Here is a 142168-nt window from a genome sequence, read left to right as displayed (position 1 = left end):
AGCTCCTATCAAGGCAAAAAGAACACAGAAACATGCAAATACTAAGATGGCCTGTGGGCCCAGCACAATGGCTCAGTGGTTAAATCCTCTCCTTGCAAGCGCCAGGATCCCATATGGCACTGGTTTGTGTCCTGGCTGTTCCACTTCCCAGCCAGCTCCCTGCTTGTGGCTTGGGAAAGCAGTCCAGGATTGCCCAAAGCCTTGGAACCCTGCACTTGTGTAGGAGACCAGGAAGAAGCTCTTGGCTCCTGGTTTCGGATCAGCTCAGTTCTGGCAGTTGTGGCCACTTGCTGTGTGAAGCAGTGGAGATAAGATCTTTCTTTCTGTGTCTGGTTCCCTCTGTAAATCTGCCTTTACAGTAAAAAATAAATAAATAAATCTTAAAATAAGAAAAAAAGATGGCTTAGTATTTGCACCAGGCATTTATTCTCAAGACATTTATTCACAAATAAAACTTTACATGAAATGTTTCTAAACAGTCTATTTTTTTAAACACTGTAAGGAATGCAAATATTCTTTGATAGTTCAAGATGTAACCAACAGTTAAGATTTTTTTCTTTTTTGAATTTGAGAATGAGGGCAACGGAGAGTCCACAGCCAAGTGTGTGCCAGGCCAAAGCTAGGAGTCAGGAACTCCATTCTGGTCTCCCATATGGGTAGTAGCTGCCCAAGTACTTGGTACATCTTCTGGTGCCTTCTTATGTGCCTTAGCAGGAAGCTGGATCTGAAATGGAGCAGCCAGGACTGGAACAAGCCCTCTTATAAGGCATACTGCAGTGCTGCAAGCATGGTTACTTAACCTGCAGTGCCACAACACCAACTCCAGCCATCTTTTTCAAACTCTGGGACTTCTCTGCCTATCCCAGAGTCCTAACCCAAAACAAATAACAGGGACCAAAGACTATAGAAGCAAATGTCACCGTATGACCAAGGTTGTCAGTCCAACCTTGTACTCCACTGAGGGTTGGATTCTTCCCAGCATTTATGTATGTGGAAAGCAACATGCACTGCTGAAGAGCAAGGACTAGAGAACTAGACTGCCTGGATCTCTATCCTGGTTACACTGCTCACTACATCTTCTAGTCAAATCCCTTCATCAGGTACCTCCTCTACATAATGGAATCATAACAGTAAATAATACTTGTGAAGACTGAATATTTGAATATATTAACCTTTTCTGTAGATTTACGTAATTTTTAAGTTACAAATGGCATCACTCTTTTTCTGCTTGATACATTCACTATCTGGCTCTCTGTCACAGGCTCTCTCATCACAGGTAAAATGTTGTCTGAAAGTGGCCTTCTCTATTGATTTTGCCTTTATATTAAAAATAAACAAAAAAGGTTTAGGCTTTAATTTATAAGGCAAAGTTAGAGAGAAGCAGAGACAGAAAGATCTTCCATCTGCTGTCCCCCAAACAGCTACAATGGCAGAGCTGGGCCACTCCAAGGACAGAAACCAGGAACTTCTTCCAAGTCTTCCACATGGGTGCAGGGGCCGAGGTACTTTTGGGCAATCCTCTGCTGCTCTCACAGGCAGATAACTGCACTGGAAGTGGAGCCGCCAGGATTCAAACAGGCACCCATCTCAGATGCCAGCACCACTGGCAGTGTCATTAACCCACACACCATGGTATTAGCACGAGGGGCCTTCTATATTTAGAATGGACTTTTCCACTTAGCCCTGTTACCTAGTTTCCTTAGTTTCGTTCATGCACACACAAAATTATGGGCCTAGTTTCTCTCTCTCTCTCTCTCGACAGTAAGCTCCACTCGTGGCAGAGATTATGATTATCTTGCTAACCATTAAATTCCTAGTATACAAAATATAATGAAACAGTACATTTCTGTATCAGCAATACAATGATAATTTTGTTAAACATACTTTCTCTCTCTTTTTTATTTTTTTAAAGTTATTTTTAAAAAAAGATTTTTAAATATTTTTAAAGATTTACTTCTTCTTCTTTGAAAGGCAGCGTGATAAAGATAGGAGGAGAGACAGAGATCTTCCGACTGCTGGTTCACTCTGCAAATGGCTGCAATAGAGAGCTGGGCTGGTCTGAAGAGCCAGGATCTTCTTGCTGGTACCTCTCATACATGCAGGGCCCCAGGGACTTGGGCCATCCTGCACTGTCTTCCCAGGCTTAGTAGCAGGGAGCTGGATTCCAACTGGAGTAGCAGGGACTCAAATTGGCACTCATATGGGATGCTGACACCACAGCCTACATCACGGTGACGGCCCCTGAAATTTATTTTCCATTTAGCAAACTCACATGAGGAAAAAGAAAAGCAATCGCCATCATCAGAAGGACTCTGGGAATAGGAAAACTGAATCTCTAAGAGAGCTGGTGATGAATTTCTCTCGGGCATATCTGCAATCAAGGTCCCAGTTATGTATTCTCTTAGGTGAGTATAAATTTAGTCAACAGACTAGCAAACGTGGTATTTCCATTGTGAGAAGTTGGTGTGATGGAGGGGGTGAACAATTCACTAGAGAGAGTGAGCAGAGCTAGGGTAACTGAACTCACCCTGCAAGGAGGCAGGCAGGAGACAGGCAGGTCCCCACGGAGTGGCTGACAACTGTGGCCACACAGATAGTGACCTGAGGGGTGCACCTGCAGTGCAGTCCCTTATTCCTTATGCTGACTGCCACCACATGCTTGGAAGGGAGCAGTGGGTGGAACAGCCTCAGGCTGTCTGTTCCAATATTGACCAATTAAAGAAGCATACTTGTAGCTACAATTGATCCTCAGCTGGGATGTAGTTCCACCACATTTTCCTAGGTAGGTGATTAATGATTTTGCCCTGTGCTGGGGATTCTATATCTTCCGTCATCCCTAGAGGACTCCACCGAGTGCTCCAGGAACACCCTCCACAATTTCACAAATCCTTTTAAGCTTCAATAACACTGAGACTGTGGATCCAGTGGCACGGTGGCTAGGTCTGAGCTGCTTCACTTCCAATCCAGCTCCCTGCTGATGTGCCTATGAATGCAGGGGAGGATGGCCCCAGTGCTTGGGCGTTTGTACCCACGGGGAAGAAGCTCCAGGCTCCTGCTTTTGGATCAGTCCAGCTGCAGTCACTGCAGCCACTTGGGAAGATTTCTTTCTCTCTGGCTCCCCCTTTTACTTTCTATGACTCAACCTTTCATATAAATAAATCTTAAAATAAAAATAATAATACTGCTAAGATTGTTAACCAATAAAAAGCTGATGGCAGAATGGCAGAAATCCTAGACTGAACGTATCTACTGACACTATTCCCACTACAAATACTATTCTAAGGTATCTGACCTTTATTTTATTTTTTCTTTCTTGCTTTCTCAAAATCACAATATAGAGGAAGAAAATTTTTATATGAATTTTAATATGGAATTATCATGAAAGGACGAACACATTTCAGGTGTAAGCAACTTCAGAAAGAAATTATCTTTGAATTTTAACCTTCTCAACTGTATCATATTCAGCAAAAACCTTAATATGACTTCATTGATTCAGAAAGCCTAAGCCTACAAATTCTATTAATGTAAAAAAAGGGGGGGGGCAAAAAATATTCTGATAAAACTGTTCCTAGCACACCAAGTCACAATCAATCTTCAAGTAAACCACATAGCATAACTATCACAATAATTTTTGTATGTAGGCTGCGTCTTCAAAAGTTCATGGAAACTGGATATTAGGAAAACACTATATATGAATTTTAAAGTACTTTTTCCCAAATGAATGTCTTGTAAGGTCATTTTTCCCAAAATTTTTGAAGTAAGCTAGTAGTTTTACATTGCTAAATGAAGTATAATCAAAATGTCACATAAAACTTCCCATTTGCATTTTAATTTAAAATACTTGTACTGTACCTCTGAAACATCTCCATAATTGAGTGAATCCATTTTTTCTGAGAGTCACGAATTACCATTTGTGTACTGGTTATTGCTATATCAATAACACACATTCCAGGAGCTGAAAAGAAGCTATCATCTTCTTCATATTCTTCTGTTATCAACCTAGCTTCTCCACCTCCAAAAGCAACTGCTGAACTTAGTTGAACTTTCTTATACTAAAAATGGAAAGAAACATGTTTTGTCAGCCAAATTGTCCTGAGATAACTTTTGCTATGTAAAAATTTAATTTGGAAAATAAAACAGAATTGGAATTTAAACAGAATTGGTTCTACTCCTGGAATAGATCATTTGAGATTTCATTTTGGACAGAATCCTTACTCAGAAGTTCTCCATGCAGCCCTGGAACCATTACCTTGTCCACAGTAACATCATCGTCATCATCAGACTTACTCTGTCGGCTTACCCGCATGACTTTCTGCAGTAACAAAGTGTTAAACCCTTGTTTGGCACAGAGAAGACACTCTATGGATGCTTACTAACTGAATAAGCAGGACAAAGTTTCCTGCCCTCTGCGTTTACATATTTATAAAAACCAGGTCAGTTACCAGGTATTAAGAAATATAATTATATACATGATCACCTGGCAGACTCTGGTGCCTGCACTTCACAATTCTGTACAAAAATTCTCAAATCAAATACCTTATCAGTGTGAGAACAATAGCACGTGTTAATTTTATAGTCTTCTTCAGGAAAGTATAATTTCTAACATTACCTGCTTGGCATTTAAAAATACAAATGTTTTCCCTTTGAAGATCTCTTTTCTTTCCTGTCGCCCCGACAGATCAACATCATTATTTCCAATGGCTGGTTCATCAATAGGTGGGTAAAAACTGTAAAAGTTTGTACAGCATATTGTAGTTACAGACTACTCTGCATGCTTACTATTAAATTTATAAATTTCTGATACCAGAAAAGCATAATTTCCATAATATCACAACAACTTCTTTTTAAAGTAAGATTTTGTTTTAATTTGATACAAAATGACCAAAAGCCATCCATGTGACTTTTCAGGAACTATAGTGAGAGGTACTGCACAGCACAGCAGGACTGGCTTTCAGTTCCTCAGAATAACCAAGGTAGACAATCATAATCAGACACATACAAAACACACATGACTCAAACAGTTAATGTGAATTGCAAAAGGGTGAGAGAAAAGATCAAATTCTATCAGTAGCTTGTGTTTACTGGGGAGCCACTCTGTGTTACTAACGCTCACATTTAGTTCTGTGAACACTACCGTAATATTGTTTCAGAGCATTTTAGAAAAGTTCACAATAGTTTAAAACTTACTCTAAAGAGTAAAGAACCTATTTTCCTGCTCCTTAATAACATGCTATAATTTTTTTTAAACGTCTGGGGAAATGAGAAGAAAGCAAGCAGGAAGTAAAATTCAAGAAATGATTCTTAAAATTTCATCAGGCCACACTTTGGATTCCCTAAGAGAATTTGTTACAGTTCATGCAGCTTGTCTCTTTAGCTCCCGGTAAAACTATTAGGCCAACATAATGATGACTACAGGGAACAAGACAGGAAGAGGCAATTCATTCACAACATGGACAGTCAATAAATATTTAAGGGTTAACTCTCTTCAGAGAGTATCATCCAACAAGACAATATTGCAATCTTAATGGCGATCAAAGGAGGTAGAACTGATTTCCCTGCTTCCTCCTTCCAGCTGCTATCTCGCTCCGCCTCCATTTCTCCTTGGCCACACAGAATATGACACATCTGCTAAAGTAAAGCTGAGTCTTGACAGAAAAGTGGAAAATTTATGACAACTTGAAGGATAATAGCATTTACTCCAATCCATCACAACAAATGCTCTAAGTATATCCTGAAATGATTTCTGCAAGCCAAAATCTCAGGGGACTGGGTTATCCAGAAGGATCACTGCAGATTTAATTGACAACATAAAATTCAGCTACCACGTTAATGCTCATGTTCCTAAATAACTTTTAAATTACACAGTTCACTTTGAGCAGTTTATTGTACCTAAGAAAAGAGTTACCTGTAGTTCAGTTCAAAGAATTTAACATTCTCTTTACACTGATCTAGGTTTGTAAAAATATGCATAGAGTTTACCTTTAGCTTTTCCTAACAATACTACAAGAGTTCTAATTATTTCTGAGTCTAGGATATTTGGCTCTTCCACTAAGTATTATGAGAGCAGAAATTTAACTTAAAAAAAAATTAATTATTTTACCTAATAAGAGTTCCAGAGAGAGAAGGAAAGAGAGAGCAGAGCTAGAGCATTATACTTGGTCTGATTGCATACAATGCTAAGAGCCATAAATAAAATAATCATGTTGTTATAGTAACTGGCACATATTATCCACATATTTATGTAAAGACAATCAAGAAATACTTTTTAACCATTTACTTTATATAGTTGCATATAATTGTTTATCTGATCTTCAATACATTTCATCTAACCCACAATAATTCATTTTACTTCTGTCTTGTAAGTTTTTCAAATACAGCATTTCTCCAAACACACTGAATACAGTGAAATCAGTATCCCAAGCAACAACTACTCCCCCAGGACCTGCACGGCTCCCTGTTTCATCAGTGTGCTGGGAGCATGTTCCTGCTTTCTCGAACCACTTACTACACTGCTTCTTTACATGATCTCTAAAAGCTTAGCCCAAGGGGCAGCTACAACTTGCAGGTGTGCGGCACAATGCTTTGCCTTGGATTTTAACTGATTATATATGCTGTTCTCTACTAGTACAAACTTCCTAAATGTTCATGTACTGACTATTTCAGATTGGTGTGTTTATTAGGCCTTAAACCTGATGGCAAGCTAGTGAGGTCAAACTTGTTCCAGTTTCACACTTGCAGGCAATAGACACAGACTGCTGGCTCAGAGACAAAGCAGGCAGCATTAGCATCACTGTTTGTAGGTCACGTCCCTAATCAAGGACCGTGGCAGGATAGTCAGTATCTTGTGTGGTTTGTGCCACCAGGGAGAGAACACTGACCTTGGGCCCGCCCGTTTCATAAACAAGCAGCCAATAAGCCTGCGGTTTGAGAACAGGCTCGTGTAAAAGGCCTTCAGAGTGCTGCATTTTTGGCACACCCCGCAAGCTGTGTAAGAACACAGGGTACTCACAAAGGATTGGTCTCCCCGCAGCATCTTACTAAGTAACAGAAAGAGCAATCCACAGTAACAGAGATGCTAAAAAATAAAGGTAGCTACCTCTTTCCTAGAGTAGTGTCTTTACACAGAGACAACATTTTATGAGCTTCTTCTGGAACACATTGTATCAAAATTAAACACATTTTTAATGAAGCCTTCTAAAACTGATTTTATCTACACTGATGACAATTCAGGAAAATGAACTATTACAGATCATGTCAAGCACATGAAGTGGTAACTCTGGAGTACTCTGTAGGAAACAGTGAAAAAAGCATACACTGCAGCACTGAACATGACTTTGTAACAATTTTATGTTCATTACACACAAGAGTAGTGATCATTTGTTTCAGAAATAAAGACATTCATGTAATAATAAACCACAATGGGCAGGCTCAGTGGCATAGCTAACTAGCTAGCACCTTATACAGGCACTGGTTCAAGTCCTGGTTGCTCCACTTGTGATCCAGCTCCCTAGTTATGACCTGGGAAAGAAGTAGAGGATGGCCCAAGGCCTTGGGACCCTGCACCCACATGGAAGACCTGAAAGAACTTTATGGCTCCTAGCTTCGGATAAGCCCAGCTTTGGCTGCCACAGTCACATGAGTGATCCAGTGGATAGAAAAGTTCTCTGTGTGTGTGTGTGTGTTTGTGTGTGTAACTCTTTCACATATACACACAAACAAAACAAAACAAAACCAAAAGCAAAGGTACTAACTATTAGGATCAGTGAGATGGTTCAACAGGCTAATCATTGATTGCCCCACTTCCCTGCCCATGGCCAGTGAAGGCAGCAGAGGATAGTCCAAAGCTTTAGCACACTGTATCTGCGTGAGAGACCTAGATGAAGCTCCTGGCCCCTGGCTTTGCAGCAGCTCACCTCCAAACATTCCAGCCCAGGGGATGGAAGAACTTTCTCTCTGTGTCTCTCCTCTTTGTAAATCTATCTTTCAAATCAATCTTCAGGGCTTGGTATGGTGGCCTAGTGGCTAAAGTCCTCACTTTGAACGCGCCGGGATCCCATATGGGTGCCGGTTCTAATCCCGGCAGCTCCACTTCCCATCCAGCTCTTTGCTTGTGGCCTGGAAGCATGCACCCGCGTGGAAGACTTGGAGGAAGTTCCTGGCTTCTGGCTCCAGACTGACACAGCACCAGCAATTGCGCTCACTTGAGGAGTGAATTATCGTATGGAAGATCTTCCTCTCTGTCTCTCCTCCTCTCTGTACATCTGACTATATAATAAAAATAAAATAAAATATAAAATAAATTTAAAAATATATCTTCAAAAAACTACTACTGCTTGCCTGCCTGTCCTTCTTTCTTCCTTCCTTCTTTCCCTCCCTCCCTCTGTCCCTTCCCTCTTTCCTTTTTCTTTCTCTCTCTCTCTGTCTCTTTTTCCCTCCAAACCTACCAGCATTGGATACTCTTTAGCCAGATCTTCAGATACCCACAAGGTAACATGGCCAGTGTTTCTAGGTTGTTGCACTACTTCAGCATGCGTGCATTTCCCTGGCTTCTCTTGTGGCCACTGTGGAGAGAGTCAGCACCACATTGGGCTGCCAATGAAAGGCCATGTGGATGGGGCCAGGAGGAAAGCAAAGAGCAAGATACAAAGGAGACTCAGCATCTCAATGTCCACAGATGCCTGTTGACACTTGTTCTCCAAGGCTCTATCCTTTGCCTACTTCTGCAATTCCCCTGGTGACCATGTTCACACTCAGGACCTCAAAGGATACATGTTAGGCTGAAGGTGACCTCAGAAGAGGATCTGGCGGCCTGGCGCAATGGCTCAGTGGTTAAATCCTTGTTTTGAATGCACAGGGATTGCATATGGGTTACAGTTTGGATCCTGGCTGCTCCACATCCCATCCAGCTCCCTGCATGTGGCCTGGAAAAGCCTTGGAGGATGGCCCAACATCTTAGGACCTGCACCCACATTGGAGACTTGGAAGAAGCTTCTGGCTCCTTGCTTCAGATCGACTCAACTCTAACCACTGCGGCCACTTGGGAATTGGACCAGTGGAATGAAGATCTTTCTCTCTGTTCTCCTCTAAATCTGCCTTTCCAATACAATTAATAAATTTTTGTAAGTGAAAAAAAAAAAACAAAAAACAAAGCTACTACCTAGTAACTTCATTCCCATCGTGATGTTGTGTAACACATAACCACGATTATGGAGATGCTGATATTAACAACTCTATACCTGTCAGTCCTATAAAAACATAGCTCATACATATGTATACAATAAGACATGCTTATGAACATAAACCACTTTGTTACTGCTCTAAAAATGAGTGGGTCCACGCAATGGCTCAGAGGTTAAATCCTTGTCTTGTAAGCACTGGCATCCCACATGAGTGCTGATTTGTGTTCCAGCTGTTCCACTTCCAGCAGATGGAAGACTTTGTCTCTGTCTCTTCCTCTCTCCATAAATCTGATCTGTCCTTTCAATAAAGATAAATCCTTAATAAATGAAATAAAATTAGTAACACCACAATATGCTGATAAAAATACTTTGGAAATTCTTAACTTGCTTAACACCCTTAAACTTAAGGCCATTTGAAATAGCCAGTCATTCTATAGAAACAATATAAGCTTGTAAATGTACAATCTGGCCACACTGATGGCTTTTGGGCAGCAGGTTAGGGGTCTAGCAGGTTCCAGGCAGTCACACCGATGGCAGGAAATGTGGTGTGATCCACACCAACAGCCTTTGGTTTCACCAAGAATCCCAGGCTTTTGGGACTGGTTGGTCCCAGGCAAGGCAGGATCCCCAATCTCAGGGAGCACAGAATGGGCTGTGTGTCCTAGTGCTGAAACACACAGTGCATGCTGTGCTGCCTGCCCTGACTCCAGTGCAGAGGAGGGGAGCATGTCCAGGTGCACTCGAACCAGTGGGCCTGCTCTTACAAACCAGCTGAGGTCCTCAGATGCCACCTGAAAGACAAAAAAGGCCAGGAACTTCTCAGAGTTAGTGACAGTAATCTATGGACACAGCCAACAGAATCAGCTAAGTTTTCTATGGCTCCTGAGATGTAGCCATTAGGTGAGATGCAGAGAGCTTTCTGAACCTTCACACCTAATCAGTAAGAAGCAGCTACAGAAGATGACACAAATGTATATCCTCCAGCAGCCCTTAAGAAAAGGGGTTGGAAATCTCTTAGTGGGAGAGTGAAACAGGACACATAAGTAGCAAGTTTAGCATCACGGAACTGGATGCAAAGCTCCTCTACCTTTTGCAATGTGGTCTATCTACTTGTCAATCAGATGGCACTTTCCTCAGGAGGCCCTCCCCTCACCTGGGACTTGGGGTGGTATTAGCTATCACCCCTTTCCAGGCTCACAAGAAGCCAGCCAATAGCAAGTGGCACTCTCTCTTCCCCACCCAAGATAACAAGATTGAAGCAGAAAATCTCTTTCCTGCCTTTCTCTGTCCACTCTAGCCCTAAGTGTGTGTCTGTGGTGTCCTCATCTTCTAGGTAAACTATATATATATATATATATATATATATATATATATATATATATATATATACACACACACACACATACACACACAATCTATTTTGTCTCATACCCTATAATTCACTGACTTGTGCATTTGAGTAAACAAGCTCTTGTCCTATGTAACTGGCTAAAGACATTTACCATGTTGTAATGCTCAGCATTTTGAGCATACAATCTGGAATAAATAATAACAAATACTTTCCCTTGTAACCCTAATTCTTACTGCTTTAAAACATCACTAACAATATCCATAAAGAGATCCCAAAGTCTAGTTAGTGGCTCACAAATCTGGCACAGTGCCAACAAAAAACAAAATTCTTACGAATCATCCACATTTTGTTGCAATTACCAACAATCAACATTTCTTTTAACAAGCAAGTAGGATGAGAGCAAGCCATGTGCTCAGGTTTTATAGATGGAATTACTAATCTAGAGCTACTAAACTGTGTCAGTGCTGATCTCATTTTAAATGAGGTAACAAAAGCAGTGCCCAGTGCCATCAACATTTAGGTGCAAATATGTAGTTCTCCAAGAAGGTTGCTGCACCCCACTTCCAAGGGTACCTCACCCATGACCCCGACACTGGCACATGAGCAATGCTGACCTATTTACCATCCTTCAACAGTTTTTTGTTATATATTAGTGGTTAACATCTGTTTCACAGAACTATAGACCAGACTAGGCAGGGCTACAGCACCTGTGTGCCTCATGGGGACCAGATCAGGGAAAAACCAGGCTGGGCTGATTATTCCTACTGGTGCAATCTACAATTAGAGTGGGTGAGGGTTGTTGGGGCTTAGCCACAACATCAGTTAGCAGAAACTGGCACTGGGGGCTAGTTCTGTCAAGTTAAAACACAGAACCACCTGGAGAGTACATAATCTGGGAGTGGGAGTGGCCTGGGAGGGAAATAGTGGGCTCCTCCCTCTTGGGTTACCACCCCCCACTGGAGAGCAGAAAAAACTAGGACAGGGGCTGGGGTGGCTAGACAGACACACCCAACAACATCCGTGAAGACTGGATAGTTGAGCTGGTTAGATGGAACAAGGTGTTTTTTTTTTTTTTTTTTATTATTATTGTTAATAACATTGTATTATGTGATACAGTTTTATAGGCACTGGGATTCCCCCACCCCTCCCACAACCCTACCCCAATGGTGGATTCCTTCACCTTGTTGCATAATCACAGTTGAAGTTCAATTGGGATTCCTTCATTGCAAGCAATGAACAAGGTTTTAATACCCACTGACATGTACGAGAGCAGAAGGGGATATGGGACAGACTGGACTAGTCTGCCACACATACTGGCAAACCAGGGTAGGGGATGGGTCTGGTTGGGGTTATTGTGGGTCGCTCCGGCTAGACTGCAGCTCCCACTGGTTTATGTGAGGGCTGAGTATGTGCTGGGCAGAACCAGGCTGGACTGCAAACACCCATTGGTTCCAGTGGAAGACAGGGATGGAAACAGAACCAACCCAGCGACTGCAACCACCAGCTGATTGGGGCGATGGACCGTGCTGGGCCCTGTGCCTGCTAGTACATACAAGAATCTGGTCTAGGAACACCTCAGACAAATTTTCTTTGGGGATCCCCCCAATTGAGCCTTTGGACTCAGAACGCTAACCATCAAATGACAGAGGACAGAGCCGGTCAATCGACCACCTCAGGTATATGTTGGCAATGAGAATACTGGGCAAACGGAGAATATATGATGGACTATGTCGATCAGTGGAATCTCCAACGACTGCATCATGCTTGATTGTATTTGATCATTGATTGTATTTAAGTACAATGAACAGAGTGGTGAGAGAGGCAGCAATTCAGAACTGCTGAACTATCAGAATCACTTGAGCAAGACCCTCGTATCATGCCCCACATCTGGGACCTGGGGTGGGTGGGAGACTGGGTGGGGCTTCTCCCTTAAAATCTCCTTTTACATCAGATATATTAAGGAAACAATACAGAACTGATTGTCTTACCCAACTTCCTGCAGTGTTTGAACATTCTACCCTAATTATGTCAAGACTGTCAAAAATAATTTAAAAAAAAAAGACTAAGAAAAAAAGAAGCATCTTTCATTACATACTAACAGAAACATTTTCATTAACATGAAACACATACACACAAAAACAACATGGAACACAGCAACTATCACATCTAGAATTAAAGAGAGTTAACAGAAAGTCAATGCTCTCATCTTTTCTGTCATATGTTGTTAATTAGAAACACATAATATACCTTTCCATTCATGGAGGTTGTTTCTTGGACTGAACTGCTCTGGGAAATTCAGTAAAATACTCTGGCTTTACAATAGGGCATCCACAAATGAGTGCACAAATCGTCTAAAAGGAAGAAAACATAGGTGAATATATATATAGTCATTATGATAGCTTCTAAAGAAAAACTCTGCTATAAACTACAAAAATGCCTTTGTAATAATTGCTTCCTTTCCTTTTCCCAAGTTCACAAATAAAGTCACAATCTGTAAAACAGAAGTTCATATTTGGTCAGTTTTATATCACAAACCAGAACTATTCAATTATCAGAAGCCAATGACACGGTAGTCCTTTGGGATAGGCAGAATAACACAAAGACTTTAAAAATGCATTCCAATTTGAAAAACATTACAAGTACACGTTCAGGCTGAAGAAATCTAACCCATCCTTCAGAGGCAATACGCATTAAGAGATAAATGGAATATATTTTGGAGCCTAACTGCTTTCAGAAGGAGTAAGAGTATAGAATAAAGCCTCTTCAACACAGTAAATCAAGGAGCAACTGGTTAGGCTCAGTGGAAGCTGATGCACACATAAAGAGAGAACGAAACTGTGAACTAACGTGAATCAAGCTATCAGCCTCAAGTAACATACATCCACAAACTCATAAAGGACTAGAAAATACTACTGTAGGCAATTAAAATAAGAAAGAGCTGGCATATTCTAGGAAATAATCCAACTATACAGTTTATACATATGTTTTCAATAATGCAGGTGTTAGGAGTGACCAGATTGAGGGTGTCTCTAAAGACTGGATTATGACAGATCCCAACTTCCTATGTGAATGAGATAATCCAAATCCAACATAGAGTATTTAAGTACAATCAACACAGGACTGAATAAAACTGCAACACATGCAATTCTAGGCAAAGCACTTAATTGCTCTGAGTGGCAATTTGCTCTTCAAAATATAAAAGCTGAACTAAACACTCCTCAGGTTTCCCTCTGGTTCTAAAATTCAATAAGCTACACAAAACAAAACCAAACCAAGGGAAAACCTATAAGCCTAAATGTACTTTGGGAAAGTTGACGTACAAATAATATAATGATCAGGGTTTATTTTTATTGTTTTTAGCAAAAAGTGATCAGAAACACCAAAGAAACGCTGCACACTCCATGGTGGTGTCTCTAATGGTGGTCATTAGCATGTCAGTTACTTCAAGTGCCCAGCTCTGAGGCCATGGCAATATCTCCTAAGACAATCAAAGCATATTTGACCTTATTTCAGGCCTTCTAAACCCACGTATCATTACCTATTCCATTTGAGTAACTTAATATCTTAAGGGAGATTATGCTAAGCTAACATTGAAACATCAGGTCCCCATGCATAAGAATGCATACAAATGTTTTATGAATCTATTGTCTGTGAGTTTATGAACATGAGTACTTTTTAAATAAGTCATGTTGCATAGGCTATAAAATCAGTGTCCTAAATTTTCCAAGATGGAACTATCTTTGTTCAGGGGTACCTTTCCCATGGTACATGTTTAACTTCAGGTTCAATCTGGGCAACAAGCCTTTCTCTTTGACAGCTACTTCATACACATATATGTATATACATAAGAGCTATTTATATATAAGTTAGAATATAACACTAATATTTACTTAATTATAACAAAAGGTTTTTGCATCTTCAAACAAAGGAATCAAAGTATTTGTTGCTTTTCAGCCTAAAAAAATCCCACATATTTTTGGCACTGCCAGCCTGTTTAACGAATCACCTCTCGATGCCATTCTTCAATTACCTTTGGATATATCAAATTGGATGAAGATGCAAAATCTGAAAACACACCAAAATACATCACTGCTTTAATGACTAGTCAGCATCTTTGGAAGGTACATATCTATACATCTCAGGGCTTTAAAGATACAGCAAAGAAATCTTTGTGTGATTACAGCTTAACTGAGGGAGCATGAGACCATGAGACAATGTCAGAGACTGGAGGAAGACAATCTGACAGCAGAGACACATGGTGCTAACTCTGTGCTGTGGTGAGTTCACTCAAGGTCCCAGAACTTGTTTTCATATGGGAACACAGTTCAACTTACTTCCATGGTGACTTTCACTGACATCATGACAAGGTGAGTACATTCTTTTGTCCAACTGTTTCCAGTGAGTTCCCCAACTAGCAAAACAGCTTGATTCAGAGCAGTTTTCCCAGACACATCTAAACAAGAATCTCAAGCAAACAAAGATTCATACTCTACCCTGTGAATGACAATAAAGTTATATTATCACAGTTACAGAGGGGACAGCTTACAGTACTGTACAACTTTAAGCTTACAACATATTATTCATTTAATTTTGACACATTATAAATTTGTAACTTAGGAAAGTCTTACCTCCTAAGTCTTGTGTCCCAAAGAAGAAACAGTCATGACCAACATCAACATTTTATTTTTTTTTTTAAGATAATTTTTTTTTATTGGAAAGGCGGATATACAGAGAGGAGAGACAGAGAAGAAGATCTTCCGTCCAATGATTCACTCCCCAAGTGAGCTCAACGGCTGATGCTATGGTGATCCGAAGCCAGGAGCCTCTTCTGGGTCTCTCATGCGGGTGCAGGGTCCCAAAGCTTTGGGACGTCCTTGACTGCTTTCCCGGGCCACAGGCAGGGAGCTGGAAGGGAAGTGGGGCTGGCGGGATAGAACCAGCGGCCATATGGGATCCCGGGCGTGCAAGGGGAGGACTTAACCACTTGCACCACCGCACCAGGCCCCCAACATTACATTTTTAATTATGAAGCATCCAGCAAACAAAGCTCCTATCACAACTCACAGGGATTAACACAAACTTTTACTCACCTGTCACCCACCACCTATGATCAACAAAATGTACCAACCACACAAAGTTCACTGCTGTGCTAAACGGAAAGTCAATTATACTGTCATCTTATAATCCTTAAATCTTTTCTTAAAAATTGAATTGTTGTGAAATAAAACTGTCCACTTTAATCTAATTTAAAAAGTGTGGGGCCAGTGCCATGGTTTAGTAGACTAAGCTTCCACCAGGATTCCATATGGCCAACAGTTCATACCCCAGCTCCCCAACTGTGGATCCAGCTCCCTGCCTGTGGCCTGAGAAAGCAGTCAAGGACAGCCCAAAGCCATGGGACTCCTCAGCCATGTGGGAGACTCAGAAGAGGCTCCTGGTTCCTGGCTTTCTCCAAGTTTCTCAATCACTAAAACAATGCTCAAACAGCTCTCTCTCACATCAAGGCAATATATTGTGATTTCAACTCCCTCACCGCAAGCTAGCAAAATACAATCAGGAACATACCAACTTGGTCACAGCAAAGTTAGCAGTTAACACTGCATGATTTCAACTGACTGACTGATCATCTTCAATTAGTACAGCACAGTTTCTCCTTCCAACGACGTACTCAGTGCCAGTCAAAAGTCTGTACGGTTCTAAGAGGAATCAAATAATGAGACACAAACACATATACATAAATGTGTACATTACATAGGATAAAATTCATGATATTTCAAGAAAACATTTAGTTTGCTATTTTAATGGGAATCAGTTTTACCTAAATTAAACTCACATTTTCTATTAAGCCCTTACTGAGGAATAACAAAAGATCACCTACATTAATGCAAGGGCATACCATTTATCTAAAGGAGGAACAACAGTGAAAGGAATTCATACTTTCCCAAGTGAAAAATTTACTGAAATCCTAAGTAAAGTTTCAATATGAACTTGACTGGAGCTTCCATTCACTGCTTCACTCCCCAAATGGTCAGAACACCGGAGCTGTGCCGATCCAAAGCCAGCAGCCAGGATTTCCTCCATGTCTCCCACGTGGGTGCAGGGTCCCAAGGCTTTGGGCCATACTTGACTGCTTTTCCATGCCACAAGCAGGGAGCTGGGTGGCAAGTGGAGTTGCTGGAACAAGGACTCGTGCCCATATTTGGGATACCAGTGCTAACAGCAGAGGGTTAGCCAATTGAGTATCACACCAGGCCCTATTCTTTTTCTTTCTTTTTAAATTTTACTTCACTTATTTGGGGACAGGAATACACGTTCTGACTCATTGCTCAAATAACCAGGGTATCTGAGCCCAGGACTCAAACTAGGTCTGCCTCCAGGTGGCAGTTACTCAAATCTGAGCTGTGGCCAGGGATGCACTTTCAGACAGGCTGAACAGGACTCCCAGGCTAGCCCTGCTACACAGTGCCAAATGTCTTCCTGGTCTGAGCAGTGCTATCCCTGTAACAGATGGCTAAGTCTCAGCCTGTCACCTACTCAGACCAGGTCCTACAGGGCAAATGCCTTCTCACCGCACACTCAGACCAGGCCAACAGTGAGCTGCAACTAACCAATCCTGCTGTTTCTGGAAGTCACCTCCTATTGTCTGCTGGATTGTTGGGTACTGCTCTCTCAATCTCCACTGGCTCGGGCCACACCTTGACTCATGAAGCCTTTCCTCAGGTATGCTGAGCCAAATTCAATTTGTCTCACGTCTGCCATCTTTCCACACATCCACAGGAATCCTGAGAGCCATACTCTGGTATCATTTCTTGAGACAAACTGAAATCTCTATGGTCTGGCCTTGCACTGGTCTAAGTTTATAGGGATGCCTGTATTGGTGTTTACAAAAGTCCTTCAGAGGCCAGATCATATTAATTCTCAGTTTGCAGCACTGGCATCCCATGTGGGCACTGGTTCAACCCCAAGCTGCTCCACTTCCCATCCAGCTCCCTGCTTGTGGCTGGGAAAGCAGTGGAGCACGACCCAACTTCCTGCACCCCTCTATCCACATGGGAGGGGAGACGAGACGAAGCTTCTAGCTCCCAGCTTTGCAATGCTCCAGCTCTGGCCATGGAGGCCATCCCAAGAATGGAGGACTTCTCTGTATTTCCTGCTCTCATTCAAATAAAATAAAGAAATCATTTTTTTTTTCTTTAAACCTCTTACACAGCCAGTCAACACTGCCTCTCTGGAGATCCTTTTTTCCCCAATCACAATTGAACACTCTGAGCACACAGGCAATCATGGCTTTCCCGGCTTACCCTTTTATCAGCCAATAAGGACCACAAACAGCAGGCAGGCAACTACCAACTTGGACTAGAGAAGTGCAGACACACAAGAAAGGGGCGGGGTGAAGTGACCTGGCTTTTGGTGCAGCTCCCGTGGGACACCAGCATCCCAGGTTGTGCAGGGGGTCCAGCCCCAGCTCCACCAAGGCGCACTCTGACAGACAGCAACTGAGGCCCTTGCATCCTGCGGTTCCTGGCTTGGGCCTGACCAGTCCGAGTGTTGTACACATCTAGGGCAGTGAACTCGGAGATACAAGATGCTGGCCTTTCTTTTTCAAAAAGAAAAGTCTGGGCTGTCCCCTCTTGCTGACAGCACGGAAACGCATCTGAAACAACAGAAAGCTTCTCCGTGCACCTGTTTCTCCTCAGGCACCTCAGCCAGGGCTCAGCGATGGGCCAGCCGCCTCACCGCCCATGCCCACTGCACAGCGCCGGGGTCCCACGGCCACTGCACAGCACGTTACAGGGCCAGGCGTCCACCCGCCCAACCCCGGGGCCTAGGAGAGCCGGCCTTCCCCGCCTCGGCGCAGCCGGGACCACCGCGCGTGCCAGACCCCCGGTTTCCTTCCCGTTCCGCCGTGCCCCGGAAGGTAAGGGGACCGGACCGGAAGCGACCCTCCCCGACTTCCTTCCCCGCGTTGGCGCTCCTCCGAACCCGGGCCCTCTGTCCCTTCTCTGTCCTACCCTCGGGCTGGGCCCGCGGCTGGCAGGAGCTTCCACATGGGCCCTGCTGCCGGCCGACGCGACCGGCGCCAGCCCGCCTGCCAGCCGCCCGAACTGCGGGGCGAGCGCGCTCCCGGGCCGCGCGAGCCTCTGTGCTGCCGGCGGGATGCAGCGGGCGTGCGGCCAGGGCGCGGGGCCGCCACCTGCTGGGGAGCCAGGAACAGCGCTGTCTCTGCAAGTTTACCAGGTACTTGTTGGCAAGAATTGCAGAGAGAGCAGGAGAGACAGACAAATCTTTCCAGCTGCCCTGTTATTCCCGGATGGCTCAAAGATCAGGGCTGGACCAGGCCCAAGTCAGGAACTTCATCAGGGTCTGCCTTGAGGGTGGCGGGGGCCCAAGCACTGTGGTCATGTTCCAGCTGCTTTGGAAAGATTTTTTTTTTAATTCGTCTCGCCTGAGGATGTTTTTCATTGATGCATTAAGATACTCTATGCATTTGGATTTCCTAAGTTGCAATGATTGATTTGTATGGATCCCTAAGGAGAGTGTTAGCAGTGAGGATGATGGTTTCATCCCAAAGTAACTCCTTGAGATTTTCTTTTTCAAATCAAGTCAACTTATCCTAACTTCTGTTTCATATTACACTCTCATGTAATCATACATGAAGTATGGATAGTCTGCCACTATTTCAATTTTTTCTTCTTCCTAGTTGGTTTAAGGTCTCCTAATGTATCATCATCTAACTGCAAGTCTCATCTTTTCTTCAAGCCAGGACACCTCCGACTACTTGAGAACACACTTGTGATGGTGTAACTTCTGCTTTTCTGAAAGAACGCGTAGAGACCTGATAGAGGAGCTTGGGGAACACCTCTGCCAGGACACAGTCCCTGCAGGTAAGCACAAGAACCAGGGCAGGGAGCAGCCTAGACCAGACCCGGTTACAATACCCACTAGTATACCTGTGACTCAGATATAGCGGGCAGGCCAGACTTGGCCAGTTCTTGGCACCCACTGGCAGATCTGAGAACCAGAACAGGGTGCAGGACAGGCTGAGTTGGGCCACAACACCAGCCAGTTCACATTTAGGGCTGCAACTGGGGGCTAGCTAGGCTGCACTAGGCTGCAGTACCCACCAGCATGAGCTGGAATTGGGTACAAAGCCTGACAGGCCTGGCTACCGCACCAGCCAGCAAATGCCAAGGTGAGGCAGACCATGCTAGACCAGCTGCAGCACCCACCAGTACATGTGAGACCTGGGGAAGCTTTTTACAGCGCAGCATAGGTTCCTACTGGTGAGAGTGAGAACTGGGACTGAGGGCAGACCAGGCTTGGCAGGGCTACAATACCCATTGGGCTGCATGTGAGCTGGGAAAGCCAGCAAGGCCAAGTGACTATAAACACTGTGCATGCATGAGCCAGAGTAAGTGCAGGCTGCTCAGGCTTTGCCACAGCATCAGGACTGGCAAATGCTGGGACTAGGGGCAACTCCTGTCACGCTAGACTGCAGAACCACCAGGAGAGTGCAAGATCTCCCAGTAGGGAAAACTATGGGCACCTCTTTAATGGGCTGCAATTGCCACAGATAAGCATGAGAAGCAGGGCTGCGGGTGGGACTGGTTGGACAAGCAGTAGCATCTGCTGGAATGAGTGTGAGCTGGATAACGGGGTTGGGATGGCTGAGCTAGGCTAAAACACCCATTGACATATATGACAGCTGAATGGGATGTGTGGCAGAGGAGACAGGACCAGGATTGCCACCATGGTTGAAGCACAGGACCAGTGGACTGACTGTAGAGTGCAAGTATCATAACTGGGCCTCCTCAGTAGCTTAGCCAGAGCAGTAGATGGCATACCCAGATGCACATGGAGGATATGCCAGTCCACTGGGACCTGCAGTGGACATCTGCTGCCATAGCAGAGGAAGGAGGGTAAAACAAACTGGACAACTACCTCAGCCAAGTGTTGACAGCATATATCTGGGTGAAAGGAAACTCTAAGGTGGACTGTGTCAGCCAATGGACCTTGGATGGATTTCCTCATCCTTGAAGCAATAAAACTAACAGCATTTCAGAACTATTAAAGTTACTTGAGCAGAACCTGCAGAGCATGCTTCCCATCGAGGACCCTGGTATGATATTGGGTGGCCATTCCCGACTCCCAGGTACTGAGGCAGTTGGAAGGCTGAGTGCAGCTTCTCTTCTCATCTCCTCCCTTGCCCCCAGATACAGGAGAAAGAAAAGGAAACTTGCAAGCAATGATCTCATCCACTTTCCCCTAACCCTCAATCCTTCCCACCCCCAACCAACCATGTAAACATTATCATTTTTAAAAATGTGATTTAGGGAGCTAGCACTTAACATAGTGACTAACATAGTGACCTCTTTCCAACATCAGAGTGACCATTTACTTGCTGGCTTCATCTCTTGAGTCCGACTTGCTGCCAATGCAGACTTGGGAGAGAGTGATGATACTTGGCTTCTTGCCACCTTCAGGAGAACTCTCCATTGTTTTTCTGGCTCCAGGCTGTTGCAAGCATGTGATCATGAACTAGTAATCAACGGCACTGCTCTTCTTGTCTTCCAAGGAATTTAATTTTGTTGGAAAGCACTAATTCACCTATGTCTTGTCAATGTGATGAAAAAAATCCTAATGAAAGACGAACTGATTGAACCAAGCAGTGTTACAGAAAGAACAATGATTAAGTGGAGCTTATTTCGGAAACAGAAGTACTGATTAAAACTAGAGAATAAATGAAAATTAACTCCCTACTTCATACAAATACAAAAATCAATATGAAAGCAAAGTAAAAAGATTTTACAGCAATAGACACATATTTATTCAGTAGGATGTGAAGAATTGTGCCCTGACTGTCCAAATCTGAGCTTTCTGACTCGTTGGGTCTTCAGCATTTTGCAGGAATTTTGTTCCACCTTTTGGAAAATGCATCTCTCAGCAGAGCTTCCAACATCCTTGCCAACTCTGATTCATCCATTCCAAACACCAGCAATGCAGTAGATCTGTGTGTTCTTTTGTATTTTTAATTTTATTTTGAGAATGTTTACATAGCTGAGAAGGATATATACCCCTCTGGACCGCTGATTGTGGAGTGGTCAAAGGAACAGGAGAGAGTGGATGAGGCAATTGTATCCAAGTCTCCATTCCCTTTCCCCCCCTTCCTCTTCATTTCCGTCTTCCCTTCCCCTCTGTCTTCCCCCTCCGTCTTCCAAACACATCCCTTCCCTTCCCTTCCCTTCCGACTACATTCCTTCCCTTCCGTCATCCCTTCCCCTCCGTCTTCCAATCCCTTCTCCTACGTCTTCACTTTCTTTCCCCTCCATCTTGTCTTTCATCTTCCCCTCCGAATACCCTTCCCTTCCCTTCCGTCTTGTCTTCTGTCTTCCCTTCCTTTCTGACTAAATTCTCTTCGGTCTTGTCTTCTGTCTTCCCGTCCTTTCTGACTACTCTTACATTACCCTATCTCTTGTCTTCGGTCTTCCCTTCCCTTCATTTCCTTCCCTTCCATTCCAGCCTTCTGTCTTCCCTATCGTTCCCTTCCAGCCGGCCATTTGCCCTTCCCTTCCATTCCGGCCTTCCGAGTACCCGACTCCTTTCCCTTTCTTTCTGGCCTACTGTCTTCACTTCCCTTCCCTTTGGACAGTCGGTCTCCCCTTCCGGCCTTCCCATCCCTTCCGACCTTTCGTTTGCCCTCCATTCCGCTATTCCGTCTTCCCTTCAATCTTCCGTGGTCCCTTCCCTTCCCTTCCGGCAGTCCGTCTAACCTAAACTACCCTTCACCCCTACCATCTGCCGTTTGCTTCTGGTCGTCCATCTGCCCTTCTCTTCCCTTCAGGCCTTCCCTCTACTGTTCCCACTTCGGTGTTCACTTACCTTCCTGCCATCAATATTCCCTTCCCTTCCCTTCCCTTCCATTCCCTTGTGCAGTCTGTCTGCCGTTCCCTTCGCTTCCCACCATCCGTTTATCTGCCCTTTACTTTCCTTCCCTTCACTTCCATTATAGCCGTCTGTCTGCTCTTCCCTTCCTGCCGACCTTCTGCCCTTCCCTTTTTTCCGGCCGTATGTCAGCACATCTCTTCTCCTCCCTTTCCCTACCGGCAGTCCGTCTGCCCTCCCCTTCTGGCCTTCTGTTGGCCGTTCCCTTCCCTTCTGGTGTTCCGTTTTCCCTTGCCGACCCATCAGGTCGTCTGTCTGCCGTTCCCTTCCCTTTAAGCCTTCGGTCTTCTCTTCCCACTTCTGTGTTCCCTTACCTGCCTGCCATCCGTATTCGCTTCCCTTCCTTCCAATCCAGCTGTCCATCTGCCCTTCCCTTCCTTTCCGGACGTCTGCCCGTCCCTTCCTTTCTGGCAAGCATCTGCCCTTCCCTTCCTTTCCCTTCCAGTGTTGCGTCTTCCCTTCCCATCCCTTCCCTTCCCGTGTTCCGTCTGCCCTTCCCTTCCCTTCCTTTCCAGCCGTCCGTCTCCCGTTCCCTTCCCTTCTCTTCCAGCCGTCCTTCTGCCCTTGCCTTCCCTTCTGGCTGTCCTTCTGCCCTTCCCTTCCTTTCCAGCTGTCTGCCCTTCCCTTCCCTTTTAGACCTTCCGTCTGCCCTTCCCTTCCATTCATGCCTTTGGTCTTCTCTTCCCACTTCTGTGTTCCCTTACATGCCTACCATCCGTATTTGCTTCCCTTCACTTCCAATCCAACTGTCCTTCTGCCCTTCCCTTCCTTTCCCTTCCGGTGTTGCGTGTTCCTTTCCCTTCCCTTTCTTTCCCGTGTTCCGTCTGCCCTTCCCTTCCCTTCCCTTCCGGAAATACGTCTTCCTTCCCAACCCATTTGGTCGTCTGTCTGCCCTTCTCTTCCCTTTAAGCCTTCAGTCTTCTCTTCCCACTTCTGTGTTCCCTTACCTGCCTGCCATCTGTATTCGCTTCCCTTCCCTTCCAATGCAGCTGTCCTTCTGCCCTTCCCTTCCTTTCCCTTTCAGTGTTGTGTCTTCCCTTCCCATCCCTTCCCTTCCTTACCAGGCGTTCGTCTAACCTTCCACTTTTTTCCGGCCATCCGTCTGCCCTTGCCTTCCCTTCCGGCTGTCCTTCTGCTCTTCATTTCCTTTCCCTTCCGGTGTTCCGTCTTCCCTTCCCAACCTACCCTTCCCTTTCAGCCTTAGGTCTTCTCTTCCCACGTCTGTGTTGCCTTACCTGCCTGTCATCCGTATTCTCTTCCCTTCCTTTCCAATCCAGATGGCCTTCTGCCCTTCCCTTCCCTTCCCTTCCCTTCCCTTCCCTTCCCTTCCGGTGTTGCGTGTTCCTTTCCCTTCCCTTTCTTTCCCGTGTTCCGTCTGCCCTTCCCTTCCCTTCCCTTCCGGAAATACGTCTTCCTTCCCAACCCATCTGGTCGTCTGTCTGCCCTTCTCTTCCCTTTAAGCCTTCGGTCTTCTCTTCCCACTTCTGTGTTCCCTTACCTGCCTGCCATCCGTATTCGCTTCCCTTCCCTTCCAATGCAGCTGTCCTTCTGCCCTTCCCTTCCTTTCCGGCTTCCCTTCCGTTCCTTCCGTGTTGCGTCTTCCCTTCCCTTCCTTCCTTCCAGTTCCGTGTCCTTCCTCCCCTTCCAGCTGTCCGTTTCCCCTTCCCTTCCCTTCCAGCCGTCAGTCTGCCCTTCCCTTCCCTTCCGGCTGTCCTTCTGCCCTTCCCTTCCCTTTTAACCTTCCGTCTGCCCTTCCCTTCCATTCATGTCTTTGGTCTTCTCTTCCCTTCTGTGTTCCTTACATGCCTACCATCCGCATTCGCTTCCCTTCCCTTCCAATCCGGCTGTCCTTCTGCCCTTCCCTTCCTTTCCGGCTGTCTGCCATTCCCTTCCTTTCTGCCCTTCTGCCCTTCCCTTCCTTTCTGCCCCTCTGCCCTTCCCTTCCTTTCTGGCCGTGCATCTGCCCTTCACTTCCTTTCCCTTCCAGTGTTGCGTCTTCCCTTCCCATCCCTTCCCGTCCCATGTTCCGTCTGCCCTTCCCTTCCTTTCCAGCCGTCCGTCTCCCCTTCCCTTCCCTTCCCCCCACTCGTCCGTCTGCCCTTGCCTTCCCTTCCGGGTGTCCTTCTGCCCTTCCCTTCCTTTCCGGCTGTCTGCCCATCTCATCCCTTTTAGACTTTCCATCTGCCCTTCCCTTCCATTCATGCCTTCGGTCTTCTCTTCCCTTCTGTTCCTTACTGCCTCTCCGTTCCCTTCCTTCCTTCCTCCGGCTGTCCTTCTGCCCTTCCCTTCCTTTCCGCCTGTCTCCCTTCCCTGCCCTTCCGTTTGCTGTCCTTCCCTTCCTTCTTTCCGTGTCCTTCTGCCCTTCCCTTCCTATCTGGTCCGTCTGCCCTTCCCTTCCCTTCAAGCCTTCGGTCTTCTCTTCCCACTTCTGTGTTCCCTTACCTGCCTGCCATCCGTATTCGCTTCCCTTCCCTTCCAATGCAGCTGTCCTTCTGCCCTTCCCTTCCTTTCTGGCCCTCCATCTGCCCTTCCCTTCCTTTCTGGACGTCTGCCCTTCCCTTCCTTTCCCTTCCAGTGTTGCGTCTTCCCTTCCCTTCCCTTCCCTTCCCTTCCCTTCCCTTCCCTTCCCGTGTTCAGTGTGCCCTTCCCTTCCCTTCCTTTCCAGCCGTCCGTTTCCCCTTCCCTTCCCTTCCTTTCCAGCTGTCTCCCCTTGCCTTCCTTTCTGGCTGTCTGCCCTTCCCTTCCTTTCCCATGCGGTGTTGCGTGTTCCTTTCCCTTCCCTTCCCTTTCTTTCCCGTGTTCTGTCTGCCCTTCCCTTCCCTTCCGGCCGTACGTCTTCCCTTCCCAACCCATCTGGTCGTCTGTCTGCCCTTCCCTTCCCTTCAAGCCTTCGGTCTTCTCTTCCCACTTCTGTGTTCCCTTACCTGCCTGCCATCTGTATTCGCTTCCTTCCCTTTCCAATCCAGCTGTCCTTCTGCCCTTCCCTTCCTTTCCGGATGTCTGCCCTTCCCTTCCTTTCCCTTCCAGTGTTGCGTCTTCCCTTCCCATTCCTTCCCTTCCCGTGTTCCGTGTGTCCTTCCCTTCCCTTCCTTTCCAGCTGTCCGTTTCCCCTTCCCTTCCCTTCCAGCCGTCAGTCTGCCCTTCCCTTCCCTTCCGGCTGTCTGCCCTTCCCTTTCCTTTTAACCTTCCGTCTGCCCTTCCCTTCCATTCATGCCTTTGGTCTTCTCTTCCCACTTCTGTGTTCCCTTACATGCCTACCATCCGTATTCGCTTCCCTTCCCTTCCAATCCGGCTGTCCTTCTGCCCTTCCCTTCCTTTCCGGCTGTCTGCCTTTCCCTTCCTTTCCCTTCCGGTGTTGCGTGTTCCTTTCCCTTCCCTTTCTTTCCCGTGTTCTGTCTGCCCTTCCCTTCCCTTCCCTTCCGGCCGTACGTCTTCCCTTCCCTTCCCTTCCTTTCCAGCTGTCTGCCCCTTCTCTTCCCTTTGCCTTCTGTCCTTCCCTTCCACTTCGTTTCCCTTACCTGCCTGCCTCGTATTCGCTTCCCTTCCCTTCCAATGCAGCTGTCTGTCTGCCCTTCCCTTCCTTTCCCTTCCGGTGTTCCGTCTTCCCTTCCCAACCCATCTGGTCGTCTGTCTGCCCTTCTCTTCCCTTTAAGCCTTCGGTCTTCTCTTCCCACTTCTGTGTTCCCTTACCTGCCTGCCATCCGTATTCGCTTCCCTTCCCTTCCAATCCAGCTGTCCTTCTGCCCTTCCCTTCCTTTCCGGACGTCTGCCCTTCCCTTCCTTTCTGGCCGTCCATCTGCCCTTCCCTTCCTTTCTGCCCCTCTGCCCATCCCTTCCTCTCCCTTCCAGTGTTGCGTCTTCCCTTCCCATCCCTTCCCTTCCCGTGTTCCGTCTGCCCTTCCCTTCCCTTCCTTTCCAGCCGTCCAATTCCCCTTCCCTTCCCTTCCCTTCCAGCCGTCCGGGATTAGAACCGGTGCCCATATGGGATCCTCGCGCATACAAGGCCAGGACTTTAGCTGCTAGGCCACTGTGCCAGGCCCGTCTGTTTGCTTTTGCATACAATATTTCCTTAATTATCCTTTGTAAGTCTGATTGGATAGTGACAATAATTATTTATATTTTGTTTGTTTTATAAAATATTTCACTTCATTGTTGAAACAAAACTTCACTGGAAATGTATTTTTGGTTCATAGGTTTTAATTTTTTAATTTAAAATATAGATTTTCTCTCTCCATTCTTTCCTGGTCTTTTAAGCTTTCTGTTGAGAACTCTGCTGTCGGTCTAATGAGTTCATTTAAAAATCACACAATTGATAATTCTGTGTGCTGTGCGTTTGAAAGTTTCACTATATCATAATAAGTGTTTTTTTCTGTTCATGTTCATTCGAGATTCTGTCAGCTTCATATATGTGGGTTTCCATATATTCCAAATTGAAGCTTTCCTTTGTTGTGTCATTGAATGGGTTCTTTCATTTTTAAAGATTTTATTTGTTGGTTTGAAAGGAAGAGACAGAGAGAGCTTCCACAAACTGGTTTGCTCCGCAAATTGCCACAATAAAAACCAGACCCTGGAACTCCATCTAGATTTTCCACATAAGTGGAACGGAACTAAAAGTGGAGTAGTTAGGAGTTGAATCAGCTCCTATATTGGATGTATCACATGTAGCTTAACCTACTTGGCCACCACACCAGCACCGAAGTAGGTTTTCTGAGCCACTCTTTTTTTTTCTGTTTGGGGGAGACTTCCAAAATTCAAATATTGACTTGTGTAGAATAGTTAAGAGATATCAAACACTGTTGCATTCTTTTTTACCAATATTTCAAAAGATACCTTCAAGTTCAGCTGTTCTTTCTTCTGCTTGATCTGAAGACTTTTCCACACTGTGCCGCCCCCCCCACACTTATTTTTCTTTAAAATTTATTTATTTTACTTGAAAAAGTTACACAGAGAGGGTGAGGTCGAGAGAGAGAGATGTCTCATATATGTTGATTCATTCTCCAAATGGCCACAATGGCAGAGCTCGGCTAGGCCAGAGTCAAGAGCAAGGAGTTTCCTTTGGATCTCCCAGGTCATCTTCTGTTGCTTTGCCAAGTACATAGGCTAGGTAGCCAAGACTTGACCTGGTGCCCGTATGAGATGCCTGCATGACAGCCTGATCCTAGGTGCTAGAACACCAGCTCCAACATTTGTATTTTTAACTTTGACTTATTGAATTCTTCCATTACTAATATTTCTATTCATTCCTTTTCAGTTTCATTCTCTTTGCTGAATTTCTTATTCAAACCATATACTGATTTCTAATTTTGTTTAACTGTGTACCTGTATCTCTTCTGTCAGTTGCAATAACCTTATAATGATTGCTTTGACTTTTTTCTGAGGAGTCATTAATTTATTTGAAAGAGAGTGAGACAGAGAGAAAGAATACTGAGATCTTCCACTCACTGATGGATTCTCCAGATGGCCATGGCAGTCAGGGCTGAGCCTGCACAGTCATAAGCTTCCTCCAGGCCCCCACCCCCCAATGCCAGTGTCACCCACAGTGGCTTAACCCATTGTATCACAGCATCAGCCTCCCCTTCAAATTCTGCAGGCATTTCATCTGTTTGACCTCACGTTTTGACTTCCTCAAGTGTTATTATGCTCATCTGGGGTGATGCTGTGGGCCAGTGTAGTTGCTGGGAACCCTGTGATACATACAGGTCTCCAGTGATTTCCTGAGGGAAGTATTGGAGTGAGGACCTTCTCAGGAATTGTGAACAGTTCCTACTGGTATAGCAGGTGGCCCTGGCATAGAGGCTTCCAACAAACACAACTGAGATCAGCACTGGCTCCAGGACTAGGGTGAGCTCACAGACGCCCAAAGTCACTAATGCTGATTGGGAGAGGCAGGTTCCCCAGATGCTTTCTGAGTAGATGGATCTGAGAGAAAGATGTGGTGCTGCAACAGAACAGGAAGTATTCCCAGGCACTCTGCATGGGCCATGTGGTGAGATGGGAGCAGGGGGACAGAGACAGTCTGTGGGTACTGAATCCTCAGCCTGGAGCTGCAGGCAAGAGGAATCCTTGCAGGGGCATAGAAACTTGCCAACTTCTGGGCCTGATGCAAAACCCTAGAGGTTAAATCCTCACCTTGCATCCGCTAAGATTGTCTGTGGGTACTGGTTCGTATTCTGGCTGCTCTACTTCCCATCTGGCTCCCTGCTTGTGGCCTGGGAAAAAAAAAAGTAGAGGATGGCTCAAAGCCTTGGGATCCTGTACCCGTATGGGAGACACAGAAGAAGCTACTGGCTTTGGATCAGGTCAGCTTCAGCCACTTGGGGAGTAAACTAGCAGATGAAAGATGGTTCTCTGTATCTCCTCTCTAGATATGCCTTTCCAATTAAAACAAACAAACAAACAAAGAACTTACCAACTTCTGTTGGAAAGTCTGGATCTCTTAGGACCAAAGCTGGACTTAAGTGAGGCACAGACCATAAGTTAGAATCCCTAGCTAGTCCATTTTTACCCTAATTAACAATGTAAAGATTGTTAAGAAAAAAAAAAAAAAAGAATTTCTAGCTAGTCCAAATTCAGGGCTAGTGAAAGCAGGGAAGCAGGGAGACTTGGACTAGAACTCTGTCTTTTTTTTTTTTTTTTTTTTTTTAAGATTACTTGTTTGATTTTTCTGTCCCCTAATCACTCTACAACCAGGAACAAGATGGAGCAAATGGTGGCATTGTGGGTTCTGGGTTGGGTAGTTTGCTATGAAAGGCAGGTGGATTAGTGACTATCTGAGGAACTGGTTCATCCAAGAGGGACACTCCTTCCAGGGTCAGCAAAACCCCAATGCCAGCCCTCAAATATACAGAAAATAAGATGGCATGATTAATATACTCTTCAAGGGTGATGGCTCTCAGTTCATGAAGATAAAAGAGTTCTGCCTGCATCCCAGTAAGTAATAGTCTTCGCAAAAGCAAGTGCTCAATCTAATCAGATCTACTTTTGAGAGGTAGCCATCTCCAAGACTGTGAGGATGAACCTAAGAATGAAAGAAGCCATCCTGGGGAGAGTAGGAAGGATCAGCTACGGGGGAATGTCCCATAGAGTCTGCAGACGATTGACAAGTGGGAAGGAAGAGGGACTCTGAACAGGAAATGACAAATTCTCATGTACAAAATCATAGTTCTCTCCAATGGAAAGTGGCCATCGTCTGCAAATGACAGCCTTGCCTCAGTGGCCTGGAACAGTTCTGAGCATAGCCATTTCTTTTATTCCTGGTGTTGCAAGCAGAGAATCAGAGGTTCTGGTTGGTTAGGGAAGGTGGCACTGCACAGAGCCAAACAACAAGCCTGCTGTTTACATTTCAGCTTGCTCTGTTTGGTTTGCAGCAACACAGCAATGAGATCTGGGTCCTGTTTAAGGAATTTTTACTCAGACTCTGTTGAACTGTATAGGGAATTTGATTTGCGTAACTATAATTTATCAAAATGATTGTTAAAAAAAACATGGGAGATGTATGCAAATAAATAAACATTAAAAAAATTACTTGTTTGAAGGGACACTCCCCAAATGGATGAGCTGGGACAGAGCTAGGAGCTTGGAACTCCAGGCAGGATTCCTCCATGGCTGCAAGATCCCAAATCTTGGGCTGTGCTCTGCTGCTTTCCCAGGCACATGAGCAGGGAGCCGGATGGCAAGTGGAGCAGCCAGGACACAAACACTTGCTCACATGGGGTGCAAACATCACAGTGGTATCTTAAACGGCTGCACCACACCTCCAGTCCATGCTGGCCCTTTGCTGTTCTGTGGTTGGGAGTAAGCTAGGTGCAGTATCAAGCGTGACTGCCAATGTCCCCTCCCAAATGTGCATTGTCCAGAACATGGACACACTCTAATGTGTGCTCAGACCCTACTCTAAAAACTGTCCATGGTGTCCCTACTCCAGAAACAGTTTTGGGTCTCAGAGGGGAAATTGTACAAAACATAGGACCCCTGAGTGTCAGTATGTACATGTTTCAGCAGCAATGAGTAATGCTTTGAGTGGTCAGGGAAAGTGTCAAAGGGGGCGGGGGATGATCCAAGAGTACGAAAGGGCAGGCACCCCTACTTCTAGGTTCCTTGGACTGAGATTTGCAGCAGCTGTGTGAGCTGTGATGTTAGGGTGACCCCTGCTCTGTTGGACCCGTGAGCCTCAGTCTTCTTCATGCAGGACTGTTTGCAGGGTTTATGAGAGAAAGATACACCGAGGCTTCTGTCTTAGCATAGCATGGCTTCTACCAGTGCCTCCTTCCTGTAAATGGCACCTCCCTGCCTCAGCCTGCATGCTCTGAGTGCCAGGAGAGGACATGTTCCTCACTTCTCTGGGACAAAGCTGCTGTGTTTCCAAGGGAGCCCTCCTTACCAAGCTTCTGGTCTGTGCTGACTGGATTGCTGTCGGGCAGGTGTTGCCCACTTTGGGGGTTCAAACTGGTGGGCTCTGCAGGTGCACCCTTGCTCAGCCTTTCCCCTGTGGGAGGGAATCCCACTGGCTCTGGGGCTCCTACCTGGATTTTATTCCCCTCTTCTGTGCTGCTGTGTCTTGGTGTCCTGCCCTGTACCCACTGTCCTGTTACTGCTTTCAGGTGCTGGCCCTTGGGCACTCAACCTTGACATGTAGCTGATTTGGGTCTTCTTGGTGGAGGTAAGTGCTGAACTCCTCTATTTGGCCATCATGAAATGCTTGTGTTTTGTCTTTAAGATGGTGATGTTTGATCCACATCTGCACAGTGCACAGTTACTGATGCAGCCGAGTATCAGTCTTAATAGACTTCTTGTTTCCTCTCTGTCTCGCTGAGTTCTCCTTTTCTGACTTCCATGGGGTCACATTTTAGTATTCTATTTTATCTCCTCTATTGTCTTTTAGCTTATTTTTCTTAATAGTCCCAGTCTTCCATAAGTTAATGACATGCTATTTCACATATGATGTATACACACCTTTTAAAAGTATCCTAACTCTAAATTGTAGGCAACTGGCTAGCTTGCATTGCACCTAGGCAAGTGTTCTACTGCCAGGAGCAAAAGAGCCAGTGGCGGGTGGGCACTCTGGTGCTGGATAATGTCAAATCTGTATTAACTATACCAGCATGCCAGCACTTACCTATTTATACTTTTTAAAGATATGTGTGGATGTGGGGAACACCAGGCTGGGACACACAATCCCGGCCCTCAGAATGGGGGTTGGGGGAGAACTGCAGATTGCCCAGGGAATTGGGTCTGGTCATACTCGTATATGTGCTGCTGAAGGAAGCACCTAGGAGCACGCTGGATTGGGAGGACCTGAAGGCATGTTTGACAGGGAAGGAATGACTTGTGGGATCTTCCACAGATAGGTCACTGCACTCACAGATAGACGAGGGAGCCAAGACTAGGTGGTTTGGAGGGGGGTGTCTGGAGCACATGATTGGATCAGGAGCAAGGCACCTGCCCACATGGGAGACATGAGCTGTGCTAAACTGTATCACCTGTCGTCTGCTGGCAGATGGAAAAGCTGAAGCTGCAAGTCATGCCTGTCTCTGCTAGGCTGAAGTATTTACCCATGAGTGTTAGGGCTGGAGGTGAGCCATAGCACTCACCAGAGTGCTAGAGGACTGGATCTGGGAGCAGAATCTGCAGGGGACTTGAGCTCATCTCTGTGAGACTGTAGCAACCACTGGTTTGCGTGGAGAGCTGGGACTGGTCTTCGGCTAAGGAAGGCTGGACTATGGAACTCAACTGACATTGCAGCCAGAGCATGGAGGATGTCGGATGGGCCAGGCTACAATACCTGCTGGCACATGAAAATACCAGAACTGATGGCACACCATGCCAAACAGGATCATGGAATCCACTAGCATGCATGTGATCTGGGGCTAGGGGGAAGACAGGTAAGGGAACTCCTGTACTAGGCTGCAGCTTCTCCTGGGAAGCATGATCACTGGGGCTGGCTTCAGCCCTCATCAGCATTTGTGTGGCGCAGGGTTATGGGCAGGCTGGGCCAAGGCAGACCTCAGCACCCACAGGCACTCATGAGAGCCAAGACATGCTGTGGACTGCATCCAGTTGGGCTAAGTTGCAACACCTGGCAGCAAGAGCTGAGAGTGCAGTTGGACTGTACCAGGTTGGTTTGAAGCACCTACAGGATATTACAAGTCCAGGAGCTTAGAATGGGCCTGGTAGGGGATCTTTGAGGACATCCCTGCTAGGCTGCAGCTTCCACTGGTGAATGCAAGAGCTAGGGCTAGTGGTAGACCAGGCTGGGTAAGGCTGCAACAACCATTGGTATACATGTGGGCTGGGTTTGGCTAGCTTGGGCTAGGCTCCAGCAAATGCTGGCACTTGCAAGAGCCAGAATGAGTGTAGGGCAGGCTGGGCTAGGCTGCAGCACACACACACCGACTAGTGTGAAGACTAGGGACCAGCCATGTCAATCTGAATTGCTGTCAATCTCACCATTCCAAACACAATAAAATCTCTCCAGAATCCACTGGCTGACACACTCCACCCCAGAGTCTCCGTTAGTCCAGATTTTCACTTCAACACATGGCTGGGGGTAGATAATGATTTGCTCTGTCCTCCGTCCTGCTGAGGTACCAAGTGTCTTCTGCAGGTTCCAATAGACTGCCATATCCTCCATGCACACCTGGAAATGCTGTCCACAGCTTGGTCTGAGCTTCTGAGGAGGCCCAGCTTTGACATATCTACTCCGCGGTCAGATCATGGGACCTGCACTTCTCTTCATGATTGGGGCTCTGAGATCAGCAGTTCAGTTGGAGGAATCCCCACAGAAATTTCGTCTGAAGTGATCCCAGACCTGATTCTTGTGTGTGCATGCCAGTAGTGGGTGCAGCAAAGTCTATCACCCCAATCAATTATGCACATGCTGATTGTTGCAATTGATTGGGTCAGTTCTGTTTCCATCCCTTCCACATGAATCAGTGGGTATTGCGGTCCAGCCTGATTCTGCCCACCACACACTCAGCCCTCACACAAACTAGCAGGAGCTGCAGCCTAATCAAGGCAACTCCCAATAACCCCCGCCAGGCCCACCTCCTGCCCTGATTCCCGTGCTTGCCAGTATGTATGGTACACTAGTCCAGTTTGTCCCACATCCTATTCAATTCTCCTACATATCCGTGCGCATTGAAGCCTACTTCAACCCAACCAGCTCCACTCTCCAGCCCGCACACATGCTGGCGGGTGCCATTCTGTCTAGCCACCCCTGTCCCAGTCCTGGTTTTCCTGCTCTCCTGTGGGAGTGGTGACCCAAGAGGGGAGTGCCCACTATTTCCCTAGTGGGACACGCCCACTATTTCCCTACTGGGACACTCCCACTTCCGGATCATGTGCTTTCCACATGGTACTGCAGTTTAGCTTGACAGAAGTAGCCCCTTGTGCCAGCATCTGCCAGCTGATACTCCGGCAAACCCAGCCAACCCTCATCCACTCTGATTTATGCTTGCACCAGTAGGAGCCCTCAATACAGCCTGGCTCTTCCCTGACATAGCTCACATGAGGCCCACAGGTGTTGTAGGTCTGCCCGGTCTGGTCTACCCCCATCCTAACTCACGCTCTCCAATGGGAGTAGTGTTCCAGCAGGGGAGCTCTCCACATTTCCCCAACCAGTTTTACCCTTGCCCCCCGGGTCTTTTTTTTTTTTAAAGATTTATTTTTATTATTTTTTTATTGGAAAGGCGGATATACAGAGAGGAGAGACAGAGAGGAAGATCTTCCGTCCGATGATTCACTCCCCAAGTGAGCGCAACGGCTGGTACTGCGTCAATCCGAAGCCAGGAGCCTCTTCCGGGTCTCCCACGTGGGTGCAGGGTCCCAAAGCTTTGGGCCGTCCTTGACTGCTTTCCCGGGCCACAGGCAGGGAGCTGGAAGGGAAGCGGGGCTGCCGGGATAGAACCAGCGCCCATATGGGATCCCGGGCGTGCAAGGCGAGGACCTTAACCACTGTGCCACTGCGCCGGGCCTGCCCCCCTGGGTCTTGCGTGTGCTGGTTGGGTACCGTATCCTAGTCTGACATGGCATGCCTCACCTCAGCTTCTGCCAGTGGGTATTGTAGCCTGGCACAACCCAGCCCACCTCCAATTCCAGTCAGGTTACTGGGGGCTAAAGCCTAACTCAGCCCAGCCGGCACCCAGTCCAAGACATAATGTGTATGGTGTGTGTTGCAACCGGACCTGACCTGACCCACACTCCATTCTGGTGCTTGGATTTGCCCTGCCTGGTTTGCCCCCAACCTGTGCCAATCTATGCCGCTGGGTGCTGTTCCCTGCCCTGGTCTGGGCTGCACCCTATCGTAGTTCTTGCACACACCTGTATGCACTGTGTCTTGGCAGAGGAGTTTCCCAGGCTTCTCCATCAGAACCTCTCCCATAGCCAGATCTCGCACACATGGGTGGGTCCCTGGGCCAGCCCTACTCAGTCCACATCCTGATCTAGCAGGAACAGTGGCCTTTCCTGATCAGCCTTCAACCCATTCCCATTATTACTGTTGGCTTGTAGCACAGTCTAGCCTGGTCTATACGCAGACACAGCTCATACCCAGCTCATCAAGAAACAACAAAAAAAATAGCCCAGCCCATCCTACACCTACCCTGGTCCTCACAAGCACCAGTGTTTGCTGGGGTCTAGCCCAGTCTGGCATACCCAGCCCCAGCCGACACGTGTGCCAAGGTATGCTGTAGCCTTATCTAGACCAGAGCATGGCTCCCATTCTAGCCCTGTGCTTACCAGTGGGAACCACAAACCAGCAAACATGTCCCCTTAGCTTCCCCACTAGGTCTATTCCCAGCTATAGATTTTGCACATGGTTGTGGTTGCTCTGACCCAGCTTGGCCTAATCACTCACCTGTCATGACCTTTGCATTTGGATGCTGTAGGCTGTCCTGACCCAGCCTAAACCAAGTCCCGCCACTTGTTGGTGGGTACTAGAACCTGGCCCTGCTCTGTCTGCTTCTTTACCAGTCTCATACAGTCTGGTATGTGTGACAACCTAGCTGAACTTGACCTGTGTTCCAGCCTGGTTTCTGCCCTTGCCGGTGAGGTAAGGTTGGCTTGGCCCTGCTGTGTCGTCCCTCTCCAAAGCCAACCCACACATTAGCCAACATTTGGAGTTACCCTGCTCAGGCTGCCCAATACCCAGGCATGAAACACGTGCTCACCCCCAATAGGGTCTCCAGGTTCCCAGGTTCTCCACTCGGTCCTCTCCATGACGCAGAGCTCATATGTTCCAGCAGATGCTAGGTCCTTGCCCAGCATAGCCTGCTACTCTGTCTTAGCCTTTGTATGAGCTGGAGGATATTGCGGCCCAGTCCACCTCACACATCTTACCCTGTGGTAGGATGCACGTGCGGGTGCTGCAGCCTGGACCTGTCCACACCTTCACCATCCCCAGCACCCATGAGTGTTGGTGGGTTCCATAGTATTTCCTAGCTCAGCTCATATCCACCCCAACTCTTAAGCTAATCAATGGGACTGGTAGTTCCACAGGGTTGGGCCCATTTATGCCCCACAGAATCTATTCCTGGACCTGGTTCTCTCACGTGCTGATTGTTGTCATGACCCTTCCTAATGTGACTCACCCCTATTCTGACACTTAGTCATGTACTGGGATCCAACCCTGCCAGACAGGCCCTCAGCCATGTGGACTGGCATGTGGCAGTTAGCAATGCTCTGTGCTAACAACCCATTTCAGGACTCCGATGGGTGCTGATGAATCAGTCTGACCCAAACGGATTATACCGACTCTCCCCTCTGAACAGCCAGGTCTCAGTTCCCCACACTTGCCAGCAAGATCGGTGGCCCCGTTGTTGGGAGTCACACAGGATTCATCCCTCCCCTACACACACATTGGCTTTTACCATTCCTGCCTTTAGGCAGCAATTACATACCCAAAAAAACACTAGAGCTTGCCATCAGGCGGCCAGCAGGTAGAGCCTGGTGCGCAAAGGCTCACTGGCCTCCCAACAGCCAGGACTCGCTCACTGCATGGTGACATTGTTCATGGGCTGGGTCCCAGGCATTGGGTCTGACCTGACTTGGGTACTCTCTGCAGGCAAGCCACCACGCTTGGAGGGCTGCTGTCACCCAAACCGCCAAAGTCAAACACAGACATGCATTATCTTTTATTGACATTTTCCCCACTCAGTTTTCATACTATTCTTTTAATATTTATTCATTTTTATTTGAAAAGCAGGGCTACAGAGAGAAAAGAGTTCTGCCATCTGCGGATTCACTCCCCAAATGGCTGCAACAGTTAGAGATGGGCCAATCCAAAGCCAGGACCCAGAGGCTTCTTTTGGATCTCTCATGGGGCTGCAGGTTCCCAAGGTCTTGCCCCATCCTCTGCCACCTTACCAGGTCACGAGTAGGGAACTGGATGGGAAATGGAGCAGCTGGGACCTGAACCAAGGCCCACATGGGATTCTGGTACCACAGGCAGAGGTTTTACTAGCTATGCCACAGCACTGGGTCTTCATCATACAGTGAATTGGATGTGTTAAACAGTTCTCCCACTGAAAATAAAAATACTGGCTGCAGGTTTTTTTTCAATGCACTAATGAGCTGGCAGGAGAATCAATAATCCTCAGAGGTAAAAATGAAGTAAAAGCCAAAATCCAGAAGGCAACCTCTGAGCTACTGCGATTGACACCTGGTTCCCTGGAGCACTTGTTCAGCCAGCCAGAGAGCTGCAGGAGGAAAAAGACAGTGTGGGGCCTGGTCAGTGGGGAAGGACAGTGGGAGTCCTCCATGTAAAGTGAGTCCCACAGGGCCATCCTGTCATGAATAAATTCACATACCTGCAATGCAGCTGCTGATGAAGAGGGAATAGCTAATAACGATTTTGGAAATCCTGGTTTTCCAGCCTTCCGCACACACGGTACAAAAGCCTCAAGCTGAGAGTGTGCATTTCAGTTGCTCCTCTCTGGAGCAGCATACCTTCCATCCTGGCTTCCAAGAACTCCCACTGACAGAATCCCAGGAAACACAGACTCAGAGTTAAAACTCAGTAAACAGGGGGATGGTGCTGTGGCTTGGTAAGTAAGGCACCATTTGTGATGCTGGCATCTCTTATGGGCACCAGTTCAAGTCCAAGTTGCTCCACTTCAGATGCACGTCCCTGCTAATGTGTGTGTTAAAACCTTCGAAGGTGACCCGAGTGCTTGGGCTCCTATACCCACATGGGAGACCATGAAGAATCTTCTGGCTCTTTGGGTTTGGACCAGCCCTTCTCTGACAATTGCATCCATGTGGGGAGTGAACCAGCAAATAGAAGAGCTCTCTGTCTCTCCTTATCTCTCTCTGTAAACTGTGCCATTTCCATATACACAGTTTTGGAAATTACTAAACAATGAAGGAAATATGTCAGAATAAACTGAGAAGCAGGCAGCTTGTTTAGTAAATCTGACAATAGGAGGGGAGACGATAGAGGGGCTTTAGAAAATCAGTTGGTTGAAAATTTATTTCTTTGACAGAGTGACAAAGGGAGACAGTGAAATAGTGAAATCTTACACTGGTCCACTGGCCACAATGGGCAGGGCTGGGCCAGAACAAAGCTAGGAGCCTGAAGCTCCATCTGGGCCTCCCACATGAGTGTCAGGGCCCGGGTACTTGGGCCATTCTCTGCTGTCTTCTCAGGCACACCAGTGGGGAGCTGGGTCACTAGCAGAGCAGCGGGGACTCGAAGCAGTGCTCTGATAAAGGATGCCACCTCTACAGGCAGGGACTTAACTTGCTGTGCCACAACACTGGCTCCCAGTTCTTGAAAGTTAAAGTAGAGGCCCAGTGTTGTGGCTTGGTGGGTAAAGTCGTTGCCCGCAACATCCCATATAGATGCTGGTTTGTGTCCCAATGCTCCAACTGCAATCTAGCTTTCTACTAATGACCTGGGAAAAGCTGTGTAAGATGGCCCAAATGTTTGGGCTCTGGCCACCCTTGTGGGAGACCTGATGAAGCTTCTGGCTCTTACAAACAAAACATTAGGTGCTGGTACAGTGGCATAATAAGCTAATCTTCCACCTTAGAGGTCTGCATCCCTTATGACAGTTCCTGGGTTCAAGTCTGAGCTCTGCTCCCTACGTCAGCTTGCTGCTATGGAGTAGCAAATACAGCTCAAGTCACTGGGTCCTTGCCAACTGTGTGCGAGACTCAGACTGAGATTCTGGTCCTATTTTCAGCTTGCCCCAACCAAGCTGTGGTATGTATTTGGGGAATGAATCAGCTCATGGATCTCTGTCTGGTAGACTTCCATTAAAGAAAGAAAGAATATGACAGAGACAGAAAGTATATTAAAAAAAAAAAAAAAAAAGGCTTTGTGGGGCCTGTGTAGTGCCACAGCATGATAACCCTCTACTCTGTGGCACCAGCATCCCATAGGGAGACCAGTTCATATTCGGGCTGCTCCACTTCTAATCCAGCTCTCTGCTTATGACCTGGGAAACCTGCAAAGGATGGGACCCTGCACTCACATGAGAGACGTGGAAGAAGCTTCTGGTTCCCAGCTTTGGATTAGCTCAGGTGGAAGACCTTCCCTAGCCCCTCTGTGTAAAATATTCCTTCCAAATAAAAATAAACACATCTTTTTACAAAAGGCTTTGTAACAGGATCCCCATATGTTGGGCTCCCTCTAAAACTTCACAGTTGGTTCTGTGTACAGGGTAGGTATTTGGCTCTGAGGACCCAGCATGTGTTCTAAGAGGATCCGCCTGGCTGTGGTGCTGAGAGAGGGCACAGCACAGAGACAGGCAGGGCACCTAGAAAGCTATTGTTCCCACTGAGATGGGGAGCAGGGCTGCAGGAAGACGCCAACACAAACTGCTCAGAGCCTGAACTGTAGGAAGAGTGTAAACAGAGCCAGGAGTGCCCAGACAGAGACCTCAGAGGGATACAGCACGATGGCATGGAATGGCCGTGGGAAGAGCAGGTCTGTGGGCCTGGGGCGACTTCCGTTAGAACACGTGGCATATGAGATGTCTATTACATATCCCATGGTGACTGGGCAGTGGTGGCACACACACATATAAGAGTTGTCAGATGGTCTTACCTTGGGTCACTGAGGAATGAATGAGGCCAGATAGGCTGCGAGGCTACACTCAGAGTCCTTCAATAACTGGACACTAGGGAGAGGAGACAACCAACAAGGAGGACCAGAATAGCAACCGGCCGGGCATGAGAAGACCAGCAGGAGGACCTGGAGCCTGTATGTCATCTCTGACTGAGACATGAGCGATCCCAGTGGCTGCTGGGGAGAGCAGATCTGCGTAGAGAGAAGGGGAGCAGTAGAGGGGAATGGCAGAGTTGGGCAAGCTTGAGGACTCAGGGCCTGGAATGACCAGCAGGGTCATACAGACACAGCCTCCCCTCTCTGGACTCCAGGGTGCCTGGCGGCCAGGTCCAGCCAGGAGACCAATCTATTGTGTAATGTTAGCCATAGCAGGCCTGGTCCTTAAAGGCCTCCTGGGTAGTTCCCCTGGGCTCCTTCTATGGCTGCAGGAGACTGCAGGAGACTGGCTTCCAAAGTGAACACACACAGCAACATACGTTGTGTGTGTGTGTCAGATCACTGCACAGGCTGGGAGGCTCTGAGAGGACAGCCAAGCCTTCCTCAGAGATACCAGAAATGCACAGACAAGCAGTAGTTATTGAGTGGGTGTCTGGCTGGCTGATCTGCTGGTTCCTGGCCCTGACAAGATGTGGGCCCAAGGGCGAATGCACCTGGTCCCAGGGCTGGCTTTGTGCATGAATCTCAGCTGTTCCAAATGGCTCACAGGACATTCTGCATTCCCTGAGTGGAGGACATTACTGGAAGGAAACACAGGAGAAAAGGGAAGTAAGAGGAAGGCATTGGGAGAAACTGGACAAAGGAGAGAAGGGAGGAAAGCTGGCTGGAGGCCCAGGGATGAAGTTCTGTCCTTGGGTTCCTTCCCCAAGACACCCCACTAGTAACAGCACATTTAAAATCATTTTCCACTGAAGCCGTGTTTAAACTTTTTGTCTATTATATGGAACAAATGGAAACCTGATCAAAATATACTCTTAATTTCACTTCTGTGGTTTCTGTTCTAAGCAAAGCATGTGCAGCAGTGTTGGGTACTGTGCAGAGTGCTAGGGAGACGTGGGCAGAGCCTCCCACAACTCACTCTAAGACAGGCAGGACTCATGGCAGGGCACTGATACCTCCCTCCTGATCAGGACCGCCAAAACGGGAGCGGAAGCTCTAAGACGGAGGGGACTTGGCCTGTGCTGAAGGCCACAAAGAATCAGGAGATGAATGATGAGATGAGGTGGGAGAGGCAGCACTGGGCTACGGCAGGCAAACTGAGTGGGAACAGGTGTTAAACAGACCGAAGGCATGAGGCGGTTGAGATCAACATGGACACACATGAGAACTGTGCACCTCATCAGGGTAAGGGCAGCTACAGGAGAGGATTCCGTCCATCCTCCCCACCCTGCTGGCTCTAACTGTCTGCTGTGTTCCCCAGATGCTCCACTTCTGATCAAGCTTTCTGCTAGTGGCCTGAGAAAACAGTGAGGATGGTCCCTGTACTACTGCACCCACAAGAGAGAACTGGAGGGTTCTTCTGGCTCCAGCTTCAGAGAAGCTCAGCTCTGGCCATGGTGGCTACATGGTGAGTGAACCCATGGAGAAGGGGATTTTCTCTCTCTCTCTCTCTCTCTCTCTCTCTGTCTGTCTCTGTAACTCTTTCACAAAAGTGGGACCATTTGTACTGAGCCCAGACAGAAAGGTGTTAGGGAACCCACTTTTTTTCTTCTTCCTTCCTTTTTCTTTCTTTCTTTTTTTTTTTAAGTCTTATTTTTATTGCAAGATATACAGAGCGGAGAAGAGACAGAAAAGATGATCTTCTGTCCGATGATTCACTCCCCAAGTGACCTCAACGGCTGGAGCTGCACCGTCTGAAGCCAGGAGCCAGGAACTTCTTCCAGGTCTCCCACGCGGGTGCAGGATCCCAAACTTTGGGTTGTCCTCGACTGCATTCCCTGGCCACAAGCAGGGAGCTGGGTGGGAAGTAGGGCTACCAGGATTAGAACCAGTGCCATGTGGGAGTCCAACATGTTCAATACGAGGACTTTAGATGCTAGGCCACCACACCATGGCCCTTCCTTCCTTTCTTAAGATTTATTTATTTTTATTGAAAAGGCAGATTTACAGAAAGAAAGAGGTAAGAGGCAGAAGATCTTCCATCTGCTGGTTCACTACCCACGTGGCTGCAAAGACCAGAGCTGAGCTGATCTGAAGCCCGGAACTAGTAGTTTTCTTCTGGTCTCTCTCGCAGGTGCAGGGTCCCAAAAACTTGGGCCATCCTCCACTGCTTTTCCCTCACAAGCAGAGAGTCAGAGTGGAAGTGGAGCAGCCGGGACACGAATTGGTGCCCATATGCGATGTTGGCACCACAGAGTGGAGGATTAGCCAATTCAGACACAGTGCCAGCCTGTATAAATAAATCTTTTTTTTAAATGAGGACAATGGGACAATGTGTGGTATACCAGGAAAAGTTGCCACCTGCAACACTGGCATCTCAAGTCGGCACTGGTTAGTGTACTGGCTACTCTATTTCCAATCCAGCTTTCTGCTAATGGCCTGGAAAAAGTGGTAGAAGATGGCCCATGTGTTTGGGTTGCTGCAACGGATATGGGGGACTTGGATGAAGCTCCTGGCTCTGGGTTGGCCCTGGGTTAGCCCAGAGCTGGCCATTGCAGCCATCCAGGGGCAAACCAAAGAATGGAGGGCTCCTCTCTTTTCTCTTCTTCTCTTTGACTTTCAAAACAGATCTTTTTTAAAAACAAGAACAGACCGTTCAATAAGTGGTGCTCGGGAAACTGCCTATTCATGTAGAATTAAATCAAGTTAGACATCTACCACCTATGGTTCTCTCCCCCTCATCTCCAAATCTTATATTTTGTTTACCTTCTACTCTTGATAAAGATGATTAAATATCTCTGAACATAAGACACCTGAATCCCTGCTGAAAGCTAGAGCCACTGCTGGCATTCCATGAAAGCCAAGACTGCAATGAGGATCCTGCTATTCAGTCACTATGTTGTTTTTGTTTTGTTTTGTTTTGTTTTGTTTTGTTTTGTTTTGTTTTGTTTTGTTTTGGTTGTATCAGCCAGTGAAACAGAAAAGAGAACAAACTAAGAGGCATGAAACTCATGATTATGTATACATTGCTGACCATTATTTATGGTTAGTAGCATCTATAGATATTTTTAACCTGAAAATAGGAAAGCAAATGGGAAATGGCTCAAAACAGTAAGGAAATCTAATACAGTGGGTATGAACAAAACTAACACAATCTCCACAGGTTAATGTAGCTTTTATATAACAAATAACTAGATACATGGAAGACCCACAAGAAGCTCATGGCTTCAGCTGGCCTGCCTGGCCCAGCTGCTGCAGCCCCTGTCACTCTTTGTGGCCAAAGCCAGAGGCCAGGAGCTTTGAGCTCTGTCTCACTCAGCCTTTCCAAGCAAGAAAGAAATAGTCTTTTCTGAAAATCTGCAGATGCAGCTCTGGCACAATGGCTCAACTGGCTAATGCTTCACCTCCAAGTGTAGCATCCCATATGGGTGCTTGTTCATGTCCCAGCTGATCCACTTGCTACCCAGCTTCCTGCTTATGGCCTGGGAATGCCATAATAAGTAGGGGATGGCCCAAAGCCTGGGGACCTGTACCCATGTGGGAAACCTGCAGGAGGCTCCTGGCTCTAGACTGGCTCAGTTCTGGCCACAGTGGTCATTTGTGGAGTAAGCAACAGATGGAAGAGCTTTGTCTCTTCTCTCTGTAAATCAGATTTTCCAATAAATTAAATAAATCTTGAAAAAAAAACACTGCAGATATGCAACTACTGGAAATGAATTCGCTAGAGAGCAAGTGAGAGATGGTATGGCGTGTAAGATCTTTACAGCTATATGGTTATGTCTGACATCCATTAGATGATGAAACAATTTGATCTTTCCAGAGCTCAGCATTCTAGGCTCTGTCAGAGGGAAATGCTCCTTAATTCAGGGGCTCTTAAAAGATACAAAATGTGGGAGAATGCCTGTGATACAGATCTATGGCTGGGGTAGCATCCTCTGGGTTGGATTCTTTTCTAGAGTTGAAAACGACCATGAGAAATGCACTATTATCCACGTGCAAGAACTTAAAGATGCAAATAATTTCCATTCCATCAACTCTCAGAATACACTGAAATAGGAAAGTAATACATGGCCTCAGCTCATTTGGGTAGTGCACCAGTGGACTTTTCTGTCTCTCCTCGCGGAAACTCTGCCTTTCAAATAAAAATAAAACTTTCTATTAACGATGTATTTATTTTCATTTTAATGGCAGATCTACACAGAGAAGGAGAAACAGAAGCAAAGCTCTATCTGCTGGTTCATTCCCCAAGCAGCCACAATTGAACCAATCTGAAGCCAGGCCCAGTGAAGACAGGGACTTGGCACTTGGGTACCAAATCTGTACTCTCTGGGATCTTGGGTGGATAGAGGGGGAGGGGTGCCCCTCCTTTAAAGTAGGGCTTCTAAGAGACCCTCTTCTTCCCCTGCATTCCCCCGTGTTCAAATGGTTCCATGTAGTTGTAAAGGCTTCTCCTTCTGAACTTTCTAGAAAAAGGAAATTAAAATGCTTTCTAAACCTTTTCCAAAACTTTTGAAATTGATGCATTTCCTTGTATATGTAACATTTGTGAGAAACAGAGGAAGTTCAAGACTATTATATTTTCAAAAAAGATGCATTTATTTATTTGAAAGGCAGAGTTGCCACAAGAGCACCAAGGAGAGTGAGTCTTCATCCACTGACTCACTCTCCTAATGGCTGCAAGTGTGGGAACAGAGCAGCCCAGAGCCAGGAGCCAGAAGCTTCTTCCAGGTCTCTGTCATGGGTTCAGGGGTCCGAGGCCTTGAGCCATCTTCCTCTGCCTTCCCAGGCACATTAACAGAGAGGTAGCCTGGAAATGAATTAACTGGGCCTGGAACTGGAGCCCCTATGGAATGTCAGCCTCCCAGGTGGTGCTTCACCAGCTACAGCACACCACAAGAGCCTGCCAGGATGATTCTATAGGGGAGGAGTTCTAGTGGATGCCTTTCTCTGCCCTGCTCTCTCCTGCACTGACAACACAGCTGAGAGCCTGGTGTAGTGCCTAGAGGTGCAGCACAGTGGCTTGCAAGCAGGAATCCTGAGTCAGGTGCCTGAGACTCACTCATCCAAAGTCTAACAGCGGGGTTGGGCAAGGGACTCTCGGCTGAAACCAACACCAGGCCCCTCACTTCCCCGCCCTGACCCCCAAGCCCTCACTGGACCCCATTCTCCCTGTGCTCTGATGCCCAAACCCAAGGGTCTAAGGCAGCTAGCAGTGGCACTCAGGACCGGAGTCCGAGAGAAGCCACGGGATGAGGAGCAGAGACTCGTCCTCTCCACCTCCACGCCCAGGTCCCCAGAAGGTGCCTGGATGCAGCCCCCAGGACAGTTGGCCGGCCGGCCTGGGCTTCTGGGCTGCCCCCTCCACACAACAGGACCAGTCCCAAGGTATGCCTGGCTAGATGGGAACCTTCTCTTTGGAGCCTTTTCTTGAAGGCCCTAAGCCAAGCTTTTGGAGTGGGGCAGGCAGTGGGCTTGCTTGGGCTGAAGTACTCAGGCCCAGGCTCATGGTTGCCCAAGACATGGGGCTGGGCTCTACCGGGACTGCATTGGGGCCGGGCCCTTGGGCACACTTATTAGGGGAGCTGGCTCCACACTCAGCTGCCTAGCACCCACTGCCCTCAGCATGGGCACCGTGTTCCTCGTGACCTCACACCCTGAAAAACCCTGAGTGTGGAGCACCCACTGTCCTCTTGGGCCCCAGGGACCCATTTGCCCTGTGGGGGTGCAGACAGCTGAGCTTGTGTGCGGGCCTCCAGTTCCAGCAGACCCCACCCAGGGCACCAGGGCTGCAGGGGTTTGTGTAGTCGAGATCCTTCCACTTGCCCACGCAGGGCAGTGGGCCTAACTCTGTGCCCTCCCCAGCCATCCATCCATCGGGGGCCCCAGGGACCTGGAGGTTACTGTCACCTGGTGGCCACTGGCAGCTGGGCAGCTGTGAGGTCAGCTGCTGCAGGCCTCTGAGCTGTAGCCTGGGTTCCTGGGGACCTAGGAGACAACAGACCAGAAAAGTGGCTGTGTCTCCCAGGACCTCTGTGCTGCTGGGGGGTGTTTCTGTCAGTACCTGGGTCCCTGGAGAGGAGGCTCTATGCCTCCCTTCTCCGTGGTCTGGATTGACACCACAGCCCTGGGATCCTGCAGGGGGTAGGGCAGAGGCTGGGGGAGTAAGAAGGAGAACTCATCCTGCACGGGCTTCATCCAGGCGTCCTCTCCTGCTCAACCTTGATCCAAACACTGACACTGATCAGCCAGGGGGCAGGAAGTGGTCTAGGAAGTGTGGCTCCGTGGTAGGCCCAGAGCCGGCAGGGCCCAGAGCCAGCAGGGCCCAGAGCCGGCAGGGCCCTGTCCAGGTGCTTCCTCCAGTCCCTGGGTTTTTACCCCCTCTGGACCATTCTAATGGGGCTGGTACTGCCAGGCCTGAGGCTGTTGGCCTGTGAGACCCTGCTGGCACGGGGCTCCAGGGACCTCTGGGAGGCACTGAACTGGTGCCCAAGACTTACCTCTCAGTGCCTCTGGCAGCCCACATGCTGAGAGCTTCTGTGTGCCATCACAGAGATTCATTCCCAGAAAGCAGCAAGTCCCCGTGTCTGAAGTGCTTTCCAGAGTGGTCAACACCAGGGCAAAGCTAAGAGATGCATAGATGTGTGTATGTATGTCTGCACGGCTGACCTGTCATGTAGCACATCATATTGGAAGTGGTATCTGTTGCCCATCTCTCTGTGAGGACATCTTGGCAAACACATGTTTCATTGTGGGCTGCCATATTGGAAGCACAAGTCCCCCCTACCCCACAACATTTGACATTAGGATAAAAGTTGACAGCACCTCTTCCCATAAAACATGGCCTGCTTGTGGTCTTGTCAATGTTTTGAACAGGAGACATGCTAATGGGATACGCAGGACATCACTGGGTTTTCTTTTGCTTGTTTGCTGATTCATCTGTTTCTTGTGGGTCCCTTCAGGCCTTACACCCGTTCAGGGGAGTAGTCAAGGTGTATTCTCATCATGGAGTTTGATGTATCCTGTAAGTAGAACTATAGTTCTTGCAAGTAGTACCTGCTACTCAGCAACTTTTCGTCTCTTCATGATATCTGGCAGGAAGTGTTTGAGGATCTCTGTCATCTGTGGACTATATTCTTGAAATACATTCAGATGTTAATTTCTAAAACTCTGAACTGTACAAGTTAGTGTCGTGTCTGTGACCCATTCTGAATTTGTTCACTCCATGGCTGTTCTGGTAGTTCCTGGTAGTGTTTTGGAATCCTCCCTACGTGCCACCCCCACCCCACCCCAGCAAGTGATGGCTGTAAGTTCATGTCCCCTCCATTCTTGCTGCAGGACGGGCCTGGAGGAAGCACACCTGTTGGGGCACATGCTCCCTGCTCCCTGACCTGGCAATGTTGTGCACCCAAACCCTCCTCGTGCAGGAGCATGGGCCCCACTGGCCCCAGGCTGCTGAGAGGATTTGTCACAAGTGGATGCTGACTCAGCACCTGCACAGGTACTTTGCTAGTGCAGGTGCTAAGGCCTGGGCATGGTAAACAGCAGGTGTCATTCTGTGTCAAGTTCCCAAGCTTCCCTGGGATGCCACTGGCTTCTGTAGGACCTCAGGTCTGTCTGATGATGCTCTCATCTCCCTCTGGAGGATCTGTTTGTTTGCTGAAACTCCCTGGGGCCCAGAGTCTCACTGGACTCCATAGCATTGCTGGCATATGACATAGCTCTGTAATGTTCTCCTGATGTCAGTATCGGTGTGATATACGTGCTCTGACAATGGCTGTCCTGCTTGAGGGTGGGCCCCATGAGGAGTTAGGCTCAGAACACACAGTTGCCCACTTCCCCAGCAGCCTTCCCCAGGAGCTTGTGGCTTTGCTACCTGAGGGGGCATCCAGGGGAAGTTCATCCCCTCCTGCTCCCTGTCCAGAAGGGTCACTGATGTCACCTAGCCAGGGAACCAACAAGGATTACCCACTCGGGCTGCTGAGGGGTGTCGGCTGCTCCAAGGCCTGTCCTAGTCTGCTCTCACCTGCACCCCACAGGTAGGAGACTCTGCTTGTGCCCTGGCCTGTCAGACCTTTACCCGTGCTCCCTAGGCAGAGCCTCTGCTCTAATAAGAGTTGCCCAAACACCTGCAAGAAGGGCCCACCCATACTGAGTGCATCAGAGGCCTCCTGAGCTTGAGATTTTTCTCCCTTGCAAGGCTGCTGCCAGGACCTTCTCCCAGATAGCACCAATGATCTGAGTGCTTAGGGAGGCCAGGTATGGGTGGGTCCTGGTGAAGCTGGGATAAAGTAAGGCCCAGTGATGAGGCTAGGTGTAGCAGACTGGGATAACAGCAGCCAGGTGAGGGCAGCTGGGGGGAGGTGTCTCCTTCAGGAGCCATTACAGGATGTATGAGGTCTCTGTCCCCCCCAGGACCCAGCATCTGTGCTGGCTATCACCAGCCAAGTTGTGCATACCAACCTGGCAATAGTGGCTGTTGCCTGGAAGATGCTGGGGAGGCGCCAAGGGAGGGTCCGGAGAAGGGAAAGCAGATGGGCCAGGAGTCCCTGAGCACCCAGAGGGTGGCCCTGGCACTCCCAAAGCCCGGGGCCCATGACAAGGTCTGACCTGTGACCGCAACCCTGACTGAGGGCAGATGAGTAGTCCCTGGAGTTTGCCGAGATTCTCCACCTTTACTTTGTCCACATCCAGAAGGATGATATGTGTCCAGGGCTTCATCGTGTTCAGCCACATCTTCACACAGGAGACTTCCTGACATCTGTGCTGGAAAGTCAGAGGAGCTGTGAGCCTAGCGGCCTGGCTTCTGGTGGTTTTGGGGTGGGCATGGACACTCCTGAGAGCCCTGGGGTGAGTGACAGGTGAACATCAGTGGCCTCAATCACAGGGATATCCCAGGGGCCCAGGAGCCTGGACCCATGAGCTGTAGCTCTGATTTGGACTTAGTGGCTTTGGTAAAACAACCCCTCAGATCCCCCAGCAACAGGGTGTCCTTGCAAGTGCACAGACCACTGCCTGAGCCCACAGGCACATCGATCTGTCTTCCCCACCATCTGCCAGGGAGGACAGCTCTCACTTCAGCCTATTGATCTCTGTCCTGGGTAGCATCTTGTCTCTGAAAGGCAAAGGCAGCAGAGTGCGAGCAACTGAATGGGTCAGCACCGCCCACCTCCTGAGTGAGGCAAAGAAAGGGCTGAGCCCAGTCAGCACCAAGACTGAGCCCAGAACTCAGCAACAGGAAGGTAAGTTTTTCCCCCTGGAATCAGGGCAGATCTGCCTGGCAGGAGCTCTGGATGGTCCATGGAGCAGCCCCTCATGGGCAAGGGACTGCAGGTGCTGAGAATGGTCATTCCCAGGGTGGAGCAGGTGGAAGGGCTGCCAGATTGGGCAGAAAGGGCACCTCAGCAGGCAGAGATGACAGTGGCGCCCCAACATGAGTAGGGCCTGGCCTGTGTCCTGCCAGGGCTGAGAAGAGGAGATTATGCTTCCAGCCCTTGGTGCCCACAGCCCTCAGAGTATCCACCCTGAGCAGACTGCCCCTGTTGCCCAGCCATGGACCATCCCCATCCCAGTATCATCTCTCCCCTGTCCATGTCTTCAACCACTCACAGCTTGTCACTCTCTTGGTTTCTGGAGTGGCATGGCCCAACCCCTGGTTGGCTCCAGCTACAAGCTGTGTGGCTGGTTCTTCCCAAGCCAGAATGTCCCCAGTCTGTCCAATTGGTCCCCTGCCCTGGCTTGTGCAGTCCCCTACCTTGTCTTGGGATGACTATGAGGCGGATCCAAGGTCTGCTTCCTCCTTACCAGGCCTCAGTGCCCCTCCCCCCTGGTGCCAGGCTCCCTAGGTGACAGTAAACCCCAACAATACCATTTCTCAAGGATGCACAGTCAGTCTCCCTGGATCCCTCTGTAACCGGAAGTCTTCATGCCCTGGGGTATCTCTCTGAGCAGGAGAGCCATGACCAGGCCTAGGGGCTGCTGGTGGAGAGTGGGGAAGGATGCTGTGAGGCAAGTCCAGCCTGGCCTTGCCCAGGACAGTTAAGAGCACAGTAAGGTCCTGTCATTCCTGCCTGCAGCCCCTGCCCAGGCCTGGGATCTGAGCAGAGGGGCCCACAGAAATTGTGCTGTTCCAAGGAGCTGTCTGTCTCCTCCTTCCTTTTCAACACTACAGCTCATTTATTTTTTAAGGTTTTATTTATTTTGTTTGAAAGGCAGAAAGAGAGGTCTTCCAACTGCAGGTTCATTCCACGAATTGGCCTCAGACTGGAGCTGGGCCAGTCTGGAGCTGGGAGCTAGAAACTTCTTCCGGGTCTCCCATGTGGGTTCAGGGACCCAAGGACGTGGACCATCCTCTGCCATTTTCCCAGGCCATGTTATCAGGGAGCTGGATGGGAAGTAGAGCAGCTGGGACATGAACAGGCCCCTGTATGGGACACTGGTGTCATATGTTGCTTCATCTACTAGGCCACCATGCTGGCCCTGGGACTCCTCTTTTGGGAACCTTTCACACACAGCCCTACTGATGAGCACACAGAGCCTCTGTCCACCTGGTCAGAGAAGGCAGACATCAGTCTGGTGGGCCAGGCTCCCAGGAGGGTGACTCAGCCAGAGCACAGGGACAGAGCCAGGCTATGCGGGGCAGCTCTTGCCTCACCCTTGACCCAAAGGAAGGAGTGACATGGGGCTGTCCTAGAGCCCCTGATTGCCATGAGTAAGGGCTCCACACCCTCTCTAGCACAGGTTCCTACATTCCACAGCTAGCCTGGTTCTCAACCTCAGGCAGTGCCCAGCAGAGCTTAAACAAAGGGCCTCATCTCCCAAACAGGCTCCCATCAAGGGCAGGTACACTCCACACTACAGCTCCCATGGGGGAAAGATAGAGATGACTAACTCTACACAGCAGGCACCTCTTAAGGCTCAGTTGGCAGTGACATCAACAGCCAGAATCCTACAAGTGATGGTTGCAATGAGAGGTGGCCAGGAGGATAGCGACATCCCCTTACCTCTGCCCTAAATCCATCCTCCTCTTCTGAATACACCTTTTTCCTTAAGACCCAATTCTCATCAGCCAGTCTCTGGGAATTCTAGGGTCCTCTACCTGCTCCAGAACTTGAAGTGTGTACCTGGCACAATGTGCCATGGGATTCTACCACAGCATGACAATGACATAATCCTCTATCAGCATGAACTAGAGTCTGGGTCCTGATAAAACCCCCAGGCATGACTCCCACAGCCTCTCCATGGGCCACAGGAGGAGAGTAGGTGTGCCATGGGCCCAGGGCCATCTGTCACCTGTGGGCCAAGGTCATGTCCCTGGCACCCACTCTCTCCTGCCCTTCCTCTTCTGCTCCCCTACAGTTGTGTTTTGTGACAGCTTCTAAGCCTAGGTTGCTAAATTAAACAGTGAGACTCCACATGTCTCCTCAGCTTCCTGAGGTTGCCTACTCTGTGCCTAGCATGAATGACTAGCGCCTGGGACTCCCACAGGTTTAGCCAGTTGCCTCACCACAAACCTCACCCACGGTTATCTCAACCTGCCCTGCCTCCTCCCTGGTGCTGCTGGAGTTGGGTACCAGCTGATCCTCCTGGATTGCTGGGGAGGGTTGTGGCTGGAACAGCAAAGTGGAAGTGCAGAGCCTGTCTGTGGGAGGAGCAGGGACCCTTATCCTGGAGACACTCCAGGGGCAGGGGACCAATGACCACACTGTCTTAGGTGACAGTACCTGATAGACTAAGAATGGTGATGCAACCAGTACAAGTGGGACAGAATCAATCATGCACAGGGACAAGGGCTCCAGGGGCTGCTGAGCTTTAAGGGTGCCACCCAAAACAGGACTCCAGGCCTGGCAGCAGGTTCTCCCAACATCCCTCCTGCTCCTTGAGCAGACACAGGGGGCAAATGGAAAGAGGAGAGAGGGCACAGAGGTAGGGAAGTTTCTCCCACTGGGGCAGATTCAGGTTGTGTGTCAGGGTAGAGTGTGCCCAGCAGAGCAGGAGAGCACACACCTCCCAGAGTTCACATCCTCCTCCCATGCAACCCTGCCATGCAGCTACAGCCACAGGGTTCCAGGGAGCAGCCCTGCCATAAGTCACACTGCAACACTCTAACCAGGCCTGGGGCAGCAGAATACTAAGAAGGAGGTGGGTGGGAAGGATGGGGCAGCAGCTTCCCACCTGGGGCAGGCCAGCAGGGCTAGAAGAGGGACACTGGGCAGGTGGGAAGCCAAGAGGCCTGGAAGAATCCAGGGGAGCAGAGGCCAGAGGTAGCCCCCAGCCTTGGGCTGAGAAGGGCCCCCTGCCTGAAACTAGGATCCAGGCCTGGTGGTGGACTTGGTAATCTGCCTACATCTGGAGGTGTCTTGTAGCCAACCATCAAGAAACATGTGGCCCATAGAATGTGTGATGAAGGCCTGGGGAAGCTGCCTCCTTGCCAGTGCTTGCAGATCCCCACCCTGTCCCAAACATGGAATTTCATTGAACTAGACCTGAAGGGATGGAGTTGGTCGGGAACAGAGGTCTCCAGGCCCCAGGACCCTCATCAGAGAAGACAGGCTGAGTCCAAGGAGTCCTTGAGCTTGAATCCTCCCTTATTCCACACCTTAGTGGATGTGGTCATGCGGTGCCAAGGGTGAGGAAGGTGGAGTAGCTTCTAGGGGGTACCAGCTCTGGGGCTGATGGGGTCAAGCCTGCTGAGCAGGAGGTAGCTGGTGCTAGACTGGCCCTGAAGCAAAAGGGCCTTGTGAGGGATCAGCTAGGGTTTTTGGGGGCCCACAAGGATGAGGTGGGGAAACAGGTTGAGGGTACTCCAGGGATTTCACCTGAGCAGGAACTTGGGCTGGCTGCTATGATATTCTTTCTGTGATCAAAATGTCATATAGGTCTGGCCTGCAAGGTGAGGGTGCCTCTGGGTGAAGGCAGTGAGCGGTTACCAATGAGAGGAGCTGGAGATTGTGAATGAGCGGGAAGCAAAATGTGTGGCCCAGCAGGCCAGTCAGCTCTGAGGGCTCAGGTTCTGAACTCAGACTGTGGCCACAGGATCTGCGCATCTGCGCATGTTAGAGGGCCCTGAGCTGAAGCCACCATACTGACTCCCCCTGAGGGACTGAGGTCACAGCTTCTGGGAGGGAAGGTTGTCCAGATGTCCTCAGGGACTTCAGGATGTGATGGGGCTAACATGTCTGTGTTCAGGTTCCCTGGGGACCAGAGTAAGAATACTGGATCCTGACAAAGCCCATCCTTACATGTGCTTGCTGTGTCTAAGCCACCATCTGCAGGGTTTCTCTTCTCTCTTCTATTAACTCTTTTTTTTTTTTTTTAATATTTAGTATATTAGGGCTGGCACGGTGGTGTAACAGGTTAATCTTCTGCTGCTGTGGGTCCAGCATTCCATAGAGGTACTGATTTGAGTCAGTGGCTGTTCCATTTCTAATCCAGCTCCCTGCTAATGATATGGGAAAGCAGCAGAGAATGGCTCAAGGAGTTGGACCCTGCATCCAGATGAGAGACCTGGAGGAATTTTCTGGCTTCTGGTGTCAAATCAGCCCAGCTCTGGCTTTGCAGCCATTTAGGGAGTGAACCAGTGGATGAAAGATCTCTCCTATTCTCTTCTCTTTCTCTCTATCTCTTTCTCTTTCTCTCTCTCTCTCTCTCTCTCTCTCTATATATATATATATATATATATATATACACATATGTATATACATAATTCTTTCAAGGAAAATAAAGTAAATCTTTTTTTAAAAATTAGTTCATGTGTTTGAAAAGCAAAGTGGCAGAAACAGATCTTCCACCCATTGGCTCACTCCCCAAATGGCCCCAATGGTTGCAGTTTGGCCAGGAGCGAGGAATTCCATTTCACGTAGGTGACAGAGGTCCAAGCACTTGGGCCATATTCTGCTGTTTCCCCAGGAGCATTATGGGGGAACTGGATCAGGACATGAATTAGCATTACAATATGGAATTCTGGTATTACAGACAGAAAATTAACATGCTGTGCCACAACATGGCCCTTCTATCAACTCTTAATCATTCTGACTTCTTGAGATGGGGTCAGCCAGTCCTCATTCACAAGTTTGCAGCTGCACATTCTCCTCGCTGAAATGTTTTTGTAATCCCCAAGTATTCTGTTTCCAATACTGTTTGATACTTCTGTGGGCACTGGGCACCATATTCAGGCCTACCCCATGGGTCTTTTGCAGCTTGTTTAATGCCACACTTCCCACATGTTTATGCTTCCAGTTGGTATTTCGCCCCCAAATATAATGCCAAAGTGTGGCCATCTCTAGGCTGCTTTAGAGCAATCTGGCTGGACCCTGCATAATGGAGAAAGTGTACATTCTATCAGCTTTGAGTAGACATGAGTTGCCAGTACTGTGGGTCCTAAATTCGAGCTTACTATATCAGCATTGTGTATGTTACATAGTGCTGATTCACAGTCAAGTATATACAGAAACATCCTCAATATAAGGCTGTGTGTTAATGGGGTGACAAAAATGCCCTGATTAGATGCTGTTTCCCTTTGGAGTGAGGCTTCAGTACTCACTAGTACAGTCTTTGTGTTGGTTGTATAAAACAGAATGACTTTAAATAAAGAGAGTTATCTGCATTTTTAAAATGTCAATTATTTATTTGTGAAACAGAGCACAAGAGCTAGAGTTCTTACCTGTGACTGACAACCTAGATGCCTGCAATGGCCAGGACTAGGCTAGTCTGAAGCCAGGAACCAAAACCACAGTCCAGGTCTCTCAGGTGAGTGGCATGAACCAAGGACTGGAGTGACCACCACCACCTCCTAGGCCAGCATTAGCAAGAGGCTGGACTTGAACCCAGGTACTCCAATGTAGTGAGGTTAGGATCCTTGGAAGAAAAGGAGACATGGCCTGACCTGGTTCTTTCTTCACCCCATGGAGATACAGGGAGCACATGACTATAAGCCGGGAAGAGAATCATCACCAGAAAAGGAACTAGCCAGCCCTGGGTCCTGCGCTCCCCAGCCTACAGAGGTGCAAGAACAGAACTCAGCTGTGTGAGCTGCCTGTCTGCAGTGTTGGGTCACGGCATTCTCAATGCAGACAGGTTCTAGGCATTCTACTGGGGATCTTGTCATCGTACAGGTTCAGCTGGGACATGAATCTACATTTCAAAGGAGTTCCCACATGAGACTGCTGCTGCTCTAAAACCCTTATTGAAAGAATCAAGTCTTGAGCTGCCAGGTGTTCCTACAGGATGTGCCTGCAGCATGAGCATGACCTTGGCAGGGGATGGGGATGTCTGTGTCCTTGTTGAGCTACTGTGTCCTGAGAGATCTGACCTTCACAGATGCTGGAGGTTGGGAGAATGTTTCAGGCATCAGAATGTCCTTATATGTCAGTGGTCCTCAAGAATGTCCTTACATGTCAAGAAGTCCTCAAGAGTCGGGGTGCCCTGGAGATACCAGAATGTTTGTCCCAGGTTTGTCCCAGGTCTGAGACAACTGAGAAAGAGCACTGTCGTGGCCACATTGCCCTGACTGCTCAGGGACTCTACGTCAGAGCGGGTGGGAGTCAGGTTCTTCTGAGGGGCTGGGATCCTTGAGAGTCACAGTGTTGTGGGGAACTGGGTCCAAGAGTCAATACCGGAAGGATGCTTGGGGCTTCCTCCTGCTTGCTGGTTGGCTCAGATCATCCTGAGGGGGATGGCTGGTGAACTCTGCCATCTCAGGGTAGCTGAGAGGGGCCAGCGTGAACTGGTGACTTTTCATGTTTTAACTTCCTAAAAACAGTTCCCTGGGTATCAAGTACCTGCTGAGATGCCCAGGCAGGCTCCCAGCCGGCTCCCCCCGGTCTGCCCTCCCCATACTGTGGATTCTGAGCAGGGCTCTAGGGGAGGAATGTGCTTTCCTCTCCTTGCCCTGCCTACTCCCAGGAGAGGATTTAATAGGACAAAAGAGACTGGTCCCCTGGGAACAGGAGCTCTTGGCCCCCATCCCTGGACCCTCGACAGAACACCTTCATCCGGCTTGAAGCTCCCCCCACCACTCCCTCTGAGCAAGGGGCCCCAGAGACCAGGCAGTGATTGGATGAGTTCAGGGGTGAGGAGGGGGGTCATTCTGCAAGGCTCTGGGGAGAAGGAGCAGGTGTGGGCAGGTAGGCAGCTGGTGGCATAGGGGGAACTGTGTCCTGGTGGAGAGAGGGGACAGGGAGAACAGAGTAGAACAGGAAGAGAAAAATAGGTGAGGTCAGAGCAGAGAAAGAGAAGAGCCTCCAGGAAGGTGTGGGGAGGGGGGAAAAAAGTTGAACTAAAGGAAAGGCTGTGGTGGAGACAGATACCCACCTACATCTACAGAGAGACAGAGAATTGAGGCGAAAGCCCAGGCTGAGAATAAGGCTAACAGAGAAGCCTGAAGAGTCCAGCACGCGGGTGTAGGGGCTGAGCCAGCTCTGGTCTTTGTGGCTGGCATGGAAGCCCCAGGCAGGAGCCAGCAGATCAAGCACAAGAAGGGGAGGCCCAGCAGTGGCCCGGTGCAGGATAGCAGTCCAGTTACTGCGCCTCTAACTTCCACAGTGCTGGCAGGTAAGTGGACCTCAGGGTAACCTGGGTGCCTGAGAAGGTGATGGTTGGAGCTGAATGTTGAGACTCCTATGGGGCAGGAGTTGGGAGGAGATGACTTGTGAGAACACTGGGAAGTCTTGCACCTGTCTGGATTTGGCAGAGCCTGCAATGGGGGAGTGGGGATGGGAGGCTGTGGTCAAATACTGAAGCAGAGCTTTTTTGTCCCAGGGGCCTCACTTGGGCTCCCCATGGCCATGGGTACTTCTGGCCTAGACCCTCTCCTCAGTTCTGAGCGGCCCTTCCAGATATGCTCCCTCCCCCTAACTCCCCGCAGCCCCCAGTGCCCTTCCTCAGCTGCTCTCAGACTAATTAGTGTGGGGCTTAGTGAGTCTGTGGGGAACAGCAACAAGACTTTCCCACGAGCTCAGGTTCCTGCAGGCTGGTGGTGGCCTGCCAGGGCAGGGGCAGGGGAGGGTGTGTGAGGGGAAGAGGGGGATGCCCCAGCTTTCCAGATGAGAACATCGCATCGCATCACATGTGCGGAAGGTATGAGTGCAGCTGGGTTGTGGAAGAGGGAACCAACAGGGCAGCATGGAGCTGCAGTTTCCTTAAGGTGAGCAGAGCAGAATACTTTAGGGTGTACCTTGTGGGGTTGGAGAACATGCAGAGCATGGCCAGCTTCTCTTGGACCAGAGGGGAGTCAGGGACAGCAGCTGAGCTGAGGGCATGGAGTATAAGACCAGGAGCATCCAAGCAGAGCAGCCTGCAGGGCAGTGCGCAGCCTTCCATGGAAACAACTGTCCCTTGCCCTCCTCTTTCAGACCTGAGCCTACAACCCGGCAGGAGGCTATCTGGAATAGGACTTGGGAGGCCCAGGCTCTCCCCACAGGGACAGAGGGGTCGCCCACATTCCCGGCGCCGCCACCGCACCACCTTCAGCCCAGCCCAGCTGGGACAGCTGGAGTCAGCCTTCGGGAGGAACCAGTACCCTGACATCTGGGCCCGAGAGAGTCTTGCCCAGGACACGGGCCTCAGTGAGGCCAGAATCCAGGTGAGCTTCCTTCTTGGGAGAAGAAGTGTGGGTTCTCTGGAGCTGGGGGCTGCCTGAGGGACTGTCCCCCAGGGCATCATATCCCTGACTCCAGTATGCACCTGATTAGAGAGGCCTCACCCCAAAGTCAACAGGTCTGCATTGTGAACCTGACTAATTTGAAGTTTTGCCCTAAATTAACTCAACTTGAATTTCAGCACTGGCCACCACACTTTAGCAGAATTGGGAATTAATACAGAAACAACAATCCTGCCACTTCCCTATCAGACACTTTGCCACTCCACCAGACCGATGCCCAAGTCTTAACTAAAGTTAGTTCACCTGAAACATCAACCCCACCCGAAATCTAACCTAGCCCTGGGGAGATGTCCCACCTTCTGGAGGAAAGAAACTCATAGTAGCCACATTTGTTAGCCCTTTCTTGTTGGAAGTTCACATGGTTTACTCACCCTAAGTTGTAGAAATCAGGTAAATTCAGAGACCAGGTAAGCATAGACAGTCTGTGTTTGCCAGGAGACCTGGCTTGCCAAGTCCTCTGTTTCTTCTTGCAGGTGCTGGCTCCCTGTCCTGGCATCTGTCCTTGGGGAAGGGCTCACATGTGACGTATTTACCTGAGACTCTGATATAGTCATTTTCCCCTCTCCTCAGGTCTGGTTCCAGAATCGCAGAGCTAAACAGCGCAAGCAAGAGCGCGCACTGCTTCAGCCGCTGGCCCACCTGTCTCCTGCCACTTTTTCAGGCTTCCTGCCAGAGGCCTCTGCATATCCCCCCTCCTACCCAGTGCCGCCTCCACCTGTGACCTGCTGTCCTCACCCTTACAGCCACGCCCTATCCTCCCAGCCCTCTGCAGGGGGCTCCTTGGCTCTGCCGCACCAGCCTGATGATTGGTATCCCACCTTGCACCCTGCACCTACAGCTCATCTGCCCTGCCCCCCACCTCCACCCATGCTGCCTCTAAGCCTTGACCCACCCAAGTCGTGGAACTAAGCTCTACCCAGGACCCTGAGAAAATCTGAGAACAGTGGGTGTTCTCTTTTCTTTCTGGGATGGGGAAGGGGAAGCTTGGCGGGGGCTGCTGGGTGATGTGCTAGGAGGTGAGCCATGGGAGGGTGGCGTTGTGGAGACACTGGCTGCCACTAGTAAGAGCTGACTGAAAGAGTTGGAAACCAGCCACTGTCTTCATTGAGATGTGGACTGAAGAACTCCATTCCAGCCAGGGCTGGCAGGTTTCAACAAGGCTTTTGATTGAAAGGCAGCCCACGTGAGGGCAGTTGAAAAAGTTCATACAAAACAGAATTAAAAGATAACTTTGCGTGCAAAATTTTTTGATGTCATATATATATGAGGTCTTCAAAACGGTTATGAAAAACATGTATTATGCAAAAACTATGTACAGATTTTAAGGAGGTGGTTTGCATTAAAATAAACTTTTGTTTGAATCCCACTTTCCAAGAATGTTTTGAATTATCTCCAAAATCCCTTCCCAGTCCCATATGTCACTGCAACATCAGTCATTAACTTGGATCCCTTTGGTCCTAGAAATCTCTCTTAAGTCTGCTACTCTCCTTTCCTGTTCTGCAGACACTTTGCTTTGCATGGCCTCATGGCTTTCTCACTTCCATCAGGCCTTTGTAAATCTGATCATCAAGGGATAGCTTGTCAGCCATTTGTTTAAAAAAAAAACAGCATGGGGTGACCATTGAGCATAGCAGTATGACTGTGCTCCATATCAAAGTGCCTTAGTTCAAGTCCCATATTGGCTCCTGATTCTGGCTTCCTGCTAATATATATCCTGGAAGGCACCCGGTAGTGGTTCAAACAGTTGAGTCCTTGCTACACACGTGGGAGAGCTAGGCTGAGTTCTGGGCCACTGGCCAAGCACCAGCTGCTGTGGGCATTTGAGGGGGTAAACCAATGGGTGGGAGATTCCACATGTCTTACTGTCTGCCCCTGTCTCTCTGCATTTCAAATTGAACTAATGAAATGAACGTTAAATAAGTAAAAACTTTAAAACTTCCTAAAAATTATTTGATCAACTTGGCCTGTGGGAAACATTAATATCTACTTTCAATTTGATTTTTAAACATGTTGTCCCTAAAACAAAGATTTATTATTTATTTGAAAGGCAGAGTTACAAAGAGAGGGAGAGACAGAGTGAGAGAGATCTTTTATCTGCTGCTTCACTCCACAGACAGCCCCAGTGGCTGGAGCGGGCCAGGCCAAATATAGGATGCAGGTTCTTTTTCCAGGTCTCCCATGTGGGTGCAGAGGCCCAAGGCATTGGGCCATTCTCCATTGCTTTTCTGGTCCATAAACAAGGAGCTGAATGGAAAATGGAGCAGGCAGAACATGGACTGGCAATGATGTGGGATGCTGGTGCTATAGGTGGAGGACTAGTCTCATGAGCCACTGTGCTGATTCCATGCTGCCTTTTTTAAACACATATGATTGCTGATGAAGAAGAAATCAATTAATTAAGACAAAGGTTCCCAGGAGGAAACTCTGAGATTCACACAAAGTCATTGCCAGGAAAGGACCTACCAAAAACTGTGTTCGTTTGAGCTCTCCCCAAAGAAATATGGCACAGCCCAGTTGGTGCTACCATTTTATAACCTATTACTTACAATGCACTCACTTAACATAACTCACTTGCTTATAGGTAGACCAATTATCCTTATTGATAGATCCACAGGAGAATTCTAAGTAAACAGGCCTCTTGAGATGGATACTCATGTTATTTGAGCTTTTAACATGAATTGTGAGAAAAACACTAGAGGCAAAATGGCTATAGCACATTTGATCTATGGTCTATCTCCTTAGGCTGGATGGTCTTCCAAAAATCTTACATGGAGGCTGGGGCATGGCATTGCAACTTAAAATACTACCAGCAATGTTGACATCCCATATGGGCAATGGCTTAAGTCTCTGCTGCTTCACATTTAATCCAGCCCTTTGCTAATGTGCCTGAGAAAGTAGCAGAAAGATAACCTAAGCCCTTGGGCCCTGGTACCCACGTTGTAGACCCAGAAGAAGCTTTTGGCTTTGTACTGGAGAATGAACCAGCAGACAGAAAATGTCTCTCTGTGTCTCTCCTTCCCTCCCTAAAACTCTGCCTTTCAAATAAATCTTTTTAAAAAAAAATACATAATTGGGGGCCTGGCACATTGGCTCAGTGGCTAAATCCTCACCTTGCATACACCAGGACCCCATAGTAGTGCCAGTTCGTGTCCCAGCTGCTCTATTTTCCGTCCAGATCCCTGATTGTGGCATGGGAAAGCAGCAGAGGATGGCTCAAAGCCTTGGGACCCTGCACCCATGTGGGAGACCTGGAAGAAGTTCCTGTTTTGTGGCATTAGATCAGCTCAGCTCTGGCCATTGTGGCCAAATGGGGAGTAAACTAGCAAATGAAAGATCTTTTTCCTCTGTCTCTCCTTCTCTTTGTAAATCTGAATTTCCAACAAAAATAAATAAATCTTTTTTTAAAAAATTTACACTATAGGGAAATATTTACTGTAGATTAAACTGAACTGTAGATAAAAAAAAATCCTGGTCTTATGGCCTCTGCAAGTACCTCTAGGACTATGTTGAATAGCAGTGGTGATAGCGGGCACCCTTGTCTTGTTCCAGATCGCAGTGGGAAGGGTTCTAGCTTTTCTCCATTCAGTATGATACTGGCGTTGGGTTTTTCATAATTTGCTTTGATTATGTTGTGGATTTTCCCATCTATGCCTACTTTGGCTAGAGTTTTTAGCATGAAGAGGTGTTGGATTTTGTCGAAAGCTTTTTCTGCATCTATTGAAACTATTATGTGGTTCTTGTTTTGCAGTTTTTGGATATGGTTTATAACATTTATGGATTTCCGAATGTTGAACCATCCCTGCATTCCAGGGATGAATCCTACTTGATCCGGATGAATGATCTGTCTGATGATTTTTTGAATTCTATTGGCTAGGATTTTGTTGAGAATTTTAGCATCAATGTTCATCAGAGAAATAGGTCTGTAGTTTTCCTTCTCTGATGGTTCTCTGTCCGGTTTTGGGATTAAGGTGATGTTGGCTTCATAGAATGAGTTTGGGAGGGTTGCTTCCTCTTCTATTGTTTTGAAGAGCTTGTAGAGGATTGGGGTTAGTTCTGTTCGGAATGTTTTGTAGAATTCTGTAGTGAAGCCGTCTGGGCCTGGGCTTTTTTTCGTTGGGAGATCCTTGATGACTGTTTCAATCTCTACCTCGGTTATGGGTTTATTTAATTCTGCAGTTGCCTCCGGACTGAGTTTTGCTAAGTGGTGGGAGTCCAAGAACTTTTCTATTTCTTGGTGGTCCTCAAATTTGTGGGAGTACAGTTCTTTGTAGTAAGTTCTAATTATTTTCTTAATGATTGCAGTGTCTGTTGTTATGTTGCCTTTTTCATCTTTAATGCTATTGATTCTCACTTTCTCTTGTTTTTTTTTTGGTCAATCGGGCCAGTGGAGTGTCTATTTTGTTTATTTTCTCAAAAAACCAACTTTTTGATTTGTTGATTTTATGTATAGTTTTTTTGATTTCTATTTGGTTTATCTCCTCCCTTGTTTTGATGATTTCTTGTTTCCTATTGTGCGTGGGACTCTTCTGCTGCTGTTTTTCCAGATCCTGGAGGTGTGAGGTTAGTTCCTGTATTTGGCGTCTTTCTTGGGCCTTGACATGTGCTCCGATTGCGATGAATCTACCTCGTAGCACTGCTTTGGCGGTGTCCCACAAGTTTTGGAATGTTGTATCAGAGTTTTCATTGGTTTCCATAAATTTTTTGATCTCATCTTTGATTTCTTCTCTGACCCATTGTTCGTTTAATAGCATATTGTTCAATTTCCAAGAGTGCCTATACTTCCTGGGGAGTTTTGAGTTGTTGATTTCCAGTTTCATCCCATGGTGGTCTGAGAGGGTACATGGTATGATACTAATGTTTTGGAAGTTGTTTAGATTCGCTTTATGTCCTATCATGTGGTCGATTCTGGAGAAGGTGCCATGCACCGCTGAGAAGAATGTATAGTCTGTGGCCTTAGGATAAAAAGTTCTATATATGTCTACTAAGTCCAGTTGTTCTATTGTTTGTGTGAGCTCTGTTGTTTCTTTGTTGAGTTTTTGTTTCGTAGACCGGTCCATTGTTGTTAGAGGTGTGTTGAGATCGCCTACAAGAATTGTGCGGGTGTCTATGTCTTCCCTTAAGTCTGTAAGTAATTGCTTTACGTAAGTAGGTGCATTAAGATTCGGTGCATAAACATTAATGATGGTGATTGCTTCTTGATGGATCATTCCTTTCACCAGTATAAAATGGCCTTCCCTGTCTCTTTTGATGTTAGTTAGAATGAAATCTATCTCATCTGAAATTAGGATAGCTACCCCAGCTTTTTTTTCTCGTCTATTGGCGTGAAATATTAAAACATCGATGAGGTACCACCTAACACCAGCAAGATTGGCCCACATAAACAAGAACACCAACGACGCTTGCTGGCGAGGATGCGGGGAAAAGGGAACCCTACTCCACTGCTGGTGGAGCTGCAAATTGGTACAGCCTTTATGGAAATCAGTCTGGAGAACACTCAAACAACTCAAAATCTGCATACCATATGACCCAGCAATAGCACTCCTAGGAATATATCCAAAACACCTGTTTTACGACAAACCAACATGCATCCCTATGTTCATTGCAGCACAATCAGTAATTGCAAAAACATGGAAGCAACCAAAATGCCCATCAGCAGAAGATTGGATAAGAAAGCTTTGGTTCATCTACTCCATGGAATACTACTCAGCTATTAAAAAAAACAAAATGCAGTTCTTTGTGGCTAAATGGGCACAACTGGAAACTATAATGTTAAGGGAAATGAGCGAATCCCAAAAGATTAGATACCACATGTTTGCCTTGATGTAACCTGTAATTTTTTGTTTGGTTGTTTGTTATTTTTTGAACCTGTCATTGATACTGTCTCAACCCAGATGTTTCGAAGAATGGAACTTGCATGATTTTTAACATATTGTTTACCCAATACTATGTCAATTAATTCCATAATGTTGTATATTGATACTGAGGCCTTGTTGGGGCTTTTAACTGACCAGATCTTTACTCTGTTAGACCTATCTTCAGACCATAGAAGGTCTCCCCAAGAGGCCACTGAACTTATCTGGACAATAAGACGCTGAACTTTATGCTAGGCATGTGTTTGCAAGCAATGAATCTCAACTGAACTTGAACTATGGTTATGCAACAAGGTGGAGGAATCCACCATGGGGGGAGGGGTATGGGAGGGGTGGGGGGAATCCCCAGCGCCTATAAAACTGTACTACATAATACAATGTAAGCAACAATAAAAAAAAAAAAATCCTGGGAAAAATTCTGCCTATAATAAATGAGTAGTGTTACCTTGTGTCTCCAGTCCTTACAACAATATATGTAGTGACTATTTACTCAGCCTTTCCATTGCATTGTGTATTAATAATAGTGTAGGGATGACTTAGAGCACAAGGCAAGATTGTATAGATTACATGCAAACAATACACTACTTTACAGAAAGGAATTGAGCATCTCTGAATTTTGGTAGTTGAAGGGGTTCTGAGAATCAATTCGCTGTGAACACTGGGGTCCACTCTGCAAATTTGCAGTTCGCCAGAAGTCCCTGAACATTGATGTTAGCACATCTAATCAACCTCGACTGAGAGTGATGACATTGGAATGCCGTGAATAGATAGTGAGAGATATAATAGTTGCATGTTTTTCTTTGTGGCACTGTCTCAGAGTTACTGGTGTTTTGATGGATATAATCATCTTTCCTTGGGCTTGGGAGCTTTATGGATTAGGGCCTCGGATATCTGCATTTATAGACACTGCAGCAGCCTACCCCAGGCATTTGTTTTTAAGCCTCTTTCCCTGAGGGTTTCGCAAGAGAAATCCCCACTCCCCCAGGCAACAGTGGTTTGTAATGAGTTGACTTCTGCCTAGTTGCACAGAAATGGCAGAACTGAATATTTAATGAGTCCATTGATCTTGTGTGTTTGTGCTTCAGATGAGAATCCCAGTAAGCTCTCCCTTGAATGTGGCTGGCTTTATCCATGCTTTCTTCATTCATGACATTACCAAAATGTCATGCATGGAGCCATTTGAATTTTATTCCACTGTGCACAGTCAAGCAATCCCATCATTCCCCCTCAATCTAGTTGTTCTAGTGTCATGTATACAATAGTCTAATTTTGCCCCATTAATGTGTAGTCTTTCTTTTTTTTTTTTTCATATACTAAGTTCTGGGTCAACGGTGGCTTCCTAATTTCATTTGGAGAGGTAATCCCTCTGCTCCAGTATCCTCACGTTGTAAGTAATATTGATATCTTTGAAAGAGTATCGTGTCCTGAAAATGTTGTCATCTAGAAGGGAAGTCCTTGCCTAAAAATATGTAGAAATAGGTATTCCATCAAAGCAAAAAAGTCACAGCTGCACTCCATAGTGCATTATATAAAATCCTCTCATGGAAAAGGAGGCATTTTTGTAGGAAAAAACAGTTATATTTTATTGTTACATAAAGATTTTGAATAAAAGTTTGCTTTACAATTCTAAACTGCCTGTGCATTGCCTTTTATGTGGTCTTATGTGTAGGTAGACACATTCCCCAAAATGGCTTTTTGCTTTTCAAAAATAAAATTGGAGGACAGGTACGAGGAGTGGCTTGATTATCGCTCTGGAGACTAATGACATCCCGCCATGTTGAACCTAGCACCAGTTCCTGCTTCTCCTTCCCATCGCTTGCAGATTTCACGCACTTCTGTTGTCCATCAATCTTGGCTCCCTCTGTGCAGGAAGACGTGTCCCTGAACAGCATTTGACACAGCCTGCACCTCCTTTTGCATCTGCACCACTCACCACTGTGAATAGTGTACCCTTCACCTCTGCGAGGTCAAGATTCTGCTTGTGAAATTAGACTTGTTTTTTTTTTTTTTAAAGATTTATTTTTATTATGTTTTCATTGGAAAGGCAGATATACAGAGAGGAGAGACAGAGAGGAAGATCTTCCGTCCGATGATTCACTCCCCAAGTGACCACAACGACCGATACTATGCCGATCCGAAGCCAGGAGCCTCTTCCGGGTCTCTCACGTGGGTGCAGGGTCCCAAAGTTTTGGGCCGTCCTTGACTGCTCTCCCGGGCCACCGGCAGGGAGCTGGAAGGGAAGCAGGGCTGCTGGGATAGAACCGGCGCCCATATGGGATCCCGGGCGTGCAAGGCGAGGACCTTAACCACTGTGCCATGGCGCCGGGCCCTAGACTTGTTTTTAACATACTCTTACTTAGTTGATTAGGGTACAAAGGGTCAAGGCTACAGGAAAGTGGTTATACCATTGTTTCCACACTAATATTATTTTTTCCTCTGTATCCGGGGTCAGGGGAGAAACAAAGGGAAAAGCCCCACCCAGCCTCCCACCCATCCCAGGTCCCTGATGGGAGGCACACTTCAAGGGTCCTGCTCAAGCAGTTTTGATAATTCAACAGGTCTGAATTGCTGCCAATCTCACCGTTCTAATCGCAATGAAACCTATTCAGAATCCACTGGCTGACATAGTCTCTTTATTGTTGGGATTCTGAGATCAGCAGTTCAGTTGGAGGATCTCAAAAGAAACTTCATCTGAGATGATCCCAAACCTGATTCTTGTGTGAGTTTGCCAGGACAGGGTCTGGTACAGTCCATCACCCTAATCAGCTTATGCTCATGCTGGTTGTTGCAATTGCTGGGTCAGTTCTGTTTCAAGACCTGTATTCCACTTGAACCAATGGGTGTTGTAGTGAGCTCGATTCTACCCACTTCATGCTCGGTCCTCACGCAAACCAGTGGGAGCTGCAGCCTAGTTGGGGCAACTCCCCATAACTCCCACCATGCCTACCTCCTACCCTGGTTCCCATGCATGCCAGTATGTACCACAGGCTTGTTCCATGCATCCCACATCCCATTTAGCGCTCGTACTTGTCAAGTTAATGGACATTGAAGCCTAGTTCAACCCAACCAACCTACTCTCTAGCCCACACACATACTGGCAGGTGCCTTTCTGTCTAGCCACCCCTGCCCCTGTTCTGGTTTTCGTGCTCTCCAGTGGGAGTGATAACCAAGAGGGAGGTGCCCACTATCTCCCTACTAGGCCACACCCACTCCCTGATTATGCACTCTCCAGATGGTTCTGGCAATTAACTTAACAAAATTAGCCCCCAGTGCCAGCCTCTGCCATCTGATCCTGTGGCAAAGCCTAACCAACCCTCACCCACTCTAATTTTTGCTTGCACCAGTCGGAACAGCCCAATCTGGCCCTTCCCTAATCTAGCTCACATGAGGCCCACAGGTGTTGTAGCCCTGCCTGTCTGGTCTGCCCCCATCCCAACTCATACTCTCCAGTGGGAGTGGTTGTCTAGCAGGGGAGCCCACATTCCCCTGCCGGCTTTGCCTTCTCCCCGCTGGTTCTCATGTGTGCTGTTTGGGTGCTGCAACCACATCTGTTATGGCTCACCTCACCTTGGCATTCCTTAATGTGCACTGGTATGTGTTGCAACCCAAGCTGGCAAATCCACACTCTGTTCTGCTGCTCGGATTTGCCAGCGATTGATGTGAATGGGTTCCGCCTGGCCTGTGCCCCACCTATGCCACATGTATGCTGGTGGGTATCTTCCTCTTGCCTGGTCTGGGTTGCTCCTTATCGTGGTTCTTGCACTCACCTGCAGGCACCAGTAGAGTCAGGTGTGGCTGCAGAACGGTCGAGAGGGCTCTCAAGTCCTTGTGTCCACAGCAGCCCTAGGACTGTACAGGCAGGCATTACCAAGAAGGTTCCTCTTTTTCCAGGTTTTATCAGAATTCTGCCCGTTTTCCAAGACTGAGATCTCTCAGCCTTTCATATGGCTAAAGGAAAAAGCTGGACTCCAAGTTCCAATAGCAAGACCAACAGAGTCCATATTGTCATAGAACAATTAGGGTTGTCTCCTATGCCCCACCAGGGTCACCACAGGCAGCTGAACTTAACCAGGGGTTGGGGGTGCTTCACTGCTCTGCTAGCACCCAAACAAGAAGCCCAAGGTGAAGCAGGCTCAGAGGTCAGCACACAGAATCCTGGCTCATTTATTTTATTGGAAGTTTGGGGAGGATTTGAGATTGAGGAGAGAATAACTGTGCATGTTTATGGTATGTGTGTGGGGTGAAAGTTTATGTTGAGTGTGTTATGAGTGTATGTGTGTTTCTCTTGTGAGTGGGCACATGAGTGTTGATGGTATGTATGTAAGTGTGGATGTGGGAATTCATGTTGTGTAGGTAGCAGAGAGTTTATGTTGAGCACCTCTGTGTTGTGTGGGTATGTGAATGCACATGTGCATGTTGTATGTATGTGTGTATGGTTATATGTGTAAGGAGTGCCTGTGTGGGAGTACATGTGTATTTATGTTAAGTGTGCATGTGTGAGTGTGTGGGAAAGTTTATGTGAAACATATATGAGTGTGTTATGTGTGTGTATGCTTATGTTGACTATATGTGTTTATATTGCATGTATGTGTGACAGTGCATGTGTTTATGTGTATGTGTGCAAGTGGTTTTTTAAAAAGATTTATTTTTATTAGAAAGTCAGATATACAGAGAGAAGGAGAGACAGAGAGGAAGATCTTCCTTCCCATGACTCACTTCCCAAGTGGCCGCAACAGCCGGAGCTGCGCCAATCCAAAGCCAGGAGCCTGGAGTCTCTCCCAGGTCTCCCACATGAATGCAGGGTCCCAAGGCTTTGGGCCATCCGCGACTGTTTTCCCAGGCAGGGAGCCTTGTTGAGAAGTGGGGCTGCGCCCATATGGGAACCAGCGCCCATATGGGATTCCAGCATGTGCAAGATAAGGACTTGAGCCTCTAGACTACCATACTGGGCCCAAATGTGAGTGCCTTATGTGGTATGTGCATGGGTGTTTAACTGTGTGTGTCTGGGTATTTGAGACCTGCAGAAAGTGGATGTGCCTAGGAAGTCACATTGCTGAAAGCATAGGATACCTAGGGCATCAGTCCACTGGAGTAACCTGTGGTCTGGCATCTTTGCTCTGCAGTCTGGGACCTAGGGAATTGCTGTAGGGTATCTCAACTAGTAGCCAGGATACGGGATCCCGGGCGTGCAAGGCGAGGACCTTAACCACTGCGCCATCACGCCAGGCTCTATCTGGTGCCTTCTTAGATGCATCAGCACAGAGCTGAATCAGAAACCTGGTGCCTGGGGCTCAAACTGGTGCTCTAATAGGAGATGTTGATGCGGCAACTGAAGTTTAACCCACTATGCCACAAAGCAGGCCCCAGTAGCTTTCTCTTATCTAGTTTACCTTTCCAATGCTTCAGTTATCTGAAACCAATCATAGTTTGAAAGCATTAAGCGGAAAATTGCAGCAACAAGCAATTCATAAATTTTAAATGTCTCATTATCCTTTATTTATTTATTTATTTTTATTACAAAGTCAGATATACAGAGAGGAGGAGAGATAGAGAGGAAAATATTCCATCTGATGATTCATCCCCCAAGTGAGTGCAAAGGTCGGTGCCCATATGGGATCCCAGTGCATTCAAGGCGAGGACTTTAGCCGCTAGGCCACGCCACCGGGCCCAAATGTCTCATTATCCTAAGTGATGACTATTTACTCCATTCTTCTCCAAGCCGCTTAGGAAGTCAACCATCCCCCCTTGTCCAGTGTTTCCACACTGTGTGCGTTACCTACCCTTGAGTCACTTGGTAGCCTTTCTGATTTGCAGAGATCATGTCCAAAGTTTCAGCAAAAACAAAAACAAGGGGATGGCGTGTTGGCTCAACTGATTAAATTCTACCTCCAAGTGCCAAAACCCTGTGAGGGTGACAGCTTGTGTCCCGGCTGCTCCACTTCCCTTCCAGTTCTCTGCTAATAGCCTGGGAAAGCAGCAGAAGATGGCCCAAAGCCTTGGGACTCTGTACCCACATGGAAGACCTGGAAGAAGCTCCTGGCTCCTGGCTCCTGGGTTCAGATCAGCCCAGCTCCAGCCTTTGTGGCAATTTGAAGAATGAACCTGCAGATCTTTCTCTGTGTCTCTCCTTCTCTGTAAATCTGTCTAATAAAATAAGCAAATCTTAAAAAAAAAACCCTTCAACCAACGAGGATCTTCTGCCCATAACGTCACCAGCTAGTGACATACAGTCATGACATCATCGTGGCTCAGTGATGTTAAAAGCAACCCAATGTTACTCACTGCACCTGTGCTACTGTACATCATCTCATCATATCATGCATTTTACACCATTATCTAGAATGGAATAAGATTCTGAGGGAATGTGATGATCTTTTACTGTATCTAATTATGAGTAAAACTTTAACATAGGGATGTTAAAGAAAGATGCAGGGACTTTGATGTTGTGGGGCAGTGGGCTACGCTGCAAACGTGTGATGTTGGCACATCCCGCCTGAGTATAGTTTTGACGTCTAGCTGCTCTGCTTCTGAACTAGCTACCTGCTGATGCACTTGACTCAAGTAGTTGGGCCCCGTCAGCCTTGTAGGAGACCTGGATGGATTTCTGGCTTCCATCTGGCCCAGTTCTAGCTTTTGTGGCAATTTGGGGGTTGAACTAACAGATAGAGGACATCTATCTTTCTGTTACTCTCTCAAATAAGTATTAAGAAAAGAAAAAAAAAAACAAACTTATAGTGCATACAACATTATGTGCTATCAATGCTTTCAGGAATCCAAAGGGGTCATAGAATGTTCTCAGTTTTATTATTGTAAGTAACTCAGAAAGAACATTCATTTATACATTAATTTTAAATTTATTTTAATCTTTATTACAAGGTGAGGGGATTTCAGACCTATGTAGTCCTCCAGTTAGGATGGAGAAGGTTAGAGAAGGGGGAAGGCGGGTAAAACAATTATTCAGCTTTCCCTCCTACATCTGCATGGAGAGGGGGAAGGGCAGCAGGAGGGGACAGACAGTACACTACTCATATTTGATGTGACCTGAGGATGTTACTTGGCTTGTCATGATTGTTCCGAGAGATCATCAGCTTCAGTGCACCAGAAATGAGAAATTCTAAGGGCTGTTGACTATCTCTGACTATTTCACCATGCTCACAGATGTAAGTGCCTATGGTAGAACCTGGCTTGGGTGTTGTTCAAACTGTCCTTCAACTTTTGATGAGACACTCAAAGCTTCTCTCTTTTTTTTTTGTAAGATTTATTTCTTTTTGTTAGAAAATTAGATCAGATTTACAGAGAGAAGAGACAAAGATCTTCCATTTGCTGACTCACTTCCCAAATGGCCACAACGGCTGGGGCTGAACTGATCTGAAGTCAGGAGCCAGGAGCTTTTTCCAGGTCTTCCACATGGGTGCAGAGTCCCAAGGCCTTGGGCCATTCTCCACTGCTTTCCCAGACCACAAGCAGAGAGCTGGAAAGTGGAGCAACCAGGACAGGAATCAGTGCCCATATGGGCTCCAGTGCTTGCAACATAAGGATTTAGCCATTGAGCCATTGCACCAGGCCCCTCTGTCTTTTGTTGGCTTAGATGAGCTGACTGTCTTGTCTTTCATGTTTATCTGAATATTCTCTTCAGTTTTCTATGAGGCTGAGTAATTGAGATAGCCTAGTCTGGCAAAAGGTATTCCAGTGTTGGATCATATGTCTATGTGATTTTCCCTGAGGCTGAGAATTGAGTCCAGTGGTTTATTTGGGGAGCCTCCTAAGGAATCTCAAATGGAGGTCTTCAAACCTTGCTCAGTCTGCCCTCTGTACCAGTCAGTGCACGTGCCAGTGAGTGCAGCTGGCTGGTCAGTCCTGCACCCAGCCCTGGCTCTCAGGGTGCTACAGCCTAGTCGGGGTAACCATGAATAACCAGTTTTGCACATGCCAGTTGGTGCTACAGACCTGATCCAGCCCATTCCCAGCCCTGGTCTTTATATATACCAGCGAATTATGCAGCCTAATTAGGATGACCTCTATGAATCTGTACTCTGCCTGCCCCAACACCGGTTCTTGCATATGCCATTGAGTGCTACGTCCTAGCCCAGGCGGATCTGCCCCCCAGCCCAGCTTTCATGTGTGCCAGGAGGTTCTGTGGCCTAGCAGGGGTGTCCCCCAAAGATTCTTATCAGGTCCACTCCCAGACCTAGTTCTGTGTGCTGCCAGGTGTTGTGGCTTAATTCAGCCCACCCCTAGCCTCAGCTTTCATGTGCAACAGTAGGTGCTGCGGCCTAGTTTGGGTGACCCCAGAGAAGTCCTACCTTTCCACTACCAAACATGGTTTTTACACAAACTGGCGGATGTTGCAACTTAGCCCGGCCCAATCCTTCTGATTTACTCTACCTCAGCTCTTTTAATTCAAGCAGGTATAGTGGCCCGGACCATGAAAACAACAAGAAATCATTTTATATGTCAATCAAGTCCTCAGTGGCAGCCATTCTGACCCATCCCCTGTTCCTGGGTGCTAGGAATGCATGACCCCCACCTCCTCCACCCCATGTGCACGTAGCAGCAGCAATGACAGTGAAGTAGCTCCGACCAGGTTGTGTCTGCAATGGCATGGTGGATGTTCTAAGCTTCTTCCCCCCCTCTCCAGTTCTCCTAAAAAAAGGGGGGAATGGGTATCTAGGCTGTTGCACTGGATATAGTTAACACAGAACATCAACTAGCTATTAGCTGTTTTTTTCCCAGTAGTGTAAGACTTGCCTAAGTTCAAGGCAACCTACACAGTTGAGTATAGCTGGGGAATTTGCCTTTTCTTTTTAAAATGTGCATGTACTTATGTATTAGTTGGAGAGAGAGAATCTTTCTCATCATACTTAGGCGCCCTGACTTCCACAGCAGGAACAGGTTACTGCCACAGCGTGGGTCGCAGGAGGTGATGTGGCCAGAGCCTCTGCTGCCCTCTGGCGCCCAGCTGGAGGACAGCCCATGAGGCCCCGCGGGGCGCGGCCAGAGTACAGGGTCAGCACGCCCTGGAATGAATCCATTTTAAAGAGAAACATAAGTGTATGTCTTAGCGGGAAGGTGCAACTTATTAAGCTTGAATATCTTTTAATAGCAAATTGGACCATCTTCCACTGCTTACCCCCGTGTTAGTAGGGAACTGGACCAGAGGCAGAGCAACTGGGACTCTGGGAGGTTGTCGCTGAGGCAGAAGCTTGGCTCACTGAGCCACAACACTCACCACGGGGTGGCTTCCTTAATTTCCTTTTGAGATTGCTCTTTGCCAGTGTGCAGCAATAAGTGATTATTGCATGTTGACTTTGCAGTCTTCAATTTTGTTAGATTCATTGATTAGTTGTAATGTGTTTTGTAGAATCGTCAGAATTTTCAACATACTAGATCATCTAATTCACAAACAGATAATCTTCTTTGTTTTGATTTGGAAGCTTTTCATTGATCTTTCTTCACCGAGTTTCTCTGGCTAGAGTTGTAGTACTATCAGGAACAAGCGGCTTGAGTCAGCCTCTGCATCTTGTTCTTCATTTAGGAGAAAGACTTTCAACCTTTGCTCCTTCAGTACTGCTCAAGTCCTGGTTGCACAAAGAAGGCCTTTTAAAGGGGTGCAAGATGCCTGCCGCTGTCCAGAAGTGCTGCCAACGAGAGAACGGTGCCTAATCCACTCCTGTGTTCCTGTTTTAACATGACAATAACAAGGAATTTTTGATTCCAGCTTACTGTAAAATTGAAAAAAAAAAAAAGTGACCTACCAAACATACACTTCTGTGGTTTTTTTCAGCAAGCTAGACACAATTACGGTTTGGGGGCACTGATGGGTTTTATACCCATCCTCTGTTAGCCGCAGTGTAGAACTGCAAGGTAACCGGCTAGCTCTAGCACGCCACAGGCAAAGGCAAAGAACTACACGTCCCAGAATTCCACCGCGGACTACGTTTCCCGGCGGCGGTAGCGGCTACTCTTCTCCGCCCCGTGTAGCGGGCCGGGGAGCCGAGCTGCCCCGTGCCTGAGGTCGCCGGGGCGGGGAAGCGTCTCGCGGTTGTTGCCCCCTTGGGGCAGCCACGGAATCATCTACCTCCAGAGCACTGCAGAGATGCCCGGCTGCAGAAACCTTGAGTCCAGGGAGGTGAGTGGCTGGGACGAGCCCAGGCCTGGGGAGCGGGCCCGTGAGCCGCTGGGGAGGCCTGGGCGTGCGGCTGGCGCTCCCGGCCTGTGCCCCGCCGTCCCCTGCCGTCCCGGGGCGCCCTGGCGGAGCGTCGGGCGCTGGATCTCTTGCTTCGTGCCCTGCCCCCTGCAGGCCCGGCCGCTGTCCCGGGGCGGGAGGAGTGACCGCGGTCGCACTTTGGGTAACGGCAGAGCCACGGCTGGACCCAGGCCCTTGGTTCTGGGCGCGGTCCCAGAAAAGCGCGCGTTTTCCTTTGCTCTGACCGTGTTCTCTGCGCATCTGGGAAATGGCCATGGGCAGCAGGAGGCGGCGTCGCCCTCACTGTGACCTGGCCCGCAGCATCGCGCTGGCTTCAGGCTCCTAATCTGTGGAATGGGGTTGCTAGACTGTGGAACCACACCACGAGAGGCACTGCTGGCGCCCACTCTGCGCCGCTGCCTCCTGGGAAGCTGGACCAGGATGGCCCTGCCCGGCTCTGCTTCTGTCCACTCCCGGCTCCTCCTGGCTACTCTCTGCCGTCCCTTCCCTCTGCCTCTGACCGTGGAAAGCCAAAGGAGTTTCCTCTCGCTTCCCTGTATCTTCTGTCAGCTCCACCTGGAGGCTGCCCCTGTTCTGCGGGATAGATTCCAGAAGGAGGAGACTGGCGCTTCCCAGAGGAAGGCGTGGCCACAGGTGAGTTGGGTGCTGGTCCAGGCCTGGGTGGGTGGGATGTTTGGTTTTTATTCATACCGGGCCTTTTCCGGACGTTAAGTCTTACTTGGGAGGACTTGATCTACCTCCAAAGGTGGTGGCTTCTGCCCTTGCGCACGCGCGTATGTGAGGGAGGTTTCTGTCGTTTGCGTGGCTGAGAACAAGAATGAGCACCATAGGAGAAATTGCTCACTGGCCCCCCTCCTTCAATCATCTTCGACTGGACACCTGCCCCTCCCGCCTAGTGCAACCGGGAAAAGCAGTGCAAGATAGCCAAAGGCTCCTGTAGCCATGTGAGAAACCCAGAAGTGACTGTTGCTGGCCAGCTGAGGGTGAACTCATAGATGGAAGATCTCTGTCTCTCCTCCCTCTCTCTCTGTAATTCTGCATTTCAAATAAATGTAATCTTTCTTTTAAAAATTATCTGAAACCCTGGGGGAGAATGAGGAGAGAAACCATAGAGAGAGAATGAGAAATCCAGCTTGCTGGTTTGACTCCTAAGAGCCTGTACTAGCTGGGGCTGGACCAGACTGAATCCAGGAGCTAGGAACTCCATGTGGGTTTCCTGTGTGCATGTCATGAACCCCAGTTACCTGCACTATTGTCTCCTGTCCCCAGGTGTGTCAGCAGGAAACTGGATTGCACGCAGAGGCAAGATTTGATATAGGATGTGGATATCCCAAACCATGGCTTGCTCCACTATGCCACAGCATCTGGCCCAACAGTTGGTGTTCAGGGAGCTGCCAGGGTGCCGGGCCTGTGCACAAGGCATAGTTCCTAGCCTGCTGACAGCAACACAGTGTCTGCCCCAGCAGTTGGTGTTCAGGGAGCCTCCAGGGTGCCGGGCCTGTTCACAGGGCGTAGTTCCTAGCCCGCTGACAGCAGCACAGTGTCTGCCCCAGCAGTTGGTGTTCAGGGAGCCTCCAGGGTGCCGGGCCTGTTCACAGGGTGTAGTTCCTAGCCCACTGACAGTAGCACAGCAGTTGTGCTGCTCACGAGGGAAGAGATGGAACCTGAGCACCGTCTCAGATTTGTCCAGGTCTCAGGCTGACTGCCATTCCTCTGTGCTGTGGCTTCCCAGAGCAGGGTCAGATCCAGCCAACTGATTCCAGAACTCTTCTGCCACATGCTATTTTCGTTACGACCAACACATGTGTTAAGGTTTACTGTTTCTCCTTTAAGGCTGCCTTATCTCAGCTTGCTCTCCTGCCCAGACTCCAACAGACAGGTATCATCCATCCATTGATTCATTCTCCAAATGGCTGCCACGGCTGGCCCTGGGCTGGTCTGGAACCAGGAGCTTCTTCCAGATCTCCTGCATGGTTTCTCATCCCGAGCACTAAGGCCATATTGCCCTGCTTTTCCAGGCACATGAGCAGGGAGCCGTATTTGAAATGGAGCACCTGGGACTTGAAGCAGTGCTTTTACAGGATGCTGATCCAGAGGAAGTACTTGTACAGACTGATCAAGAATGGAGCCTCGGCTTCCTGCTGTGTTGCAATGCTAGATCTACGCCTGAGGACTGTGGACAAATGTCTCATCCTTGTGGCTTTTGTCTTCTCTTGGATAAAAATGGGAACAATATGCCCTTTTCATAGGTTACTATGAAGATTATAGGAAATTTACGCTGAAGATTAATTCTCTCAGAATCTGGCCCCTGTAAACCATTTAATGCAAAAGAACTATACTGCTTGTTGTTATTTCTGTCCTCAAATATAAGTATACATGGGAATAGCACCACTGCTCCTCCAACAGAGAGAATGGAGGTCATCAGTTTCTTCCCATTACAAATGCCATCATGAGTAATATTCTTGTGCTTGTATTGGGGTGGAGGTGGGATGAATGTTTACTTAAAAGATGAGGAAATCACACACATTCAAGGGTAAAGTGGGCAGAGAGGGAAAGATGGGAGAGATGCCTCTACCTTCATCTTGAGTCTGTGGGGACAGAGAGGGGCATAATGGCCTCCTAAGACCAGCCCCCAAGTCCCAGGAGAGGGAGAGGATAGCCTGGGGGAGGGGTTGTTTGATTAACAGATGGGCAGACTCCCACCTGCATAGGACACAGCATAGGAGGTGGCTGTATGTACTATGACCTTTGATGCCAGGACACTGCCGCTTCTGGTCCCTGAGATTAGAGCGCCTGTCATGTTTGGGACCAACCAGACAGGAAATCCCAGGTTTCTTGTCAAAGGCCATCATTGGAACCTCTTTATGGGACCCCAGCCCCAGGCCCCTGGCTTAGTACCATTGTATGCCATAGGTCTAAGTACCCATCAGGCCCTGGCCTGCTGCTCCCAGACAGTGCAGTGTCACACAGCAGTTGTGGCCTATCCAGAACACATCAGGCAGTAGGCCTGCCAAAGGCCATCAGTGGGCTCTTCTCCCTTCTCTTACCTCTCTAGGCTCCTGGCCTCAAGCCCCTGGCTTAGTGCAGTGGTTGCACCATGAGTGTAACCTGCCTAGGATTTTGGCATTATCCCCCTGGGGATAGTCTGTCTGTGCACTATTCGTCATTGGTAATTTAATGTATCTTAAGCCTTTGACTTATGTTTCACCTAAAGTTATTCCGATTAACATCTTATAATGGCTTTGGTCCTTCTATGCATCCCTTATAGTGGTTAACACAAGCTCTTTCTTGCCTTATGCTGTTCTTTCTGTATTTGTCAGCAGTCACTTGCTTACTAAACAAAGGACCTAAAACTTGCAGAATCTTGCATAGCATCAGAAGCATTTTATGGGTGACTTGTGTGCCCCCACTACTGCTTCCTCTGGGTGTGGCATGGTCCCTGCAGAGCTGAGTGGCTTGTGCTTCCAGGTGTCAGTGACCTTTGAGGATGTGGCCGTGCTCTTCACCTGGAATGAGTGGAGGAAGCTGGATCCTTCCCAGAGAAGCCTGTACCGGGACGTGATGCTGGAGAACTACAGCCACCTGCTCTCACTGGGTGAGGAAGCTGCCCTGTGGACATGCAAGCTTGGATATTGGGATCGTGGCACCTCTTTTCCTGAGTAAAAGCTGTGGGTCCTCATCAAGTGCGCAGACTTAATGTACAATTCAGGTTTCTGTAAATCAGTTCAGCAGCCTTGTTTCCTCTTATTGGTGTGGAAATGGGATGGTTGTTACTAATAATTGTCACCCTGCAAGTGTTTGTCACACTTGATGTTCCTTCATGTTGAGTCAGTGCTTTTCCACGCTGGTCACTGTGTGACTGGTAGTCCATCCCTAGGCGGGGGCTTCCTCAGCTTTCACTGACTTCTCATTTGTCTTTGCCACCTAATAAACATCTTACATTCTACCTTTTAAAGGAAGTCAGATAGTATTTTCTCCCTTCAGACAGGCTGCTTGGTGTAAAAATCTTCCCATAGAATTCAGTCTGCATCTGACATCCTTCTTTAGAGTTGAATGTATCTTGTTCATCAATCCGCCTTTGTGTCTCTCTAACATATTCATAAGTTCCTTACTTTCTTCTTAACACAGGGGGGAGGAAAGGGAAGGACAGAAGTATTACACAGTTTTCTGTATCATTTTTTGGGTTTTCTACTCACCTCTGGAATATTACTTTGTATCCACACAAGAGCAAGTCTTTTGTTTGTTTTGTCTGTGAGCAGGACTCCCATGTACCAAGCCAAAGGTGATCTCCCTGCTGCAGCAAGGAGAAGATCCTGTAGAGAAGGAAAGTGCTAGAGGTTCCTCTCCAGGTGAGTGGGAAGTCAAGGTGCTGGGACCATCAGGTTGGTAAGAAGAGGTGTTGCCTGCAGTGTTGGGCAACAGGTAACAGAACAGCTGTGCTCCCTGACTTGGACTCTGGAATCCTCTAGTCTTCTCGAAATGTACTTTGGAGAAAAGATTTATGGGCCCAGGCAATGGCTCAGTGGCTAAATGCTTGCCTTGCTAAGCACTGGGACCCCATATGGACACTGATTCCTGTGCCGGCTGCATCGCTTCCCACCCAGCCTCCTCTTTATGTCCTGGGAAAGCAGTAGAGAATGGCCCAAAACTTTGGGATCCTGCACCTGCATGGGGAGACCTGGAAGAAGCTCCAGTGTCAGATTGGCTCAGCTCAGGCTATTGTTACCACTTGAGGAGTGAACCAGCAGACAAAAGATATTTCTCTGTTTCTTCTCTGTAAATCTCTTTCCGATTAAAAAAAAAAAGATTAAAAAAAAAGTAAAGAAAAAGATTTATGGGGCCAGCCCTGTGGCAGAATGGGTGAGCTACTGTAACCTTCAGTGCTGGCATCCCACTTTGGGTATGGATTTGTGTCCTAATTGCTCCACTTTTTTTGTTTGTTTGTTTATTGGAAAGGCAGCTATACACAGAGAAGAAGAAACAGAGAGAAAGATTGTCCTTCTGCTGATTCACTCCCCAAATAACTGCAACGGCCGGAGCTAAGTTAATCCAAAGCCAGGAGCCTCTTCCGGGACTTTCACACGGGTGCAGGATCCCAAGGTTTGGGGCCTTCCTCGACTGCTTTCCCAGGCCACAAGCAGGGAGCTGGATGGGAAGTGGGGCTGCTGGGATTAGAACTGGCGCCCATATAGAATCCTGGTGTGTGCAAGGAAAGAACTTTAGCCGCTAGGCTATTGTGCTGGGTCCCTCAAAAATGTACTTTTAAAATGATACAGAGATGAACGATCTTCCTTCCGTCTGCTGATTCACCTCCAAAGTGGTTGGAATGGCCAGAGCTGAGCCAAACCAAAGCCAGGAACCTGGAGCTTTATCCAGGCCTACCATGTGGGTGCAGGGTTCCAAAGCTTTGTACAGGGAGCTGGATGGGAAGTGGAGCAGCCAGGACACATCCTATATCAATGTTAGGTTCAGAGGTGTTCAGACTCAGTTGAGAAAGAGACTTTTATTGTAAGCAAAGGGTTTTTATTAATCAGGATAGAGTTAGCCAGCTGCTCACTGGCAGAAGATGGCCTGGGACTAATTCAACATGGCTGCCCAGCGTATATTGCACTGGACATTTATATATCCTGTGCACAGGGGAGCAGAAGAAAACGAGATAAGGTGAAAGCTCTTTGGCTGCACACGCTCCACACGTGCCTATGCTGCTGTAGCACAGGGTCTATGCACTGAGTCAGGGTTGGATTCTGGCAGCGCATTTCCAGTGTTCTGAAATGGGATTGTGGGTGTGTCAGCTTGACTTCAGCAGGGTGGTCCAGTCACTTCTGCTCTGCCCAACCTAATAGTCAGAGAATGTGAGTTTGAATACATGCATGTCTTGACCTCAGTTATCGCTGATGGAGACAGGAGTGAACCAATCCCATAGAAGAAAGAAAAAAGCAAAGGACTGGGATTACGTATGATATATAAGGAATTGCCAGGGATGTTTGCTTGGTTTCTAGTCTGTTCTGGGATTGACAGTGGTATGTATCATTCAATGAAATAGTGGTAACTGGAAGGCAATCGTATGTGGAGGATGGTATAAATTGGTTCTTTTATATCTAATATTTAGAAAGATATATGGTTATTTTGAGACAACTATGGATATTACATACGGCTGTTAAGAAATACTACAGAGGACCCGGTGTGGTGGCCTAGTGGCTGAAGTCCTCGCCTTGAACATGCCAGGATCCCATATGGGCACCAGTTATAATCCCGGCAGTCCAGCTTCCCATTCGCTCCCTGCTTGTGGCTTGGGAAAGCAGTCAAGACGGCCCAAAGCCTTGTGGTCCTGCACCCGTGTAGGGGACTTGAAAGAGGCTTCTGACTCCTGCCTTTGGATTGGCTCAGCTCCAACTGTTGCAGCCACTTGAGGAGTGAGTGAATCAGCAGACAGAAGATCTTCCTCTGTTTCTCCTCTTCTCTGTATATCTGACTTTCTGATGAAAATAAATAAATCTTTTTAACTGTGGAAAATTGTTATTTAGATCTAGAAATGCAACAAAGCTAAACATTACCCTTAGTTCTGCAGAAGCCAATTAAACAATAGGTCTCTGACTGCGGACATTGAAGTGTACTATAAAGTCTTTATAATTAAAACAGTGCGATACTGGTACATGAATAGAGTTGCAAACTAATGAAGTAGAATCAGAAATTCAGAATTTGTCCCAAATGCATGTACAGTATACTCAGTATTTGACAAAGGCAGCATCTCAGATTACTAGGTAAAGATGGAATTTTTAGCTGAATGACACTGGGACAACTAGGTAAGCATAAGATAAATTAATCTCAAGGGTTTATCATACAGAAGAATAGACTCGCAATGGATTAGAGATCTAAGTATAAAAAAATGCACCCAGGGCCCGGCGGCGTGGCCTAGCAGCTAAAGTCCTTACCTTGAACGTGCCAGGATCCCATATGGGCGCCAGTTCTAATCCCGGTAGCTCCACTTCCCATCCAGCTCCTTGCTTGTGGCCTGCGAAAGCAGTCGAGGACAGCCCAAAGCCTTGGGATCCTGCACCTGTGTGGGAGACCTGGAAGAAGTTCCTGGATCCTGGCTTCGGATCAGCATAGTATCGGCCGTTGCACTCACTTGGGGAGTGAATCATCGGACGGAAGATCTTTCTCACTGTCTCCTCCTCTCTGTGTATCTGACTTTCCAATAAAAATAAATCTTTAAAAAAAAAATGCACCCAAACAAATGAATAAGAAACAAAAGTAACTTCCTCTTTAACCATGGTAAAGAGAGACTTTTTAACCAAGATCTAATCCTGAAAAAATAGAATAAAAATTTAATAACTTTGACTACATATTATTCAAATGTTATATGATCTCCCAAAAAAAACCCCAAAAACCCAACTAATTGAGAGAACATATTTATAACATATCCTACAAGCACCAGAAACAAAAATATACAGATGAAATGGCATCAAACTGAAACTTCAAGAAACAATCAATAATATGAAAAATAATCCACAGAATAGGAGAAAATGTTTGTAAACTGTAAGTCTGTAAAGAGGCTAATATCCAAAGTATATCAGAAACTTAAACAACTAAATAGCAAGAAAACTACCCAATTCAAAAATGTGACCTGAGCAGACATTTCTTCAAGGTGATATACAGATGGCCAATAGCATCACTTTTCATTAGTTAAATGCAAATATAAAATAGAGAGGGCTGGCATTGTGGCATGTTGAGTAAAGCTGCCACCTGAACAACTAGCATCCACCTTGGGTAGCTATGTCCTGGCTGCTCTGCTCTGTCCAGCTTCCCGCGCATGGCCTGAGAAAAGCAGCCATGTGGAAGACCCGGATAAAACTCCTGGTTCCTAGTTTTATAGTGGCCAGGTGGGGAGTAGATGGAAGATCTTCTCCCTCTCTCCCCAACCCCATCTTCTCTCCCCATCTCACCCTTTCTCTAATTCTGACTTTAAAAAATAGTGGTTTTTTTTTTTTTTTTTTGCACAATGAAGACTTTTACTATAATGTAAATTAAATATGTGTTATCTCAAAAATACAGGAAAAGATAAAAGCCAAATATAAAATCACAATGAGAACTAACCTCATCCCTATTAGAACTGCTGCCATCAATAAGAAAAAAGATAACGTACTGGGAAAGAAGTAAAGACAATCTTTGTACATTGTTGATGGGAATGTGACTTAGTACAGTTACTATAGGAAAATGTTTGGAGGGTCCTCAAAAAACTAAAAATGGATTTACTGTATGAGCCAGTAATTCCACTTCAGCATGTATGTCCAAGCAAAATTGAAATCATTGTCCAAAAGGATACCTACACTCCTGTATTCGAAGTAGGTCAAGACACAACCTGAATGTCTACCAACACAAAATAGATGGAAAAAGTAGCATATGAAAGATTTTCCACAAGCTGTTGAAAACATGTGTTCTTTTAATTACATTTCTTATGAACTTTTTGAAACCCACCTAATATCACCTCCATAAATTGCGAATCAGTCTTAAACAAGAGAAGGGAAAGAAATCTATCATTTAGAACAACATGGATGAAACTAGACAACATTATTCTAAATGAAGTAAGTCAGACACGAAATGCCAAATATTGCATGACCTCACTTATATCCAGAATCTAAACAGAGTTGTATTCTTAGAAGTAAAAAGTACAATGCTGGTTATCAAAGGTTAGGAGGAGGGAAAGAGTGGGAAGTTTTTGATCAAAGAGTATAAAGCTTCAGATAGGAGGAATAAGTTTTGAGATTTATTGTACAGCAGAGTAATTACCATGGTAATATTTTTTCTGAATATCTACAGAATGCTGTGTGGTCTATATATTATTTGCTTAATTTAATTGTTCTATGTTGTATACACATTTAATCATCCCACATTATGGATGTATAATAGGAACAGCAATTTGGGAGTGAAATTTGATATACTCATTTCAGACTCCCCCATCACGTGTTGAAGTGCCTCAGTTGGAGTTCTAGCTCCGCTTTTTCACCTACAGTATCCAGCTAATTGGTATCTGTTTCTCCTCTTCTCTGTATATCTGACTTTCTGATAAAAATAAATAAATCTTTTAAAAAAATACTACAGAAAGGCTCCATGTCCCCAAATCATAGTATATTACTAGTCTGTAGATGTATATTTTTATGATGCCTTTGTTGTATCTGTATTACATTTTAGGATTTGGGACTCCAAGAAGGTGAGGAAGTGAGCAGTTAAAAGGAATTTCGAGAGGGATGTTACAGGATTTAAGATAGTGGGATTCAACCTATTGGGACAGAGGAGAGGGGTTTGAAAGTTGGCTTCATGCAATCTGGACAGCAGGCGGAGTTCCGCCCCCGCCCCTTTTCTTTTGGAAAGTCAGATATACAGAGAGGGAAATCTTCCATCAGTTGATTCACTCCTCAAGTGGCTGCAATGGTCAGAGATGCGCCGCTCAGGAGTTAGAAGCCAGGAGCCTCTTCCAAGTTTCCCAAGCAGGTGCAGGGTCCCAAGGCTTTGGGCCATCCTCGAATACTTTCCCATGCCACAATCAGAGAGCTGGATGGAAAGCGGGACTGCCAGAATTAGAACCGGCATCCATATGGGATCCCCATGCGTGCAAGGTGAGGACTTGAGCCAATAGGCTACCGCACTGGGCACAGGTCTGTTCTTTAAAGCTGCATCTTGTGGGGAGGTGCAGAATGCTACATGGACCCTTCAAGCGGGGTAGGAGATGTGCTAAAAGGCTTCTCCGTGAAGGTTACAGTGGGTTCTTAGCAGTTGGGAATGTCCTAGGTTAGGGGCTATCCAAAGCAAGAAAAATCCCACCAGACTCTAGATGGACTGTGTACTCTCTCATCAGGCTTAGGTGTAGGCCTCGGTGACTCACAGCTCCTGCTGACTGATACATTCCATGGAGTGTATTCTGTGTGGCTGTAAAACAGATACAAAGTAGACTTCTGTGAACTCTCCATACTGTATTAGGAAGGGGTTTGGGAGAAATGCAAAGCAGTGTGGTTCATACTTTCAGATAAGGAAGACAGCGTTATAGATGACTATGTGATTATAGCAAGAGGCCTGCATAGAATCGAGGTTTTTATAAAGGTACTTAGTTTTGTGATAATATAGACCTGGGAAAAACAAATCAATTATATTGAGACTATATTAGCATATAATTTTTTTTTTAACACGGAGAAGTAAAATCAAAAAAGTTAAGCAGAAATGTTGTAACATTTAGTTTGACTTGAGAACACCGGAATGAACTCAGCCATGTGAGTCTCATTTGAAAAGTACCTTTTTGTGTGGTTGGTCCTTCTGGATGGGTTGAACAACAAATTTACCTCCTCACAGTTCCAAAGTCTGGCAACTCAAAATCAAGTGCCTAGCTGATTGGTTCCTTCAGGGAAATGACTGATTTCCCTGTTTAAGGCAAGGGAGGGGAGTGGGAATCTAAAAAAGCATTTCTTGGTACTGTCTTCTAAATTCCAGCTCCATAGCCAGGGAAATTCCAGTTCCCATTGCAAAAATCCAGGGATCCTTAGGAGAAATGATTGATTATAGAACTGGAAAGTCCGGGCCCAGCGCTGTGGCCTAAAGTCCTCACCTTGAATGCTCCAGGATCCCATATGGGCACCAGTTCTAATCCTGGTGGTCCCCACTTCCCATCCAGCTCCCTGCTTGTGGCCTGGGAAAGCATTCGAGGACGGCCCAAAGCCTTGGGATCCTGCACCTGCGTGGAGACCCGGAAGAGGCTCCTGGCTTCGGATTGGCTCACCTCTGGCCGTTGCAGCCACTTGGAGAGTAAATCAACAGATGATCTTCCTCTCTGGCTTTCCTCCACTCTGCATTTCTGAATTTCCAATAATAATAATAATAAATAAACCTTTAAAAGAAAACACTGAAAACTTAGTATAAATTCATGTTTGGAAAAGAGATGTAACCCTCAGCCATTTTAAAAAGCTTCTCAGCCATTATGGCTCCCAGCCTTTAAAGAGACGCAGTCCCCCTATTTTTCAAAAAACAGCTTATATCCACAATCTGTATTGTTCCCCAGCCTAACCCCTGCAATTCTTTACAACTGTCATGCCTGCAAGAGGAAGCCCCACTGAGCTTAAAAAGTACACAAAACCTAGCCCAACCTCATCTTTGCATGGTCTTTACCCGGTGTATGCACTATAAACTTGGCTCTTAACTACATTCTTGCTCTCTGCCATGTGCGTTTTCCATATGCTTTTAAATACATTTGTTCACCTATGATTTCATATCCTATGTCCCCTCTGTTCTGTGCCTCTTTCCTGACCATGTTGGTATTTGCTTCTCTGTCTCTATTTTTCTTTTCTTCTGCCAACTCTGTGTTCAGTTGGTTGTTCTCTTTTTAGTTCTGTAACTTGCAGGAAAACAGGTGAGATGAGTCTGGGCTTGTGTTTTGGTGCTGAAGACAATTTATGAGACTGAACACAATGGTGAGCATAGAAGGAATGAAGTATCATTTAAGCAAGGAAAGGAGAAGCATCCCACAAATGAGGAAGAGCTGGTGGAAGAGACCAAGCTATTGAGGTCTTGCTGTCTAGAGATGTATGTTTTTAGCATGTTATCTCTAAGGAGCAAGAGAGGTGGTTATGCATTACCTACTGTGAAGGCAGGGGCCAACTTAATGAAACCCTTTCTAACTTGTTTTTTGTCAAAACCTAAATCTTATTATCCACTAGTAAGTATTTGTTACAAGGGGCTTATATCCTGTGTTGCTGCAAGGAGTTGTGAGGTATCATTGCTAAAGATTTATTTATTTATTGGATAGGTATACCAGATTTACAGAGAGGAAAGACAGAGAGACAGATCTTCCCGTCCGCTGATTCACTCCTCGGGTGGCCACAATGGCCAGAGTTGTCCTGATCCAAAGCTAGGAGCGAGTAGTGTGCTGTGGGTCTCCCACGTGGGTCCAGGGTACCAAGGCTTTGGGCCATTTCTGCTGCTTTTCCAGGCCATAAAAAGGTTGCTGGAAGGGAAGTGGAGCAGCGGGGACGCAAACTAGTGCCCATGTGGGATCCTGGTGTTTACAAGCTGAGGATTTAGCCAACAAGCCATGATGCTGGGCCCTCCCTCATTTAAGTGAGGCTGTTAACTATGTGTATGTTTCCTCACTAGCATTGCTTTTTCTATACTCTTCCCTTTTGGTAAAAGGTGTTTATTTCTGGTTTTCGATAACCCTTATGATTTCCTTTTCTGACTCACTGGATTTTAGATTACTTGTTGAACTGCCTCATAATCCTATTTGGATTTTCTAGTTTTTACCTTTGTTACTGATTTCTGACTTTACCCAATTATAGTCAAAGAAATAACCTGGTATTATATTCATATTTTAAATCTACTTAGATTTTGTCACCAGATTAAAAAAATCAGGCTTTGCTGTTTACTATTTGTTTTTTTTAAAGATTTATTTTTATTATGTTTTTATTAGAAAGGCAGATATACAGAGAGGAGAGACAGAGAGGTCTTCACTCCCGATGATTCACTCCCCAAGTGAGCACAACGGCCGATGCTATGCCGATCCGAAGCCAGGAGCCTCTTCCGGGTCTCCCACGCGGGTGCAGGGTCCCAAAGCCTTGGGCCGTCCTCGACTGCTTTCCTGGGCCACAGGCAGGGAGCTGGAAGGGAAGCAGGGCTGCCGGGATAGAACCGGCGCCCATATGGGATCCCGGGCGTGCAAGGCGAGGACCTTAACCACTTGCGCCACCGTGCCGGGCCCCAAGATTTATTTATTATTATTACAAAGTCAGATATGCAGAGAGGAGAAGAGATAGAGAGGAAGATCTTCCATCCAATGATTCACTCCCCAAGTGAGCACAATGGCTGGTGCTTTGCCGATCCGGAGCCATAAGCCAGGAATCTCCTCCAGGTCTCCTCCACGCGGGTGCAGGATCCCAAAGCATTGGGCCGTCCTCAACTGCTTTCCCGGGCCACAAGCAGGGAGCTGGATGGGAAGAGGAGCTGCCGGAATTAGAACCGGCGCTCATATGAGATCCCGGCGCGTTCAATGTGAGGACTTTAGCCGCTAGGCCACGACACCGGGCCCACTGTTTACCGTTTGGACAGCTAGTTCAAAGCTATCCGAATTACGGTTTAATCCGTAATTAGCAGTCTTTGGGAGAAAATGATGGCTTGATTCACAGTGTGCTCTTTGCCCAGCAAGCCAAAAAGAGGAAAGTATAGGGCCCGGTACAATGATTCTTTAGCTAAATCCTCACCTTGCAAGTGCTAGGATCCTGTATGGGTGCCGGTTTCTGTCCCAGCTGCCCTACTTCCCATGTTTGTTAGCTGGCTCTAAGGTCTGCCACTCCAGGTCTTCTCCCTTCAGTAAGTTCCAGAATATGCTTCACAGCTATTATTGTTTACTAGGCTAGTCAAAGGTAATTATAATAAATTAGAAAAACAGTTTGCTGTTGTTATATAACGTATGAAAAGAAAGGTAAATAAGATTCCCCTCCTATGGTTGCAATATGTTTTATGACCTCACATACCGTTCTCCTGGAAGATGATCTGTTGGGAAGAATGTTTATCATGTTTTTACCCAACAAATAACCAGGCCCATGCTACCAACTGCTAGAATAGTGTTGAATAGAAGGGAAAATAGTAATGGAAATAACTTATAGTCCTACTTGATTAAATAAGGTGATAGCTTTAGGACTGAGGTATATGTTTCAGTATTTTAAGAGTATATCTCTCAGTTCTTGTTTTTGGAGGGATTTTTATCAGTGGCACAAGGTTTTGCTGAATTGCTTTCTGTATCTCTAAATAAATGAATTTTTCCCTTAAAAATAAAGTTGTTAAAGTTATGTAGTGTAGAGTTATGAATTCAGTGATGGAACACATATGTGACAGTGATTCTATAATACTACCATGGAGTTGGAATATTACCTTTATTTGATGATGTAGCCATCTTAATGTCTTAGTACAGTTGCTCACGTGTTTATGCAACACTTTGTAAACCTGTTTCCAGTGGTATGAAAACCTAATAAATACAGTACATATTGCTTGATAATAGCTGTGTCAACAGTTTATTTTCTTCATGGTATTTTATTTATGGTCTTAGAATGAACTTCTATTTATTTTTGAAAGTTTACTATATAGCAGTATGCAGGCAGCATTCTTCGTGTTAACTACATCTCTTGACTGCATCAAGAGAGTTGTATTATTAGAGCACAGATTTAGAAAAAAGCTTTACCGAAGAGTTAACTCTTGAGAGACACAGAGGAATCTGGCATGTAGGGTCAGGGAAGACATTCAGAACTAGCAGTTGCAGAAAAGAATGCTTTATGAGTTTGCAGTAGGCTTTGGGTAGCTGACTGTATTTCCTAATTTACACTTGTTTCTAAACATTCTCACTGTTCTTCAGTGAGATATCTTTATTCATCTGGTCATGCTGTAGTTCACCATAATCCATTACTTCATTTACTGTTATTTTCCTGTTTTCCCTCTTACTGGGTTTTTTTTTTTTTTTTAGCTATTCAACACATCCTTATGTACATAACATTAGTATTTATTATTTTTAAGCATTTGGTCTCACTCAGCCACATGAATTATTAGTAATGTCTCTGTTTTCTTTTTTTAGGATGTAAGAGCAATCTTAACACTACAAAGTCAATGCCAACTCAAGACTCATCACTTCAGGGACAGATGAAGACAAGACTCAAAAGGGATGAAGTCAGGGACTTCATATCAGAAAAACACTTTATAAACGAAGAGAGATTAAAGAAACGCCAAGCCAAAAGTGAATGTTTACAGGCAAGTTCAGTCTTTCGTACAAAACATCTCAATGTAGATAGAAGCCATAAAGATACTGAACTTGGCCAGAACTTAAAGTCAGTCTTCATTATGCAACAGAGGGTTACTGGAGAAAAAATGCCTTCAAAATATGAAATACAACAAAATACCTTCAGGCAAAATTCAAATTCACTTACTCAACCAAAAAGCAAGACAACAGAGAAGCGCTATAAATGTGATACCTGTGAAAAGGCCTTTATTCACAATTCATCCCTTCGCAAACATTTGAAAAATCACACTGGAGAGAAATTATTTAAATGTAAAGAATGTTTGAAAGCCTTTAACCAAAGTTCTGCTCTTATTCAGCATCAAAGAACTCATACTGGAGAGAAACCTTACATCTGCAAAGAATGTGGGAAAGCCTTCAGTCATAGCGCATCCCTTTGTAAGCACCTAAGAACTCACACTGTGGAGAAATCCTATAGGTGTAAAGAATGTGGCAAATCTTTCAGCAGGAGGTCTGGCCTTTTTATACACCAAAAGATTCATGCTCGAGAAAATCCCAATAAATACAACCCAGGTAGGAAAGCAGCAAGTTGTAGCACATCTTCTGGGTGTCAGAAAAATCTCAGAAAGAAGTCTTATTTATGTAATGAATGTGGCAATACTTTTAAGTCTAGCTCATCCCTGCGTTATCATCAGAGAATTCACACTGGAGAGAAACCTTTTAAATGTAGTGAATGTGGAAGAGCCTTCAGTCAGAGTGCCTCTCTTATCCAACATGAAAGAATCCACACTGGAGAAAAACCCTATAGATGCAATGAATGTGGAAAAGGCTTCACTTCTATTTCCCGACTCAATAGACACCGAATAATTCATACTGGAGAGAAACTGTATAATTGTAATGAATGTGGGAAAGCCTTAAGTTCCCACTCAACACTTATTATTCATGAGAGAATCCATACTGGAGAGAAACCCTGTAAATGTAAAGTGTGTGGGAAAGCCTTCAGACAAAGTTCAGCGCTCATTCAACATCAGCGAATGCATACTGGTGAAAAACCTTATAAATGTAATGAGTGTGAAAAAACATTCAGATGTAACTCATCCCTTAGTAATCATCAAAGAATTCATACAGGAGAGAAACCATATCGATGTTTGGAATGTGGGATATCTTTTGGGCAAAGTGCAGCTCTTATTCAACACCAGAGAATTCATACAGGAGAAAAACCCTTCAAATGTAGCACGTGTGAGAAAAGTTTCAGACAAAGCTCATCCCTTATTGCACATCAAAGAATTCACACCGGAGAGAAACCCTATGAATGTACTGCATGTGGAAAGCTCTTCAGCCAGAGGTCATCCCTTACTAATCATTATAAAATTCATATTGAAGAAGACCCTTTGAAAATAGATCTGCATGTGTGAAGGCCTTAGACCAAAGTTCATCAGAGAACACCTGAAACTGATAAATCAAGTATGTGAGAACTAATTTAGTGTACATGAGAGTCTAACTTCCAAGTGTAAGAGCTGGCTATATAATAAATATGGGGAAAACTTTTATACCTGTTACTTTTATAAATATGCAAACATTTCACAATTATAGACATTGATATGAGCCATTTTTTAAGATAAAATTATTTTCTCTGGCATTATATGCTATATGCAGCATATAAATAGGAGAAAAATCAGCATAGTGGTGGTATTAAATTCCTCATTACAAAAGTATCAGTTATATAAGCTGCTAGTGTCTTAATTAAAGGTAACATTTTAGCTGCAAACAAAATAATTGACCTTTAAAATATATGCATTTTCTAGAGCAAAGGACCAAATAAAAGACCACAAACTACCTCTGAGTGTCTGAAATTTACCTTTTTTTAACCTATTGTCAAACTAAATGCTTTGTATTTTAAAATAAATAAACATTTCTGTTCTTTTGTTCTGATAATTTCCAAGTTACTCCCTAATGGTCTGTCAGTTTCTGTACAATTCCTGATCTTATTCCGAGAATTTTACTGCTTTAACAGCCAAATTATTGTGAGATCATAGTTCCTGTTCTGCAAAAGGTAATGTTAGGTAAGTAGAAACTGTTTAGGCAATTACTTTAAGTGTAAACTATTAATATTTTCTAATAGTTCTAAGAGCAGATCACCCACTGAGCCTGCCCTTCTTGGCTCCAATTTCAGTGTATGAAAATCTTCACTCCTAATTTCTTGGAAGGTTCAGGAATTAAGTGAAAGCTCCTGCGCTCCTGGTTCTGCACTTTGCAATAAATAATACCAGCTTGCTTCCACCATCCCACTGTCAGATTAATTTTTCTGTGCATGGGCTGAGTGGACACATTCAGAAGTTCTGCAGCAACATCTCAACTAGTTAGGGAATTGCTCGTCAATACTAGTGTCACTGATGTCAGAACTCAGTGTTGGAAGAGTAAAAATTCTTCAGAAAGCAAGAGGAGCATGCAAAGGAGGAAGAATCGCAAAGGTGTGGTGGGCAGATGTCCTGATAGTAGAAAATCAAATATAAGTAATGATGAAGATGACAATGGTTGAAATATTAAGGTATCAAAAGGACTTGTTTGCCCTAAAGACAATTTTCAAATATAGCACCAATAAAATACTTCAGATGTAGAATTATGGCAACAATGTGTAGATTAGGAAGCTGAAAACTAATGAGCAGATTGAAACCTAGAATTACAGGCTGACTCATTTGTAGGTACAGTGGGATTAAGAATGGTAAGTTTAAATAGACCAAAATTTTTTTAGTTAAGTAAGAGGCACTAAAGTTCATGGAAAGTGGAATGAAATTATTTTAGTGTAAAACATTCAAAGTTCATGGAAAATGTGAATTTTGGAAAACATGAATTTTTTTTTAATTTCACCAAAATAAAATGAATTTCATTTTCTGTGGATTTTTATAAGTATTGTAATTAGGAAATATAAAGAGCAAGAAAAGTAAGTTAACCCTTGGATTTTTGCATTAGTTCCTTGAATGCATAATGTATCCTTTAATGAAGGCTATGGTGACTCAACTGGCTAATCGTCCAGCTCTCTGCCTGTGGCCTGGGAACGTAGTACAGGATATCTCAAATCCTTGGGTCGCTACAACCATGTAGGCGACCCAGAAGATGCTGGTGGCTTAGGATTAGATCAGCCCGGGCCACTTGACATGTGAACCAGCAGATGAAAGATCTTTCTGCCTCTTCTCCATAAATTTGCCATTCCAATGAAAATAATCTTTTAAAAAAGAAACAGAGGTCACCTCCAGCCTGCATGCTCCTCAAACAGCAGGTGATTTCGTCGGTGGCCTGCTGGGGGCTTTTAAGACCCCATATAGCTGGCAGCCCTGGCATGGGTGGCGCCAGGTTGGGCCTGCCTGAAGTTACCTCAAGCCCATGTGCTCGTCGTGACCTCAGGGACAGCAAACAACCTTTTTGGGGGCCTGCTGGGATCTTTTAGCCCCTGTACAACTGGCAGCACCAGCAGGGGTGGCTCTAGGCTGGGCCTGACTTAACTCAGCTTGAGCCCATGTGCTCCTCAGTAACATGGGCAACTTGTTTGGGGACTTGCTGGGGTCTTTTAGCTCCCTCCCCCATCCCCCTCGCAGCTGGCAGCGCTGGCAGAGGTGACTCAAGGTTGGGCCTGCCTGAGTGCAAATGCCACTGTGTGCAACACTCAGGCCACCCACCTGCTTGCTCCAGGAACTTGTGCTTCAGAGTTTTCAGAGACTTTAAGGGATCACACAGGTGAGGGAGAGCGATGACCTGTGGAATCATGCCTAGATGATGAATTACTGCTGAGGGACATCCCTAGGAAAAAACCACCATAAATGTTGGCAGGAGTGACTGCAGTAGCACTCCAAAAGACATCTGCACTGTACTTGTAGGTAAGCGAGAGGACTGAGAGCTGGTGATTTGAAGGGGAGAGACTGGATGATCTTTGTGGGTCAGACTGATGCTCTAACCTAATTGGGAGTTCTGAGAAAAGGCAGGGCAGGTACAGGCTACAGCCCTACATGTGCACCCTTTCCAGGGTGTGTGGCAGGCCGGGTTGCATCATTCACCAACTCACACAAAGGCTTGGACCGAGAGGGCAGTCCATGCCAGGTGGAACCTGGCATCCACTGGCATGTGTGAGATCTAGGTCTGGGAGTAGCTAAGTGGGAGAGCCTGGGCAACCCCACCACTGGGTCATAGCTCCCACGGGCGAGGACATTGTCGAGGCCTGGCAAGGCAGCTCTATCATCAGCAAGCATGTAGGCTGATTTTGGAAGGAGGCAGACTGGGCAGGACCAAGCAGACCTTAGCCTACTGAAAAGTGCAGAACCTAGTTGGAGTACAGATTTTTATGGGCTAGGATATCACACCTTCCAGTTTGCAAGAGCCAGGGATGGGAGCAGACTGAGCAGGTCTGGATTGCAGCACTCACCAGCAAGAACTGGGACTGGGGGCTGGCCAGATGAGGCCAGGCTATAGCATCCAAAGGCAAAGGCCAAGACAGGTAGGGGGCTATCTGGCATACATGAAATCTGTGGCTGGGCACAGGCCTGGTTGGGGAGCTAAGGGGACACCCTGGCTGGGTAGTGGTTCACACTGTTGAGTGCAAAGACCAGAGTGGGGGCTGTGGTCCAGACTGGACATGGCTGCAGTCCCCTTCAACACAGGTGTGGACTGGGTCTGGGTTGTGCCAGACTGCTGGATTCCAGCACCCAACTGGAGCTTGTGAGAACTAGGATCAGTACAGTATGGGCTGGACTAGGTCTCTATCCCTACTGAGCCATTTGGAAGCTATGTCTCGGTGTGGACCAGGCTTGGCTGAGCTGGGCTGTACCACCCAACAGTTAAAACCAAAAAGGGTATGGCTGGTCAGAAAAGATCACCATTCCTGCTAGGATGGAAGGTGGAGTAAGTAGGGCTGGCCCATGGACCCACCAGTGTGTGTGAGATCTGGCATTGGGAGAGGTTCTGATAGAGGAGCTTGGCACTCCTCTATTGGGACACAGTCACTGCAAGTGAGCACAAGAACCAAGACAGGGAGCAGCCCAGACCAGGACAGGGAATGGAACCCACCAGCATACATTTGGCTCAAATCCAGGGTGAGCCAGGCTAGACCAGTTCACATTACCACTGGCAAATCTGAGAACCAGAATGATGTGTGAGTGAGGTCAGTTGGGCCGCAATACCAGGCAGCTTCATTAGGGCTGGGAATGGGAGCTGCCTGGGCTGGGCTGGGCTAGGCTGTAGCCCCCATCAGCGTGAGCTGGAACTAGGGGTGGCGCCTGGCCTAGCCAGGGTACAGCACTCACTGGCAAATACCAAGGTGAGGTGGACCATGCCAGAATGGGCCAATACCACTCAACAAGCAAATGAGAGACCCAATGGAGGGAAGAAGGGGTGAACATAGTAGGGAGCTGCGTGAGGCTTTCCTGCTAGACCACTACGCCTCTTGGTGAGCATGAGAGCTGGAATTGGAGGCCAACAAGGCTGGGCAGGGCTACAACACCTGTTGGCCTCATGTGAGCTGGATCAGGGGAAAGCCAGACTGGGTTGACTGTTCTACCAGTGCATGCATAAAGAACGGGTATGAATTGGTTGGGCTTTTCTTTAGCAATCGGTGGGATTGCTTGGCAGATATTGGCATGTGGGGCAAACTCTGCCAAGTTAAACTGTAAAACTACCTGGAGAGTACAAGATCTGGGAGTGGGAGTGGGTCCAGTAGGGAAATAGTAGGTACTTCCCTTTAGGGTTGCCACTCTGGTGAGCATGAGAACCAGGACAGGACCAGGCATGGTTAGATAGAGAATGGCACCTGCCATCAGGTATAGTGTAGGTTGGATTGTGGGGCTTGTTGGGTTGAACTAGGTTTCAATGCCCATTGATGTATATGAAAGCTGAGTGGGATGTGGGACAGACTGGACCAGTCTGCTGTACATATTGGCAAGCATGGGAACCACGGCAGGGGGCAGGCCTGGTGGGGGTTATTGGGAGTCGCTCCAACTAGGCTGCAGCTCCCACTGGTTTATGTGGCCAAGTGCGTGGTGGGTGGGAGTGGAACAGGCTGTAACACCCATTAGTTTGTGTAGAAGACAGGGCTGGAGACAGAACTGACCCAGCAATCACAATCACCAGTGTGAATGTAAGCTGATTGGGGCTACAGACTGTGCCAGATCCTGTATTGACAAGCACACAAAAGAATCAGGTCTGGGACTTCCTTGGATGAGGATTCTTTGGGGTCCCCCAACTGAACTGTTGATCTCAGAACTTCAACCATGGAGGAAATTAGAGGGTTCATGGTTTAGCCATGGAATGCTTATGGAATCCTGGGATCCTCAGTGACTTAGACAAAACAGTGGACAACATGGACAGTTGCACATGGAGGATATGGCAGTACACTAGAGCCTGCAGACAAGCCCAGCTCGTCAAAGCCTGGCTCTTGTGCTTCCCAGTGGGAGCTGCAGTCTAGCATGGAGTGCTGACAGTTTCCCTACCAGGCCTGCTCCCAGCCTGAGATCTTGCTCTTGCCACAGCGCGCTGCATTCCACCCTGACATATTTCATACCCAGCCCAGGCACTTAACAGCAGGTGCTACATGGTATGGGCCATGCTGGGCTAAGCTACTTTACCCACTGGTTCACATGAGAGATAAGGATGGGGCACACAAATTATCTGGCTTAGAGTGAGCCTGATAGGAGAATTTTGGGAACACCTGCTAGGCTGCCACTCCTGCTGGTGAGCACAAGAGCTCAGGCTGGGGCCAGGATGGTTGGGCAAGTCCATAGTACCCACTAGTAAATGCTGAGACTGTAGGCAGACAGACAATGTCAGTCTGGGCTGAGCACCCACCAGCATGTGTTAGATCTAAGGTTAGGAGCTGGTATGAATAAGGCAACTTTGGAAATCGCCGTTTGGCTGCAGCTCCTGCTGGTGAGCGTGATTTCTAGGGCTGGGAGCAGTCTAGGACAGGCCTGGATACAGTACCTTTGGCATACATGTAGGCCAAATCAGGGGGTAGGTAAAACTGGACCAATCCACAGCACCTGCTGGCAGGTGTGAGAACCAGGACAGGGTGCAGGCCAGGTCAGGTTGGGCCGCAACTCCCACTAGTTCACATGAGGACTGGAATTGGGTGGAGGCTGGCCAGAGCCAAACTGCAGCACCCATCTGCAAATACCAAATTGAAGCAGGCCACGTTAGACTAGACCACAGTCTACTGGCACATGCAAGACCCAGGGCTGGGGACAAGCCTGCTAGGGGAACATCACAGACTCCCTGGCTAGGCTGCTGTTCTCACTGATGAGCATGAGAACTAGAATTGGGAGCAGAATTGGGAGTAGATTAGCCACCACATCTGCTGACACATGCGAAAGTCAGGATTAAGTACAGGCCAGCCAGACTTTGCCATGGCATCTCCTGGCTGGGTTAGAGCTGGGTGCAAGTCATATCATGTCTGACTATAGTACTCCCTGGCAAGCACAAGATCCATGGCTGGGAATGGACCTAGTAGAACTGAGCATTCCTCTGCTAGGCTGCAGCTCCTGCTGGAGAGCATGACAGCCAGGGCTGGGGACGGGCTGGGCTGGACGAGATGACAGCCCTTGTTAGCATGCATATGTGATGAATCTGGGGGTGGATTGGTCTGAGCTAAACTATAGCACCCACTGGTGTGTACGAGAGCAACATGGGATGTAGGACGGGCCAGACCAGACTGCTGCACATGCCAGGATCTAGAGCTGGGGGTAGATTTGGTGGAGTTACCGGGGGTGGCCCTAACTAGGCCGCAGCTCCCTCTGGTGTGTGTAGGAGCCAGGTTTGTGGCAGGTTGAGTTGGGCTAGGCTGCAGCACCCGTTGGTTTGTGTGGGAGATGGGGCTGGGGGCAGAATTGACCAGGTTAACTTTCATTGATGTGTGTGTAAGCTGAAGTAGGTGATGGATTGAACTTGATCCCGCACTAGCATGCTCACACAAGAGCCAGGACTGGGGTCACCCCTGGTAAGGCTTCTTGGGGACACTTTCCCAATTAGATCATTGGACTCTAACTCCAGCCACAGGGACAATCACAGACTGTGTGGTCTGACCTTGGAGAGAGAAAGGTCCTCTTCCCTTTCCTGTATCTCCCCCACACTGATACAGGAGAAAATGGAAAAAAAAAAAAAGGAACATACTCTCCTTCATCCATACCTCCGTTCTCCCCACCCTATTCAGTGGCCCACATGGACATATATATATCCTTTGCAACTATATAAACACTAAAAGTTAAAAGATTCAGATTGATTGCTAACTTGTGATGCACTTTTCTATTCCTGGGTTTCTTTTGCTTGGTGGGTGGGGTCTTTTTTGTGTTTTGTTTTTTTGGTAATCCTTGAATTTGCACACAGTATTACAGCTTTATCAAAGGGCATTTCTCCACTGCAACGACTACACCTAGTATTACTGTTCATGATTTTTCTATGTGCGGATGCTCTTGGTATCCCATAGAAATCCGCTTGGTTTAATTTATTTGTTTCGGTTCTGTGACAGAATTTCACTTGGTAACATTTTTTTCAATGCTATGCCTGCTACCTAGATTATATGAATTTCAACATTTTCATATTTTGACATAGTTGTTAAGCAGATACAAACACTAGTTCAAGGCAGTAAAATGATTTCATTCCAGACTATTCCAACAAGAAGAGTGGGTTAAGTCAAGAAGAGCTCAATTGTGAGTACAGCAGAGAAAGCTGATGCCTGCAACAAGCAGAACAGGGCATCAATGGGTACACAGTTGCTAAGAGGAGCCAGCAGGGAGCCAGACAGGCCATGGATTCAAGACACCAAGCACAGGGAATGGGGAACTTGAGCAGGTAACAAGGGTGGGAGATTCTGCAGGAACTGTGGCTGAAGTTGGCCTTAGGCGACCCAGGATGAGGCCTGGTCTACATTTGGTTAAGCAGTGCGTCTTTGTCACAGCCAAAGCAACAGGCAAAGAAAATTAACAGTTATATTTGTATGTACCAAAACAAATGTCACCAACCTAGGCTATCACGCTGATCTCCGAATCACCCACGTGTCCGAATTCCCAAAGCGGAAAATCCAGTTGAAACTACCCGACACCGGCACCGCATGTATGAATCTGAAGCACGTGGAGCCCGGTGCGGTGATATTCCACCTGGAGCGGTTCCGGGTCTCCCCTTATCTCACAGGACGACAGGGCGGTTTAGACGAATCCGCCTGGCCCGACAGCCTTCCCATGGAAGGAGCCCCGGGTTATTCAAGGCAGCAGCAATAATCCGGCGCGCCAGCCCGCTCGTCCACGCCGCGCAACCGTACCCCTTCAGCCAATGGAGGAGCCTCGTTCTCCGGCGAATGCACGCCTGCGCACAGAGCCGCCTGCGCCTCCGCCCCGCGCCCTTGTGGGAAATGTAGTCCGGCGCTCTGGGCGCGGCCTCGCAGCGCCCCCAGAGCTGGGGCTCCCCAGGTAGAGGGTGAGTTGCGGGCCCATCGCGGGGACGCGCGGGGTGATGTGCGAAGCGCCCTCCCCAAGACCCGCGACTGCCGGACGGGGTGTGGGCGTGATGGCCGGGGGCTGCCACGCCGGGGCTAGAGACGTGTCCTCACACCCGGAGGCCGGCCAAGAGGGACGAGTGCCCCCGACACGGTCCTCCCACCTGTCGCGGGGGTGAGGGGCACGGAGGCCGGGTCCGCCCCTGGCTCTGAGGGCTCCCGGAGTCGCTCCGAGCGCAGTTGTCTCGGCGTGTGGTTCCCCGTGGCACGAGGCCCACGCTAGGGCGGTGTGGGAGCGCCGTCGAGGTTCTCCCGGCTCCGCACCTGCCTTTGGTGTTAGGACTTCATTCTGGGGCCTGTTTCCTGGCGTCCAGATCCCAGGGGGCGCCGACCTGAGCTGCTCTTGACCCTTGCCTTCATCGGAATGGGGAGGCCAACCTGTGCACACTTGTACTTGAGATTTTTTTTTTTTAACTTGGAAGTTCTCCGTGAGTCCACTGGGAGAATACAAATGAGGAAAACAATTGGAAACCTATCAAAAGCCGCATGTCGGTGTGTGCATATAGACACCTGAACAGCGAGCTTGTCAGTATGTCTTTTCCATTTACTGCATGTCCTGGGAAGTGCGCCCTCTTCAGCAATGCAGTGGGAATAGCAGACATGATGAAGAAGAAGAATAGATTTTTTTTTTTAAACAATGAGCAAATTGAAGACAGTTACTGATTCTCCGTTTTAAAAACCAGCTACATTGTCATTTTAATAACCGTGAGAACAACTGGCCCTGCCATATGTGATCTTGTCTTCTGGCTTTTCTCCTGGAGGTTGGTTTGCTTCTCGCGGTTTAGTTGTGTCCAGACCCTGCAGGAGAAATGTTACAGGTTCACGGGTGAAGACATTGTTCTTCCGGGTTTGAGGGCTTCTGATCTGGGAGTTCACAAAAATGTTCATCTGCCTGTAGTTTCTTCTCGTACTTTCCTTTTACTCTTACGTTTTTACTCTTTCAGATGGCAGTGTCTGGCTACAAGTTACTGAAGTATCCGTCATTTCTTCACTGCCTGAGCCGTGCTACTGCTTGTGAATCCTAAATCCGTATAGCTTTTTCCTGAACCATCTGTATCGGTAGGACTAATTTGTTCCCTTGGTCCTGGTCCTGGTTGGATGGAAGCAGAGTTTACCTGTTTTACTTAAAGCAGTAGTTCACCGCCACTCCTGGGAATGGGGCCGAGAATGCAGGAGGTGTCAGGAGTAACTCTGCCGGTTCAGTAGTAACAGTGTTCTGATTGATGTAACCTGATAAATTCTGACAGACAAGTTCTCTCTCATTGGGGAACAAACCAGGAATTCCCTCCGGGGCTACCAGGTGGGTGTCAGGGGCTGAACACTTAAGCCATCCTCTGCCGCCTTTCCAGATGTAAGAGTCAGAATCTGGATGGGAAGGGGAATAGTTGGGACTGAGAGCAGCACTCAGATATGGGATGCCAGCGCAGTAAGCAGCGGCTTAATCTGAAGCACCACAGTGCTGGCCCTCTGAAATCCTACTTTCCGTGGAGGTGAGTTGAGTTTAGCTTTTCATGGCTCAGTTCATGGAGTGGCAGAGAGCCAGTCAGGGCAGTTAGCATCCGTATCATTGCCAACAGTTGTCGTTTTTCTCTATTGGGAACACGTGAAATTCTTTCTTCTGGTGATTGTGAGCTGTATTGTTAACTGTAATCACCCTACCGTGCTGTGGAGCTTTGGGACTTATTCCTCTTACTAACCAGGAGCCAGGATCCTCTCCCAGGCCTCTTATGTAGGTCCAGGGGCCCAGGACTTGAACCATCCTCCACTGCCTTCCTGGGCCATAAGCAAGGAGCTGGATGCAAAATAGAGCAGCCACCTATAAAGGTGCTTGCACTGCAGGTAGGCCAGCCTGATAAGCCACCACACTGGTCCCCCACTTTTCTTTGTTTTTTTTTCACGTAAGCATAATAAAATAAGTGGCATAACTTGAAAAGTAAGTTTTCTTTATGTGGATGCCGCCTGTTTCCTGTTTGGTTCATTGTGTTTTAGGAGTCTTGTCTTGTCACAGGAGTCCCATCCTCATGACTTCTTCTCTGTTCCCCAGCTCTACCTCCCCTGGAGTCTACATAACCCCTAGAAGGCCCTGCAGGAAGAGAGGAGAAGGGGATGGTTGCAGGGCCGCTTCTGCCAAGGGCTCAGGTGAGCTAGGTTTCTCCTGCACCCTCTCCATGGCCTCCATCTGGGCTAGTGAGATATCAGGAGGTTCAGAGTTTCCTACCAGGCCCCTCTGTGTCCCTTACCTTTGTTTCAACCTGTGCTCATGTTAGCTTGGTCCGCAGTTTGCTGAGCTTTTGGTGTAGTTCAAGGTCAGCAAAGCAGTGAAAATCCTGTCAAAGATGATCCTGGTGCTGAGCAATCCTGCAGCTATCAGGGATCATGAAAGAGACACTTCTACTGGGCTGGACGTCAAGATAGCACCTGGCCATGGCCTTCAGCACAGGTACAGGCGAGTTCTTGGGGCACCAGTGTTCCAAGACTGGCCAAGCGAAGACCTGGTGGTGACCCCGAGAAGGATCACGAACTCAAGAGACGAGGAGGGATGGCTGGAGAGGACTTGCTGTCTTGGGGCTGGAGTGTTTCAAATTTAAGTGACTTCCCCGAAGTAGGCGTTGTTGTGGCAATGCCATCACTAATAGCACTAACCCAGTATCTGCTGTACATTGGATGTGGCTGAGGATTTCATATGGCTTTGTTGCATTCTCTCAAGCCCACTTCATGGATTTCTTGGAAATTCAAATAATGTGCCAGTCATGGTTCCTGGAATATTTCCAAAGTAGTGGTGTACTCAGTGTTTTTCCAGCTGAGAACTCCGTGTGTAGTTTTAGAGCTGGGGTGGATGTAACAGCAGTCGAAGTGAGACGCCATGTATGGAAGGAGGGGATCTCAGAATTTGATCAGGTTCCAAGAAGGAGGAGCCTGTGTGATGGGGGTGTTGGCCACAGGGTAATGAAGGAGCCTGAGAGCTCAGCCTGGGGATTTTCATTAGGGAAGGTTTTCTGCAAAAAAAAATAATAATAATAATAAATAAAGTAACATGAGTCTCTTAAAGGGATTCATGGAGTCAGAATTGTGAGGAGTCCTGGAACACCAGACCCCAAGTTCTTTTGTTGGTTTTCGGTTTTTAAGATTTACTTGTTTGAAAGGCAGAGTGACAGAGAGGCCAAGACAGAAAGGAGACCTTTATCTGTTGCTTTTAAATCCTTAAGTTTATTCAACTATGTTGTCTATAATACTGAACTGACTTGTAGTATCTCTTTTCATTACATCTTACATCAAAGTCCTCTTAAAGATGTCACATGCTTGTTTAGGAAAGAAGTCAGCTTCAGAGGGATTCAGGGAGACATGTGTAACTGCACTCAGTATCATCAGCTCAGTCATGAAGGCTTGGTAATACACAAAGAGAAGAGCAGGTGTTCCTGGGATTGGGGCTAATGATGGCTGTCACTTAGTTGTCAGAGGCCTAGAGTTAATTTTCCTTAGTTTAAAAATAGTGTTCATTACCATCGGACGAAAGATCTTCCTCTCTGTCTCTCCTCCTCTCCGTATATCTGCCTTTCCAATAAAAATAAATGAATTTCTAAAAAATATATAATGTTCATTGCATTTTAAATCAGCTTATTTTGAGGTATAATTTACATAAGATATCCTATTCAAAAGATAGAGCATTTTTGTCACCCTTGTCCCTGTTCTGTTTTCTGTCTTCCCCTGCCTGGCTATCACTGGCTTGGTTTTCATCCTTGTGAGTGAGCCCTACTGTCCTAGGTCCTTATGCCCTGGAGATGGTGCCAGGTATAGGCTGTGCACCTGGCTGTTTCGGCTCTTCCTGTCCTTCAAGGCTCCCCCTTTTGGGGAGTAGTGGTTTGTTTTCTTTTATATCTAAGTCATTTTCTATTAGATTCTATGTTGATTCATTCACTTATGATAGGCTTTCCTGTTTTCAGCTATGTTGAATGAAAACCACCCTAGGCACTCATGTGCCAGGTCCTTATGTGGCTGTATGGTCTCTAGGAGTGGGATGACTGGACCCATGCATGCTGCTTTTGCAGGTGTCTGAACATTGTGGGTTTCCCCCAGCACCGCCTGGATCCATTGCTGTGTACCTCTTCCTTGTTGGGGTGTCCTTTTCCCAGGCTGCTGTTCCCTGGGGTGGCTCCTAGCAGAAAGGGGTTGGCTCATTTGTGGAGGCAGCAGTCAGTCTATACCATGTCCTCCCCAAAGCCTGCAGAGAAGCTGACCTTTCCTCTGCCAAGCCCCTGGCTCCTGAAGATTTGCTGGCACCTTTGTTGTTCTGGGCATACAGCTGCATAACTTACAAGTCATTTAAAATTAGGTATTTGCCCTATCCCACCGTGGCCTCATCCCAGATATTCCAATTTGCAATGAATTTATTTTTAAGTAAGGTCACATTCCAAGATTCTAGGACTCAGGACTACCACTTATTAGTTTAGAGGGATGTAAGTCAGTCTGTAACACGTGGTATTGTAAGTTTATAAAAACTGAGACAACTTACCTGTACTTGTTCATTCCCCAAGTGCTCTTTTTAAAGATGTATTTGCCTGATTATTGAAAGGCAGAGTGACACAGAGATTCCATCCACTGCCTCACTCCCCGAATACCTCCAACACTAGGCTAGACTGCATTAAAGTCAAAAGTGAAGAATGCATGGGTGACAGAGGCCCAAGCACATGGGTCATCATCTATTGTTTTCCCAGGCACATTAGCAGTGAGTTGGATCCTACGTGAAACAATCAGATCTCAAACTGGCACTCTGATAAGAGGATGCAGGCATCCAAAGCTGCAGTTTTATGTGCCGTATCACAATGCTGGCCCCTTCCCCATGTGCTGTTAAACGATAGGGCCGGAGCCAGGACCTGGGAGCACAAGGCAGGTGCCCCATGACGGTGGTGAGAGCCCAACCATTCAAGCCATCACCACTGCCTCCTGGGGTGCACACTGGCAGAAAGCTGCAGTTGAGCTCCAGCTGGAATAGAGCGACTCAGGCCATTGTCAGATGTGGATCTTAACAGCCAGGCTGAACACCCACTTGAATCTTTTGGCCATTCTTAAGGGCTGAAAAAGGCATCTTATTGAATTTTTAAAAAAATTTTGTGTGAAATAATTTCAGCCTTAAAAAAAACTTTGTAAATAATATAAAGAATTTCTAAATTAGCACACCTAACGTTTTACCATACTAGTTGTAATTCTGGTTTTTCTGCCTTTTATAAGAGTGCAGGCAAGTGCTTGTATGTTTTTACAGACGTGTACGTACATGTGTGCATGCTGCATGTGTTTCTAAACCATCTGAGAATAAGTTGTAACCATGGTTTCACTTGTGTCTGTTTCCTAAAAATAAAGCATGTATCTTACATAACTAAAATAGAGATTTCAAAATACTTACATCAGTGCAATACTGTTAGCTAATATGTAAGCATTACTGAAAGTGGTTTTTTTTTTCAGAAATTTTCTTTTTAATATTGTTTACATAGTTGAGAGGGATACATGCCCATGTGGGCCTCTGATTAGGGTAGTAAGGGTAAGATATAGAGTAAGGTGGGTGGGACAAAGTTTTAGTTTTTTGTTCTCCTGTGTCCACAGGAGAGGAGACGGAGCGGGCAGCTCCTTGCTGGCAAACTGCATGAGCACTGGTGATGGGGAACAGTCCTTTAATGATGCTCTAGAGTCCCTGATGCAGAGGAGTGTTCCAAGGGTGTTACTTGAGTAGTTTCAATAGCTGAGACATTGTTAGTTTCGTGGTTCTAGAATTGAGAAAAATTTACCAAGATCTGCAGGTTGACAATGTCCACCTTAGTGCTTTCATAGACCCAGGAAAATGCTGCAAAGCTTCTCCAAGAGAGCTGTGCAACCTGTTCTTTCCATCCACTCTGCCATCTGCTCTCCTAAATGAGCTGGAGGTCTTGTCCCTGGTGTACATCTGGGTATGCTGTCCACTGCAAAGCCATCAGCAACTGAGGAGACTCAGTCCTGGCACATGCACTCCAAGGCTGTACCACATTTCTTGTGATTTTCTCTGTGACCGGGGTTTGAATCAAGTGGCATTGTCAGGGAGCCCCCCCAAGAATCCTTGTCTGGGTGACCTCAGGCTTGACTCCTGTATGTACCAGTCAGTGCAAGGTCTGTGCAGTCTGTTTCCTGCACCGGTGAACTCACATATTAGTGGTTGCAAGCTGCCTGTTCAGTTCTACCCAGCCCCATATGTCACGTGAACTGATGGATGTTGCAGTATAACCCAGCCCAACCAGCTACACACCTGTTCCTTACACATACCAGTGGGTGCAACCCATAATAACCCTCACTAGGCCCTCCCCGACCTTTGATTTTTGCATGTGCCTGCCTCTGCTGCAGCAAAAGCATGACCTAGCCTAGCAAATGAGTTTTCCAAATTCTACCAGACCTGCTCCCACCTCTGGATCTCACTTGTGCTGGTAGGTGCTACAGCCCTTTCCTGGTATGGCCTGCTCTTATTCCATCCAGTGAATGTGTCTGTGGGTGCTGCATTCTGGTCTAGCCCAGCCTTTGCCCAGGCTCAGGCTTCTGCAAGTGTTGCTGACTTCCATGGTCCAGCCTGGGGCACATCACCACTTACTCTTGTGCAAACCAGCAGGTGCTGCACTCTCACAGAAGCGAACCCAAAAGGCTCCTACAGAATATGTCATCAGATCTGGTTTTTTCACATTCTGTTTGATGTTGCCAGCCCAGCCTGATGGTGACTCATTCCTTCTTCCAGCACTCATGGGCTGGTACTGTAGCCTAGGCCTGCCAAGCATGTCCCCCGCCCCCCCCCCCAACTCAAGCCCTTTTTTGCATGCACTAGTGGGCAGCAGGTGATGCTGCTTAGCTCAGCTCTGGTGTCCCACATTGGCAGGTGCCTTGGCCTGACACAGATATGCCCTGTAGTTTACCTTCCCTAACAGCCCTGTCTCAGCTCCCTCACCTACCTGTGAATGCAGTGGCCCGGTCCTTGGAAGTTTCCAGAAGTCACTCCTCACCTGTCAAATGCGCCCTTGGCGACCCCCACTCCAGCATATCCTCAGACCCCCTCCTTCTCTTTCCATGCCTGGGGGCTATGATGCCATGTCCTAACCCAGTGTCCCCATCCTCCTTGGGCTGCATAATGTGGATAAACTCAGAATTCCCTACATATCTTTAAAAATAGATAGAAAGGACGACTATGCTGGTATAGTTAACACTGGTATAGTTAACACAGACTTGGCATTAACCTGGCCCAGAGTGCCCGCCAGCTGTTAGCTGCAGTGTAACACCTAGATGCAAGGCAAAATAGGCAGCTGCCCACAGCTGGGGTGTTTTCTTTTTAAATAGCAACATTTTTTTAAATGCATGCATTGACTAGTCTTATCTGTGTGGTAATATTAAAATCCCCCCCTTCCACCCCACCTTTGTATTGTTTTAGAATTTTCCAATAAGGTTAACCTTTTTAATTTTTCTAAGATTTATTTATGTATTTGAAGGTGGAATTAAAGGGGGAGAGAGAGAGAGAGAGAGAGAGAGAGAAAGAGAGAAAGAGAGAGAGGATGAATGAATTTCCATCCATTGGTTTACTCCTCAGATGGTTTGCCCTGACCAAAGCTGGAAGACAGGGGCTTCATTTCGGCCTCCTATTTGGGTAGAGGGGGCCCAAATACTTGGGCCATCTTCTGCTGCATTCCCAGGCATGTCAGCAGAGAGCTGGGTCAAAAGTAGAGCAACTGTGACTTGAATCAGTGCCTGTATTGAATGCTGGCGCTGCAGGTAGCAGCTTTACTTGTTATACCACAACACCAACCCTTGACAGGATTAGGTTTGAAGGAAAATGAAAAGGAACCAAAATTGAAAGGAGGTAGGGATAGATGGCCTCTGCTTAGACATGGTAAACACCTTGTATGATTTGCTACACTGTGTGGGAATCCCATAGAATATGTTGGTTTTTTGTGTTAGTTAGCAAAGAGTTGATTTGATTCAACAGAGTTCTAGGGGTTGTGGTTTTTGAGTCAATTTGTTGCTGTCAGACTTTACACAGTTACTTGAATTTTTCCAACCTATATTTCACCCTATGGCCCTATGGAATTGGGCAGCAATCCCTTCTCTTTATAAAGTTCCTGTATATTTAGGGTCAGATTCCTGCCTGCCAACTGCATGGGTCTACCCAGAGTTCACAAATATGTTTCTTTTCTTCTTTTTGTAAAAGATATATTTGGACATCAGAATTATAGAGAGGGGAGAGGGAAAAGGGAAAAGAGAGAGTTGTCATCTGCTGGTTCATCCCTTAGGTGACCACATGGGCAGGGCTGGCCCAGGCTGCAGTCAGGAGCCAGGAATTCTATCTGGGTCTCCCATTTGGATTCAGGAGCCCAAGCCCTTGGGCTATCTTCTGATTTCTCAAGCACATTAGTGAAGAGCTGGCTGGGAACTAGAACTATATGCCGAGATTGCAGGCAGTGCTCACTCCTGTGCTGTAGACTGACCACTCCCAGAAACTTAGGGCATGTCCTGAATTCCTTCCACTTTGTCTTCTCAGTTCTCAGAGACTCTCTGCAGTTCCCCCTTTTAGTCTGGCTGTGGGAATGTAGGGATTATATTTGGCCCCACTCTGCTGTGACTCCTGGTGCCTTCCCATATGTAGTTCCTAAGGGCCCAAGCACAGAGAGAGAAGATAAAGTCATCCTGCCCCTGTGGAGCCACATGTTCTTAGCTTGGGGTTATGGGCCATCATGGGCTCCCTCTATCACTATTCCTGCAACCCCAAGAGTATTTTCACTCAGGAGCACAATGAATGAGGAAGAAGAAAATAGGGCAACTCCCCTTCCTGCCACCAAGCATTAGAAGTCCTTTACCTTCTCCTTGACCCAGACCTAGAGAGCCTTCCTATTGGAGCCTCCTGTCCCTGCCACCTGCAAAACCCAGTCCCCCACTATTTTTTTTTCTTTGATTTGGTCGTAATTTGTTTTGTTTTTACAAGTAGATTGGAGTGCATAAAGTTCGGAGTGAAAGGCCTGTGGCACAATTAGCAGCACCCAAGCTGAACAGAATCTGTGATTTATGAAAAATTTAAAGGTGGTTGGAAGCACAATGGGCCCCAGCCTCCCACAACACTGGGGCCCAGTAGGAAAGAGGAGTAAGGTCTCCAGGCCAAGGGCTCAGGGCTGAGGCTTAGTTGTAGATGCAGCAAGGCTTGTGATGATGGCTGTGATGGTGAGGCCCTGGGCAGCACTCTGGTGTGCATCATTAGCTGGGAGCACAGTTGTGGCCCCGGTGGAAGCAGTAGGGCTGGCTGTCGGTAAGGGCAGCTGTGTGCCCAGGCAGCATCATTGGGTTCTCACAGGTCTAGCCAGGGAACTTTCGTTTGAAGCTTTCTGAACCCCTGTAGACACTGGGGCTATACTGGAGTGAGAGGTAGAAGATTGGCACTCAGCTCTGCTTCCTGATGTGGTCCTCTTTGTGTGACTTAAGGTGAAAACTCAAGAAATACATTATAGGTCATAGTTATTTTCTGCTAAAAATATTACATCTACAGGTAACCATCTACATCTCTAACCATTGCTTTTACCACATTGTGTAAGATATTTTCTGTTTTCCATAAAGATATCTTCTTTGACTATTTGGAATTTAAGAGTTCACTGCTTCATATCCCAACACTTGGTTGGGGTTTTTTCCAAATAGTTAGAACTTAAGTTTCTGGGACCCTGCTACCCACGTGGGGGACTGGGAAGAAGCACCTGGCTCCCAGCTTCATATCAGCTTAGCTCTGGACATTACAGACATTTGGGGAGTGAATCAGCAGATGGAAAACCTTCCATGTAAAATCTCTCTCTCTCCTTCTCTCCCTGTAAAATCTGCCTTTCAAATAAAAATAAATAAATCTTAAATAAACAGAAGCATAGCATTAGACCAGGGTTGTGGTGGGTTAAGCCACTGTTTACGCTGTCAGTATCCTATATCAGAGTGATGGTTTGAATCCTAGCTGTTCTTCCAATCCGGTTCCCTGCTAATGTGCAGAAAATGGCAGAGTACTTGCTCCAGATGGATACAGTCTGTCTGTCTGTCTCTCTCTCTCTGTCCCCCTCTCAAATAAATGTATTTTAAAGAAAAAAAGAAAGAAATTGAGCGTCACTAGCATCTTTAAAAAATTATTTTTGCACCAGCGGAGTGGCCTAGAAACTAAAGTCCTCACCTTGAATGTGCTGGGATCTCATATGGGTGCCACTTCTAATCCCGGCAGCCCCACTTCCCATCTCTGCCTGTGGCCTGGGAAAGCAGTTGAGGACGGCCCAAAGCCTTGGGATCCTGCACCCATGTGGGAGACCTGGAGGAAGTTCCTGACTCCTGGCTTTGGATCGGCGCAGATCCAGCCATTATGGTCATTGGAAAGTGAAACAGCAGATGGAAGATCTTCCCTGTCTCTCCTCTCTGTATATCTGTCTTTGCAATAAAAATAATCTTTTTAATAAGTTGTTATTTTTATTGGAAAGGCAGATTTACAGAGAGGAAAGATCTATCCGCTGGTTCACTCCCCAAATGGCTCAGTGGCAAGAACTGAGCCAATCCAAAGCCAGGAGCCAGGAGCTTCTTCCAGGTCTCCCATGTGGGTACAGGTTCCCAAGGCTTTGGGCCATCGTCCACTGCTTCCCAGGCCATAGCAGGGAACTGGAACGGAAGAGGAGCAGCCTAAACATGAATTGGCACTCATATGGGATTCTGGCGCTTACAGGCAGAGGATTAGTGAGTTGAGGCATCATGCTGGCCCCTACTCCCTGGCCCCCTCTTCATTCCCATCCTCTTCCCTAGACATAGCACTGTTTCATGCTAATTCCTTTCATTTTTTTTTTTTTAAGATTTCTCAAATAGTTTATTCTCTGAGCACTGCTTATATTATAGGAACCAAGGATGTGACTTAAAAAACTTAAACACATTTTTGAGGCCCACTTCAATTCCTTAAAGCACAGTCCAATGAATAAACAATACAATTTCTACATCAAATACAAGTTAGTAAAATAATTCCCCAAGTAGTGTTGTATGAGCTACAACTTTACCTCAACTATATCATTATGATTTAAGATTTTCCAATATGCAACAGCACTAGACTCGGTGGTCACTACCTAGGCAAGAAAAAAACATATTACCAGCAAATATCAGAATTGAGATCATGGTTGTCTTGTTAAACTCTTCAGGTTAACCATATTTATTAGAGAAGTTAAGCAGAAAAACTGACGTCTGGGTTGCACTGTCCTAAACAGGAATTGCATCACATATGTAGAGGTCAAATACTTTTGATAAAATAACTTGGAAGGATCTATATATACCCTAAATTTAACAAAATACTTTTATTATGTACAGGAACCTAAATTATCTTAGGTTTAGGTAACTGATGAAGACAGCTGCGAAATAAATTTGTCAGAGCTGGTTTTCTATGAATATTAAACACCAGTCCCTGGTCTGAGATGCATTCGTCTATGTACATATTCAGACATTTTCAAGAAAAGCAAACAGCTGCAACTATCCACTCTATTCCATTTAAATTCTTTACTTAATGTCTCACATATTGAATAGAGCCCACACATTTCAGAGTGGGATCAGGCAATTTGCTTACATTTGAAGTCATGTGAAGCATAATGAAGCTGTGTGTGCTTACTGCTTTGGGTAGTTCATTTTGGTACTGCCAAGTTCTTTGGAAACCAGAAGAAAAATTAAATAACCCATACCATGCAGGTCCTTTTAAAAGCTGCACAGAGATTCCAGTGTGCCTTCAGCGACTTAGTTAGTGCAACCCCACTAGAGTTAATATATAAAAACTAAATAAGAATGAACCAAAATCCCAATATAAGAAAAAAAAAGTAAAATGCATTCTCATCACACAGAGCATGAATGCAGTTGGCAGCATATTTTCTTGTACTGATTTTCTATTCAGAAACTGGAGACTGCCTGTTTTATTATTTCTTTCTCTTTCCCTAGTTTAGGTATAGGTTGAAAAAAATAATTTATAGATACTTTAAAGCACTCAAAACTGTAGCTTACATATATATGATTTCTGAAAGTAACACTTCTAACATAATTCTTCTGTTCTGTAAAAATATTTTACAGAATGCATATAATCAATTTTTACTTGAGAAATTTCCTACCCATAGTTAAAAAAAATAGTCAAGACATGTATCAGTATCCCAAGGAAAACTGTGTGGCACCTAGTGTTCAATCTCTGTAACTGCTAATCTTACAAATTCACAATTATTAAAACCCAGTTTTTAAAAACTGTATTTTAAAAATGCTTCACATAAATTCAGGGCAAAATAATATGAAAAGAATGTATATGATACCAAAATTAGTATAAAAATAGCCATATTCTACCTAAATATGAAAAACAGACCTATTTTTTTAAACTTCAAATGCAGGTTTGTCTCCTTTATATTTTATTAAAATCTCTAGAGAACACCTAGGTAACTAGAGTATACAGAAAAACCGTAGTCTAGTCCAAAAACTAGGATTTATGCAGAATCCATGAGAACAACACAAACGGCTTATGGAAAACATCTATTTACTCAAAGGAAGTGGCTAAAGCAAGAAAGGTAGTAATGCAATTTCTTTTACAGATGTGATCTACCCATAATCTCCATTAAATCAAAAGAACAGGTGGGCTTAACATCCCACTTAAGATTGTCATTACCCAATTTTCAAAGCAACAAACACCTTAGAAATAATAAATCAGTCTGCCTTAACAGTCATGCCAATGAAATCCAAACTGTATGGCAACCTTCAGAAAAACTGGAATGTAAAATGTTGGGTTTCATTTAGATATCATCAATGTCTTCATCATCGTCTCCAATGTCATCAAACTGGATTTCATCATCATCTCCAGGACCAAATGTATCCGTTTCATTGATTTTCGCATGCTCTGGAAGCTCGCCATATGCTTTCAGGCTTCTGGCTTCATCTGCATTGTACTTTAAAATTACATCAGCCTTGTTATCCTGATAGTCTCGGAGGCCAACCAATATAATGTCTGAGGTATTTATCCAAACTTTTTTTCTCAATTTCCCTCTGATGTGACACAGCCTCTTTATACCATCAAAACACATTGCTTCTAACCGTCCATTCCCCAACATTTTGATTACTTGAGCGTACTCTTGTCCATCTTCTTTGAATACTAGTTCTCTTTTTTCAGATTCATTTTCATTCTTACCTCTGCGCCTGTTTTTACCTCCTTTGCCTTTGTTCTTTGGCATGGCGGCGACGGTGACCTCGTGGCCTTTCTAATTGGGTGCTGGTGGTTGGTGGCGGCGCGGCCTTGTCCTGGGTTCACTCGGAGGCTGATAGGCTGGAGTAAGACACAGCGCAGGAGGGGAGCAGCGCGTGCAGGAGCCTCGGGATTGGCCTCTCCCAGGACGATGGCTTCTCCCAAGATGGTGGTCAGCTTCTCCCAAGATGGTGGTCGGCTTCTACCAGGATAGTGGTCGGCTTCTCCCAAGATGGTGGTCGGCTTCTCCCAGGATGGTGGTCGGCTTCTCCCAGGATGGTGGTCGGCTTCTCCCAGGATCCGCCGTCAGCTTCTCACAGGATGGCCGTCAGCTTCTCACAGGATGGCCGTCAGCTTCTCTCAGGTTGGCGGTCGGCCTCTCGCGGGATGGTGGTCGGCCTCTCGCGGGATGGTGGTCGGCTTCTCTCGGGATGATGGTCGGCTTCTCACAGGATGGGAGTCGGCTTCTCGCACGATGGCGGTCAGCTTCTCCCAAGCTCCACCGTGCCTAGCTCGGCAGCAGCAAATGGCGTCACAGCCGCCTGCGTAGCTTTGTCCCGCCTCTCGCTGCCACTTCCGGAGGCCCGCTTCCTGCCTCTGCAGCACTTGCGTGGTCGGCCAACCTTTACGTTAAGGCCGAAGCCACAGGTTCTTATTCCTTTCACTTTTAAAAACCAGTACTGATCTCTACAGTCACTACATACTATGTTCCAGTCTGTTTTGAAACTTAATCAAAATGCGATATTCCATATATGGTTTTCTAAACTTTGGCTTAAATACTTATTCAATATTGATATATGTATCTTAGTTTATGTCCACTTACGTAAATTATCCCATTGTATAGGACAGTTTATTTATCCATTCTGTTTTTGATGGACTTTGTAGTTATTTCTAATTTTTTTTCTATTGTACCCAGTACTATGTTAAAAAGAATGACTCTGAGTATACCTCTGCAAGGTGGATGAAGTTCAGTATATATACTTGGTAGTAGCCTTGATAAAATAATCTAGGTGTCTATTCAAGGTTGTACTGAAATAATTTTCCAATACTTGTCCAAATTACACTCCTAGAAGTGTGGCAGCTTCCATTGAGGAAGCTATCAGTCTGACATTCAGTGTGTTTTTTTCTTTTTCTTCTTTTTTTTTTTTTTTTTGGAAAGGCGGATATACAGAGAGGAGAGACAGAGAGGAAGATCTTCCGTCCGATGATTCACTCCCCAAGTGACCAAAACGGTCGATGCTATGCTGATCCGAAGCCAGGAGCCTCTTCCGGGTCTCCCACACGGGTGCAGGGTCCCAAAGCTTTGGGCTGTCCTCGACTGCTTTCCCAGGCCACAGGCAGGGAGCTGGAAGGGAAGCGGGGCTGCTGGGATAGAACCGGCGCCCATATGGGATCCCGGGCGTGCAAGGCGAGGACCTTAACCGCTTGCGCCACTGCGCCGGGCCGGTTGTGTTTCTTTATTTATTCATTCCTTTCTTTCCTTTCCTGCCCTGTCTTTTCCTTCCTCCCTCTCCTTCTCTTTCTCTCACTTTTAGCTTGATGTCTTGTAATGATGGGCAGCATTTAAGTACTCTGTGTCTAATCTCCCTTTTAGTTTTTGTGCCTTTTTTTCCCTCTCATTCTCCTGCTCTTTAAAAATGTATTTCCAGAATCTCTGCATAGTTTCAAAATCTAATATTTTCCACATGTCATTTCCCTTTGGTTGAAGCAGCTCTGTCTGCGCTTTGTATTTGCTTATTTTTTAAAAAGATTTATTTCGGGCCCGGCGCAGTGGCGCAAGTGGTTAAGGTCCTCGCCTAGCATGCCCGGGATCCCATATGGGCGCCGGTTCTAATCCCGGCAGCCCCGCTTCCCTTCCAGCTCCCTGCCTGTGGCCTGGGAAAGCAGTTGAGGACAGCCCAAAGCTTTGGAAACCTGCACCCGCGTGGGAGACCCGGAAGAGGCTCCTGGCTTCGGATCGGCATAGTATCGACCCGTTGTGCTCACTTGGGGAGTGAATCATCGGACGGAAGATCTTCCTCTCTGTCTCTCCTCTCTGTATATCCGCCTTTCCAATAAAAAAAAATAATAATAAAAATAAATCTTTAAAAAAAAAAAGATTTATTTCATTTTATTGTATTTGTTTAACAGCATTTCTGAAAGCATTCCCCTCTGCCCTTCATTGTATTCTGGGAAGCAATTCATTTCCAAAGGACGCATATTAGGTGACTGGATGTGACTGTAGTGAGGCAGGACAAGAAGCTGCCTCCAGTTATTGTGTTGCTTGCTTTGCTTTTTTTTTTTTTTTCATTAAGCGGTAAGTATGTTTGTGAGGTGGCATTTGCTCATCTTTTTCTGCTTCCTCTCTTTTGATATCAGCAGGGCAGGTTGGATGGGAGAGGCCTGTTCACACATGGCTTGGGTTCACTGGTTCCATGCTGGTTTCTCTTCTGTTGACTTTGATCAGCAGTCATAAAGCTGAGACTCAGATTCTAGCACCCCATCCTTTGCCTCTCATTGCCTCCAGGCCATTTTGACTGAGATAAGACATGCGATCTGAGAAAATATAAGTCTAAATGATGACAGTATTCTTCCTATAGCTCCTCTTAAGAGTCTAGCCAATCCTCCTTTGCCTGCACCACCAGCAGTTCTCATTTTTAAGGCATGGATATTTAGGAGATGATAGGAGGGTTTTTTAAAGGGCTTCAAGGTGTTGGATCTAAGAACATTACAGTACAGCTTGATTAAAGTCCAAGGGGGAAAAGCTTTATGGTATCTTATCTTCCTTCAGGATTTAAGTTTCAGTATATTCTAATACTTTTATGTTTCATATGACACTGTTTCCTAAGAGTATTTTATATTTCGTATCTTATCCCTTACCATCTGTTGGACTCTAGTGCCAACAGTCTTTTCCTTGTGTCACACTGTGGGTTTTTTTGTTTTGTTTTAAAAATTTTAGCTTTAAAAAAAAAGATTTATTTATTTTTAATGCAAAGTCAGATATATACAGGAGGAGAGACAGAGAGAAATATCTTCCATCCGATGATTCACTGCCCAAGTGACCACAATGGCTGGTGCTGTACCCATCAGGAGCCAGGAGCTCTTCCAGGTCTTTCACGCGGGTGCAGGGTCCTAAGGCTTTGGGCCATCCTCAGCTGCTTTCCCAGGCCACAGGCAGGGAGCTGGATGGGAAATGGAGCTGCTAGGATTAGAACCGGTGCCTATATGGGATCCTGGTGCGTTCAAGGTGAGGACTTTAGTCGCTAGGCCATGACGCTGGGCCCATTGTTCTGTTTTGTTTTAAAGATTTATTTTATTTTTATTGGAAAGTCAGACAGAGAGAAGGAGAGACAGAGAGCAAGATCCTCCATCTGATGACTCACTCCCCAAGTGACCACAATTGCTGGAGCTGTGCCGATTCAAAGCCAGGAACCTGGAGCTTCCTCTGGGTCTCCCATGCAGATGCAGGGTCCCCAGGCTTTGGGCCTTCCTCAACTGCTTTCCCAGGCTACAAGCAGAGCTGTATGGGAAGCAGGGCTGCTGGGGGTTAGAACCAGTGCCCATATGGGATCCTGGTACGTGCAAGGCAAGACTTTAACTGCTAGGCTATCATGCCAGGCCCTTGTGGTATTTTACAAAGATTAATTGGGCACAGAATTCTAGAGGGAAGACGTGGTTGGTTGCCATATGAGGTCCTGTGTGATAGGGCTTTCTGATGACATGTTTTTTTGCTTCTATCCTCATTATTTAGCGTAGCCCAGTGCTCCTTTTCTTCTTGGGTGAGTCTTCTCTGTTCACTCAGAGGATCTACCATCCTGTCCTTCTGGCCCAGTTCACTGTTCTTTCTCTCCCTTCTCATTTCTTTGCCTGACTACAAAGCTTTTCAGTGTTCCCACTGGTTTTGATATAGTTTTTCTCAATCCCTCTTCACAAAGTTTTCAGTCTCCCATTTGGAAACAAGTATACATTTGAATTTTTAACTTTTTTTCTTTTCCAGACTGGGAGACAAGACTTGAAACCAAAGAGCCAACTCCAAAACCAAACTTTACTGAAGATTCCTCCAATGGGGTGATGGAAAGGGAAGGTATGTGGCATTCTACATTATGGCACAACTGAGAAAATGATACTTGGGGTGAGGCCCCACAGAAAAACCAGGATAGACAGTTGGACCAAGTACCAGTTACCCATAAGGAAACACTCATTGGAAAGAGGGTTTTAGGAGATAATGAATTTAAATTACGTTCCAGTCAGGGTTCACTATGAAGAAAAGACCTCATAATTGGAATTCCCATGGAAAAGACACTAAGCAAAATTTTGAGTTAATAAGGACTCAAAGAATGTTTGTGGGGAAGAAAATCTATGAATGTAATGAATGTGAGAAAACCTTTAGTCAGAGCTCATCCCTTCTCAAGCACCAGCGGATTCATACTGGAGAAAAACCCTATAAGTGTAATGAATGTGGGAAGCACTTCATTGAACGTTCTTCCCTTACCATACATCAAAGAATTCATACCGGAGAAAAACCCTACAAATGTAATGAATGTGGGAAAGCCTTCAGTCAGAGCATGAATCTTACTGTTCATCAAAGAACTCACACTGGAGAGAAACCCTACCAGTGTAAAGAATGTGGAAAATCCTTCCGTAAGAATTCTTCCCTTATTCAACATGAAAGAATTCATACTGGAGAGAAACCTTATAAATGTAATGAATGTGGGAAAGCTTTTACCCAAAGCATGAATCTTACAGTTCATCAAAGAACTCATACAGGAGAAAAACCCTATGAATGTAATGAATGCGGAAAAGCCTTTAGTCAAAGCATGCATCTTATTGTTCATCAGAGAAGTCACACTGGAGAAAGACCATATGAGTGTAGTGAATGTGGAAAATCCTTTAGTAAGAGCTCAACTCTTACACTACATCAGCGAAATCACACTGGAGAAAAACCTTACAAATGTAACAAATGTGGGAAATCCTTTAGCCAAAGTACATACCTTATAGAACATCAGAGACTTCATTCTGGAGTGAAACCTTTTGAATGCAATCAGTGTGGGAAGGCTTTCAGTAAGAATTCATCTCTTACTCAGCATCGGAGGATTCACACTGGAGAAAAACCTTATGAGTGCATGGTATGTGGAAAACATTTCACTGGAAGATCATCACTTACTGTACATCAGGTTGTTCACACTGGAGAGAAACCTTATGAATGCAACGAATGTGGAAAGGCCTTCAGCCAGAGTGCATACCTGATTGAACATCAGAGAATCCATACTGGTGAAAAGCCCTATGAATGTGATCAGTGTGGAAAAGCCTTCATTAAGAATTCATCCCTCATAGTGCACCAGAGAACTCACACAGGAGAGAAACCCTATCAGTGTCATGAATGTGGGAAGGCCTTCAGTCGGAGTACAAATCTTACCCGGCATCAAAGAACTCACATGTGAGGAAAATTTTCATTGGCCTCTTCATTAAGATTAACTCAGTTATAATCATATAGGTTATGTAATGGAGAAGCTGATTAAATGTAATGATGGTTAGACGCTTTTAAAGTAAAATATACCATGTTGAAAATACAGACCAGTGCCAAAAAAACATATAAAAGTTATAGAATTTTTCATTCAGAAAGTACAATGTATGAGAAGGTTGAAGTAGCTAATGTTACAAATATGAAGACTCAAGCTGAAGATAAGTCTAGTTGTATCATACCACATATGTTAGGAGCCACAGACTTATGAGCCTTAGACTTGGCCTACCTGACAGCCTGTTGCATTGCTAAGCTTGCTTTGGGCAAGCAGGATATTAGGCCAGAACATCCTGGGTAAAGCAAGCAGAATAGAACCTCTACCCTTGTTCCTGTTCAGATGATTAGTTCCTCCCCTGTTTCAATATAGATGATTAGTTCCTTCCCTGCTTCAATGAAGATAATTACTTCCAGGAAACCCTTCCCCTTCCCCTCCTCCACTAGAGAAGGTATATGTGTAAGGTGTAAAATAAAGAGCATGAGGCACTCTTTTCCACCAAGTATATGTGTCCGTGTTTTTCTTGGGCCAGCAGCCCGGGGGCTAGCAGCTGGGTATTCCCAGTCCACCCTCAGGGTTTGAGCGTCATGTCCTGCAGGAAGGGACACACAATGTCTATGAATATCATAGACTTCACACTGGAAAGAAAATGTGAGTTTAACTTGGTGATCCAAAGACCTGCTATGTAGTCATGATCTGCCATTAATTTGGACAAGTCACCCTCTCTATGCAGGTCTGAGTTTCCTTATCTGGTAAGCGAGAGAGTTTGGATTCATAGGGTTATTAAGATTCCTGTTAGAAAACATGTTACAAGCCTATAGATACAGTTAATGCCAAGAAATTCTTGATTTTTTTTTTTTTTGACCATTGTATGTGTTATCCTGAAGCTCTTGTTTCTCAGACATTTAGGATCAACCTTCTCTACCTCTACCAATTCTTCCTATTGGCCAGCCACCTCTTCCTACCCGCCCCCCCATAATTTTCTTTCCTAATATATGCATATTCCTCCCAGGTGGTGAAATAATTGTACAAATCTTAATGCAATTGCATGCTATTTTGAGTTCTCAAATACTAGTCATTAAATTGCTCAATAAGCTCATGATTTAGAATCCTGTTAACACAAATATAGCTTTTAAATACCTAGGAATCCAATAATAAGTACATAGCTTTGTGTCATATTCTGGCCATCAAAGTGGAAGAGAGAAGGAACTGAATACTAGAGGATGTGGAAATTTGGATGTCACCTGCATTGGAAGAGCTGGTAGTGAAGAAAGAGTAAATGCAGATGCCTGTAGGTGGCAGTAAGAGAAGTGGTCCTCAAATGCCATTGTCTCAACCTTACACTGGGCTCTGATTTCCCAAGGTCTTCTCAGGTCAACGCTCACCAAATATTTGCACCCCTCCTCAGCTTCAATACCCTTTCTGTATCTCCCCTTTGTCTTTTTCTTCCCTTTGAGCCTTCATATCACTGCTATCTTTTAAAATCCTACCCATATTTTCTTTGCCTTTTTCTCTTTACTTCCACCCCCTGACAGCAAGTGAACAAGAAAAAATAAATACAAGGAAGGAAAAAGGCTTATTTTTGTTATGTGCTTTCATTTTGTCTGTGAAGCTTGCCCCTCACCACTGTTACCACCACTAAAAGGACTTCCAGGGACACTGTCCATCTCTTCACTGAGGATTGGCTGCTTTTGCTTACAGTTAAATACGCACATGATCCAAGCTGTACTAGCCCTCATATCTAGTGACCTTTCAGTTTCCTTGGGACCTCTAAGTCTCTGTCCTAATTTTAAAATTCCATGAGAGAAACCTGGATGGGTCAGGTCATTTTTTAAAGATAGGTCTCTTAAATCACTGTCTAGGACCTTCCCTTTTCCAGTCAGCTACTGGGAAGGAGGGCTGCCATGTAATCACTGTGTATTCAGTTGGACTTGTGCTAATAAGCAATGACGAGTGTGACCAATCTGTCAATAGATACTTACTGGGTACCTATTCAGTAGTTTCTGGGCACCTATTCACCTCTAAATGAGCTCATGGTAGGGAAGTCAGAAATAAAAGAAATGAGGGTATAACTGCATGATTTGTAAACTAGCAAGGAACAGGACCCTCTGAAACTACTCACAGCACATGCTTGGAGCTTGTTTCTCTATGACTGTGTCATCACTGAGAAGACAGATGCAGCCACTTCCTTTATTGATGCCCTGCTAAATGGCATCAATAAAGGCATTGATAGGGGCTACCAATGAGGACAGTGTAAGTGGTGGAGTTTCAGGGCACAGTGCCAGAACCTCTCCCCTAGACTGTGTACATACAATCCCCAATGCCTCAATGCATATGGGCACTGCGCTTGGCTCCTGAAAAAAAATGCCAACATCAGGCCGAACGCAGTGGCCCAGCGGCTAAAGTCCTCGCCTTGAACACTCTAGGATCCTAAATGTGCGCCGGTTCTAATCCCGGCAGCTCCACTTCCCATCCAGCTCCCTGCTTGTGGCCTGGGGAAGCAATCCAGGACAGCCCAAAGCCTTGGGACCCTGCACCCACGTGGGAGCCCTGAGGAAGTTCCTGGCTCCTGGATTTGGATGCACCGGCCATTGCGGTCACCTGGGGAGTGAATCATTGGATACAAGATCTTCCTCTCTGTCTCTCCTCCTCTCTGTATATCTGACTTTGCAATAAAAATAAATACATCTTTTAAAAAAATGTCAGCAGATCTAGAGAAAGAGGGAAAAAACATGCTGAATGCTTGGGTCATAGGTGAAGTTGGCTATTCTCTCTACTGATACATACATCGGGTATAATTCAGTACCTGCCTACAGTTGACAGACTCATTGGCAGATGCCAATGTAGTTTTTTTTTTTTATGCAACTAACATTTACTGAGTCCCTAGCATAGGTCAGCATCTATGAACTTCAGGATAAATGATCCCTTGTGCTATTGTAAGGTAGCTCCTAGCATAGGATGCCAGGGGAGTGAAACAGTTGAGTGCAGAGAAGGTGGGAGTAGGGAAGAGCAACCATAGAGAAAAGAAGGTATTGCACATTGTACTCACATATTTTGGGAACCGTAGAGGTAGATGACTTGAACATTTAGTAGAGATCAAGAAGTAACAGGAGGGGCCAGTGCTGTGGCTTGACAGGCTAATCCTCAGCCTGCTAGTACTTTTAACTCATATGGATAACAGTTTTAGTCCCAGCTGCTCCACTTCCAGTGAGCTTCCTCTCTGTGGCTGGAAAAGCAGTAGAGGATGGCCCAAAACCTTGGGATTCTGCACCTGCGTGGAAGACCTGGAAGAAGCTCCTGGCTTCAGATCAGCTAAACTCCAGCTGTTGTGGCCAGTCAGGGAGTAAACCAGCAGATGAAAGATCTTTTTCTGTCTCTCCTCTCTGTAAATCTGCTTTTCAGATAAAAATAAATAAATCTTAAAAAAAAAAAGTAACAGGGAAATGAAGCTAAAGGAAGCTATTGTTAATATCACAATGCAAGGGGCTTCTAGCAGGCTTCAGCAGGTGAACTCAAGAACTAGTTAGTAGCAGCCTGCATGCAAAGGAAAAGAAAATGTGTTAAGACACACTGATAATGAGTCTTGGGAAAATGTTAAGTATGCATTTGCATATCCGTAATTAGTAGAGAAGATCACAATGTAACATCTCTGTGAGGACATTAGCCTTTAGTAAGAGTCCTTTTGTGTGTTTGGAGATGGGAGTGGGAAGGCTGCTCTAGTGAATGTTGGAAATAGTAAATAAAGTGAGTCCTGGCCTATAGCAAGAGGGTGTACTCCTTCTCTTTGGGTTCGGTATTTCTTCCCGATTTTATCCCAACTTTCCCTCCTCCAATTCCTTTTTAATTGCTTCTAGAAGCTTAGGTACTCCCCACAGACTACAACAGAATCCGGGAGAAATGGGTTGGATAATGGTGGTTTCATTGCCTTTTTAAAAGCTTTTAGAAGACCTGGGCCTTTGTATGTCAGCTGTAAGCCACCATGAGCAACAAGAAATGAGGTCACCTTTGTGTCTTTCCTGCATTCCATGAGAACAGGACTCCTAGTTCCACTTTCAAGGACCAGGGGCCAGGCATGCAGTGCCTTCGCTTTCTCATTTACAAACCTCAGAGCTTGGATCGTGTCAGTTACACTGCAAACTGCTTACAAAAGTGCCCCAAGGAGAGCCAGGCTGGGCTAACTGACTGTATCCACTGGTGTATGCATAAGCCAGAGTAAGCGCAGGCTGGTTGAGCTTTGCCACAGCATCAGATGGCAAGTACTGGGCCTGAGGCAAACCTGTAAAGCTAGACTGCAGAACCATGTGGAGTGCAAGGCTAGGAGTGGGCCTAGTAGGGAAACTGTGGGCACCTCTCTGATGGGCTGCAACTCTCACAGGTAAGCAGAGAACCAGGGCTGGGAGCAGGTCTGGCTAGACTGGTGGTGGCACCTGCTGGCATGAGTGTAGGCTGGATAGTAGGGTGGGTTGGGTTGAGCTAGGCTACAATGCCCATTGATGTGTGAGAGTTGAATGGGACATGGGATTGACTGTACCAGTTCATTACACATATTGGCAAGCATAGGACCCAGGGCTGGGGGCGGGCTAGGTGGGGGTTTTGGGGAGTTGCTCCAACTAGGCCAGAGTGTTGTAGGTAATGTTTGGGTTGGGGTGCAGTATCCATTGGTGTACCTAAGAGATGGGGCTGGAGACAGAACTGGTCCAGTAATTGCAACTACCAGTGTGTGCATAGGCAGATGTGGGTGATGGATAGAGCTGGACCCCATATTGACAAGCACACCTGAGTCAGGTCTACGATCACTTCAGACAAGGTTTCTTTGGGGATTTCCCCCAACTGAACCCCGGACTCAGCTTAATCATGGGGAGAATTACAGGTTCCGTGATCTGACCATTGAGTGTATGTGTCAGAGCTGGGCCTCCTCAGTGGCTTAGATGGAGCAGTGGACAGCATACCCAGATGCACATGGAGGATATGGCAGTACACTGGAGTCCGCAGAGGACATCTGGTATCATAACAGAGTAAGGTGGGCAGAACAAATTGGTCAGATACTGCAGTGAAGCTTGACAGCAAATTCCTGGGCAAATGGAGACTCTAACATGGACTATGTCAGCCAATGGACCTTGGAAGGATTTCCTCATCCTTGGATTGGCAATATTTGCAGCATTTCAGAACTATTGAACTATTGAAACTACTTGAGCAGAACCCTCAGAACATGCTCTATATTGGGAACCCTGGGATGACACTGGGTGGCTGTTACCCATACCTGGGTACTAAGGCAGTTGGGAGGCTGAGTGTGGCTACTCCCCTTATCTCCCCCTCTCCCTCAAATACAGGAAAACAAAAAAAGAATATGGGATGGTGTCACCCACTTTCTCCTATCCCTCTATCCTCCCCAACCTAATCAACTATGTAAACATAAAAAACTGTGCCCCAAATGTGGTCAACCCAAAATGTAGTATATTATATTTTATATACCTGAAAACAAAATACCCAGACTCAACAGTGTGGCATCCAGAATTCTTTATTATCTTAGAATTGTTAGGCTATCAAAATACAGATGCTTTGCAGAGGCTCTCAGTGGCTGGTACTGTGGTATAGCCAGTAAGCCACAGTAAAGCTGGTACCTGTGGCTGCAACCGGCAATGCTTTCACCCCATATGGGTGCTAATTTGAGTTCCCGCTGCTCCACTTGTGATCCAGCTCCCTGCTAATGGTCTGAGAAAAGCAGAAGATGGTCCTGATGTTTAAGCCCCTGCCACCCACGTGAGAGATCTGGAAGAAGCTCTTAGCTTCAGCCTGGCTCAACACTGGTTGTTGAGGCTATCTGGGGAAGAAACCATTAGATCAAAGATCTGTCCGTATTTATCTCTCCCTCTGTAGCTTTCAAATAAATATTTGAAATTGAAATGAATTGAATATATATTTTTAAAGTTAGATCATTGTGAAGGCCACCCCATCCCACTCTGATTCCTGGAGCAGCTTTTCCGGGGTTTCCCCTCAGCTGACAGTCATTTTATGAAAATGTGCCCAGCCGTGTTGGGTCCAATGGTTTGCCATCACACAGAATGACTCCAAAGTTCCTACATGTTTCCCGTCACACGGAATGACCCCAAAGTTCCTACATGGACTTCAGGGCCTCTAGTTACCCTAGCTCCAACCCCACCATATCTTCTCCCTTGTTCACTGTGCCATGGCCAGTCACGCTGGCCTTGCTAAGCCTCAGCTTCACACTTGTCTTGTGACAGCATTCCTGCTCCCTCAGCTTAGCCCTTCCCTGGGTATTGAGATGGTGTTCAAGCCTTCACATGCCCTCAGTGTTCATGTCTCTGTTCAGATGTTACCTCTGAGACAAAGAAACATCCCCAAATGCGACTTAAATTCCTCCCACCACACTCTACCTGCCTGTAATACACTCATTCCCTAGAACGATTCCTTCTGCTGCACTTCAACCTGGTCTCCTAAACCCGGGTCTTCTATTGCGGTTCTCTAACCTTTAGAATGAGAATGACGCCGACATGGAGGTGCTCCATTAAGTGTCTTCAGTAAGACCCTAAACAGAATGCTGTAGTGCCATATAAATAAGGTCTCTGGTATTGTTTCCCCAAAGCGGTAGTCCAACAATTCCCTAAGCAACACATCACTGACCAAGTTAGAATCCTCACCTCTCGTCTTTCCTTCTGAGTCCGATGAAAACTCCAAGTTTAAAAGTCACTAAGTATCTCCAGTGGAACTTCCCCTGTGCCTTACCTCATCTTTGCCAGCCTACAAAGTCATCGGTCCACGGGGCCAGGGCCGCCTTCTGCAAACAGGCCCCTTCCTCTCGACACCCCCTCAGCCTCGAGATCCGGGTCGCCCCCACTTCCTTCCCGTGGCCACCCCTAGGCTCTGTGCCGTCATCCCCACCCCTGCAAGCGGGGGTCCCTCTCGTGTCCGGGCCAAGCCCTGGCCAGCCGCCCGGTCGCATAGCGAGGGCTCGGTGCCTGTCCGGGCCACGCCCGCCAGCTTTTCATCCCTCTGCGCGGTTCTCAGAGACGGACTTCCAATCCGCTCCCGTCCCCGGCTCAGGCGTCGCTCCCTTGGACTAATCTCTCTTACCCCTCTGTCCATTTTTCCCAGTCTATAGTTACACGGACATTATTTCAAGGCAGACACCTAGTCCAGACCAGATCAGAACGGAACCGAAATACTACCTGGAGGGTAGGGGATTAGTAGCACCTAGGACGGCCCCGGCCGCGCAGAGGCCCCTGGGAAGTGTAGTCCAGCACCCGAAGCCGCTGGGGCAGGGCCGTGTCTGCGCAGGCGCACACCGCTACCGCCAGCACCGCGGCAGCCGCCCCCGGTCCCTGTGGGCCGTGGAGTCTTGGAAGCTGAAGTGCTGCAGCCCACAGACTTGTGGGATTTCTGGCTCGCCTGAGCCCTGTGCAGCGCGCAAGCGCAGTTAGATGCAGGCTGCATACTTGGGCTCATTGTGCTCCGTGACTGCGATGTGCTGGTTGCGATCCCTCGCCGCCGGCGGAGGCCCCGCGAAGGGCCGCTGGCTGCTGACCCGGCGCGAGGGCCGAAGCCGCGCAGGCGGGGAGTGGGAGCGGCCTGGGGTGGGGTGGGCCAGCCTGGGCAGAAGAGGGGGCGGGGGAGCCGAAGAGGTCCGCGTGGCGGTAGGTGCCGGAGCATGTCCATCTACTAATGCCGCCAACTTCCCGGGACGTGTCTCCTGAGGCACGACTCCAAATCGGAAAGAAAAAAAAAAAGGAAAAGGGAGGCGGGAGAGCGTCCGGATTGGGAGGCTGGAGGAGTCTTGGTCTTTCGGCTCCGAGTGCTGAGTGCGTTTGCTGGATGGAGCGGGATGGGGTTTCGGAGACGGAAGCCAGGTTGCGCTCGGCGGTGGTAGCTACTTTCTCCCCAGCGTGGTTGGAGTCCTGTGTGGACACGGGGATGTGTCAAGAGGACTCCTAACTGGCCTGCCCCCCCAGAATCTCCGGTAGACTACTTCTGGCCCACGTTAGGTAGCGGGTCGCCCCAAAGGGGTGGATCTTCAGTACAGCTTAAGGGAAGAGGGAGGGGTGGTGGAAATCTTCTGAAGCAGACCTGGAGCAAGAGGTCCAGAGGGGAAAACTAAAGGGGTGAGGGTACTCTAGTGGGGAGTGGAGGCCAATGGGAGGTGGGCTCTGAGAGGCGTGCCCCCAGGTGGTAGCTGTGACCCAGTTCTGCCTTCCCAGAAGTTGTGTAGAATTTACCAGCCGGCTCTGCACCCCGCTCTCCCGCACTTGGCCTGTCCCTGAGCTGGGTTCTCCAGAAGCAATGGCTGTCAACCACCTCCCCACCGCAGCCCAGGTAAGTAGGGAGTCGCTGGGGAGTGTCTTCTTCTTCATTGTTCTCCTGGGTTTGTTTCCCGTTTCCTTCCCCTGACCCGGAGGATTACTTCCAGTTTGAGCTCCTGCTGATGCCTGATACCCCATCCCCTACACCATTGCTCCCTCCCACCCTGTTGGGCAGTCCAGGGTGAGTGTTGACACTGAGTTACTCCTGAAGAAAACCCAGGTTTGTCTGAAATGAGAATCGCTTGGTCAGATTGATTTCTTTCTGGTTTTTTTTTTTTTTTAAGATTTATTTTTTATTGTAAAGTCAGATATACAGAGAGGAAGAGAAACAGAGAGGAAGATCCTCCGTCCAATGATTCACTCCCCAAGTGACCGCAATGGCCTGTGCTGTGCCGATCCAAAGCCAGGAACCCAAATCCTCTTCCAGGTTTCTCACATGGTTGCAGGGTCCCAAGGCTTTGGGCCATCCTCGATTGCTTTCCCAGGCCGCAAGCAGGGAGCTGGATGGGAAGCAGGGCTGCTGGGATTAGAACCAGTGTCCATATGGGATCCTGGTGCGTGCAAGGGTAGAGGCAGCAGGGCTGGGCAGTTTGCAGGAGACAGGACTAAACGAGCAGCCAGCCTGCAGCCCAATGCTAAGGAAGCATCGTCACCATCCACAGTGTCTTCCAAGCAGGGAACAAGCCTTCTGCAAAACAGGAGCCCCTACAGCACCAGTTGCCTGCATGCTACCAGCCCTGCCTATCCACATGAGCTCCTAGAGGCTGCCAGAGCTTTCCCCGAGAGAGAAGCGGTGAGGCAGAGCCCTGGCCATTGAGAACAATGTTGCTGTTGCAGGATTTGGTGACCTTCAAGGATGTGGCTGTGCTCTTCACTCGGGAAGAGTGGAGGTTTCTGACCCCTGCCCAGAGGACCCTGTACCAGGACGTGATGCGGGAGAACTACAGCCACCTGGTCTCTCTGGGTAAGGCAGGGAGCCTTGGAAGCTTTACCTGCTAGGACCCTCACCCTGGTAATGGGACTGGAATTGGGGTAGTTGAGGATGCTGGATTAAAGCTACATTTGCCAGCCTATGACCTCCACAGGCCTCTTTTGGGTTCAAGTTCAATGAGTAGCTCATGAGGGACTGCAAGTTGAACCCGTACTCCCTGGGGAACAGGTCATGTCGGCTTGGGCATCTCCTGCAGTTAGGTTATTACCCTGGGCCTCTGGGTCAGTCTCCATTCCCAGAAGGTTCCCAGGATCTGATCTTATTCTTGCGATGATGTTCATCTCTGCCATGAAGTGATACACGGTCTTTTTTTTTTTTTTTTCAAAAACAGGACTCTTACGACCCAAGTCAGACATATTTTCTCAGCTGGGAAAAGGGGAGGAATGGGTCCCAGTGGATGCCTCGGGAGACTTCTGTCTTGGTAAGAACCACACATGTGTAGGTGAGAGGGTCATAGGGGGCGTGAGGGGACATGTGAGGTTCAGCAAACACCACCAGGCTGTTCTCTGAGAAGCAGGCATGTGTTACCTCCTGTTGTCCTCAGGACTGTCTTGTTACTTCTCTCCCAGCATGCACTGGTGAACTCAGGCACTCACTTCCTGGGGTAGCTGGTGCCTCTCAGAACCTGGCCTTGCAGGGCTGCCCTTGTACTGGAGTGTCCTGCCAGTCAGCTGTGACCACGCAGTGTTGTGTCAAGGTAGCTCCCTCAGGGACCCATTGCCTGAAAAGCATCCTTCTAGCTAAACATGCCTCTTGTGTTCACCTGCCTCTGTGTTTGTTTATCCACCTGGATGAGTGTTCACTCAGAGTCTGACATCCTCTCCCTCAGGCTTGGCACGCGCAGGACCAAGCTGGTGATCTGTCTTGCCATGTCACATCCCACTCGTTGCTTGACAGATGGTGGTGGCATGGACTTTAGAAATACAGAGAGCATGACAGGTTGGTGATTGTTATGTGGCTGGAGGAGTACCTTGTGGCTTTTTGTGGAAGGGCAGGGCTCTGTCTTTCCCTCATTCCATGATACTCTAGAAAGCTAGGGCCTTGTTGAGTATGTTGTAAAGTTTTCCTTTCAGCTAGTGTGTTGCAGATTGTAAAATATTTCTATAAACCTTGAATTACTGATTTCTCACAGTAACCAGTGAAGCAGACAGGAACTTGGATCCTACATCAAATAACTTACCTGAAGTATCTTGGACCTGATCTATTACAGAATTTAAATATCCTAATCCAAGCTTCAGTTCTCAAAACAATGCTTTTCTTACTTAACTCAATAATATGCTAGATACTGTGTATGTCATAATTAAACAAAGGGATAAAATAGTTTATCCTGCATTATGCAAGAAATGTTATAACAAGAAAGGGAGAAATTAAACATAACCAGTTCATCCACATTCTTATAACTCTGGTACAATAACTGCTTTCAATTAAATGATTGAATTTTTCTTTCTTTCACCATTGAAACCAATTCCCAAGTACTCTTACTTTTTCTTCCACACATACTTATATGAGAGAAATACGAAGAAGAAGAAGGATTTTTGTATGCCTAAAAGACCTAGGCAAGCATAGGTGATACTTGAAAACACAATCATAGTGTTTCTCACACTCTAGTTGGTCATAGAATGCCTTATAGATTGCCAAGAGATGCAGACACTGAGCCAGTTCATGAAGGTCATTAGGTTGCTTAACCAGACAGATATGGAAAGGAGCCTGATTTTATTTTCTTAATAAATGTTTCTGTCCCTCTTCATTCGCTATTAAAATTTATAGTCATACACACATAAGCACATATGTATGTATGTAAATTATGCCATTTAAAAACTTTTTTATTGGAAAGTCAGATTTTACAGAAAGAAGGAGAGGCAGAGAGAAAAATCTTCCATTCACTAGTTCACTCTCTAGGTGGGAACAACAGCTGGAGTTGAGTTGATCTGAAGCCAGACATCAGGAGCTTCTCTGGGTCTCCCACGCTTGTGCAGGGTCCCAGGGCTTTGGCCATCCTCTGCTGTTTTCCCAGAACACAAGCAGGGAGCTGGATAGGAAGTGAAACTGCTAGGACAAGAACTAGAGTCCAATGGGATCCTGACACATGCAAGACGAAGACTTCAGCCAGTAGGCTACCATACCATGGTGGGCCCAAATGTATGCCTTTTTAAAGAAAACCATCTCTTTAAAAAAAAAAAAAACCCTGTCATTTGTATTTTTTCTCCTAAATTTGTTTATTTGTTTAAAAGTCAGAACTATACAGAGAGAGGGGTAAAGAGAGATTTTCCATATGCTGGTTAGCTCTGCAAATGACCACAACAGCCAAGGGCTTGGTCAGGCTAAAGCCAGGCACCCGGAGCTGCTTCCGTCTCCGGTGTGGGTAGTAGGGGCTCAAACAATTACACCATCTTCTGCTTTCCCAGACCATAAACAGGAGGCTGGATCAAAAATGGAGCAGCCAGGATTCAAGCTGACATCTATATGTAATACCAATATTGCATGTGGCAAAGTTTCACAGAGGAATTTTCTATCTCCTGGTCCATTCTACAAATGGCCACAATGGCCAGGGCTGGAACAGATCAAAGCCAGGAGTGACAAACTTAATCAGAGCCTCTCATTTGGGTGCGGGGCCCAAGTTCTTGGGGCCATTCCCTACTGCTTTCCTAGGCCAGTGACAGGGAGCTAGATCAGAAGTGAAACAATAAGTCAGTCCCCAAAAGACAAATACCATATGTTTTCTCTAATATAAGGAAATGATCATGCGAATTGGAATGTGTAGTGATGGAGTAATTGAGACTACCATATCCAGATGTGAAGATACAATGCAACATGCATCCCTACTTTCAAATCAAAAATGGACTCCCAGTGAAACTGTTGGGCATTCCTAGAAAATGGGATGATAGACTGTCTGATATTGTCTGTACCAGCAATGTCAGGGCACATTTAAACAACAGACTGATTAAATTATAACTCCTTATGGAGGACTATACTATTGTAACAATATGGGGAAAAATCAGTCAGTGGTGGGAATAGGCATGGGGGGAAATCCCAGACACTACAGAATTGTATCATAATATTCAAAATTTAAACTAAAAAAACAAAAAAATAGGAAAAGAAGTGGACCAGCCAGGTCACAAACCAGCACATATATGGAATACCAACATAGACGTGGTGGTTTATCCTGCCAAGCCACAATGCCAGCCTCCCTCCATTTTTGTATTTTAATTGGAAATTGCTGGTAGAAATAAATGCTGGTCATTTCCAATTATTTATTCCATTCCTGTCACTCTTTGCTCTGACCAGCAGAGCCAGAAATGTGGACAGGGAGACAGAGGGTCTGGGGATGAAGCGCCAACAGTAGAAGTCTCTCTTAAGCCTCCCTTTATTACTCCTTTTATACTCTTTCCCATCCCTCTCACCCCCCAAGTCCTTTAGCCAAAAAGTAGGATGTCAGTGAATCCCATTACTCCAGGTACTTTTAGCCACAATCCTATTTCCTCTTACTGCTCAGCTTAACAAGCGCTAATTAACTCCTTAGCCCACAACTCAAATTTTTACTCATTCCTGAAGTGTTTATTGGATTTATTGTTCATTTTTGCTTTTTCTTAATTGTTTCATTTCCTTTTTTTTTTTTTTTTGGCTCTTTAAACTTTATTTTGTGTGCTTTCAATTATTTTTTTCTTTTTATGTTTCTAATTTTAATAATCTTACATAGTTCATTAGGACACAAAGGGTCAAGGGTTACAGGAAAGTGTGTAAGACGGTTGTTTCCACACTAATATCTTTTTTTCTTTCTGTATCTGGGATAAGGGGAGAAATAAAGGGAGAAGCCCCATTCAACCTCCTACCCATCCCAGGTCCTTGATGGGAGGCACGCTCTGAGGGTCCTGCTCAAGCAGTTTTGATAATTCAACAGGTCTGAATTGCTGCCAATCTCACCGTTCTAATCGCAATGAAACCTATTCAGAATCCACTGGCTGACATAGTCTCTTCATGGTTGGGGTTCTGAGATCAGCAGTTCAGTTGGAGGGATCTCCAAAGAAACTTCATCTGAGATTATCCCAAACCTGATTCTTGTGTGTGCTTGCCAGTACAGGGTCCAGCACAGTCTGTTACCCCAGTCAGCTTATGCCTATGCTGGTGGTTACAATTGCTGGGTCAGTTCTGTTTCCAGCCCTATCTTCCACGTGAACCAATAGTTGTTGTAGTCTAGCCCTATCCTGCACACTTCATACTCAGTCCTCACGGAAACCAGTGGGAGCTGCAGCCTAGTTGGTGGGACTCCCCATAACCCCCACCAAGCCTGCTCCCTACCCTGGTTTCCATGCATGCATGGGAACCTCCGGCTTGTTCAGTCTGTCCCACATCCCATTTAGCTCTGGTACTTGTCAATGGGCATTGAAGCCTAGTTCAGCCCAACCAGCCCTGCTATCCAGCCCACACACATAGCCACTCCTGCCCCTGTCCTGGTTTTTGTGCTCTCCAGTGGAAGTGGTAACCTCTGAGGGAAGTGCCCACTATCTCCCTATGAGGCCACTCCAACTTCTGGATCATGCATTCTCCAGGTGGTTCTGGAGTTTAACCTGACAGAATTAGCCCCCAGTGCTAGCCTCTGCTATCTGATGCTGCAGCAAAGCCCAACCAACCCTCACCCACTCTAATTTTTGCTTGCACCAGTTGGAACAGCCCAATCTGGCCCTTCCCTAATCTAACTCACATGAGGCCCACAGGTGTTGTAGCCCTGTCTGGTCTGGTCTGCCCCCATCCCAGCTCATGCTCTCCAGTGGGCATGGCTGTCCAGCAGGGGAGCCCACATTCCCCTGCCGGCTTTGCCCCTCCCTCCCTGGTTCTCATGTGTGCTATTTGGGCACTGTGGCCACATCTGGTATGGCTCACCTCACCTTGGCTTTCCATAATGTGCACTGGTATGTGTTGCAACTGAATCTGGCCCAGTCCACACTCTGTTCTGCTGTTTGGATTCGCCAGTGGGTGATGTTAACTGGTTCAACCTGGTCTGCCTCTGACCTGTGCCAAATGTATGATGGTGGGTATCTTCCTCTTGCCTGGTCTGGGTTGCTCCCTATCGTGGTTCTTGTGCTTACTTGCAGGGACCCCAACCCAGCAAGGGTGTACTCTCACAGCTCCCCAACCGGGTCTATTCCCAGCCCTAGATTATGCATGTGCCAGTGGTTGCTCTGACACAGTTGACTTGGCCCTTCACCTGTCTCAACCTTTGCCTTTGATGCTGTGGCCTAGTATCCCTGGCTCATGGAGACCAGTCAATGTAAGAGCCTAGCTTGACATGACCTGTGCTCCATCCTGATTTCTGTTCTTCCTTCTGTTTCATTTCTTTACAACTTTCCAGGACTTGAAAGGCCTTATAGAACAATGGTAATAGGTTTAATTTGTGATTTCCAAGGTATTGAATCTGGAACTTTCCATTGTCACACTAAGGACGGGGTTTAGAAGAGACTTATTTTTCACCATAGCAAGAGAAAGTCCCTTTGGTTTTTGTATTTTCTGCTATCTGGTGGTGGACTAGGGAATGAACTCCTGTGGGCAGCATGGCTTGTGCACTGTGTGCTTGGTCCTTGTAGCAGGTGGACCTGGTTAACTGGTTAACTGGTTTGGAGTGATGTAGCGAAGCTGTTAAGTAACAGGTCAGGCTTAGCCAACGTGAGACCCAGAGCCCTTCATCTTCAGCATCTGTTTCCTTCTTTTTTTTTTTTTTTCTTTTTTGCCTTCTCCATTTTTAATTTCACAAAAAATCATCCCCTAAGTGAACTTAGAGAAAACCATTTCACTTCTCCATCTGAGTGGTTCGTCGATAACTTTTATAATTTTCTTCCTTGTTAATTAAACTATGTAGATTTCTTTTTGTTAGATGGTTGTGTAGTTTTTCCTTAGATTTAACTATGTTTTTATGCTATAAAAGACGTGTTAGTTTATAATTGTGCATAGTATTTACTTTTTTTCCATTTGATTTGTAACATTTTTTATCTTCTAAGAACTTTTATTTTCTTTGAGTATGCTCAGATGATACTGATTTTCAGAAACATTTGCTTCTACCAACATAGACTGTTGTTTGCAATTTTTTGTTGATTTCTTTTGGTGCCTCTTATTATTAAATCATCCCAATCACCCAGTGAGTCCTGATTTCCTGCCGGTTTGACAGTGGATGGACTAAAGTCCTCTGGGTTTGCTCGGAGGGTGACGGGGCTTCAGTTTTCAGCATGACTCTTCCTCCACCCTTCTGCCCTGACGTCTACTGTCCTAAACCATTTGGCTTTACTCTGTCCAGCAGCAGATGCTTCCACGTTTTGGCTGGTGGGCGAGGGAAGCCCTTGTACTTCTGAGTGGGAGGAAGATCTGGAGGCCTAAGGCCATGGTAGCCTGACCTTGAGCCGATCCTGCTGTCTGTATCCACCTCTCTCTCCTGACTTGCACATGTGCTTGGTGCTGCTTGGGATGATTTAACAGCAAATTGGTTAAGGCTTTCATCTATCCCTGGTCCTCTTAATGACATTGAATTGAGGGCTTGTAATGCACACTTGTGCCTTGCCTCAAATCCCAGATTTATAAATAAATCTAAAAATAAATAAGTCTTTTTGGGAGGAGTGAACCAGTTATGTGGCATAGCAAGTTAAGTTACCAGCTGTGATACTGGCATCCCATATGGATGCTGGTTCAAGTGCCAGCTCCTCCACCTCTGATCCAGTTGCCTGCTAATGTCCTGGAAAAGCAACAGAGCCTGGCTCAAGTACTTTGGCTACGTAGGAGACCTGGAAGAAACTCCTGGCTCCTGGCTTTGACCTTTGACCCAGTCCCAGCACTTGGTTTATCACTTGAGGATAAACCAATGTAGGAACAATCTTTCTCCCTGTCTCTCCCCCCTCTCTCTGTAAATCTGCCTTTCAAATAAATAAATATATCTTCAACCCTTGAGTTATCCATGTGTTTTGTTACTGTGGAATAGTGTAGCTAGTATGAACCTCCTTAAGTCAGCCCACCGTGAAATGACCTGGGCTGTGGTGAGTGCAGACTCTGCTCATGCTGCAGCTGCTCTATGCTGCTACATTTAGAAGAGTTTCCCACGTCCAATCTTCCTATGGCTCAGTTAGCTTTCAGTGGGGTCAGACCAGATTGGTAACTGCCTTTTCGATAGACTTCACTGGGCTGGAAGAGTGTTGTTCACAGTGGGCTTTTGGCCTAGCAGTTGATATTCCACTTGGGGTACCTGCATCTTCTGTCAGAGTGCTTGGGTTTGAGTCCTGGCTCCACTTGTGAAATCATAATCATCCTCCTTCTGGTATGCATCCCGGGAGGCTGCAGTTGATGACTCAAGTGGTTGGGTTCCTGCAATGGCCTGACCTACTAGGTGGGAGGGGTGTGTGTGTGTGTGTGTGCACGCGCGCGTGTGCGAGTTTTAAATTTGAAAGTCAAATATTATATATAGATAGTATTTTATAGCACAATCTAAAAAAGTCTTTGATAAACTTAAATATTCAATAGCTGATAAAAATAGAAATTGGTGTTTTGTTTATTTTTCAAAGCTCCTCCAAGATTTTTTTACTTATGTGCTTAAAACTGCTGTTTATTTCAGAGACAGAAAGACAGATAGAAAGCAAGCTCCAATCCAGTGATTTTCTCCCCTAAGTGCCATGGTGTCTGGAGATCAGAGCTGGAGATGGCAACTCAATGCAGGTTTCCCATACAAGTGACTAGAACCCAATTACTTGAGCTATACATTCTGTCTCCCAGAATGCAGCTTGGCAGGAAGCTGGAGTCAGGAGCTAAGGCCAGATCATACCGAGGGATTCCAGTGGGCGTGCCAGTGCCTTCGTCACTACAGGAGATGCCCACCTGTTCCCATGCCCTGAAGTTTTAAAAGCAATACCTACTACAGAGAAGTGTATGTGTGTATGTATATAAAATAAAAAATTTATAACTCAGTAAATTTTTACAGGAAATAATGTATATTATATAACATATAAGAATTATATAATAAATAATGTGTAATAATAATGCATAATCATAATCCATAAGAAGTAGAACATGACTAGCAAGCACCCTAATAACCCAAATTCCCTCTTCTACTTTGTTCCAAATATAACAATCATAGATTTATTTTGCATATTTTATAATTTTGGGTAAATTAAATCATACAGTATGTGCTCTTTTATGTCTGGCTTCTTTTTATCACTGTGTTATTGTTAGAGATGAATTAACGGAGAACATGATAGGTCACAGGGAACTGAATTTTTATTGTTGTGGCAGGGCAGCCATCATATTGCAGGATAATGCACCAAAATAAAGAAAATGAGAATTTTTATACTTTTATAAAATGATAGTGCAAGTGGCGGAAAAGCAGGTGCGTGGAGCACGGATTAATGGAGTTTCCACAAGGTCGGAGTAGTCCATCACAGTTCCAAGCAAAGGGTAAATAAGTAGCTCTCCTGTGGGGAGAAAGGAATCAGGTAACATTCCAAGGGACAACAAAATATCAGACTCTGGGGTCAGGTCTTTGCATGACTCTAGGCCTATGTACAACTTACATGTACACAGGGTGTTCTCTGCTCTACATCTCTCCTGGGATGTCTGCCAGGCATGCACATCAAGGTATGCTGGAGATTCACTCAAATGTTGTGTAGCAACGTTTGCCATAAAAAATCTGTTGCTAATGTATATTTTACTATTATTAGATATTTGCTTTATTTTTTAGCTTGGAGCTGTTATGAGTAGTACTGCTATAAACATTTCTTATACAGCTTTTAGAGAATACATACAGTCCCATTTTTTCTCGTGTATGGATTTTGGAGTCCTGTGTTTATTAGACATACCCAATTGGACTCCATCAAGGTTTGCCATGTGGGATCAGAGGCCTAAGAACTTGAGCCATCCTCCTGTCAGGCCATTAGCATCTGGGATTTGTGCTGTTGCCCATGTAGAATGCTGGTGCTGCATGCAGCCCACTATGCTATGTGTTGGTTGAGTCTTTTGTTAAAACTACATAGATATTACAACTTATAGCCATTTATATTCCATTGAACAAAATGTCAGAGCGCTCTATCCTGTTATGCAATTAATTGTCATTTTAAACGTTCACTGTTCTAGAAGATATATGGTGTATCTCAATGATCACGTCAATACATTTTTTATAAATATTTATTTATTTACTGGAAAGACAGTTTTTTTTTTTTTTTTTGGAAAGACAGATTTACAGAGAGAAGGAGAGACAAAGAGAAAGATCTTCCATCTGTGGTTCAATCCCCAAGTGGCCCCAACAAATAGAGCTGAGCCCATCCGAAGCCAGGGGCCAGACGCTTCTCCTGGAGCTGCCACGTGGGTGCAGGGTCCCAAGACCTTGGGTCATCCTCCCCTGCTTTCCCAGGCCACAGGCAGGGAGCTGGATGGGAATGGAGCAGCTGGGACATGAACTGGCACCCATATGGGATCCTGGTACTTGCAAGGCAAAGATTTAGCCACTTAACTAAGATGCTGCTGGATGCCATATTTTCATTCTTATTTCATATGTTTTTATGTATTAACATCTAAATGCACTCATTTGTATAGTATCTGTAGCTCTTTCTCCAGATTAGTATTTAGTTTTTGATCTTTCCTGGTTGCTTCACAGGGTTATGTAGTTGGGATTTGAGCTCTCTATCATGTAGATGTGTTGCAAGCACTGTTTCTCCTAGTAATGGTGTTATCTGGTAAGGTGTTAATTTTTTCCTCCTGTGGTTAATGCTTGTGTATCACTAAAGAAATCCCAATACCTCTAAAATCTTCTGTTTTCCTTTGCAGATTTATTATTTTGTCCTTCCCGTTTAAGTCCATAATCCACATTGAAGATTTTTTTTCTTTTGTTAATTTAAATGTATTTATTTTTAAATGCTATATAGGTGAGGGAATTGCAAACCCATACAGGTCTCTGGGATTACTAGATTTTCCATATGAGTACTCACTCAGATGAGCCCGAATCATTCTTTCTCCAAATTATGCTGTACAGTCATCTTTGTGATATGTAAAGTGACAATTTGTACATGAGTATGATCCTGAGTTCTGTGGTCAGTTCCCTTAGTCCCACTGTGTACAAGTCTATTACTAGATTCAATTCTGTTTCATTATTTGTGTCAAATCTTGTGCTGATAAAATAGCTCAAAATGGCACCTGATGTACTACCACTTCAGTTCTTGATCTGCTGGCCGTCAGGTCTGAGGTCTACCCACACCTGTCTTGGGTGGAATCTGTAGAGTGCCATGTTGATGCAGTTCATTGAGGCAGAAATGAGTTCACTCCTAGCTCAGTGTATGCTCAGTCCTTTCCCTTGTCTTTGCCTCCTTATGCAAAATGGCACCCAATTCAGCTCTAGGGGGCTGACTGGTCTATGAAATCCACCCTGTTCTCGCACTGCCCATCTGGGATCTGCTGTTCTGTCTCTGCTGCTGGTCAAATCAAATGGACCAGCAGGACGAACGGTTCTTTGGGTTCACCTCCCAAGCTCCCAGTGAAAGTCCCTTCCCACCTGGTTGCTGGTGGAGTTCTGGTTGTTAGTGGAGTTCCGGCTGCTGGTAAAGTTCAGATCACCGTTAGCTGAATGCTGCTGGAATATCAGTCACTGCAACACCACACCGTTGTGTCCGCTGCTTTCCTGTTCTGTCAGTCTCCAGGTTCCCCTCTGCTGTTGTTCTATCCTTTCCTATTTCCTGAAATATGTCATCTCTGCTTCATCCTGATTAAACGTTTTTCCGTCCGTTTAAACATGTCCTTACCCTATGCCGCCATCTTGATTCTCTCTTGGCTTTCAAGATTTTAGAATTGGCTGTCCAGAAAATTCCTGCTAGGATCTTGACGAATACTGGCTAATTAAACTCCCAGGTTAATGGGGAGAAGTGAAAGTGTTCCTATGCATGAACATAGACCTCTTCATATTTTCAAGTTTTTAAAAAAATTCTTTGAAATTTTTTCTTGCAGTTTGAGGTATACCGTTCTTGCACGTTTTCATAATGTTTTCCAAGTGTTTGTTGCAGAAGACGACCCAAGTCTTTGGGTCCATGAACTCACATGAAGAGACCTGGATGGAGTTCCAGGATCCTGGTTTCAGGATGAGCTGACTCATCTTGGGTCACTGCAGCCATCTGGGGAGTGATCTCTGTCTATAATTCTGTCTTTAAATAAATAAATCTTTAAGAAACAAGAAAGAAAAGATGGACAGTCAGAGATACATAGGAAAAATAACCTGTAGGCCATAACTCTACCAGGTTGACATTGAGATACCCATAAAACCAAGTGCGAACATTGTTGAATAAGTGCGAAAATTTTTAGAGAGAAAATAACTGTGTTTGTTATTGCAGTAGCAGATCCTGTTTCTAATATGCACACTGGAGTTGACCTCAGACGTTCCACTCTGTTCTTGATTTTATGTCCTTACTTTAACTCGTGCGCCATGGTACAACTCCTTCATGTGAATGTTACAAGCAATAGGAGTCCTTCTTTTATCAGTAGCTATGTGTGAAGAAACTGGCCTCCTAGCTTTTTACTGTCATCTGAATGCTAAAACATCTGTAAAATATAAAATGCCTTGTTTTAGCAACTGCTCTTACGGGTTGTTTTTATCTTCTGCTAAATGTTGACTGCTGATTACTGTGATTTCTCAAGGCTGAAATAGCATATCACCAAAGTAGACAAGGGATAGTTTTGGCTTTTTTCTTTATCGCTTAGTATAATATGATCTGTAGCCTTTATTTGTTTGTTGTTTTTGGTCTTAGAAAACCAGGTAATCTCTTTCTGCTCAAAAGTAAGTTAAATTCAGCATTCCAACTGGGGCCTGTGACTTCTGAGGTAAAACTCCTGAGCTCTCCTGCCTATTATACGTTAGATCCATCCTCGCCAGGATTCTCTGCTCCCTTCCCTTTTCCTAACTTGTCTTCAGGGAATCTTCAAAACTGGTAACTCTTTGCTCACATATGAACAGACTTCTCTCTGTGTTTTGTTTGTTTGTTTTTTAACCAAGGTAAAACAACATCTTTATTTTTAATGTCTTCCAGACTGGACAGCTTTGCCCATGAATAAGAAATTTACTTTCAGGGCAGACATTCCTGAAGAATCAGATCAATGGGAAGCAAAGGAAAGAGTCCTAGGAGACGGTCACTGGGACTGTTCCAGTCTATTGGGATGGCAGTGCCAGGAAGGCCAAGTGGTGCTCAACCGGCAAAACCTACCCTCTGGGGTTAGTGAGCATGAAGCAATAGGACCTGGCAAACGCTGCGCTCTGAGCTCATCTGATGAGAGCCAAGAATGTCGACCTCGAGCAAAAGCCTTCGAGTGCAGGGAGTGTGGTAAAAGTTTCTCCAAGAGCTCAACCCTCAAAAAACATCAGAAAATCCACAGTGACAAACTCATTACAAACCCAAAAACTCATCTTAAGGAGAAGCGCTATGAATGCAGAGAATGTGGGAAAGCATTTCACCAAAGCACACACCTGATCCACCACCAAAGAATCCACACAGGTGAGAAGCCGTATGAATGCAAGGAGTGTGGCAAGGCCTTTTCTGTGAGCTCCTCACTGACATACCATCAGAAAATCCACACTGGGGAGAAACCTTTTGAGTGCAACTTGTGCGGCAAAGCTTTTATTCGAAACATACACCTTTCCCACCATCACAGGATACACACCGGAGAGAAGCCTTTCAAATGTGATGTCTGTGAGAAAGCTTTTGTGTGCAGAGCCCATCTCACCAAACACCAGAACATCCATAGTGGGGAGAAACCATACAAATGTCATGAGTGTGGGAAAGCCTTCAACCAGAGCACAAGTTTTCTTCAGCACCAGAGGATCCACACTGGAGAGAAACCGTTTGAATGCAATGAGTGTGGGAAGGCCTTCAGGGTGAACTCTTCCCTCACGGAACATCAGAGAATCCATACTGGAGAGAAACCTTACAAATGTAGTGAATGCGGGAAAGCTTTCCGGGATAATTCATCCTTTGCCCGACATCGGAAAATTCACACTGGAGAGAAACCTTACAGGTGCGGCTTGTGTGAGAAAGCCTTCAGAGACCAATCAGCCCTAGCCCAGCATCAGAGAATTCACACTGGGGAAAAGCCTTATGCCTGTAACATATGTGAAAAAGCCTTTAGTGACCATTCGGCCCTCACCCAACATAAAAGAATCCATACAAGAGAAAAACCTTACAAATGTAAACTCTGTGGGAAAGCCTTCATTCGGAGCACACACCTCACGCAGCATCAGAGGATTCACACAGGAGAGAAGCCCTACAAGTGTAATAAATGTGGCAAAGCTTTCAACCAGACTGCAAACCTCATCCAACATCAGAGACATCATATTGGAGAGAAGTGACGTGAATCCTGTGTATGTGCAAGAGCTTTGAGACTGCAGAGATTCAAATAATGAATATATGGGGCCTGCACATGGGCATAGCAGGCTAATCCTCTGCCTGCGGTTTCAGCATCCCATATTGGCACCTGTTTGTGTCCTGGATGCTTTACTTCCCATGTAGTTCCTGGCTAATAGCCTGGAAAGCAGCAGAGGATGACCCAACTCCTTGCGCCCCTACATCCACATAGTAGACCTGGAAGAAGCTGCTGGCTCTTGGCTTTGGGCTGGCCTGACTCCAGCCTTTGAAGCCATTTGGAGAGTGAACCAGCAGATGGAAAATATCTCTCACTGTCTTTCTCTCTCTCTCTCTATATATATATCTGTCTTTTCAATGAAAACAAATATATGTATTTTTAAAATGTACACATCTATAATAGAAAAAACTGGAAAGCTCACATCAAGATAGTCATTTTATACTGATCTTATACTGTTGTGGGTTTTGAGCATTTAAGAATCACAAACACTCTTTGTTCTTTTAGCACTGCCTTAATTAACTATTGGAACTATTGATTAGTCTGAATTACTAAGAATCAAAACCAAGATGAAGCTTCAGTACAACAAAAATTGGCTTATTAGATTTACATTCTAATAAGATGAATTATAAAATTGTAAAGATTAGGATTGAGAAGCAAAAGAACCTCCTTCCCTGCCCTGCAATGAACAGCCTGCAAGCAGTTAGATCTACCAGATTGTCCTACAGTAGGAAGTTGGAACACTTAGTGGAAACCCTAGCTGTCTTCATACCCATGCCTCACACATGCAGCAACCCAGGCATTGTTTAGAATTTGTTGCTTCACTATTGTTTCAGACCATTATCAGATTTCCTAAGCTGCCTGTCCACTGGCTTCTTTCACCTCCTCTGGGACAACTCATTTGATTGGTGATTTGGCAGCTCCTGTTGACATCATGCCTCTTTTTTCTCCTGCATTTGTCTTGGGTTGGTGTAAAGATTTGATCTCACAATAGTACATGATTCTGGACATCACTCCCAAATCCAATCTTTAGAATGTGGAATATTATCTGTCTCTCTGAGATAGTTTGAACAAAGTCCTTAACCTACCAGTTTCTGCAGGCATCGCTTGACCCTGACTCAGGGATGGTATCCAAAGTAAGGGTTTCACCTGAGTAGTTGTTACCCTGCAGTTTGACCTACAGCTAGTTTTGCTACACATATTGGTCAGGAATAATGTGGAGACCCAAGCCCTTTGCACTTTGTGCCTTGCTGTTTCCCAATGTGCAGGTGATGTAAGAAGTAAGACCTACCCCTGAGACCAGTTCTCCAAATGCGCGGACCCACCTTTCTCTGGACTGAATGTCCGCTGCAGTAGGGTATGTTTTTCTACTCCCTCTATACTGAACCACTGCATCCTAGTCTTTTCCTCACTTGTATCTTGGTTTCTGAAGTTTTCTGTGTTGCTAGGAAAGCCCAGCACTTGCCCCTTTGATTGCCACACCTCTAAGGTGAAGAGGACATTAAGTTGGGTTGGACTGCAGGATGCTCCACAGAGGCCAACTGCAGCAGTTTGGACCCCAAGATCTTTAAGTGCAGTTTCTGCTGAGTACAGGTGCCCCGTTTGGGCAGGCAGTTGATCAGCATTTTGCACATTTCCCCATTTGGCTACCCATGAAGCATCATTTAAAAGGCTCACTTGGGCTGGCCTGTGTCTTGTGCCCACTCATTTACCTGCTGGCAAACCCAGGTTCCATGGAAACTTGATTGCCATATGTTCTGAGGGCAGCTGCCTTCATAATTACCCATAGGGGGCTCAGCACAAATCCTCACCTTGCAAATGCCAGGATCTCATGGGCACCAGTTTGCATCCCAGGTGCTTCACTTCCCATTCTTGCTTATAGCCAGGGAAAGCAATAAAAGATGGCCCAAAGCCTTGGGGCCTTGCACCCACATGGAAGACCCAGAGGAGGCTCCTGGCTCCTGGCTTTAGATCGACTTAACTCCGGCTGTTGTGGCCACTTCAGGAGTGTACCAGCAGATTGAGGATCATATTCTCTGTCTCTTTATACATTTGATCTGTCTTTCCAACAAAAATAAATATTTTTTTTTAAAATCACCCATGTGACTCCTGAGTCTTGCCCACCGTCCAACCTTTCTTGAGCTTGATTCGCCCAGGAATGCATCCTAAGCTGTTTGTTATTTATGTCAATGTTGGAAGCAGGAGAACCTACCACACAATGGTATGTGCCTGTGTGGTTGAGCAGGGCCACGACCTGCTGTAAGAGCCTCATCTTGGGCTCTCCCTCAGTGATGGTGACTGTACCTTTAGGTGTCCACCTGAGGTCATCATCTTCCACTGGGGGTGTCTCTCCTCTCAGGCTTGGTCTTTTAAAAGTTTCTTTTTAATACTGTTTACATAGTTGAGAGGAATGCAGTTCAACGTAGGTAGCTGGTTAGGGTGGGGAGGGTCGGCTATGGAGGAGGGTGAGTGGAACAATTTTTTCTTTGTCCTGTATTTGCAGGGGAGGAGAGGGAGAGGGCTTCTCCTTACTGCCAAACTACAGCACCTGGGGGTGGGGGGATGGCTGTTTGATGACACCTTAGAGACCCTGATGTGGAGAAGAATGTTCTGAGGGTGTTACTTGAGTGGTTTCCATAGTTCTGAGAAGCTCTTGGTTTTGTTGCTCTAGGGTTGAGAAAAGCTTTCTGAGGTGCATTGGCTGACCAATTCCATCTCAGTGCATCCAGAGACCCAGGAACATGCTGCTAGTTTGGCCAGGAGAGTTGTCCAACCTGTTCTGTTTGCCACCGTCTGTTGAGGCAGGTGATGTCCCCCACTGACCTAAAGCTGGCTGTCATGTCCAGACAGCATCTGGATATGCTGTCCACTATATAGCCATCAGCAACTGGGGAGGTCCAGTTTCAATACATGCTCTCCAAGGTCGGACCACATAACCTGTGATCTCCCAGGTTGGCCAGGGATTTGAGTCCAACAGTCTAGTGAGGGAAGACCCCAACAAGCCTCAACTGGGGTGATCTGACTGGACTTCTTTAAGAACTTTTTTGGAAAGGCAGATTCATAGAGAAGAGACAGAAAAAGTCTCCATCTGTTGATTCACTCCCCACGTGGCTGCAA

The 142168-nt window shown here is 46.5% G+C and overlaps 5 protein-coding genes across 7 annotated transcripts; 4 read left to right on the top strand and 1 right to left on the bottom strand.

The window, feature by feature from the left end:
* Positions 1–56070: 56070 nt before the first annotated feature.
* PROP1 (PROP paired-like homeobox 1) lies at positions 56071–58478 on the top strand. The gene is made up of 3 exons (XM_040992830.1): positions 56071–56185; positions 56986–57215; positions 57864–58478. The coding sequence occupies exons 1-3, from the start codon at positions 56071–56073 to the stop codon at positions 58200–58202; spliced, it is 684 nt and encodes a 227-aa protein (XP_040848764.1). The 3' UTR covers positions 58203–58478.
* A 14716-nt stretch (positions 58479–73194) lies between these two features.
* Positions 73195–90066, top strand: ZNF354B (zinc finger protein 354B). Of its 2 annotated transcripts, XM_040993535.1 has the most exons (5): positions 73195–73292; positions 73920–74003; positions 76839–76965; positions 77630–77719; positions 87973–90066. In XM_040993535.1, the coding sequence occupies exons 1-5, from the start codon at positions 73260–73262 to the stop codon at positions 89544–89546; spliced, it is 1908 nt and encodes a 635-aa protein (XP_040849469.1). In that variant the 5' UTR covers positions 73195–73259; the 3' UTR covers positions 89547–90066. The 2 variants fall into 2 exon arrangements, with proteins under 2 accessions (XP_040849469.1, XP_040849460.1); XM_040993526.1 differs by lacking the exon at positions 73195–73292 and having other exon boundaries at positions 73357–74003.
* A 7598-nt stretch (positions 90067–97664) lies between these two features.
* On the top strand, positions 97665–116726 carry ZFP2 (ZFP2 zinc finger protein). Its single transcript, XM_040993494.1, has 4 exons — positions 97665–98186; positions 98602–98716; positions 99702–99796; positions 114874–116726. The coding sequence occupies exon 4, from the start codon at positions 115136–115138 to the stop codon at positions 116315–116317; it is 1182 nt and encodes a 393-aa protein (XP_040849428.1). The 5' UTR covers positions 97665–98186; positions 98602–98716; positions 99702–99796; positions 114874–115135; the 3' UTR covers positions 116318–116726.
* On the bottom strand, positions 110400–110940 carry LOC121165054 (eukaryotic translation initiation factor 1A, X-chromosomal-like). 2 transcript variants are annotated; one of them, XM_040993513.1, is made up of 2 exons: positions 110683–110940; positions 110452–110631 (listed from the first exon to the last, which is right to left on the bottom strand). In XM_040993513.1, the coding sequence occupies exons 1-2, from the start codon at positions 110884–110886 to the stop codon at positions 110452–110454; spliced, it is 384 nt and encodes a 127-aa protein (XP_040849447.1). In that variant the 5' UTR covers positions 110887–110940. The 2 variants fall into 2 exon arrangements, with proteins under 2 accessions (XP_040849440.1, XP_040849447.1); XM_040993506.1 differs by having other exon boundaries at positions 110400–110940.
* Positions 116727–124094: 7368 nt separating the features above from the next.
* On the top strand, positions 124095–139187 carry ZNF454 (zinc finger protein 454). Its single transcript, XM_040993480.1, has 4 exons — positions 124095–124720; positions 125545–125671; positions 126030–126119; positions 137728–139187. The coding sequence occupies exons 1-4, from the start codon at positions 124688–124690 to the stop codon at positions 139038–139040; spliced, it is 1563 nt and encodes a 520-aa protein (XP_040849414.1). The 5' UTR covers positions 124095–124687; the 3' UTR covers positions 139041–139187.
* Positions 139188–142168: the final 2981 nt, after the last annotated feature.

Source organism: Ochotona curzoniae, unplaced genomic scaffold, assembly GCF_017591425.1.
Source record: "Ochotona curzoniae isolate NIBS_2020 unplaced genomic scaffold, NIBS_Ocur_1.0 contig_1071, whole genome shotgun sequence".
NCBI classification, from domain to species: Eukaryota; Metazoa; Chordata; class Mammalia; order Lagomorpha; family Ochotonidae; genus Ochotona; species Ochotona curzoniae.
Note: the sequence above shows the minus strand (reverse complement) of the source record. Positions and strands in the feature narration are given on the sequence as shown.

What these genes read in the sequence shown, in the direction of transcription:
- PROP1 (XM_040992830.1), top strand. Translation starts at nt 56,071, where the DNA reads ATGGAAGCCCCAGGCAGGAGCCAGCAGATCAAGCACAAGAAGGGGAGG. An exon ending in AACTTCCACAGTGCTGGCAG is followed by an intron (nt 56,186 to 56,985) that starts GTAAGTGGACCT and finishes CTCCTCTTTCAG; the next exon opens with ACCTGAGCCTACAACCCGGC. An exon ending in TCAGTGAGGCCAGAATCCAG is followed by an intron (nt 57,216 to 57,863) that starts GTGAGCTTCCTT and finishes CCCTCTCCTCAG; the next exon opens with GTCTGGTTCCAGAATCGCAG.
- ZNF354B (XM_040993526.1), top strand. Translation starts at nt 73,704, where the DNA reads ATGGGGTTGCTAGACTGTGGAACCACACCACGAGAGGCACTGCTGGCG. An exon ending in AGAGGAAGGCGTGGCCACAG is followed by an intron (nt 74,004 to 76,838) that starts GTGAGTTGGGTG and finishes TTGTGCTTCCAG; the next exon opens with GTGTCAGTGACCTTTGAGGA. An exon ending in TGCTAGAGGTTCCTCTCCAG is followed by an intron (nt 77,720 to 87,972) that starts GTGAGTGGGAAG and finishes TTCTTTTTTTAG; the next exon opens with GATGTAAGAGCAATCTTAAC.
- LOC121165054 (XM_040993506.1), bottom strand. Translation starts at nt 110,886, where the DNA reads ATGCCAAAGAACAAAGGCAAAGGAGGTAAAAACAGGCGCAGAGGTAAG.
- ZFP2 (XM_040993494.1), top strand. Translation starts at nt 115,136, where the DNA reads ATGAAGAAAAGACCTCATAATTGGAATTCCCATGGAAAAGACACTAAG.
- ZNF454 (XM_040993480.1), top strand. Translation starts at nt 124,688, where the DNA reads ATGGCTGTCAACCACCTCCCCACCGCAGCCCAG. An exon ending in ACCTCCCCACCGCAGCCCAG is followed by an intron (nt 124,721 to 125,544) that starts GTAAGTAGGGAG and finishes TTGCTGTTGCAG; the next exon opens with GATTTGGTGACCTTCAAGGA. An exon ending in CAGCCACCTGGTCTCTCTGG is followed by an intron (nt 125,672 to 126,029) that starts GTAAGGCAGGGA and finishes TTTCAAAAACAG; the next exon opens with GACTCTTACGACCCAAGTCA.